This window comes from Python bivittatus, unplaced genomic scaffold, assembly GCF_059951505.1.
Source record: "Python bivittatus isolate LINGU-HERP-01145 unplaced genomic scaffold, Pbiv_v1 ctg000480_np1212, whole genome shotgun sequence".
Taxonomy (NCBI): Eukaryota; Metazoa; Chordata; class Lepidosauria; order Squamata; family Pythonidae; genus Python; species Python bivittatus.
In genome coordinates, this window is record NW_028277075.1 from 70,761,403 (window position 1) to 70,905,095 (window position 143,693).

Below are 143,693 nucleotides of genomic sequence, written 5' to 3' on the forward strand. Positions count from 1 at the left end.
CTAAAAAGAAAACATTCTGACTCAACCAGTGTGCCTTTTCAAATTCACTCTACCAGTAAAGGAGGTAAGGTAAGGGTGTCATTCTCTGCCTGCTGATGACCCATTGCCACCTTTCTCTTCTCTCTCCCCTGACCTTTAACCACAGAATTGACAATGGGCAAGACAAACATTGGGCCCACCCAGTGCTATTTGCTGATCCTTGTTTTATTATACATATTAAGCAGGACTTTTAATATTCTCTGGGAGTCGTCTTTCAATGGTACTCAGACTTCTTTCAGGCTGTCTCATTGAAGTCCAAGCTTATAATCACAGTTCTGTCAGCCTGTGCTTTCCTAGAGGGCATGTCCACATTAATAGGCATTGCTCAACATCTCTTGCTCTGTTATGGGAAAGTGACAGGACAAGGGAGGAGTCTTCTGCAGAAGTACTTCCCTGTGCTCATCACACTGCATGATAGCCCTGCGTGATGATGAGGTTTCTGGTGGGATTCCTGTTACTGCTTCTCAACCAAGGACAGCACTGTCTTAGCTGTGGTGAGTAGGAAGAACTGAACACTGCCATCTGGATTCCTATTTCCTCAGGTCAACATTTCCTTCATTTCAAGAGGTGCTCTTAGCAAACACAATACATTTTCCTCAGTGCCAGAAGTCTGCTGTGATAACTTAGCCCTCACTAGCTTCTTTATGGATGGAATCAGCTTCAAGCTTCTTGTACCTTTGCTTTCCTACTGTTAGCTGCATCTCCTCCAGTTTTAAGTGGTGAGAAATTTCAGGAATATTAGTGCTTACTCAGCATCAGTTTCCTTAGAAGGAAGAACATGATCTCCTTCTATGGTAAAGGGTTTATTAATACATCTGTTCGGTAAGGATAAGATGAATATTCACATATTTACTCTAACCAATCTTTATTTCATATCAGATTCTTAAGGAACCCTTATTGCCATAGCACTTCTTGCTAAGACACAAGTCACCTTTCTGTAGTCTCTTTCCAGTTCAGCACAGGTCTATGTACTGCTATCCACACACCAGATTCTTAGATGGGTAAGAAGATTGAATTATCTCCACTATCACTGTCCTTCCCAGGTTCTGTTTCCAACACCATTACCACAGTGTCCTGGCAATTAGTTGACTTCCTGAGTCACTGAAAAGACATCTGTGGCTCTCAATAGTTCCTTTGTTGTATCTTAAGAAGGTTTGCCTCAGAGTACTCATAGTAATTGGTCCATTCAAAGAAATGTTTTGGAAATGATTCCTCAGAAAGAACTCAGGCTAATCCATCCTCTAAAATTCATTGCACACATTGTCATTCATCCACCCTTGTTTTGCACAGCATAATTTCCTAGATCATTTCCTGGGACTCTGCAGCAATTGACACACTAAAGTTTATCTCCACACCCTTCAACTACCAGTTCCTATGGACTGGGCTATTAGAAGTTGGATTTTTAGTACAGTAATTGGATTAAAAGACTGAGTTGGATTTTCCTCAGACCAATGTTGTCAGTTCCACTTGTCTCCATCTGCACCTCCAGACTCATTTGCATCTACTTTCTTTCTGCTAGATTGCATCCCACTGAGGATCAGGCAAGCTTCAGGTTTGAAGGGGCCCTTGGATAGCACCCAATTCTGTGGGTAGCAGGGAAGATAATCCCCTCTTCTTTCTATTCACATGCATGTCTTTGAGGGTCCAGAATGGGCTAATGAGTTTACTAGTAGAAGGCAAAAACAAGAGAGAGAATGCAAAAGAGCAGTTACCAGATGCAGGGCTCCACATCTCTCCCTGCCTGGATCTCAGTTTAGGGAATATCAACTAATTTCCTACTTCTTGTATATTGTTACAGTCTCCCCATTTCTCAAAGAGATGAGAAGTGCTGCAGATACAATGTTTTCCCACAAGCGTTCTAATTTATTTCTACTATTAATAAGATAATTGTATCTATCCCATTTGTCTGAGTTCACAACACTCAAGAACCTTCACATATGCTGTATTAAGTCTATTCTGATGCAGACGAATCTATATAACCTTGAGACAACATGAGGAGAAGGGATGATAATGGCTTGCTCAAGGCTACATAGCCCTTGTGGCTGCAGTAAACGTGATATTGGAGGTTCACAGCTCCTTCTTAGCATCAGGTTATGTAGGCCGTTTATACCTTGCACAAAATTAGAAAACGTCAGTTCAGCTTCAGAACCTGCTCAGTTTTAGAATCTGTACAATACCAGCAGAATTACAGTAACTTTAAACATGTGCACAGTTCCTTTCTCTCACTTAGTAATTGGAGAAATTGCCACAAAAGCTCCATTTAAGCTTTGATACCTGCAGACACAGAGCTGGGAAAATCTTTGATCCTCCAGAGAGCTCAGCTCAAAAGAATAGGTTGCATTTCTGCAGTCATGGTCTGCTTAGATCACTCATTTCTGAGACTTCTAGTATCTCCATGGCATTGTTAAATAATTATGATCACACTATGCTTTTCCACATGGCTCTATCCCCCCCACCCCCCATTGCAGATACACTAGCATTTTTAAAAAGAATTGAAGAGCCCAATTTCTGCATGTGTGGTTATTTATAGCAATAGTATATATTTAAGAGGCATGGTTTTGGCTTTTGCAGTGACATATGGGTAGTGGTGAAAGGGCTGGGGAAGCTCTATTACCGTCCATCCTATTTCTCCAGCAGAGCATAGCAACACACTTTCTTTAGCTTTTTAAGGCATGGACCATGAAGGAAGACACAGTACTATTTTTCCTGGGCAAGAAAGCTTGGAGCGACAGGTCCAATTAGGCTTAATTCTCAGCACAACTTCTCTTCCATGGAATTTATCCCACCTAGTCTTTAACATGTACCACATCCATGACTCAACAAATGCTTTTTTAGCAAGTGGCTGTTCTCTCACAGGTGGTGTGCCAAATTACATAAATAGCCTTCCTTCTGGTAATATGTACACCTGCCCCACTAATTTCTCTTAAAGGATTTGTTCTTTGGCATCCCCTTGTCAAACTGGTTCAAACCCAATATTGAGGAAAATGAGATAAGTAAAGGAGAGTCAACACTGCTAGAAATAAAGTGGCTATTCTGAGGTGAAAGGTTGGGAGGGAGGAACCAGAGCTGTCCCAGCAGTCTATAAAAAGGAAGAGCAAGCAGGTTTTCACCCTTGACTTCCAATATTCTATCACATCAAGGAAGACTTTGCCTAAAAGAAAGGAAATACCCACATTGTAGCCCAAAATGTTCCTCTTCACTATTATCCTGTGCATCTTCTGCGCAGTCACTAATGCGGCTTCCATTTCTTCGGGAATTTGCTGTAAGTATTTCAAGTCAATCTTCCTCTTGAATCAGCCTTCCTTGACCTGATGCCTCTCCCTAACTGGATGACTAACCTGGATGAGGGATGATGGGAGTTGTAGTCCAACACATTTGGACATCACCAAATTGGGTGGTCATGTTAGTCATGTGGGGGCGGGGTTAACCCTATAGTTAAGTGATATTAGGTCTCTACAAAGTATTCAAAAGAGATGCTTTGTAAAGTACCTCTTTAAACTGTTAAGGCAGCTATGTCCTTTACAAGGCTCATGCAGCTGTTTCAAAGGTTGTCCCCAGGTGTCACCACGTACATGCATAGCCACATTACTTCACTGACAGCCTCATCAGAAGTGTCTGCACATCAATAAAGACAACTGGGGAGAACTTTTGAAGCAGCCACATGAGCCTTGTAAAGGACATAGCTGCTTTAACAATTTGAAAGGAAGTAATCACTTACCTAGAAAAATAAAGTAGCACAATTCAGAAACTGGTTTATCCCCTTATGTGATCTGGAACATAAGGAAACCATAGTGCAGTCCTCCCTATCCTAGTAGCCCTCCAAACGTCTGTGTTCACTTGACATGCATACCAATGAGTGCAGATGGGAAGGCCACGTCTGTGGCTTCAGGAGAGTTATCAGAGAATATAAGAAGTGACTTGGGAACTTGGGGAAGCAGCTCTCTAGAGATCACGACTAACAGCCCATCTAAGCTCCCCCAAATCCGTCACTATAACTTCATTTTCTACCTGCCAGCTTTCACTCATCCCAGTGAGTCAATAGAAGACATAGAGAATAGGAGCGTAGCCTATCAGAAGAAGCCAGACAAAAACTCAAAACATAGTGCCAGCTCTGTCTCAATGGCAAAATGCTTCACGTGTATCGAACTGGATTACGGCTAACTTAGCTGATCTTAGTTCCTACTAAAAATAATGGGGCTTAAAGTTGTATCGATTTTCTTCCACTGATTTCAGTGAGACTTCAGTTCAGCTTAACTAGACAGAGCAAGGGAAGAGTAAGTTCCATTGCGTTAACCGTGACTAAGCCCTGCATGAGGGTGTATAGGATGGCAATCTTGGCCTGGATCCAATCCCTTGGCTGGAATTTAGTGAAAGATTGCTTTATCTACATACATACAGTAATTGAGGCTGAAGCTCAGACAATTGTGGATACCCGCAGTCTGAAGAAAAGAAGTACCAAGAGAGACAAAAGTGAGAAAACCTGAAATGTACACAGACTACCAAAACACAGCTCTTGTTCCTTTTTTGCCCACCATTAGTGATACATTTCATGTCCAAAGTTTCTGCCCAAAGGGAGATAAATTCACCCAGGCAGGTTCTGGAAATGTTTATTAATAACAGGTCCGTTACATGAATATTAACAATTCAGCTCGATGGACAGTGCACTGATGTATCACAGACAATGCCTTTGAAGCAATCCTTGTGATTATAGCATTCACTAGCGGGCACAAACATTTTGGTGGGCAAAAAAGGGGCCCCAAACACTATCAAATGCAGAGGAAATATATGATAAGGACAATTTCTGAGGCTGAACTGCAATTCCACTGACAAGCTAAATCAGAGTTCTCTAGGAACAAGTGCTGTTCTTGATAAACCTCTGGCTGTCTTGGTTCTAGCTGTCCCCAATGATCATCGGTGGCTGGTTAGAGGCATCCAGACACAACTGGAAAATTGGGCCAGCCTGCAGAGTCAACCTGATCCCAGTGTCCTGATTGCTTTGAACCTGGCTGAGGACCACAACCTCAGTGTGATAACGCAGTTGGTGCGGCAGATAAAAGAAACAGCTGGAACAGGTACGATGCCTGAAATGAGAAGCTTCTACGTAACCCAGTTGATTGGTTTCTACATAAACCAGTTCAGATCTTTAATTTGTTCCATTTTGTAAAAAGGGAAACATGGAAATAATATTTCAGCTGTCACTTTTGATAACTGTGGCTAACTTGCTAAGCCTATCCGATTATGAGGAATATTATGAAGGTTTGTGTTGTTGTTGCTGTTTTTTGTTTTGTTTTTACTAGTACATCCCAGTTTTGACTAAGATATACTTCCCAAAATCAAATACAGTGGTACCTCGGGATACGAACGCCTCTACTAACAAACTTTTCGGGTTACGACCAGCTCCGGCCGCAAAAATTTACCTCGATGTGCGATCTCCTCCTCGGGGTACGGTCATTTTTCCGCCCTGACACGTGGTCCGCGGCCATTTTTCTGCCCCTGACACGTGGTCCGCAGCCATTTTCCCACCCTGCCGCACGGCACCTGGCCGTTTTCCCGCCGCACCGTGCGGCGCCCGGCCGTTTTCCCGCCACGCCATGCGGCGCCCGGCCATTTTCCCGCTGTGCCGCGCCCGGCCATTTTCCTGTCCCACTGTATGGTGCCCGGCCATTTTCCCACCCCGCCCCGCGCCCGGCCGTTTTCCCGCCCCTGACGCGTGGTCTGCGGACGCCAGAATGGATTAATCGTAATTACATTGAACCTTATGGGAAAATTTGCTTCAGGGGGCGACCAAATTTGGAGGGCGGACCTGATTAACCAGATTTACATTGAACCCTATGGGGAAATTTGCGTCGGGTTACGACTAACTCGGGATATGCCCAGAGTCACAGAACGGATTAAGTTCATATCCCGAGGTACCACTGTAACACTAAGTTCCAGAATTACCACTAAGGTTTTTTCTTGGCAGTATAATAGGTGGAACTCTGAATGGTGACATTTTCATCATCACTGTATTTCCACACTTGTTCCTCTGCTAAATGCTTGCCTGTTACACAACTATTAAAATAGATGCTTAAGTATAGGACATAATAGGAACAAAGTCCCATACCATATATAAGTAACTCACTTTTGTCCCCTAAATCCGCTCTGGGGTCATCATTCCCCAATCACGTGGAACAAAATTAATGATCAATGTTCACTGAATAGTATCCTCAGAATCTGTATCTCATATTTAAAATAAATTTCCAGACAGCACACAGTCTGTTGAATGACATAAACATTTACAATCTGTCCTCTTAGAGAAAAATCTCATTAAGTCTAAGGAATCTTGCTCTCATGTAAGTGTGTGTTAAATTGCAGTTAAAAAATCTCTCAACAGACTAAAAACAGTAGATTCCAACTGTTGATCTAAAACAGCAATTAAGAACTTCATGGCAGAAGCAAAACAGTTTTCATTAAAAGGCTTAGAAGGATTGTGTTCCTGGAGCTGAAATTACAATAACCACTGTGAGTTTGTTTTAATGAAGCCATGTATGGGTCTAGGCTTTGATGGACTAGAGTCTGATGCATTTGACACCAGGAACTCTAGCCCATAGAAGCTATCATTGGTTTATCTTTAAAAAATCAACCAGAAGATTCTGTAATGTCTGCAAGGAAGAAGAATCAGATGGGGCTTCCAGTTATATCTCCAATTTTAAGACAACTTTCCCAGATGTATTGCTTACAGTTTCTAGACTTCTGGTGAGGATGGGAAAGGGTACATTATTGCTCCCAAAGGATCACTTACCCAATCTTTGTGGTCTCTGTCCCCTCTCGTTATTTCTTGCAGAGATGTCCTCTGGCAAAGTGGCCCTTTATGTCCTAGCTCTTCGGTCCTCCTGTCAGAATCCTACTGATGTCAGCACGCCAGAAAAACATGTCAACCTGGTCCAAGTCCTTGAGAAGAAAACAAAGGAAGAAATTAAGCATATTGGTAATAAGGCAAATGGGCATTAGATTCCTGCTTTTCACTCAGATGACAAGATAAAAAGAATTCGGATGATTAATGCATGGATCCAGTTCTCTGTGCTGTTCCCTCACCTCTGTGTTGCAAGGATGATGCTCATCTGAATTGAAATGCCCATCCCTCAGTCTATGCTGTAGTTATTCTCTTAGCCAGCTTGGCAATATCTGTTTTTTGTCCCAGTTACGAGTAACATTTTATCTTCTATATTTGAAAGACTAGTGCAACTTTAGTTGCCTACACACATCCTTAAAACAAGTTAGGATAATTTTTGCCCAGAAAAGTTGAATCTAGTTTCTTCCCTATTTCACAGTGCAAATGACAACTGAATCATTTCAGTTGCCAGCTGGGGAATTCTGGAACTGGTGTTTATAGATCTGGAAAGCGCTAGTTGAGGAAAGGTTATTTCATGTGATTTAGAATCCTGCACCATCAGGGTTATAAATTGCACTGGAGTCCTACAGATGTACATCAGGTGTCTGATTTTAGATCTCTCCTTCTCCAATCATACTTCAATAGTATTTTTCTATTTCTGCTATGTTTTGAACTCAACCTCCAAACAGTAATGGGCGAAGGGTAGACGTCTTCTGTGACCAGACAGAAAGTAACTCATAAACTTATTTACCTTTCAGATACTACTGGGACCCCCAAGACAACCTACTACCAATTGGCTCTAGATACTTTGGCTCTGTGTGTGGAAAACAGTCCAGAATGTGAAAGAGCTGCCTCTGTCCTTGCCGACACAGCCCTGGATAAACGTTTCCAATTCCAGGGTCATTTCTCTGTAGGTAAGATCATTCCATGCTTCATACAGACACAACACAGACACACACACATAAGATTTTTGAATATGATTTTAAATTACCTTTTTACTCTGAGCTTCCAAGGATGTCAGGATAGTTCTGCTAACGTTACCCTGTAATGATCCTCGGAAGTAAGTCGGACTGAGAAATGATTACTGGGGCACCAGTGAGCTTCTTGGTGAGCAAGTGATTGATAAGCTAGGAATCCCTGTAATCCATTAGTCCACCCACAATGACAACTTGTAATAAACAGCCTGTTTCTGTTTGGGCTGCTTCTCTCGGATATCTGCTTGTCCAGCACTTATACCAAAGAGGTCATTCACTCTTCCTGGACCGGAAAACACTCCTGAGTTTCTTTTCACTGGGCGATCCCTTGTCCTATGTGATTTACAGATACTGCTGCCATGGCAAGTCTAGCACTGTTTTGCGTGTATGAAGGAAGAGTCTCATCTCAGGAGAGTGAACTAATAGGAACTCTACAGAATGCCTTGGGCGTAACCACAAAGGAAATCCTTAATGCACAGCAGAAGAATGGTATCCTTGGAAACATCTATAGCACTGGCCTCGCAGTGCAGGTACATCTGAAGGGAAGAGAATCCAGGAATCTGGTCTTCATCTCTCGGAATCTTGCTGAGCATCTCTCTCTCTTGCTGATTTCCAGGCTCTCAGTGTCACTTCGGCGTTCTATAGTCCTACTGCATGGAACTGCGAAAAGACCCTCAAAGAAGTGCTGGATCAAGTCACCAGGGGAACCTTTAGCCCTCCAGCAGATGCTTCTCAGATCCTGCCTTCTCTTGTGGGCAAAACATACTTGGATGTGAGGGGTCTCACTTGTACCTCTGAAAATGGTAAGGCAGCTTCTTCAGTGGGAAGAAACTCCTCTGGCACCCCCTCTGCTCTCTGAAGGAGAGAAAAGCAGCAACTTTGGCTAGTGAGATAGAGACAAGGCCTAAATGAGCCTGCATGGTAGATCCCCCTTCCCCCATCACCACCTTTCCACACTGGGAAAAGCCACAGCTTTGCAGTTATGGCTTATCTGGAGTTTGTAGACACACAACAGCTATTCTGGAAGAAAGGGAATGGTGGAGGCTGGAGGTGGAGGGACAGTGCTATTCCCAGGTAATGTTTGTTCCATCTGACTGCATTTGGAACACTTCCCTGAAGACGGACGCAATGCAATATGCTAAACAAGGATAAACATTTTTTAGCCATACTTTAAAACCTATATTTGATGAGCCCAAAGGTAGCAGGAAGCAGGATGGGAACACAGTAATGCCATTTAGCAGCCTATGAGATTAGGAACAATCACACGATCCTCCACAAAATTATGCCACGAAAGCTTGGCAGTTTTTCATTTAATTTGAAAGTCTCTAGGATCCACAAAAAAGGGAGGGGGGCCGTGGATTGCCCACCCTGGAATGATCCATTTAACTCAGTGTTCTGGATCTGCAGCTTCTACTTAATGGTTCCTCCATAATGATGAAAAACAACTGCAACTCCCACCTATAGTAACATACAGTTAGAACATCTTTAAATGCATGCCAATTTTTGCTGCCAAGTCTCAGCTCACGTCACTGGCTCTCCCCATCTCAGCTGTGCAGGTCCAGGACTGCCAGTAGACATTAAGAGTGTAATAAGTAATTTCACCTGCCTTCTCCTCTCTTCCTTTGCAGTAACAGTGCATTATAAAGTAAGGAATCGGCTAATAGGACCTCATTTCAAATTTTCCATAACTGTGAAAGTGCCAAAGGGTTCTGTGCTGCTCGCTGCCTTGGAAGCAGCTCAACAAGCAAATCCAAGTAAATTCAGGTAAATAGACTCCTCATTGGATCATTAAAGATGCTGTCTCTGACATTTTGGGGAGGTCATTCAACCCAGGATGTGAACTACCAGATTTTTCTAAATTACCAATTCAAGACAAGGTGTAACTTCAAAATGTTACCAATGTATCTTAAATTCTACTTCCTGGCTTTGGGGCGGGAGACTGGATAAATTTGAATATTTGCTGTTTATGAACTATTTTCACTTACAACTTTCTTGATCTTTTCTTTTCCCCTTTTTCTTTTGTGTGCATGTGTGCATCCTCTTAAATTAGTATGATATAATTCACCATTTTCTTAATCCATCCTCCTTTCTTGCTGCTTTTGTAATGAATTTGGTATCTTGCAGCTTTCAAACAGAGGAGACATCTTGGGGCCCCATGGTCACCTCAGTCAATGGCCTCCAAGCCAGCACCAATGAAAAGACCTACTGGCAGTTCCTCAGTGGCAAAACACCCCTTGAACAAGGTATATATATTATCTTGGGAAGATGGATAACTGCAACATTTTTCTCCTATATTAATTATGATTAACCTGTTAAGGAATATGCAGCTGTAGGATAATAATAATGAACAAGACCAAAAAAATTAGGTTGATGCCTGTTCAGATGGTAAAATCTTCAAGTCGAGCTCAACTCCTCATGACTTCATGGATATATCCATGTAGTTTTCTCAGCTGCAACACAGAAGTGATATGTCATTGCCTTCTTCTGGAATATGTTTTCAACTTCCCAGCCTGGCCTACAGCCCTGGCATCTCCTAGAAGTATCCTATCCAGAGATGAGTCAGCCTTGACCCTGGTTAGCTTTTGAGCCCAGACAAGATTTGCCAGGTGCTGCAGCCGGTTGCGAGCCTGTTCAAATGCACAATTCCCAAAAGGCAAGGGGCACAGAGGAAAGATAATACTGTATATAGATGTTACTCACTGACAGTAGTGACTGATATGCAAGTCAAGAAAATCAAGGTTATTGTCTTGTTAATAAACTCAGCCCACAGTTGAGGAAGACAGTTGCATTAGCAAGGGCATCAATCAAATGCTGAAGTTAGGGCTGAAGTGTTGTCCCAGAAAAAGACTGAGCAAAGCATCAAGATGAAATAGGAAGTCAAAGAAGAGGTTGAGGGGTACAATAGCAAGGTGAAGTGAAAATTCAAAGGAGACAGAGGGAACCCTGAAGACTGAGAAGACTAACTGGGATAATGAATGGTTGCCTAACCACTATCCAGTGAGGTTCATTTATACATATGGATAAAGCTGAGACATGCTACATTATAGAGCGTAGGACTATGCAATGCTTTGGATTTGATTCTAAAAAGGTGCTTCAGTGCACCTCAAAGCATGACTGTAGTACTTGTTTTCTACTCCTTGAAGCAGCTGTGTCTTTGGCTGGGCTCACATGGCAGCTGCAGCATAGGCATCCTTTCGGGGGCACGGGGCAAGTGACCAAGTGTGCTCATGACATCATGACCCGAATCCTACAACTTATGCATTTGTTTCTAGCATCAGGGTGGAGGTATGAAAGGGTGGGGCTTGTGCTGTGATTTTACTGTATGCATATCATCGTTTTTCATCATCATGGCTGGCTATGGCCATCTATGGAGGGCAGCTGAGTATTTGCATCTATCTAATCTACAACTGGCTTTCAAACATCTGCACAAATTAAGGCTTATAAAATATCTAATCTCGGGAGCACTATCCACCTTTCAACATCACTTTTTTATGTTTGCAGGTGTTGGCAGCTACAAACCAAAAGATAATGAGCGAATTGTGGCCAATTTCACTAGATACTGAGCTATCACTTACAATATGACCTAGGAGTAAGATTCAAGCCTGCTTTCCATCAGAAGATTGCCCTTTCAGACAAAAAGATATGGCAAGATGACAATAAAAATGCTGATTTGATGTGTGCTATGTAGTGTATGTTTCAGATGGTTTATTAACTGAATGCCGATATCAGCAAAGCACCAATCTCTTTCCCATTCACAAAGTAAACCATTTTTGCTAGACAACAGTAGATTAAAAGACAGTATAACACTGATAAAATCTTCTATTTTGAAAAAGACTGCCAAATATTTATCACACGTTGCCAGGGATATATTGAGCATAGGGAAAGAAAAGATGGACATACAAAATATAGTTATATAAATAAATCCCAGAGGCCAGCTGAAACATAATCAAAATAAAAGGGCAGAGATTTGAGTAACACTTTCATATGCTCACTTATATATATGAATACAAATTTAAACAAGATTAATATAATTGAAATACAAATGTATCTTCCTGAATGAATACTAAGAAATAAATTAATAGATCTTACTGAAATGGGAAAGATGACTTTTTTCTCTGGTTAACTTACTGCTGACAGACAACTGTTTTCTCTTTTAACTCTTGTCTTCAAATGCACTCTGTTTTTTGTAACAGCTGTTCAAAGAGAAGATTGCCCACTAAAGCAAGCGACAAGCCACCTTAGACATTCATTTATTCAGCCAGTTTGATGCCGCCCTATGTCAAAAGACTCAAGGTGGTTTACAATATACCAGAAATAAAACCAACCACAACCCAACAGAAAAAAAATAAATAAATTACAGAAATAGTCCTGATCTAACCACTACTGTTCACCTGAATTTGCCTCAAAGTAATAGGTAATGGTTTAATGTTTGTACACCTTGACACTGCCTCTAAAAGTTTGTTGGCTTGAAAGGGAAAAAAGTACTTTTACAACTTAGCCAGTCTCATCCATGGGCTGGGAACAAGATGAAAGCAACAGCCTGGAAACATGGGAGAAACAAGGTGCTGCCGGGGCAGGTACGCTCATACTGGCAGGAGGTTCACATGGGGAAAGACCCTAAGATCATTTCGATATAGGAACTGCCAGGCTTCTGGGCCCGTGGCTGGTCAAAGCCAGCTATGTAGAGCAATAAAATGAAGTCACTTCCCAATTTGGTCAACAGTTGTTCGTTTGGTTTTTTACAAGATATGTACTGGGCTATGCAGATAGTCCTTGCTTACCGACTGTTCAGCAACCATTCAAAGTTACAACATTGCTGAAAAAGTAACTTTACGACCAATGCCTGCATTTATGAACTTCACAGCGTCCCTCAGTCATGTGATCACCATTACAGTCAGTACGCATTGTCTTGTGCCTGACCTGTTGTTTTTCTCCCCTCCCCACCTTGCAGAGGAGAGAGGTTGGAGAAGAAAGGATTACAAGACAGTAAGCAAGCACACAATGGGTAATACACATCGAAAGCAATGCACTGGCACCAGCAGCCACCAACATACTATGCAATAGCCCAGTGTATTCCTGATTATGTGCCTGCTTACTCTCTTTTAATCCCTTCCTCTCCAATCTCTCTGCTCTGCAAGTGGGGGAGGGGGGGAGAAAAAAATTAGCGATTTCTGTAGGCAATGTCTCTTGTGCCTGACCCATCCCCCCTCCACCCTCCCGCATAATCCCTTCCTTTCCAAAGAATGTAAAAACAAACATCAATGCCCTTCTCGTTAATTATCCCAGTGCCAGGGTGAGCATTCCAAAGGGCAGGAGAGTGGGGGAAAGGAAAGCTCAGTTGTGGTCATGGGATTTCCCACTTAGTGAATGCTTCAGTTAGCAATGGAGTTGCCAGTCCCAATTGCGGTTGCTAAACAAGGACTACCTGTATTTCCAAATATAACCATATAATGTGATCAGAAACGAGGATAAGGGGAGGTTTGTAGAGACAAATACGGATCACATTGTGGCAGTAAAAGTAGTGAAATGTACCTATTTCTCTGCTTTTAGTGCATCTGCACATAACTGGACAACAACCCTATTGTGGGTGACTTGGTCTTTCCTGGGCAAGGAGGGGCTGAGGGAACCCTTGTAGAGTCACTGTAAGACTATTCTAAGGATCTGTTAGGTAAAGTTGCTGGGATTCTGGCTGTGCACATCCAATGGAATTGACTGGGGCATGGTCTTGCTTTGTTCTCTGGGGAGAGTTTGAGTCTACTAGTCCTAAGGAAGCGGACAAGGTCCTTGGGGCTTTGAATCCTGTCACCTATATTTTAGATCCATGTCTCTCCTGGTTGGTTAAGACCTCCCAGAAACACGTAGTTAGACTGAAGCACGGGGAATGCATCCTTGCAAGACAGGAAGTGATGGTTTGTTCTGTCCTTAAGAGGCCTTCGCTGGATGTGATGATCCACTCTCCAACCTTTCCTTTTTAGTAGGCTTGCAGCTCCAAACGGCCTTTGAAGAAATGGATAACCTGGACCCTATTCGGTCAGGTTTCAGGCTGGATTATGGCACTAAGATGGCACCGATTGTGCATGTCGATGATCTCTGGCAGACTTGAGATGAAGCTGGTGTACCCATCCTAGCTCCCCTATTTAATATCTATGTCAATGAACTGGAGATTACAGTACTTCAGCTTGATGGCTACTGCCCATTATTACCCAAAAGGAAAATTTGTGGCTTGTTATATGCAGATGCTGCTGCTCTATTTTCACATACTAAATTAGGTGTGAAATGCCTCCTTGAAGCACTACTGTACTGTAGTCAACTATTGCCAAGAAAATCAACTACAAATCAAGTATGATAAAACTAAAATTTTGGTTTTTGTGAAAAAATAAAGAAGTATAGCTGGAAAATTGAAGATCATATCACACTAGTCAAGAATTTTAGTTATCTGGGCATTTTATTTAACCATGCTCTGTCCTGGCAACATCAGTGCAAAGCAGTACTTCTGAAAGCAGAAGTTTACCAAGCAACTCTGGGAGATGAAGCACCAGAAGAGATGCCTGGAGCACCGCTGGAGGAAGAGTCGAAGTGAATCTGACTGGACATGGATAAGAGCCCATTTTACCTCATTGCGATTAGGGCGGCAAAATGTCAATATTTCTCTGCCCCCTTTAGATGATATTGATAAATATTTGTTTAAACAAAAATTACCTATTCTCACTTATCAACAGAGAAAATTACTTAATGATCCCATCACATTAGAGGAAATGTCAACTGCCTTTAAGAAAATTAACTCTGGAAAAGCCCCTGGTCCAGATGGTTTATCAGCAGCTTATTATAAATATTTTGAGGAAGAGCTTTGTCTTCTTTTACAAATGACTATGAATTCAATTCTGGATACAGGTGTAATGCCAGAAACTTGGAAAGAAGCCCATATTACTTTGATTCCAAAAGATCAACAGGATTTGACTTTGACAAGGAATTATAGACCAATATCTCTATTGAATAATGATTATAAGATATTTGCAACAATTTAGCAGAAAGAATGAAGAATATTCTTGTAAAATTTATCCACCAGGATCAAGCAGGATTCTTACCAAAAAGACAAATTAGAGATAATATTCGAAATGTCTTGGATATACTAGAATACCTGGAACAACATTATGAAAAACAAGCGGCTTTGATATTTTTGGATGCTGAAAAAGCCTTTGACAATTTAAATTGGCCTTTTATGTTTAAAGTTTTAGAGTCTATGAAATTTGGGGAAAATTTTGTTAAATGGATTAAATCAATATATACACCACAAACCGCAAAAATAATTATCAACGGAGACTTTACTAAACCATGTGAAATTCAAAAAGGTATGAGACAAGGATGTCCCTTGTCTCCATTATTATTTATATTGGTTTTAGAAGTATTACTTAGAGATATTAGGCAAGATGACAACATTTTGGGAATAAGAGTTAAAAAAGAAGAATATAAGTTAAGAGCCCTTGCTGATTACCTAGTCATTACTTTAGAAAACCCACTGGAGGGGGCCGAATCGTTAATGCAAAAATTGAGAGACTTTGGGTCGCTAGCAGGGTTCAGAGTAAATATACAAAAAACAATGGTTTTAACTAAAAATATGGATTTTCACCAACAGAAGAAATTGAATGAATTAACTGGATTTACAATAGAGAAAAAAATAAAATATTTGGGAGTATATTTGACATCTAAGAATGCTGGTTTATTTCAGAATAATTATGTTCCACTCTGGACAGATATTAAAAAAGATTTAGACCAATGGGGAAAGTTACAATTGTCATTATTAGGAAGAATATCGGTGATTAAAATGAATAATTTGCCATGAATCTTATATCTTTTCCAAACAATTCCAGTATTGACTTCAGAAGCACCCTTTAAACAATGGCAACGTGATATTTCTAAGTTTATATGGCAAGGGAAAAAACCAAGAATAAAATATAAAGTTTTGCAAGATGTGAAAGAAAGAGGTGGTTTGGGTCTTCCCGATTTGAAATTGTACTATGTAGCTTGCTGTTTAGTATGGCTTAAAGAATGGATCGCCTTGAGAAATGAAAAACTATTAAATTTGGAAGGTTATAATTTGAGATTTGGATGGCACGGATATTTGTGGTATGATAAAGTCAAAGTTAACGTGGACTTTAAAAACCACTATATTAGAAGATCTTTATTAAAAGTTTGGACTAAATGTAGACCACTTTTATGCCCTAAGACGCCGATGTGGACCTCTATAAAATCATATCAAAAGAGCAATTGGCTTTAGAAGGTTATATTTTTCAATGGCTTTCTTATATGCAGTATAAAGAAAAATTCAAAATTGATAAAAAAGAATTTGGATTTGAACAGACTAAATCGGAATTTGAAATTCAACTATGTGAAACAGATGAACACTTAATAGCAAAAATATATAAATTATTGTTGAGAGAAGAAATGGTTGAAGAACAAGTTAAAGAATGCATGATTAAATGGGCAAAAAATATTGGATATAATATACATATGCAGCAATGGGAAAATATGTGGTCTAAAGGACTAAAATTTACTTTATGTTATAATTTGAAAGAAAACTTTTATAAAATGTTGTATCGATGGTATATGTCACCCCAAAGATTATCAAAGATGTACGGGACAATCTCCAACGTTTGTTGGAAATGTAACCAACAAGAAGGGTCGTTTTACCATATGTGGTGGACATGTAAAATTGCAAAGAAATTTTGGACTCAAATACAAGCTTTGATGCAGAGCATACTACAGATACAGGTTCCATTTAAACCAGAAATATTCCTGTTGGGGATAATGGACTTTCAAATTGGAAAGCATCTTATCAGAATTACTCAATATATGATTACCGCAGCAAGACTTTTGTATGCACAGTTTTGGAAAACCCAGACACTACCAACAATACAAGAATGGTTGCTAAAACTGATGGGAATGGCTGAAAATGATAAACTGACTTGTTTATTAAAAGAAAAATCAAATAATTATTATCTTAAGGAATGGAAACCATTGATGGACTATTTGCAAAATGCAGGCGGGGCGAAGCTTACATGGGGATTTGAAGATTAGATTATAAATGTAATGGGATATGTTTTGAGAAAGAATTATTCCTACTAAATGCATTAAAAAAAACTAGCACCTATGACATTCTTATTATTCTTAAGACCAGAGATAGATTGGAAGCTATCTCTTTTCTATGTCTTTCTTTCCTTTCTTTATTTTCTCATGTTTTCTTTTTCTTATAATTTGTATTTTTCATTTTCTTTTTCATTTCTAACTTTTAACTTTGTAATTTTAAAACTTTAATAAAATATTATAAAAAAAAATTCTCTGCCCTTATTGCGTCTGCTGATAGTCATCCAGTGGTCCTGTTTAAGGTGACCCATACCTATTGGGAAGGGAGGGTCGACTGTAACATCTGCTGGGCCATTGTGAAGATTATTCAGGCTATCTGGTGGATAAAGTCACTCAGATTTGCTCCGTCTTGGACTCTGACTGGGCACAGCAGGCTGAGGGGCCTGGGGTTCGGTCTGGTGGTGTGATTTGGGATGGGTTTCAGCCAGCGGCTCCTGGGGAAGTAGACAGGGCTCCCTATGCTGCCAGCTTGGCTACCTGCTTACTGGATCCAGCTCTCTCCTGGGTTATGAAAGCAACCAGGGAAGTGACCCACACCTGGATCCGTGCAGCAGTCTTATCCTCTGTGATGGAGGGGTGGTGCCTCCAGCCTTGAAAAAGGCAGTGGTGTGCGTGCCCCCTCCTCAAAAAGCTGTCCTTGGACGCCAGTCTTTGAGAATGATCGACCAGTCTCCAACTTCTGCTTTTGGGTCTGCAGCTGATGACAACCCTGGAGGAAACGGATTGTCTAGACTCGTTTCACCCAGGTTGCAGGCCGGGATTTAGTATTGGCACAGCTTTGATCACCTGTGGCGGAGCCAGGATGGTGGTGGTGCATCCATCCTTGTGCTTCTTGATCTCTCAGCGGTTTCAATATCATCGACCACGGTATCCTTCTGAGCTGGATCTGTGGGTTGGGGATTGGGGGAACCATTTTATGGTGGTTCTCTTCCTTTCTCTGGGGCGGGTTCCAGCTGATGTTAGTTGGTGAGATCATCCCTTAGGCCCCTCACTTATGGGGTGCTACAGGGTTCTATTGTCTCTCCCCTCCTTTTCAACATTTACATGCGGCTGCTGGGTGAGGTCATCTGCCCATTTGGGGTTTGGGGTTTGGGGTTCTGCTGATGATACTCAGTTATATCTTTCAACTCCAGGCTGACCAAGTGAGGCTGTTCTATCCCATGCCTGGAAGCTGTGTGGGTTTGGATGGGGAGGAACCATCTCCAAGTCAGACCTACCAAGACCGAGTGGCTGTGGGGGTTTGCACCACCCAGACCTGGGGATATTCCAAGTTTGATCTTGGATGGAGTTGCACTTCCCCATTCAAGGATGGTGCACAATTTGGGGGTCTTCCTGGACTCACAGCTCCAGCTCAATGAGCAGGAGGCAGCTGTGGCCAGCAAAGCTTTTGCCCAGCTTCATCTGGTGCACCAGTTGCACCCTTTTCTAGATTGGGGAGCCCTTCAGGCAGTCACTCATGCCCTGGTCACCTCACGGCTTGACTATTGCAATATGCTGTACTTGGGGTTGCCCTTGAAGATTATCCAGAAGGTTCATATGGTCTAGAATGCAGTGGCAGGGGAAGTGATGGGCATGCTTCGGTATGCCTGTGGAACATATCTGCTTTGCGAGCTGCACTGGTTGCCTGTTTGCTGTCAAGATGCTGGTCATTACCTATAAAGCTCTACATGGCAAAGGGCCTGGTTACTTGAGGGAGTGCCTATCTTCCATAGTACCTGCCCAGCCGGTTTGATTTGGCAGGGTTGGCATCCTCTGGGTTCCATTGATTGAGCAATGCCATCCGTCTGGACCCTGGAATTGTGCCTTCTCTGTAGCAGCGCCTGCTCTCTGAAATGAGATTCCCCCCAGAATTCAAACAGCTCCCACCCTACTGGTATTTTGAAGGGCCTTAAAGACCTGGCTCTTCGCTCAGGCCTTTGGAGGCGATGACGGATACCCCTTTCCTCCTTTCTGTTCCCCTCTGGGTTTGTTTTCTTAGCCATCCTTGTTTTTTTGTCTTGTGCTGTTTTTGAATGTTTTGTATTTTTCTTTGTTTTCAAATGTTTTAACAATTGTAAACCACCCAGGGTGTTGCTGGGAGTCAGGCAGCATATAAATTTTAATAATAATAATAATAATAATAATAATAATAATAATATAATAAAAACTATGATGGCCTTGCTTCAATATTTTTATTCAAAAGGGGAGAAGTTTTCTCCCTGCGGCAATACAAGTTTTTAATCCAAAAACTGCATCTCAAATTTTATATAGAGATCAAATTTAGATTACAGTTGTCAAGAATAACATAACCCAAATTTTAAGATCTCTTTTAAAAGTTCCAAGTTGTGTTCCAAACTCTGTTGTTCTCCTGGAAACTGGGCAATGCCCTTTGAAATCAAAAGCTGGGTGTGAGACTAGGCTGAAGCTGCCATAACCTAAAGATGAAGCAGGCACATAAGCAGAGAGGACAAAAGCCAGGAATCTTATCTATGAGATCCCTTCAGGGAGGTAGATAAGAAGGAAGCAAGTTGTTAAGGAAAAAACAAAGGACCTGAACCAGAAAGAGGAAGTTGGGCCTGAGCACATGGAGGCCCTCACCCCAATCCCATCAACTTGTCCTTTTGGGGATAAAAGGGGTCCCAAAGCCCGCCCACTCTGAGTCGTCTTGGTCATCTGAGTCATCCAGACTTGGCAGCTTCCGTCCCTCTAGCTAGTGCCTGGCAGCCTAGTTGGGAAGGACGTGGGTAAGTGTGTGTGTGTGTATGAGGAAGAGCAAATATACCTTGCAACCAGTAAAGTTTTGCTGTTACTTTAAATTCACTGGGTCTCCGTGTATTACAAAGAACCTCTCATGCCCCAGTGTTCGGTTGGAAGTGATTTGTGTGTATCCCCAATTATTTCCCGGCTGTTGACCAGGGCTGTGTGTCTGTCTGCTCCAGCCGCACCTATCTGGAAAACCCAGGTAGAAAGCAAGGGGGGCTGACAAGATCCGCGTGCCTCAACAGGCTGTGCGTGTGTGAGTGATTTGTGTGTATCCCCAATTATTTCCTGGCTGTTGACCAGGGCTGTGTGTCTGTCTGCTCCAGCCGCACCTATCTGGAAATCCAGGTAGAAAGCAAGGGGGACTCACAAGATCCGCGTGCCTCAACAGGCTGTGAGTGTGTGAGTGAGTGACCATAAGCCGAACCTGGGAGCAATGTCTGTAACAGTGGGCTAAGTACTATTAAGTTTTGGTCACAAATATATGTTTCTGAAAACAAGGAAGGATTGCTACTGTATGTGAAATCCCACGTTATTCTTTTGTAGATATGTGGTTTAAACAGGTGGCCCAAAAGTTTAATCAGACTGGCATTGACCCTGATTATTTGTTTTCCAGGGTTATGACATCAGCATTTTATTGTTTAAAACAGACTGTTGGATAACTCAGTACAGGAACTAATGGCAAAAACAAAAGTTCCATGTTTACCTGTGACTTTTGGAATAAATTACAAATACACTTCTCAGCTCCCTATGTTTACATTTAAGCAGATACAGAACAGCCTTTTCAAAAGCCAGATTAAATGTGTTGCCATCAAATATACTATACGATAAGTTTTAAAAGATCCCCACCTCTCAAAGTTTTTGTTCCTGGAATGGGATTGTCCAAGTTGGCTTTAGAAAAGGCTGAGGAACCCGACACATTATTTCTGATGCACACTGGACAACTGAGAAAGCCAAAGAACATGAAAAGGAAGTCAATATGTGCTTCATTAATTACAGAAAATATTTGATTGTGTCAATCACATAAAGCTGTAGAATATGCTTAGAAAAATGGGAATCCCAGAACATCTCATTGTCCTCATGAAACAGACTGGCTCTAGGTTGGCAAAGGAGTGAGACAAGGTTATATACTCTCCCCTTATTTATTCAACCTATATCCTGAATATGTCTTAAGAGAAGCTGGATTGGAAGAGGATAAGCATGGTTTTAAAACTGGAGGAAGAAACATCAATAACCTGTACTATGCTGATGACGCTACTGTGATAGCTGAAAATGCAAAGGATCTGCAAGGTCAAAGAACATACAGGTGGTCTTCAAGTTAGAACCATTCATTCAGCAACCATTCAAAGTTACGATGGTGCTGAAAAAATGGACTTACGACTGTTCCCCGAAGTTACAGCCATTGCAGTGCCCCCACGGACACATGATTGCGACATGGATGCTTGGCAACCCATTCGCGCTTATGACCGGTTGCCAAGCACCCATGATCACATGATCACCATTTGCAACCTTCCTTACCGGCTTCCCACAAGGAAAGTCAATGGGGAAGCTGGCAGGGGAGGTCGCCAGTCACTCAGGTAAGTCTCCCCCACCTCCCCCAGCCTTTCTTCGCTTGCATGCACCGTACCCTCCTCCCCCCCTTTGCTCACACGCATGCACTGCACCCTTCTTCCCCCTTCGGTCGCTCACACACATCAGCGCCCCACTTTCCTCCTCCACTCGCTCCCACTGTGCCCTACTTCCCTTTTCTTGATCAGAGAATAAAGAATATCTACATTTATTGCTGACTGGAAACCCCTTATAGACTTTTTGCGTGAAACAGAAAAAACTGAGTTATGGTTTTGATGATTAGATACGACAGATTATAGAAAGCAGAGAGTTATGTTGTGACTATAGAGCAAGAGGTAAATTTGTAATTGCGCTGCTGTAGAGAAGATCGGAAGCTGCTCCTTTGTGTCTTTTTTCTTTCTTTTCTACTTTACTTTCTTTTCATTTCTTGCATTTTTAGCTTTCTCTTTGATTTCTTTCTTTTTCTTTTCTTTTTCTTACTTTATATTAGTTTGGATTAGTTTTTAATCTTCCTTGGTAAAAATCTTTTATATATGTGGATGATATATTTTGATATATGAAATCACACACACACACACACAGGCACACACACACACAAACATGAATTTGTCTAATGGGCTGTTTCCAAATGTTAGTTTGTGGCCCAGACGCTGTCCCAATTAACCAGACAATGGTAGGAAAACAACCGGTATTTTATTTTGCAATTGCAAACAATAAACATCCGGCCAAACGTGGTGCCTCGCCAGCAAATGGGCTGAGTGAAGGACCCCTAAGACAAAATAACCTAAACTCTTAGGCTAAAGAATATGCAGACATAATTGCATCGGGGTTTCTATGGGGCATTCAGGCTATCTTCAGAAGTAACATTTTTTACTACTGACCTTAGGTTCCCCCTGACTATCATGAACTTACTTTTAAAAAAAATCTAGAGATAGCGTAACTGAGGTCATCTTTAAATTCTCTAACACCCTACAGGCATTTTATAAGTAAAACAGCATGTTGCACACCTGGCCCTGATGGTGTGGGGAGAGTTAAGCTAATGGTGACAGAAAACACCCAGCGACAACGAGTGCATTTTGTTCTCTGTCTGCTCTGCCTCTTTCTGTCCTTTTCATGAGGGGTTTTTGGGGTGCATTTCTCTAGCATCACCACCTTAAGTTCCGTGGAAAACATTTTTTGCACTGGGGGAGGGGGGAGAACTATATTATTGGGCATGATTACCCCTCCCGCCCCCATTTGCTCACTTTCTTGGCCAAGTTATTTATTGCTGAGTTTATCAGTTTATCTCTGGAAAAATGAGTATCAAAGTATTCGGGGTTCAAAAAGGTAGGGTGGGGTTTTAAACCCCACTGTTGCCAAGGAAAATGGTTCTTCCGCAGGCTACTCTTTTTCTCAGTCTCCCCCAACTGCCTTTCAAGAAACGGGCTGCATTATGCCAGGGCAGTCATTTTAGGAACATTCCCGCCTTCCGCCCTTGCCCAGGCCAGCCATTTTGTAAGCAGCCCAAAGTCGGGTCACTCCTGCGGAGGGAAACAAAGGAGTTCTGGAGAATCCAAACGCTTGCCCAGTGCTTTGACGTTTGAGTGGAGTCTATTTTTCTTCAGCCTTTAGAGGATCTTCCAAACAAGACTTGCCTGCCGATCTGAAAGCACACCAAACCTAGCAAAATGACCAGAACTCAAAAAGCATTGGGTTTTCTTTTTAAATCTGAGCCAGATTCCCCATTTTTCCACCACTGTTCAGGTGTCCCAATGAATATACTTTCTCCCCGTTCCCAGCACTGGTTCACTAGCCTGGTGACTGGGTGGTTGCTGTTACGAGCACATTCAAGGGAGAAAGCTACTCTCCCCTTACATCAAGTGACACACACCGCCATTGAGACAGGTTTCTAATAAAGTATTTCATTAATCCCCATTAAAAATAGTTTTGTATTAGACTTGCATCTTGGAAGAGCTTTAACAACAGGAAACATCTTGTAACAAGAGAACATTTAAGCCTGTGACTCTGTGGGCTTTGTGCACACCAAAAACAAACAACCAAAACAGCTAGTTAAAGAGCTGCCCATTAGTCCTTCCACCTTCCCTTTCCATTTCTCCAAGTTGTATTCCCTCTCTGTATTTACCTGAGGCACTCTGAATAGCAACACCAGTGATTAAAAGCAACAAAGCCCATATTCTTAGATGATTCCCCATTGTTCACAATAACCACTCAAAACTTCTCTTAGGTGGGAATCAAGTGTCGGCCTTCCCGCTGGCCTCATTTATAGCGCATGCAATGCTCGGCTGCCCTGGCTCCTTCCAGTGGAACTGTATAATCCATTTCCTTACCTAAACCAAGTAGCCACTTCCTCCCCTCGGAGAGAATTCAGAGGTGGGATATGACATACTCAGGCTGGGTTCACATCCCATAATTTCTTAATCCACATAACATACCTTGTCAATAGCAGTTCTGCCATGTTTTGCAAATCCCCAAATCAGGGCGTTCTGCAGCCAGGAACAGAATTTGTCACCAAGATTTATTGCAGGTTACAAGTTCTGGTGTCTATTAACCCAACATAGCAGCGACTCTGAATTCAACAAGTCAGTATTCTAGACAGACTGAAGTACACACATTGTTGTTACAAGACATTGTAAGTGGACTCATACACTGAACTAAGAACTGCTTTGGTTTTGGTTTAGTGGGATGTGCAAACCCAGCAGTTGTGGTTTGTTCAGCAGACCATGGATAAAACAAACCCTGCCGCATTCACTATATGTTACAAGAAATAAACTATTGGGAGACATAAATGAACAGAATTTGAACCTGAGGAAAAATGTGGAAGTGCAGAGGAGGAGAAAAAGCAAAGAAGCCACCAGACCAGGTCCAGATACCAGCTACTGGAGACAAGAACTGCCATGGAGCAGGTCACAGGGAAGCAACCCATTCAGATCAGAAGAGCTGGAATGACAGCTATCAAAGAAAGGGCTCTATCTCTTGGCTAGATTGATAATTATTATGATAATTTTCTCAGCTGCTGTATATTTTTGTATAGTTTTAATAGTTTTTATTGTTTTAGCATTGTGCGCCAGCCAGAGTCACTTGGGTGAAATAGAAATTAAATAAATAGAATAAAATAATAAAGTAATGAACAAATAAAGATAAGAATAAAATAAAATAAAATAATAAATAAATAAAGATAAGAACCGCCATGCAATAGGTCACAGAGTGGTCAATGAAAGTCTGAGGTGACATGGAAAGAAATGCCTGGCAGATGTTGCTGCCAAAGGATAAAAGAACAAACTGTGCAGGTCTCTCTTGGAAGACCCTCAGCTTGCATGCAACTATCGTTTATGGAGCACTCCTGTCTTGTTTTGTAGCTGGCAAGTATGAATGTGCATATCTGTAGTCCATGTGCATTTAATGCTTAAACAATTGTAATGAACATTTGCACAACATGCAGTGTAAGCAGCCACACAGGACAGACAGGCAGAAGGCTAGCAGAGCGAGTCCATGAACACCAACTAGCAGTCAGAAGACACAATGAAAAGTCCTTAATCCCACAAGACATGGACAGATTCAACCATAGTTTCAAGTGGGAAACTGTCAGCATTTTAGATCAAGTTAAATCCAAAAATGTGAGGGAATTCCTGGAAGCTTGGTATCCAGACAAGTCAGCCATCAACAGGCAGATAACCATAAACAACATTTGCACACCATTCAAAAGAGACAATAAGAAAGAAATAAAAAGAGCAGAACACCTCCTCTCCAGCAATCAACACCCTGAGAAGCAGGGATTAACAGCAGGATTAACACCACAGCAGTAAACAGTATCCCTAATCAAGGAACTACCAACTTAGACAAACAATCAAGTATTAAGCAACAGCCTAATCTAGGAACTACCAAGGAAAGAAAGGACACACCCCACCAACACTGGCAGGGCAAGCTACTGTATATAAACAGAAAGCAAACCCCAGTCCCTTCTAGGACTGAAGATGCTACCTAGTCAGGTAATGAAAGATCTGCAAGAAAACAACCAAGCTCAGAGAACTCCAAGGATTCCACACTTCAACCTGAGCTACATATATTCTCTTCTAATTTTCATTAATAAACTTTTTGTAGATTCACAGAGACTCTCAGTATATGTCGAGTTCATTTGAGCATTTCATTATTCTTTAAGATCTGGAACTTCTGTATCTCCATTGAAAGCATATGAGTGACTCCACTAATAAATCCACCAACACCAAGACTAGGTTCCAGGTGAGGACCAATGGTGGGTTAGGTGTCCCTGCAAGCATTTCTGCGAGCGGAGATAGCACCGTGGCAAAGATCGGCAGCCAGGTGGCAAGTTCTGGCCAACGAAATTCTCTCCAGAGAAGGAGAGATTGGGAGGTCACCCACTGGATAGCTGCTCCTCGCAAGGAATTGAGTTTCTTGTGGTCGATCGTGGGTTGAGTGGCTTGGGAGCTGAGGGATTACCATCGTGCTCAAAACTGCTGTGCAGCCTTTATGGGTACATGACTGGCAAAAGCCTCGCTTTTAACACAGTTTTGGATACAATTAATTTACAGCTTAAGAGAGATCTTCCAAACAGCAGGAAAGAATAAAGACACTGTGAGTTGCCTTCTTTTTGGAATTAAGAAGAGAAAACAAAATGCTACCTTAAAGTATTTTGACTTAAAAGCAAAAAGCTGAAGAAGATTGTGATTTTAAATGAATAAAGGGGACAGTAATTTTAGAAAAGAGGATATATTTTTTTCTTTTTTGATGAAAGTGGCTGTCAGGCCCAGCCCAAGAACAACGATGAGGCAGTCCAGTCCAGTATAGTTCCTTTATTAGCTTACACCCTAAAGACAGAATCTCGCCAGACTAAATCTATGCTAAAGCCACTAGTGGATATACCCCGTGACACTCTAGGGAGGGGCCAGCCTCAGCTTCTTCTTGTCCTGCTGCAGGCTGAGAAAGCGCTTGCCCTGTGCCCTCTCCTGGAATGGGCTCCCTCCCTCCTGATAGCCTTGATCTTCCATTCCAGTATCCTCCTCGCACATGCCTTCCATTACAGTGCCTTTGAAAATAGTAAAATGAACTAGAGAAACAGACCAGACCTTTGTGGGAATGTTGATTATTTATTATTAAGGAAAGGAGATAATTGGTGGATTTTACAAAATAAGAAGATAAGGGTAATATGAGCCAGACTGTGTGACTGTAGCTACGGAGAGCTAATTGGGACTAAAGTGTTAAAGACAGAGGAAACCAAACACACACAAAAAAAGGAGACACTTGCTTTTTATTTTTACCCTAGTAATTCACATACTTTCACTTTAGTACAATGGCGACCACAAGAAAAACAGCAAAAGTAGGAGAAAGAAGGAGAGGCTCACTAGAACAATTTACAGATAAGGGCATCATGCCAGATTTATTGCAGAAAATGTTTGAGGAATTTAGCAAGAGGTTGACTGAAACAGTTGTCAGTAGTTTGGATCTTTTAAAAAGGAAATGGAAGAAGGATTTGCAGAGATAAAAAAGGATGTGAAAGAAGAAGTTAAGAAGATCAAAGAATCTCTAGGACAGTTGGCTGGGGATGTAAAACAAATTAATGACAAAGTGGAAGTTTTGGAAAGTAGGATTTCCTGGCACATTTGATTTACTTCCCTGGACAGCTTCCTCTATCCTAGCCCACGTGACATATTAAACCAAAAGTAGCCAACCACATGTAAGCCTAGTGCTTCATGTGAACCCACATGGTTAGTTCGTGGCTCAGGGCATTGTGTGGACTCAGAGAATTCTTAAGGTCTGTTAAAGTTAACCTCATCCTTTCTCTGCAGAAGCTCCGCAAAATCGGGCACCTTACCTGACTGTGATTCAAGCCTCAGTGTGATCTCCGCACTTTCCAAGACCGACTCAGAGAATTCTGAATGTCTGCTAAAGTTAACCAAGGGTAAAGGAGTACTGTAAACAACACCCTTTTGTTCAAATATTGATCTGTGGTTGCATTTCTGTCCCTGGCTTCTCTTCTATGACATCTCCCATAAGCTTATGGGAGAGGAACCAGTTGAGCACCAGGCTGGAGATACTGCTGTATTACATAATTCAAGATTTCAGGACAGACACTGTGAGCAAGTGATCCTTCTGCTTGTTTGTTGCTTTCACATAGGAAGTAACACGTTGATGGTGTAACATAAAGAGCATTTTTAAAAATTGTATTGATTTACACTGCTTATAATCTGCGCAGTCGTGAAGGGCTTTGGGTGGTATACCACAGCAAAACAAAATTAAAAAATGTTAATAAAAACCACAGATTAAATACCCACAATAGTGTAAGACTAGGCTGAAGCTGCCATAACCTAAAGATGAAGGAGGCACATAAGCAGAGAGGACAAAAGGCCAGGACTCTTGTCTATGAGGTCCCTTCAGGAAGGTAGATGAGAAGGAAGCAAGTCATTAAGGAAACAAAAGACCTGAACTGGACAAAAGAAGTTGTGCCCGAGCACATGGAACCCCCCACCCCAATCCCATCAACAGCTGCCAGACTTGTAAATTAACAAAGCAAGGACTTTTGGCCATAAAAAGGATCCCAAAGCCCACCCACTCTGAGTCATCTGAGTCATCTGAGTCATCTTTGGATCCAGACTTGGCAGCTTCTGTCCCTCTAGCTAGTGCCTGGCAACCTAGTTGGGAAGGACGTAGGTGTGTATGAGCGTGTGTGTGTGTGTGTGTGTGTGTCAGAAAGAGCAAATGTACCTTGCAACCAGTAAAGTTTTGCTGTTAGTTTAAATTCACTGGGTCTCCGTGTATTACAAAGAACCTCTTGTGCCTCAGTGTTCGGTTGGAAGTGATTTGTGCGTGTGTCCCTAATGATTTCCCAGCTGTTGACCAGGGCTGTGTGTCTTGTCTGCTCTAGCTGCACCTGTTTGGAACACCCAGGTAGAAAGCAAGGGGGGCTGTCAAGATCCACATACTTCAACAGGCTGTGAGTGTGTGAGTGAGTGACCATAAGCCAAACCTGGGAGCAACATGTGTAACAATAGACGCCCTCAATCAAAACAACTAGGGGCTGAAGACTTGCTAACGAAAGCTATTTATTTATATATTAATTTATTTTATATGTTGTCCTTCCATCTATAACATTTAAGGCCATTTTCCATAACATATCTCTACTTTTCTGCTTCTGATTTTTGAATCATGGCAACAGCATCGCTTCATCTTTCACATGACCTGCATGGCCATTGGAATAGAATTGGCCCCACTGAAGGGTGCATTCCATAATCAGTGTGACCCCCCCAAAAAGTGGATGGAAAGATGCAGAAGAAGATTATTTTCTAGAAAAAAATGAATTCTAACATAAATCTCTCTCTGAATCCTTCTGTGGACATTGTTTTATTGGACTTAATTCTAGAAGTGCATTTGAACGTTGCCCTGGTAGATCTGCCAGTACTTGTGTTTTGAAGAAAGCCATGCCTCAAAAGGGACAGGAGTTTTATGAGAAAGAAATAGCAACGGCTGGTTAGGATTAGATAACAGTTCTCTGCCTAACACTGGAATTATTTTGCGGCCTTTTGTGACTAAAACGTGACCAAAAACATTCTGCTTCCAGGATTATCAGCCTTAGCACCATTATGTAGGCTTTTTAAACCTTGCATTTGTTCAATAAAATTAGGAAATTTCATTAGAGCTCAGCTTCAGACCCTGCTCAGTTTTAGAGTCTGTACAATACCAGCAGAATTAGACTAACTTAAAATACAGGCAGAGTGCCTTTCCCTCACTTAGTAATCAGAGGAATTGCCACAAAAGCTCCATCTAAGTTTTGATACCTGCAGACACGGAGCTGGGAAAGCCTTTGGTCCTCCAGAGAGCTGAGCTCAAAATAATAGGTTGCATTTCTGCACTCGTGGCCTGCTTAGGCCACTCAGTTCTGATGAGGCTTCTAGTATCTCCGTGACACTGTTATAATAATTGTGGTCACACTGTGTTTTTCCATGGGGTTCTTTTTCCACCCAGATTAGAGACATACTAGCATTTTTATTGTTTTTTCTAATAATTTTATGGAACATTTCAGTTAAAAATATAAGAACTAATACAAACGAAAAAGGAAAAAAAGAAAAGAAAAAATAGAAAGTGCAGAAAAGAAAAAAAAGAAAGGAAAAGGGGGAAAAGGAAATATATAAATAAATGACTTCCCCCTTCATAGCAACAAGTATAAACAATTTTAGTAACTTATCACCTGCTCTTAAAATACAACAAATGATCTCTTCTTCCCATATCCCATCTTTTATCTTCAAAGAAGTCTTTAAAGCTTCTTTGTTCAGTCCTGGTCAGCAAAAGTCCATTAAGGGTTACCAGAGATAACAACATTTTAATCTTGATCAAAGAAACACACTTTATATTCTTTCCTTTTATGTTTAACAGTCTTGATCTTTTTATATTCTTTCCCTTTAACAATCTTGATCCTTAGTCCCTTCAAATAATGTCCTAGCACTTGATTTCTTCTCATTTTGTCTTTGTTTCTTCTCACAAAATTCTTCAAAACTTTAACAAGTTTCTTTTGTAAATCCAATATAAAAGAGTTATCCAGGTCACTCTTTTGATTTGGCAAGACATCAACCAGTTTCATTTGTATATCCAGTATAGCATCTTCTTCCACATCATTTCCGTAACCCATCATTTTTTAATCCACTTTCAAATCAGTCCTATCCGGTAAAGCTTGCTTCTCTTCCACATCATCTTCCGAACACAGCTATCTGTAATGGAAAACATTTTTAAAATTAACTTCTGGGTCCATATTTCACAAATATCTTTCAATACATCCAATGTTATATTTTGCTCCATTCTTTATTAGTAAGTCAAATTTAACTGCTGTTCCTTTAATTGAAATCTTTAATTCCTTCTGGTTCCCTTTAGTGTCCAACCTTCAAAATCTCATATTCAAAACAACAGCATTTTCCAACGGGAAGGATTCTTATAATCAATTTCAAGATCTTATTTCAAATCCATCGGGACCCTTAGTCTCTTGCTATTTTTCCAAAATCAATGTTCTAGTCACCCTTTTGCTGATCATTCAAAAAAATAATTTTTTAAGTCCTTAAACTTGCATAAAACTTCTTTCGCTAAGGATTGAAGGAAACTCACCTGGTGTAGTAAAACTTGCAATTTCCAAAAGTGATTAAGAAAGGAGGTATGGAGACCCAGGTATCAGTTTGAAGGTGCCAAACTGTTGTTTTGGCTATAATGTTGTTCCCTCATCTCCCAGAGCTGTAAACCTGTGGAAGACTGCTGTTTTGCAGTCTCTCATGAGGAGGAACAACTGTCTGGAGCACTTGTGGGCAATCCTAGTCCTTTCCTTGCCTGGAGAGGAATCACGAAGAGTCGGTCTAGTCACCAGCTCTTCATTCTGCTTTGGTTGTTGGCTCCGCTCAGAGCAGTATGTTTAAGAAGCATAGTTTTGGCATTTGCAGTGGCATATGCAGGAGTTGGGGCTGGGTGGCACAATGTTGTGCTGGTTCAGCTCCTTTCTCCAAGGCCGAACCCAATCAGTGTTGATAGGGAGTGAGAGGTCTGGCCCCCGGCCCCTACTTTGTGGGGTGCCACAGGGATCAGTACTTTCACCGCTCCTATTTAATATCTACATGAAACCGCTGGGTGAGATCATCCGGCACCATGGGGTGAGGTATCATCAGTATGCAAATGATACCCAAATATATATCTCCATCCCAGGTGCCTTAAGTGACGCTGTGACTGCCCTCTCGCGGTGCCTGGAGGCTGTGGGGGCCTGGATGGGGGACAACAGGCTTCAGCTGAACCCTGGCAAGACGGAGTGGCTGTGGATACGGGGAGCCTCAGGATCTAGGAGTTTGTCATCTTTGGTTCTTGACGGGGTTGCACTGCCCCAGACAGACCCGGTGCGTAATCTGGGGGTTCTCCTGGACTCACGACTCCTGCTCAAAGAGCAGGTGGCAGTCGTGGCTAGGAGGGCCTTTGCACGATTTCATGTTGTGCGACAGTTACGCCCCTTCCTGGATCAGGAGGGCCTCCGCACAGTCACTCATGCCCTGGTCACCTCCGGGTTGGACTACTGTAATGCGCTCTACATGGGGCTACCCTTGAAGAGTATCCGGAAGCTACAGCTGGTACAGAATGCAGCGGCGCGGACAGTTCTTAATGCCCCTAGGAGAGCACGTCTAACACCCCTGTTGCGTGAGCTGCATTGGTTGCCAGTTTGTTTCCGGGTCCAATTCAAGGTGTTGATCATCACCTTTAAAGCCCTTCATGGCATGGGACCAGGTTATCTGAGGAACCGCCTTGCCCTGGTCATCTCAGCCTGCCCCACTCGGTCCAGCGGAAGGGGCAGATTGCAGACCCCACCCGTCAAGGAATTTCGATTGGTGGGGTCTAGGCAGAGAGCCTTTTCTGCTGTAGCGCCTGCCCTATGGAACATCTTGCCGCCTGAGGTGCGGTGTGCCCCCTCCCTCATGGCCTTCAGGAAAGAGATCAAATCCTGGCTCTGCCAGAAGACTTGGGGGCCAGAAGGGGGCCCGCACCTATGGAGATGGCTGGTGGGGTGAGGGGTTGTCCCCCCCCAGCATCTTACAGGTTTTTTAGGGCCAATTATAGGAGGTTTTTAGGCCATTTTTATATATGTTTTTAACTATTTATAGATTATGTCTATGTCTGGAGAGTCCTGTGTTGTTTTTTATTATTATTGTGAGCCGCCCAGAGTCACCCATTGGGGGAGATGGGCGGCATACAAATTTAAAAAATAAAATAAATAAATAAATAAAATATGGGTGGTGGTGAAAGGGCTGGGGAAGCTCTATTACCACCCCGTCTATTTCTCCAGCATACCATAGCAGTGCACTTTCTTTAGCTTTTTAAGACATGGACCGTGAAGGAAGATACAGTGATACCTCGGGATACGAACGCCTCTGCTTGCGAATTTTTCGGGTTACGACCAGCTCTGGCCCCAAAATTTTACCTCGGTTTGCGAACTCCGCCTCGGGGTACAAGACATTTTCCGCCCGTGCCACGTGGTCCGTGGCCATTTTCTGCCCGTGCCACGTGGTCCACGGCCATTTTTCCGCCCGTGCCACGTGGTCCGCGGCCGTTTTCGCGCCGCGCTGCGCCGGGCCGTTTTCGCGCCGTGCTGGGCCATTTTCGCGCCGCGCCGCGCTGCACCCGGCCATTTTCGCGCCGCACCACGCCGCGCCCGGCCGCTTTCCGTGTGGTCCGTGGACACCAGAACGGATTAACGGTAATTACATTGAACCTTATGGGAAATTGCCTCGGGTTGCGACCAAATTCGGGCGGAGGGCGGAACGGATTAACCGGATTTACATTGAACCCTATGGGGAAATTTGCCTCGGGGTGCGACCAAATTCAGAGGGCGGAACGGATTAACCGGATTTACATTGAACCCTATGGGGAAATTTCCTTCGGGTTACGACCAACTCGGGATACGCCCAGAGTCACGGAACGGATTAAGTTCGTATCCCGAGGTACCACTGTACAGTGCTATTTTTCTTGGGCAAGAAAGCTTGGAGGGACAGGTGCAATTAGGCTTAATTCCCTCTTTTCTTAACACAACTTCTCTTCCATGGAATTTATCCCACCAACCCATTAATGTACCATATGCATGACTCAACAACTGCTTTCTTAGGAAGTGGCTGTTTGCTCATAGATGGTGCGCAACAGCTTGCCAAGTTACATAATAACCTTCCTTCTGCTAATATGTACACCTGCCCCACCAATTTCTCTTAAAGGATTTGTTCTTTGGCATCCTGTTGTCAAACTGGTTCAAACCCACCATTGATGAAACTGAGATAAACAAAGGAGAGTCAACACTGCTAGAAATGAAGTGGCTATTCTGAGGTGAAAGGTTGGTAGGGAGGAACCAGAGCTGTCCCAGCAGTCTATAAAAAGGAAGACCAAGCAGGTTTTCACCATTGACTTCCAATATTCTATCACATCAAGGAAGACTTTGCCTAAAAGAAAGGACACACCCACATCGTAGCCCAAAATGTTCCTCTTTACTATTATCCTGTGTGTGTTCTGCACAGTCACTAATGAGGCTTCCATTTCTTCAGGAATTTGCTGTAAGTATTTCAAGTCAATCTTCCTCTTAGATCAGCCTTCCTTAACCTGATGCCTCTCCCTAACTTGATAAGTAACCTGGATGAGGGATAATGGGAGTTGTAGTCCAACAATTTGGACATCACCAAATTGGATGTTCATTGTAGTCATGGGGAGGTGGGATTAGCCCTATAGTTAAGTGATATTAGGTCTCTACAAAGTATTCAAAAGAGGTGCTTTGTAAAGTATTTCTTTAAACTGTTAAGGCAGCTATGTCCTTTACAAGGCTCATGCAGCTGTTTCACAGGTTGTCCCTGGGTGTCTCTATGTACATGCATACCCACATTACTTCACTGACAGCCTCATCAGAAGTGTCTGCACATGCATAAAGACAACTGGGGGGAACTTTTGAAGCAGCTACATGAGCCTTGCAAAAGACATAGCTGCTTTAACACTTTGAATGGAAGTGCTTCATTTCCACTAATGCATTGTGCAAAACATCTCTTTGCACAGCCCTAAAATATGTGTAAAAATGTCTATTGTTTGTGCATTCTATGAAATATCAGTACATAAGGTGTTTAGGCTGGACCAACTTTCTTTCATGGAATTCATTAAAATGTGAAATTAAGCCAAGTCTATGATTGCCAATTTCGATTTTCCATACATCATTCATGCTGAAGCCTAAAATCACCCAGGCAGGTTCTACAAACTTTCATTAATAGCAGGTCTGTTACATGAATATTAACTACTGAATTGTACTGTATGGACATTACACAGCTACTGTCAGGTTCAGCCCAAGAAACTTCACGAGATGGTTCTGGAATTGCTCAGCCACTTTATTAGCTGGCACCTGCTAGACAGAATCTCGCCAGACTAACTCTAACTCCCAAAGTCTGCAACTAAACATATGAATTCCTTAGGGTGGTACCAGTCTCATCCTCTTTGCTTTCACACGCTCAGTGTGTGGGCTGAGGAGATGCTTCTCCCCATAACCTTGAACCTCCTCGTCCTTAATCACAGATATATCATATATAATGTATTTGAAGTAATCTTTGTGGTGATTACAGCATTCACTAGCGGGCACTAACATTTTGGTGGGCAAAAAAGGAGCAAGATCCCCAAACACTACCAAATGCAGAGGAAATATATAATAGAGACAATTTCTGAGGCTGAACTGCAATTCCACTAACAAGCTACATCAGAGTTCTCTTGGAACAAGTGCTGTTCTTCATAAACTACTGTCTTGGTGTTAGCTGTCCCCAGTGATCAGCAATGGTTGGTTAGAAGCATCCAGACACAACTGGAAAATTGGGCCAGCCTGCAGAGTCCACCTGATCCCAGTGCCCTGATTGCTTTGGACCTGGCTGAGGACCACAACCTCAGGGTGATAACGCAGTTGGTGCAGCAGATAAAAGACACAGCTGGAACAGGTACGATGCCTGAATTGAGAAGCTTCTACGTAACCCAGCTGAATGGTTTCTACATAAACCAGTTCAGATCTTTAATTTGTTTCATTTTGTAAAGAGGGAAACATGGAAATAGTATTTCAGCTGTCACTTTTGATAACTGTGGCTAACTTGCTAAGCCTACCTGATTGTGAGGAATATTATGAAGGTTTGTGATTTTTTGTTTTGTTTTTACTACTACATCCCAGGTTTCACTAAGATATACTTCCCAAAATTAATAACACTAGGGCCAATTCTAATTCTAGAATTGTCACTAAGGTTTTTTCTTGGCAATATAATAGGTAGAACTCTAAATGGTAAAGGTTTCATCATCACCCTATCTCCACACTTGGTAAATGTCCATCTGCTAGATGTTTGCCTGTTACACAACTATTAAAATAAATGCTTAAGTATAGGACATAATAGGAATGAAGTCCCATACTATATATAAGTAATCCACTTTTGTCCCCTAAATCCACTCTGGGGTCATCATTCCCCAATCACGGGGAACAAAATTGATGATCAGTGTTAACTGAATAGTATCCTCAGAATTTGTATCTCATATTTAAAATAAATTTCCAGACAACACACAGTCTGTCCAATGATGTAAACATTTACAATGTGTCCTCTCAGAGAAGAATCTCATTAAGTCTAAGGAAACTTGCTCTCATGTAAATGAACAATAAACTGCAGCTAAAAAAAACCCCAATGGACTAAAAGCAGTAGGTTCCAACTGCTGATCTAAAACAGCAATTTTATGGCAGAAGCAAAACAGTTTTGATTAAAAAGCTTAGAAGCATTTTTTCCTGGAACTGAAATGTGATTATCCACTGTGAGACTGTATTAATTCAACCATATACATGAATGGTAAACCTGAACAAGAATTATTGTGGTTCCTCATTTTAATGTCTGCAGAGTTTCTGTATAAAGATTCAGATCTGTCTGCAGGGTCCTGTTTTTAATTAGGAAACTACCTGAGAATTGAATAATTCATCTTGTTGGGAGAGGAAAAATTAGTTAAGATTATTAAAGGGAAGTGCTTTGGCATGGGAAATCAACAAAACAACTGACCAGACCAAGTTATTCAGTTGGCGAAGAAAAACATCTATGAGCAGAGTGATTGCTTTGCCTCTATCACCTTCAGTTTCCTACAGAGTGTAGCATGACTTTCTGGTAAATTGCTCTGGTGGGAAAGGAAGGAAAAGAAAACCTTTAATGATTTTTTCTGCCAACTCCAGAGAAGAGACCAGGCTAAGCCTTTGCAGCAAAACAGAAACTAGTGGCTCACGATCTTAAAGACTAATTTCTTTTTTAAAGCTTTGTATACGAGCTTTCAATCAGACTCCACAAAGTAGTTTACACATGGCTATTAAAATAATTATACAAAAGGTACAATATCACCCCAAAAACCTATTTATCTTGAACAAACTACTCGGACCTGTGCCATAACGTATGATGGGTCTAGGCTTTGATGGACTAGAGTCTGATGCCTTTGACACCAGGAACTCTAGCCCATGCAACCTATCATTGGTTTATCTTTAAGAAATCGACCAGAAGATTCTGTAATGTCTACAAGGAAGAAGAATCAGATGGGGCTTTTAGCTATATCGCCAATTTTAAGACAGCTTTCCCAGATGTATTGCTTGCAGTTTCTAGACTTCTAACAAGGATGGGAAAGGGTACTGTTTTGCTCCCAAAGGACTGCTTACTCAATCTTTGTGATTTCTGTCCTCTCTCCTCCTTTCTTGCAGAGATGTCCTCTGGCAAAGTGGCCCTTTATGTCCTAGCTCTTCGGTCCGCCTGTCAGAATCCTACTGATGTCAGCACGCCAGAAAAACATGTCAACCTGGTCCAAGTCCTCGAGAACAAAACAGAGGAAGAGATTAAGTATATTGGTAATAAGGCAAATGGGCATTAGATTTCTGCCTTTCACTCAGATGAGAAGATAACAAGAATACAGATGATAAATGCACGAATCCAATTCTCTGTGCTGTTCCCCCACTTCTGCCTTGCAAGGATGGTACTCAGCTGAATTGAAATGCCCATCCCTCAGTCTATGCTGTAGTTATTCTCTCAGCCAGTTTGGCAATATCTGTTCTTTGTCCCAGTTACGAATAACATTTTTTCTTCTATAATTGAAACACTAGTGCAACTTTAGTTGCCTACAAACATCCTTAAAACGAGTTAGGGTAACTTTTCCCAGAAAAGTTGAATCTAGTTTCTTCCCGATTTCACAGTACAAATGACAACTGAATCATTCCAGTTGCCAGCTGGGGAATTCTGGAACTAGTGTCTATAGATCTGGAAAGTGCTAGTGGAGAAAAGGTTATTTCATGTGATTTAGAATCCTGCACCATCAGGCTAATAAATTGCACTGGAGTCCTGCAGATGTACATCAGGTGTCTGATTTCAGATCTCTCCTTCTCAAATCATACTTCAATAGTACTTTTCTATTTCTCCCATGTTTTGAACTCAACCTCCAAACAGTAATGGGCGAAAGGTAGATGTCTTCTATGATCAGACAGAGAGTAACTCATAAACTTATTTACCTTTCAGATACTACTGGGACCCCCAAGACAACCTACTACCAATTGGCTCTAGATACTTTGGCTCTGTGTGTGGAAAAAAGTCCAGAACTTGAAAGAGCTGCCTCTGCTCTTGCCAACGCATCCCTGCATAAATGTTTCCAGTTCCAGGGTCGTTTCTCTGTAGGTAAGATCATTACATGCTTCATACAGAGACAACACAGACACACACACATAAGATTTTTGAATACGATTTTAAATTACCTTTTTACTCTGAGCTTCCAAGGACATCAGGATAGCCCTGCTAATATTACACTGTAATGATCCTGGGAAGTAGGTTGGACTGAGAAATGATTACTGGGGCACCAGTGAGCTTCTTGGTGAGCAACTGATTGATAACCTAGGAATCCCTGTAATCCATTAGTCCACCCACAATGACAACTTGTAATAAACAGCCTGTTTCTGTTTGGGCTGCTTCTCTCAGAGATCTGCTTGTCCAGCACTTATACCAAAGAGGTCATTCACTCTTCCTGGACCGGAAAACACTCCTGACTTTCTTTTCACTGGGCGATCCCATGTCCTATGTGATTTACAGATACTGGTGCCGTGGCAAGTCTGGCCCTGTTCTGCGTGTATGAAGGAAGGAACCAATCTCAGGAAAATGAACTAACACGAACGATACAAACTGCCTTGGCCCTGATTACAGAGGAAATCCTTAATGCACAGCAGAACAATGGTATCCTTGGAAACATCTATAGCACTGGCCTCGCAATGCAGGTACATCTGAAGGGAAGAGAATCCAGGAATCGGGCCTTCATCTCTCGGAGTCCTGCTGAGCATCTCTCTCTCTTGCTGATTTCCAGGCTCTCAATGTCACTTCGAAGTTCTACAATCATACTGTATGGAACTGCGAAAAGACCCTCAAAGAAGTCCTGCATCAAGTCACTGAGGGAGCCTTTAGCCGTCCAGCTGCTGCTTCTCAGATCCTGCCTTCTCTTGTGGGCAAAACATACTTGGATGTGAGGGGTCTCACTTGTACCTCTGAAAATGGTAAGGCAGCTTCTTCAGTGGGAAGAAACTCCTCTGGCACCTCCTCTGCTCTCTGAAGGAGAGAAAAGCAGCAACTTTGGCTAGTCAGATAGAGACAAGGCCTAAATGAGCCTGCATGGTAGATCCCCCTTCCCCCATCAACACCTTTCCACACTGGGAAAAGCCACAGCTTTGCAGTTATGGCTTATCTGGAGTTTGTAGACACACAACAGCTATTCTGGAAGAAAGGGAATGATGGAGGCTGGAGGTGGAGGGACAGTGCTATTCCCAGGTAATGTTTGTTCCATCTGACTGCATTTGGAACACTTCCCTGAAGACGGACGCAATGCAATATGCTAAACAAGGATAAACATTTTTTAGCCATACTTTAAAACCTATATTTGATGAGCCCAAAGGTAGCAGGAAGCAGGATGGGAACACAGTAATGCCATTTAGCAGCCTATGAGATTAGGAACAATCACACGATCCTCCACAAAATTATGCCACGAAAGCTTGGCAGTTTTTCATTTAATTTGAAAGTCTCTAGGATCCACAAAAAAGGGAGGGGGGCCGTGGATTGCCCACCCTGGAATGATCCATTTAACTCAGTGTTCTGGATCTGCAGCTTCTACTTAATGGTTCCTCCATAATGATGAAAAACAACTGCAACTCCTACCTATAGTAACATACAGTTAGAACATCTTTAAATGCATGCCAATTTTTGCTGCCAAGTCTCAGCTCACGTCACTGGCTCTCCCCATCTCAGCTGTGCAGGTCCAGGACTGCCAGTAGACATTAAGAGTGTAATAAGTAATTTCACCTGCCTTCTCCTCTCTTCCTTTGCAGTAACAGTGCATTATAACGTAAGCAATGTGCTAAACGAACCTCATTTCTGCTTTTCCATAACTGTGAAAGTGCTAAATGGTTCTGTGCTGCTCGCTGTCTTGGAAGCAGCTCAACAAGCAAATCCAAGTAAATTCAGGTAAACAAGATCCTGGAAGAATCATTATAGATGCTGACTCTGACATTTTGGGGAGGTCATTCAACCCAGGATGTGAACTACCAGATCTTTCTAAATTACCGATTCAAGACAAAGTGTAACTTCAAAATGTTACCAATGTATCTTAAATTCTACTTCCTGGCTTTGGGGTGGGAGACTGGATAAATTTGAATATTTGCTGTTTATGAACTATTTTCACTTACAACTTTCTTGATCTTTTCTTTTCCCCTTTTTCTTTTCCGTTCATGTGATATTCCTCTTAAATTAGTATGATATAATTCACCATTTTCTTAATCCATCCTCCTTTCTTGCTGCTTTTGTAATGAATTTGGTATCTTGCAGCTTTCAAACAGAGGAGACAGCTTGGGGCCCCATGGTCACCTCTATCAATGGCCTCCAAGCCAGCACCAATGAAAAGACCTACTGGCAGTTCCTCAGTGGCAAAACACCCCTTGAACAAGGTATATATATTATCTTGGGAAGATGGATAACTGCAACATTTTTCTCCTATATTAATTATGATTAACCTGTTAAGGAATATGCAGCTGTAGGATAATAATAATGAACAAGGCCAAAAAAATTAGGTTGATGCCTGTTCAGATGGTAAAATCTTCAAGTCGAGCTCAACTCCTCATGACTTCATGGATATATCCATGTAGTTTTCTCAGCTGCAACACAGAAGTGATATGTCATTGCCTTCTTCTGGAATATGTTTTCACCTTCCCAGTCTGGCCTACAGCCCTGGCATCTCCTAGAAGTATCCTATCCAGAGACGAGTCAGCCTTGACCCTGCTTAGCTTTTGAGCCCAGACAAGATTTGCCAGGTGTTGTAGCCAGTTGAGAGCCTGTTCAAATCCACAATTCCCAAAAGGCAAGGGGCACAGAGGAAAGATAATACTGTATACAGATGTTACTCAGTGAGAGTAGTGAGTGATATGCAAGTCAAGAAAATCAAGGTTATTGTCTTGTTAATCAATTCAGCCCACAGTCGAGGAAGACAGTTGCATTAGCAAGGGCATCAATCAAACGCTCAAGTTAGGGCTGAAAGGTTGTCACAGAAAAAGAAGGAACAAAGCATCAAGATGAAATAGGAAGTCAAAGAAGAGGTTGAGGGGTACAATAGCAAGGTGAAGTGAAAATTCAAAGGAGACAGAGGGAACCCTGAAGACTGAGAAGACTAACTGGGATAATGAATGGTTGCCTAACCATTATCCAGTGAGGTTCATTTATACATATGGATAAAGCTGAGACACGCTACATTATAGAGCGTAGGACTATGCAATGCTTTGGATTTGATTCTAAAAAGGTGCTTCAGTGCACCTCAAAGAATGGCTGTAGTACTTGTTTTCTACTCCTTAAAGCAGCTGTGTCTTTGGCTGGGCTCACGTGGCAGCTGCAGCATAGGCATCCTTTCGGGGGCACGGGGCAAGTGACCAACTGTGCTCATGACATCATGACCCGAATCCTACAACTTATGCATTTGTTTCTAGCATCAGGTTGGAGGTATGAAAGGGTGGGGCTTGTACTGTGATTTTACTGTATGCATATCTTCATTTTTTATTATCATGACTGTCTATGGCCATCTATGGAGAGCAGCTGAATATCTGCATATATCTAATCTAAAACTGGCTTTCAAATATCTGCACATATTAAGGCTTATAAAATATCTAATCGAGGGAGCACTATCCACCTTTCAACATCACTTTTTTTATGTTTGCAGGTGTTGGCAGCTACAAACCAAAAGATAATGAGCAAATTGTGGCCAATTTCACTAAATACTGAGTTATCACTTACAATACGACCTAGGACTAAGATTCAAGGCTGCTTTGTATCAGAAGATCCCCCTTCCAGACAAAAAGATATGGCAAGATGACAATAAAAATGCTGATTTGACATGTGCTATGTAGTGTATGTTTCAAATGGTTTAATAACTGAATGCCGACATCTGTAAAGCACCAATCTCTTTCCCATTCACAAAGTAAATCATTTTGGCTAGACAAAAGTAGATTAAAAGATAGTATACCACTGATAAAACCTTCTATTTTGAAAAAGACTGCCAATTATTTATCACATGTTGCCAGGGATATAGTGAGCATAGGGAAAGAAAAGATGGACGTACAAAATGTAGTTAAATAGATAAAACTCAGAGGCTAGCTGAAACATAATCAAAATAAAAGGGCAGAGATTTGAGTAACACTTTCATATGCTCACTTATCTATGTGTCCTATGCATATATGCTCACTTATTGATGTGTGCTATGTAGTGTATGTTTCAAATAGTTTAATAACTGAATGCTGAGATCAGTAAAGCACCGATCTCTTTCACATTCACAAAAGTAAATTTTTACAAGACAGTATAGCATCAATAAACCCTCTACTTTGAAAAAGACTGACAATTTTTTATCACATATTGCCAAGGATATATTCAGGATAGGGAAAGAAAAGGCTAGCTGCAAGCTGAAATATAATCAATAAATGGGCAGACACTTAAATAACACTTGCATATGCTAACTTACATAGATTAATAAAAATTTAGACATGCATGATATAACTGAAAGAGAAATAAATACAACTTACTGAAATGGGAAACACTATGTTCAGATGACTTTTTTATCTGGTGAACTATCTGCTGATAGACATCTGCTTTCTCTTTTTAACTCTGGTTTTCAAATGCACCCTGTCTTTTGTAACAGTTATTGAAACAGAAGGTTGCCCTCTAAAGCGAGAGACAAGGCACCTTGGACATTTAATTAATCAGCCAAGGCAATTTGATGCTGCCTTATCTCAACAGACTCAAAGTACTTTACTATATACCAAAAATAAAACCAACTAAAAACCAACAGAAAAAATAACTTATCCCTCATTTTCTGTAGCGCCTGCCAGCAGTGCTCCCCCATCCCCCTGCACTCCTTGCCTGAGACTCCCGCCTCTTCCCGCTTAACGACCTGTGTGGTCCTGGGGTTACAACAGCAACCAGAACTGCCAGGATTGCCATCGCTAAGCAACACAGTCATGTGACATCGCACTTTATGACCGCATTGCTTAGGGATGAAAATTCTAGTCCCAATTGCCTTCCTAACCAGTGGACTACCTGTATCCAGCAACAGGATAAGAATTAATAAGACCAGAAACAATAGGTCGAAACTTCTAATTACCTTGTAAATGAGGCTTGGCGGGGATGGAGGGGGGGCATGATTTCCCTGCTTTACAGGTAGTCCCCGGGTTAAGAACGCCCAGGTTACAGACAGCCCATAGTTAAGAACGGAACCTATTGTAGCAAAATTTCAGTTAAATACACAATGGTTCGAGTTCATTACACAATACTACTTATACAGTATTGTGTACTGTACACAGAATACGATTGTTCTGGCTTATGCACAAATTTGACTTAAGGACAGACCTTGGGAACGAAACTCGTTCTTAAACTGGGGGCTACCTGTATTCCTCTCCAGATGACAACACTACTTTCAAATGAACCTTTTAAGGTACAGCAGTTTCACAATTCATCTGGATGACATTTTAAGGCAGAAAATATGTCAAACCATACATCTTCAAAGACATTAGAATTCACTCTCAGAGGTTTTGTGGATAGGGGCTTCAGTATTAGCAGTAATACTCCTTAGAGCCTCCCCCGAACATCCAAATAACCACAAATACCCACACAGGTATTTTGCGTACCTCATGCGCACCTTTTTATTATTTAAGTGCTATTCTGAAATATCAAATGCTTTGTAGAAATGAGCCCCCATCTTGACTTTGATTGTCTTTTGCCTTTTGTTTTTAGAGAACAGAAAGATTTTCCTGTTTATATTCAGGGTGGTGACTTATTTGTAAATGAACATCTTTATTACATATTACAAATTACTCCTGACAAAACTGCATTTGAGCAGAGGAAACAAAACAGAAAAGCTCACAACACTGTAGCAGACGTTCAAACGTTTTTCTTCACATTGCAATTTTCTAGCCCCATTTTCCCTGTTGGCAACATTTCATTGCAGATAGAAGCTTCTTTCATTGTACAAACATTGGAGTATCAATATTATGAGATTCTATACTTCTAAAATTCAAAACACTGTCTGCATGTTTATAATGACTGTTTCACCTGAACGTCTTTCATCTGAGGTGAGGTAAACAGAGAAATTGAGATGGGCACATAAAACATGTAGACTGACTACACTCCTTTTATCAGTGCGAGTGATAAAACATTGAATGGGATTATGCTGGGTAGACAGTAGACAGTAGTGCAATTCTCCAAGCAAGATAATAATAACACAAAGGCATACATTGATACTCTCCTGTTTGGCCATCACTCTTCCAGCTTAATTCTTACCTTAGGGTGCTTCCACAAGGATGGCTCCCACCACTTGCACCCCGATGGCATTCTGGCCTAAAAGCTAACGGACCAGAGAAGACGATTGCTCAAAAGCCTCATCGGGAAGCTTCTCAAAACTTCAATCAAAAGATTGAAAGAACAGATGCACTAAAAACCCACCATCCCTTGCGCTTTTGCAAAAGCACTTTTCTGGCTAGAGAAATCCCTACTTTAGATGAAGCCTGGAGCAAGGTCAAGTGGAGAATCTCAATCATGATGCACAGTACAGAAAGACGGACTGAACACCCCAGACCTCTGTTACAACAAACTCACACTCACCTTTCACCACCTTCAAATATTTTGATCACGTACTTGTGATCATACATAAGGGCTCTCACACTATCATACTGAGATGCTCCACTGCCATGGATATCCTCTATCTAAAGTGTGTACATATTCATATTCACCCACCAACAATGAGGCGGTTGCACGTTTTTCTGAAATGCCCTGTTTATTACCCTTGGAGGCTGAAGTTAAACTCTCTCCTAATCGCAAACTATCCAGATGTGCGCTTCCTATTACATGACGGGACCACAACGTTTCTAGAAAAGTGGCCAAATGTTGTATCATAGCAATGCTGGTCAGAAATTGCTGGAGCTGAACACAATCAGGCATACTCAGTTCCTGCTCTGAAAAGGCCTTTATGCCTCTCATCTTGTATTTTAGCTTTATTTTTTCCCTGTAGTCTATGACTGCCCATTCTTTAACAAATAAATAAAATAAGAACCCACCGTCTGCCAGGGGAATTTTATTTTTTTAAGAAAATATCCGTAATATCAACAGACACCAGTGCTGTACTCTCCGCTGTGCAATCTGTTGATATTTAAGATGCGAGATGAGTTGCTGCCACAGCTTAGGCTGGTCCCGCCCAGCACGGTAACTTTACTGCCCCTCTTATCAGCCGTGATATGACACAGACGGTAAATTGCCTCGGTATGTAAAATATACATGCAGGAAACACTGGACGAATCAAGCTTCCCCTTCCCAGCACCCCAGCCTTCCCCGCCACGGCACCGGAGCGGCGGCTAACGCTCGTCGCTTCCGCGGAACCAAGATGTCGCGGCGCTTGTTTCCTGGGGACTTGCCTTGAGTGCTTCCTGCCGGAAGTGCTGCTGCCCGGATGGATTAGATCCGCGCTCCTCGCAAGACGGGGGTGGGGGGCTGCTGTAGCTCTCTCCGTTGCTTTGTCGGGTCGCCACGGGGGATCCCGCCTGGTGTTTCTGCGAGAGCGGCTCGTCTTCGGCTTTCAGGGAATGTGGAGGCTGGTCGGGCGCCCCTTAAGCGCCCTCCCGGGGGCGCCGGCGCCGACAGGTCAGAGGGTCGCCGTGCCGTCCTGCTGCTTTACGGGTAAAGTACACAGTGTACTGTACACTGAGGGAGGACGCGCCCCTTCTCGCAGCGCCGTGCTCTGGCCCTGTGCCTTTTGCAGCGCAGCGGTGAAGTCTTTCGCGTGACCGGTCCCGTTGCAAAGCCCACCCCCTCTTTAGGGACGGGAGTGGAATGGTTGGACTCCTCTTCCACGCCGGCCTCTCTGCCCCGCAGTAGTGGGGCTTGTGATTGGAGCGAGGTTGCTGCGGATGATAACCAGATCCCAGAGGCAAATATTTCCTGTCTATCACAGTTGCGAAAGCAGAGAAACTCTCTGCAGTATAAATTGTCATTACCCGCTACAGGTCTTATTTATAATAAAGATGAGCTCGTGATCAAGTTTGGAGGCCGGGCCCTTGTTGTCTGGTGCCTCTCTTTCAGGCAGCGGCCCTTCTGTCCTCAGTTGCGAGCTTGGGCGAGATGGGTCGGTGATGGTCTTCAGACACAGCAGTTTATTCTCTGTTTCTCGTTCATCCAGCTTTTTATGTCTGCTTCCTTGTTGTTTTCTTTTCATGTGATACTGTAACTGGTTTTTGCCCTCTACTATAGCCAGGGCTGCTGGGATAAATTCTTGCTGGACTCAGATGAGCTGCTGTGACTTGCAGAAGTGTTCGGACCATAATTTCCACCATACCCCGTCAGTATGCCTAACAGGCAAAACAACGTGGTGTCTTTGGAGGAAATATAACTAACTTCCTACATAATATAGAAGAGAGATATTTCCAGGACCTGCTACTGGTTTGTTAGAGGGAAGATGCCTTGATAAGATTTTGTGCATGGGCCAGTTCCTTCTCGGCAATAGCTTTTTGTGCATTTCTTTTTTTATTTGTTTTTTGTTGTTTAGGTTTTGGTGGACTCAAGATTCTCACTGCTGGCTATAGGAAATATGGGCCGCTTCCAGATTATACAGGTATGCTGAGGGATAGAGGAGAATGCTACTAAAATGGTGTTGCTTTTATTGTTGTTTTTAAATGGTGGCAAGGTGAAATGTTCAGTATAGCTTGCATTCCTACATCATTATTCAGTCCTCGCCCGTTGTCTGAAGCCTCGGACTAGACGCATGGATCTGGGAGTATGTTCTATTGAAGTCACTGGGACTGACTTACAAATAGGCATGTGTAGTATTACACGGAGTGAGAAATACACCTTTCTTTTGGATTGGTGCTAGGGCTCCCCATCTGCTTTTCAGCTCTTTGAACGCTCCAAACTCTTGTTGCTGAAATTTGGCAGAAATCACTGAATAGAATAGTTTCCTATGAATGCTATTTGTTTAATGTATTTATTGTACATAACTTCTCATTTTAGCAAAACATGAAACAGTATCCAGTCAAAATATACATAATAAATTAAAAATATCCTAGTTTAAAACTGAGGGAAAGAAGGGAGAATAAAAATGAAGCCCAAACCCATTCATATAAGGAAAGTGTGAATGAAGAAATAGGTCTTCAACAGGGCTCTAAAGGTATAATATAGCGAGTGCCTCGTGAATTTCAGGAGGGAGAACTTTCCAGCATGATAGACGGATACTTAATCGGAACACCTTTCTTATGTTATTCTTTTCTGTTCCTAAAATATTCCCAATTTATGCCCTTGAGCTGTCATGCAATTAATGTATATGGTCTCCTATATATACACGTTGTAATATTTAGCAAAGCAATTCTGTGCCATCTATTAGAAGTCCTTTGCCTTCAAACTGAAATCAAACCAATTGCTCTGTGCTAGTCATGCTGCTGATAGTTGAGCTTCTTTGGCTAAGGCTGGATTAGAAGCGGCTGCTAGGTCATCCCTTTCACCATCATACCACACGGCCTCTTATATTGATTATTTCAAATGTAGATTTGGCTGTATTTGGCAAAGGACTTAAATAAATGTGCAATCTCAACAAAGGCAGTGGAGCAGCAAACAAAGCCATCCTGTCTGCTGCTGCTTCTGTCTTTAGCATTAGCAACACGATAGGCCCTTTCCTTGGTCACAGCTTACATTTAACTGAGGGACGTAAAAACAACTTTGATACTTATCAATGCCCACAAGTAGCGTCACTGAAATCTACTTCCAGCTTCGGACCAGTTTACACTACTGTAGTTGCAAAGGTGAAATAGGCACACAGTTTTTGCATGCGCTTCGAGTCCTCCCTCTTGTGGTCAAAACCATGCGCTTGCCTCCTGTCCGTAGATGGTATCTCTCTCTGCCTTTAGGTTAACTTGCTGGCACTTGCTTTTTCCCTGCCTTTCTTCCAAGTTGGTCCTTACATACAGAAAACTTGACAGGGTTTGTATCAACCTATGAGTTTCCTTTATCTGATATTGGGGAAAATGAAACTTTAACTGGACGCTCATAAGTAAGATGCTTTGGTCTCTTGACTTACTAATTTCTAAATAATTTTGTTTTGTTTTAAAAGATAGTGATAGTGCTCCTGTATGGTTGCAGTAAGTAGGCAATTGGGAGGCACAAGCATAGTCCATGAGCTGAAATTCTGGAATCTGAGTAAATCTGCTGGGTAGTCCAGCTAGAAGGCAGTTGTGAGAAGAACTGAGTCTATAATTCCATTCTTCTAGGAATAGTCATTCCTGAGAAACCCAGACTGAGAATTGTTGAGAGAGCGCCAAATTTGCCTAAGGTTAGGCGAGAGTTTAAGAATTTGCGTGACATCCGAGGTCCTTCTACAGAAGCCACAGAATTTACTGAAGGACAATATGGTATTTTGGTGAGTAAGAGTCGTCTTGGTGCGGTTTCATAGTCGAATAAAACAAAAGTATGAGAAGATAGCAATTGGATGTGAAAGAGGAGATCCCCTCTTGCAATTTTCAGACAGTTTATCTAATCATGGTCTTTCTTACCTGAATTATAAAAATCTCCCCCCCCCCCCGCGCCTGCAGGCTATGAGTGGTGGCTATCTCCGCTGGACTCACTTTGAAATGATGCGCCTGAGTATTAACCGGCACATGAATTCCAAGACAATGTTTGCTGTGTGGAGAGTCCCTGCTCCGTACAAGCCCATTACCCGGAAAGGACTAGGACACCGCATGGGTGGTGGGAAAGGTGCAATTGATCACTATGTGTCCGCAGTGAAAACAGGTCGACTCATAGTGGAAATTGGTGGGCACTGTGAGTTTGCTGAAGTGAAACACTTCCTAACTCAAGTGGCCAAGAAGTTGCCTTTCCAAGCCCAAGCAGTCAGCAAGCAAACCCTTCAAGAGATGCGGGACAGAGAAGAGGAGAGGCAGCGTAATAACCAGAATCCATGGACGTTTGAGCGCATTGTTACCGCCAATATGCTGGGAATACGGAAATATCTGAGCCCCTATGACTTACAATACAAGGGTCGCTACTGGGGCAGGTTCTACCTGCCCGATAGGGTATGAGCGAAGACTTGTGGAACCTGATTTGCTCCAGCAATTCTTTGGAAACCTTGTCTTTCTCAACAGAAAATATTTGTGGGTGAAGCGAGAAGTGAGGGCTCTATATGTGGAAGTCTGATAAATATGGAGGGTGATGGAGTGGTGATGATGTAGAACTTGGGATCCATAAATTCAGCATGGAAGCTTCCTACAGTGTTTGACATTTAGACCAAGATCACCTGGCCTTGGATTAATCTGACAAATTCCAGTGCATCTTTGAATTGGGAAGAACAGCGGAGACAGAATTCCCAAAGTCTGGTTTAAGTATTTGAATGCCTAATGACTTTGGTAAAGAAATTATCTTCCATGATTCCTTTTAAGGCTGGAGGCATTTTTCCTGTAAGCCAGATATAGGCCACTGGTCAGGGGGCACACTGGGCATTTTGGAACATTTTATGGGAATTATTTCCTATTCACAAAATGACTGCTCTTTCCCAAAATAATACAGTGGCACCTCTACTTACGAACGCCCCTACTTCCGAAATTTTTAAGATACGACCTGCTCCGGCCCCAAAAATTTACCTCTACTTACGAACTTGCCTCTACTTACGAACCGGATCGGCGGCCATTTTCCCTGCTGCCACGCGGTCACGGCTTCCTGTGGGCGAGATCGCGGTAGCAAGGAGACGTTCGGTGAGGCTTGTGTGTTTTGTGGCTTTTGGAAGGTTTTTGTGGCGTTTGGAAGGTTTTTGTGGTTTAAAAATAAAATGCATATGTTTCAGAACTGTTTAGTCATATTTACATTGAACCTTATGGGGGAAATTTACCTCGGGGTGCGACCAAATTCGGAGGGCAGATTAGCCGTATTTACATTGAACCTTATCGGGAAATTTGCCTCGTGGTGCGACCAAATTCGGAGGGTGGAACGGATTAACCGTATTTACATTGAACCTTATGGGAAAATTTACCTCGACTTGAGACCAACTCGAGTTGCAACCAGAGTCACGGAACGGATTAAGTTCATAACTAGAGGTACCACTGTATTTTCCAGAAAGCAAACCAGTGAAATCACCCCCAGTCTTCTAGTATACCCTTGTCTTTGGGCAAGTGTGCACCTCCAAGCAAAGCCCTGTCTACCATATGCGATGTTATGTGGGAATGACCCTGGGAGGCAGGAGGAAGACCCGCAGCCTAGGCAAGGGTCTTCCTCCTCTCTCCCAAAGACATCCCCACATACCATCCCACCATTTTTATTTACTAAGAATGTTTCTGGGATCAATGTAGAAGTAAAAACGAAACTATAAGCTGCCAGTTGTTGGTCCCCCTCTTGTGTGTTAATTAAAAGACTCTAATGAATACTAGTCATATGGTGCAGACGGCCTTTAATGAAAATTTTAAAAAAATGTGTATCTGTGTATTTACTTGCTGTAAATTTAGATGGAAAAGCAGCTTATTCCAGTATTTGGAGCTGAACTGGGAAGATCCTAGGAGATTCTAAGACCTGAACTAGTTTTTTTCCCACATATTACTGTATCTGAGCAATTCTTTGTTGACTTAGTCCATCACACATGACTCTAGATGAAATAAACTTTTTATTCAGGAGATTCCTTTGTTAACACCTATGCTTTTGGAACAGTAGCAGAATAACTCTGGAATAACTTTTGCAGCACAAATAAGGAAGAATAGTTCATTATACAAAGATCTCCCTTCCCGTATCTAATTATTAGTTCGCTTCCAAGGGGAAAATGTGAGACTTTTACCCAAATGGAAGCTAAAAGGGTCAAATGAATAATGTGCCAACCACTCTCTCTCACCCCAGCTGGGGCCATGATCAAAAGCAATAAATGTTACATGTTTGAATAAGTAGGTTTTCATTGTTCAAATAAAAGACAAACTTTCTCTCAGAATGTAAGAAATGTATGTATTGTATGTATACAAATGTATATGTATGCAAGTCAGTATGTAAAATTGATACGTTGATACAGTTTGTGTCCAAACAAATCTTTATGAATGTGAGAGCCCTGCCTCCATTAGAGATGTCTGCAGCTTGGGCCAGAATTTGCAGTCACAGAGTTAAACAAGCTAGAAATATATACATATCTGTGACTGGAATGACAAGGATTACAAAGATTGTACTGGATATTATTCAGAAGGTGAGAAAATCTGGGACAGATTGTTATCCAGATGTCTAATCTCATACCATTGTAGTTAGGACATGAGATTCTTGGAAGGCGTCATGTTTCTTTTGACATAGCATAAGCAGAAAGTACAGCCGGGAAAACACCTCACATTTAAAAGCAAGGAGGTACATGTACATTTTGAATCGTATCTTTAGAGCAAAGATAAGGCAGGGGGATCTATAGCTTATTGTTGTCTTCCATAAGAATCATTTAAAATCATTTCAAATGTCTCCCAAGAATTTGGTTTCAGTTCCAAAAACTTTAGACTGGATAGAAGGAGCCAGCATAACTGGAAACGAAGCCTCATTAAACCTAAGTATTAGTGTTGATTGATCAATCAAGAGTTAGTTTGGTTGATGTTAGGAAGTTATTCTGAAAAAGACCGCCGTGTTCTAATGTTCACTCCCCCATCCCAAGCTGAAGTTCCTAAGCATCGGCTCTATTCTGGCTCCTTCTCCTTTTCATACCCTGGAGTCCAATTAAAACATTTTGATAGGTTAATCGTTGGCTGTGACATCTCCAAAAATGGAAGCACGGGAGAGAAAGGACTGGAGAAGCCTGAAAGGCCAAAATCATCTTACAGATCCATCCTGAAATGAAAGGGAAAGAAAACTGAAAGATGCAGAGATAGCAAGTGGTATTTTAGCACATTCACCAAAAAGGGCCATGGAGGTTTCACCCCTAATATGCAGATAGTTTCTCCTCCTACGAATTAGAATTAGATACCTTTTACCTTTTCACTTGTTTTTAACAATCAATTTAAGAATCTGGTCTGTCTTTTATTCTCACTTACCCGGATTGCATAGGCTTCTTTAAGTTGATGATTATTTTTCTACAAACAATTGCCCCAGTGAAGCATTACCTGGTGAAGCATTCTCACCACCACTAGACCTGTACTAGTCCAGATGGAAATAGAAATGCAGCCTAATTCAGCAGCAATTTGGAGGACCCCAATTGCCCCGGTTAAGATGATAACACTAACCTTCTGTATTTGCATACGACTTACCTGAGTCAAGTGGCAAAGAACAAGGAATGAGGGGTCAGATAAAGAAGCTCCCAATAGTAGAAGCCAGGATAATGATGAGGATGATGCAGCATAACATAATCATTATCTTCTTCTGCTCAGCAAGAGGAAAAATACCCAGATATATTAATAGGCATGGAGTTGATGGAATTGGAGAAAGAACAGGCCTTATTTTATGAGTCACAGAGTTGATTTTAGACTATAAGATAGGAAGGTTGGGAGACACCACAGAGGAGCTGAAGAAGATATTACACACTGTTCTTTCACAGGTCTAGATAGGATCCAGATTGTACTACAAAATTTTCTTCATTGGGTTATTGTCCCCCAAGCTCTTTTATATAATACCGTTGTGCCCCATCCATGTTGGGACTTGTACAATTCAGAGTTGTTTTAGACAGAAAGGGTACCATCCAGAAGTCTACTTGTAGTTGTGCATTCCAAGGGCACAGTTTACCAGGACATCTCTGCATAATAACTGGCAGTGAGAAGAAAACATTCAGCTAAAGTTGGTGTCCTAAAAGTACATAGAGGCAGCTCCTTAGTAAGTCTTTCTGTGTTCATACAGCCATTCCTGCCACACCCTCCTCCAGGTACTGCAAACCACATGGCAGACATGATGTAGGCCGTACTGGAGGCCAAAAGAAGTACGTGTTCCTCAAAATTAATGTAATTGTATGGTTACGCCCACTAGTTTAGGAGTTCAGTGAACAGACATAAAGGTTACATACTGATGTTCAAATAACTTCATTTATTCTTAAACTTTACCATTTGTTTAAAAAGTTTCATCAAAAGCAAATTCCTAGAATCTTTACTGTCCATAGGCAGCTTTGTATGTTGAAGTTCAGGCTTCCGTCTTTACAGATAGTTCTCATAAATGTTCCTTTCACTGCCACCCCCCTTTACAAGTTATAGACATCAAAGCCAAGAGAGACCACCACACTTTCTTAGCTCTGTCTGTGCACCCCTAGAAGAATGTTATAGAAATGTTTTATCTACCCACCACAGCTAGACAGACTAGAAGCTGGGTGGATCTAAATGGTGGAACTGGTGGAGAAGCTGATAGATTTTGCTAGGAGTTAGTAGGTAGCTATCTCTTCCCAGACACAGTTCCAATCAAAGGACTATTATGTCTCATATAATTAGAAAGTAAATAATATCTGTAGAATTTGAGTGTGCAGCTGATCTCTGAATCTAAATAAAACGTTACTGCCAGAGTCCTAAAATCTGTCATAGAAATGATTCCTCCACAGCCCCGTGTCGAAGAGCAGGTGTAAGCAAAGGATCTGGTCGATTCAGTCTCTGAGGTACGTTTGCATGCAGCAAATATACTGATACTGAAGGCAAGAACAGTTGTGTTAACGTTTTCCCCCAGGGAAAGGCCTGGCATTCCCTCTCATGATATGACTAGCCTCTCTAAACAAACAAAAAAGTAACACACACCCCCAACTAGAGAAATTCACACATTTTTAAGCATTTCACAAATACGCAAATCTTCCCATTTCCATGAGTGACACCACTGCAGGAATGGCACAGGTGTGCTTGAGGGGGCCAAAGGGCATACAAGTAGTTAATCACAGCAAAATGGTCTCATTTACAAAAACAAAAGTTGAGACAAAAATTGAGGGGAATTTCTATCAGAAAAACATCACTGCTATAACTGTATTCATAAGAGAAAGCCTCATTCTCTTTCATCTTTAACAAAACAGAAGTATTTTATCCGGCAATAAAATGTTTTCTGTAAGGAGATTAGGCGTTAGAAGGCCTGGGCCTCGCCTACCATGCCATATCAACTAAACCCAACGTTTTTCTCCAGACTGGTTTTCCTGCCCTACAAACTTTGGCCAAATTAGAAACAGCAATTTCAGTGATGGGTGCAACATTTATCAATCAGAAACCATCAGTACAAAATTTAAAAAACTAAAACAGAAAGAACACTCCCGCAGCCCCCAATTTCCCTAATCTTCATGTCCTCAAACAGATATGCCATAAACACAATTATATATCAGAAAAGAGATGAGATACAATCATGCCTTCAGTACTCAAGCATTCGTTTGATTTGAAGGAAGTTAAATTTTGCAAATAGAGGTGTACAAAACGTGTTGGGTTAAAATGGGCTGTTTCAAGTGTACTGGAAATGGTCCTACCTCAAGATGATATGCCCATCCTTGGTTCCAAGGTCAAACCATTTCAGTACTCTCAGAGGAGCCATTCAAACTGGAGTATTTCACCTTCAAAATACTTTGCACACACCACTACTTACAGCACCTCCGAAGTAGAACTGCATTCCATGAGTGAAAGGGGCTATCCAATATGTAAGTAGCACATATCCCCAAGGAGTGTCTTTGTTAATGAGTATTTGAAGACAGGTCTTCCTTCTTACTCAGACCTGTTCTAAGTTCCCAAAGTGTGAAATGCCCATGGATATACCAAAATATTCAAGCTGAGTAGTTAATAAAACATACGTAACTCAGATTTCAAGGGCACGAGTGCTACTAGTTCATCTCCAATACAAAAAACAGCTTTGGCTTGATTTAAAACAAGGACTGAACATGTGGTCTTTTCAAGTCTGGAGTGCCTGAAGTTGTGCTTGTCTGCCTAACTCTGCTGTATCTTCCTAGAGCGGCTTAACTGACTGCAGACTCCTTGTCACTGCTCATAGCTACCCTTAAGTGTTCGTCTCCTCACTTGATGGGGATTGGGGGCTCCCTCTGGGCTATCATTTCATCTCTTCCATAGAAAATAGAAAACCTGCTCCAGCCTGTGGAGTGTAAAATGGGTAAAGATTAGGAGTTAGGTGACAACCACAGGTTTAAGTCTTAGCTGCTAACACGGACTTTTTGAAAGTAATATTGTCTGGCATCTCCAATCACCTATACAGTGTTTTTGAAAAAGGTTCAATTAAAGCAGTGAGGTAGGCAATAAGGCTTCCCAAATTCCTCTCAGGTTCATTTCCACTGTGTTGCTGATCCTTCCAGAAGAAACGCTTGAATTGAAGGCAGCAGGTAAATCGGGAAGGAAAGGAGGAATGGATAAGGAGTAGATTGGATAGGAAGTTCTCTCTGGAATACCGTGAGGCTTCTGGATTTTCTGGTTGCAGGAAGGTATAGGAGGGTCTTCAGGCCACAGAACTGGATTAACCTGGCTCTCACAGGAAGCACTGGTGTGAGTGCACTCATCCTGCAGAGCACCATTCATACTTCATCCAAGGAGGGCAGGGAAGGAAAGATCAAACCACGGCAGTGAAGTTCAAGAAGGGAGATCTTGCTACTGACATAGAAGGAGCTTGGGAATGTCTGGAAGGTGGATAGGAACAAAGTAGGAAAAGTTAGGTCTCAAAAAGAAAAGAGCAGCCCACTTTATTCTAGTCATAGGGATACAGCGAACTCCTATAGAGTGGTAGACCATGAAAGGAATCATCCCCTCACCTAGCTCTCAGCGCCCTTAGTGAGTTAAAATTCTATTTTTTTCCCCATGATGGCCTTCCTTATTAGTCCTTAAGCTGTAGTCTACAAAAAGGCAATGGGAGATAGTAGAGGAAGCCATCAGTTTTGAGGAACAACAAAAAGTTACACCCTGAGTGAGGTGCTCAGAGCTTGATGGTGACGGGAAGTGATGGGACTAACATGAGAGAAACAGCTGATCTGTTATTAGAGAGCTATATTATCATGGGAAAATTCACAGATCAACCAAGCATAAAAATCAGCTAATTTCTACAGATGGCCTTGTCATACCATCAGAGGACCAAGTAGTACTGTTAATACCATTCTGCAAATACAGTTTATTTCTGTGAAGGAACACACAGTAAATGTCTCTTCAGAAGACATACATCATAATTGTGGAAAATCTCCGACTTCTCCAGACTATCAAACATTGGCAAGGTTTATTTTAAGAATAGTTTGTTGACTAAGCCATGGTGACCTAGTTCATGTATAATGATACACCTTAAGCCATTGTTTGTAAAAAAAAAAAACAATGGCAGAGTGGACATGTTGTACTAAGCTGAAACCAAACAAACCACATTGTGGCTTAGTTTGATTCATGAACCTGAGTCATTCTTTTCTACCACTTTCCCAGTGCTGGGAAACAGAAATTCAGAAGCATATGTGAAAGTGCAAATTGGACACCAGATCCTTGTCCCACACATTGTAGGAGGAACCATATTGGATTATATGGAGTTCTTTTTAGAAACCAAAGGATAAATTTGGATTCTGTGATCAGACAAACCAATCACCACTAACCCTAACAGAAGGGGGTTGATTGGTGTGATTCCTTTCCTAACAGAAAGGAAAACATTCAAACACTTCCCTGACAATGAGAGATTAAAGTAATCCTGAAAAAGCAGTAAAGAACTGAAAGAATAGTTCAGCTCCCCAGACTACTTACGGTTCAGGGCCAGAAACTCAGCTGGTTACTTTTACTTCAGTCCGACTGCAAGTCCGATAATGAGAGCTACAATTCCCAGTAAGATTACTACTATCACAATGATAATTATTGTTTTCTGGAAAAGTAAAAAGAGGAAGATTTAACCATGGCGTACCAACAAATGGGAGGAAAGTTTTGAGCAATTTGGAGGGTAACTTTTGATTAAGTTAAAGCACTTAGTTTTATACTGTTTAAGTCTTGATTTGTTAGCCTTGCAAGGTAGTCCAGATAGGAAGCACACCCAGATGCAGTGATTATACTTTAGTGTAAGATTCCATTAACAGAATCTTGCACATCTGAAAGTACATTTCTTCCCCCATCACTTTTACAGCCTAAGAAACTAGGGAGGGTCCCTTCTGAGACATTTGCCATGCCCACATTCCTTCTATGGGCTCAGCTGCCTTTTATCCGACCATTTCCCTGGCTGTAGCTCTGCCTCCTATATCCCAAGGTCATTCCCTCATACCGTTACAGGACTGATGCTTGCATTTCTATGATTTAATGGAATTCTTAATCTATATGCATAATCAACAAAAGATCTAATCACCGCAGAATGTATTGCCAGATGTATTATAAACTCAGTCCTATTCAACAGAAGCAAGTAATCATGGAAGTAAATGTTCAAAGGTTAAGTTAAGTTGGGATGAGTGTGAATGTGAAGATGAACAACTAGTGCCATTGGCTATAGAAGCCTCCATCCAACTATTCTGATTGGGTTATCAGAGCCAACCAGCTAGATAATCCTTGGTGTACAAGACTGATTTTATTTTAAATTATTAGGCTGGGTTAAGAACAATCAGGATGACAGGGAACAGGATGGGGGCTTCATTTGGACTTGGTGGCTTCTGTATCTATTATTAAAGCAGAATAAAAGTTCCTACTGGAACATTTTTCCAACCTTAAGGAACGCTGGGAAGAATTTATATAAAGGGACACAGGACTCTGTCTGTCAGCAGGATAACTCTGAAAACGTAACCAAATGGGGTCAAATGTGATTTGGTGGGAGAAACTAGATAAAGAAAGGTTCTAAAAATAGGCTGGATCTGGCTGGGAGCAGTGGAGAAAAATGTTCCAGAAAAAATTTCCCCAATGTGCTCTTATGGGAGAAGCAGTTAGGCAGTGTCTAGGAATGCTGTCTACTGCTCAGTTCCCTCCTGGTCATGTGACCCAGAGCAGCACTATTATTAGAGTATGGGAAAGAATTCCAGAAACCATGATCTGTATGCCTTCCTTCCCTTGTTTTTAAAGAATCGCAAGACAGGGCTACTTGTAAGACAAATGTTAATTTCTGGTTCACATTTCAACCCAAAGCATGCCTTGGATATTACACACAGACACACAAAGACATACTGCAGTCAAGGATACAATATAATACAGATCCTTATCCAGCTTTCACTTTGGCACAGAACACTTTAAAATGGGATTTGCTGTCAGAAATGTGCTATTAATTATAGCTATGCAGGACTTTGGAATCAAGGGAAAAAAGATGCTCTGGAATGCACATGGTTGGGCACCATTCAGCAGTTCATTAAACCAGTTGAGTCTTTTCCTGGGATCACTTAAGGAGTCACCCACAGGTGCTACTTGCGTGCTCATGCATGCTCCAAAACATCCTTTTTCCTTTGAACTCAAAGTTCTGCACAGCCTTGTTATCAATAACCCAGTCAGGGTTACTCCCTCAGCCAACAGCTAAAGCCATTAAGAGGATCTTTTCCTCAGCCATCAGAGTACTTGTACAGTAATTGTCAATTTAGAGTTTAATGAACTCATTTTTCAAAATTCAGGCTTTACAAATATGGATAAAGCTGCTTTAATGTTCCTTCTAAAAAACAAAAAACAGGAGCAGTCTCTGGTGAGACATAATTCCAGTCTTAATTTATGTGATACATTTTGCATGATGAATGCAGAAAGCTATAATTCTTAGGCCTTTTTGTGCAATATCCCCCAAACCAGCTAATTTTCTCAGGATAAAAATATTTTGTTCTTTAATATCATTTTTTAATTATTGTAAACCTCCCAGAGCCATGTATTGGAGATGGGGAGCCATATAGACTGACTGACTGACTGACTGACTGACTGACTGACTGACTGACTGACTGGAAGGAAGGAAGGAAGGAAGGAAGGAAGGAAGGAAGGAAGGAAGGAAGGAAGGAAGGAAGGAAGGAAGGAAGGAAGGAAGGAAGGAAAACACTGAATGATGGGTTTCAAGTACTTTCAGTTTCCAGCTTTCTTATAGCAGGAAGTGAAAACTTGAAGCAAACTAATTCTCCTTGCCATTTTCACTGAGCAGACCTCCTCATCCTTTACCAGCTGCAGAACTTTCAACATATGCTACTTCCCAACCCCCAAGCCAAAAGCACCCGCAGGTGACTGAACCTCTGCCTACCACACAGTTATTAAAGGCATGGGAGAACTTTGCTAGAATAAAAGAGGCTGGATTGTTGGCTGCCATGTGCCATAACTTCTATATAACTTATCAAAATTAACAGGGATAAGCCTTCACATACAGAACAATAACAGAATGGAAAGACAACTCAAAGCAGAAGTAGAAGACATTCAGACTAGCATTCTAGAGAAGTTCAAACCTCACATTCTTCAAAGATGATTAAAAACAATATTTTAAAAGGAGCTGTGAAAGAAGAGACCTTCTTCATGTTGAAGGGAAGGAACAGACTATGACCACTCATAAAATAAAGCAGTGCTTAGCAAAACAATTAATACAATGTATTGACAAAGTGGGTGGGTTTTGAAGTGCAGGGTAGGCAGAGGAACAGAAAGAGAGTGGGAAGGAAGAACTGGGTCTGAATCTACAAACACCAAGCTGACAGAAAGATGTCTGCAGGAAGTGAGTTCAACAAACACTGGGATAAGAGTCTAAACAAGGTGAGATGGGGCTGGGTTCCAATAATTCTTCTCACCCTTCGTGCTTCACTCTGAAATTTTACAGCCTTTTTGGTGTCAGCGACAGCCCTCTCCACAAAGCCTACTGACTGGTCCATATTGTTCTCTATGCGGTCAATCATGGCTCCCTTGCAGAGGAAGAAGAAGGCAGAAGCCAAAGAGAGAGGCAGAAGCAAACAGTGTAAACCGACCAAGTGGCTGAGAGTGCCGAGCTGGAGGTCTGTAGGAAAGGCTCACCTTGCGTGCCCTACTCTTATATTTTAAAGCCTTCTTGGTTTCCTCACGTGCTTTCTCTATGTGGTCCACGGTGTGCATCATGTTGAGTTCTATGTTATCTACAATTTCACCCTGTGAAATTTAAAAGTGGGAGAGAGAAAGAATGTGAACATGTTAGAAAGTGTTACAGAGAAGGGCTGTGAAAGGACACCCAGAGCTTCCCAACCATCCTGGCACTAGACAGACTTGGACTTCTTTTCTCTGACCCAGCTATCCTCCCATGGTAGAGCTGTGCTGTCTCTCCCCAAAGCATGCCCATTCTTCATCTTAGCTAGGTGCCTCCCTGGGCAAGTATTTCTTCCCTATCGATAGACCTTCAGCCATGATGATCCAGCACAAATTCCCTCACATTCTCTGCTTCCCTCCCAAGCCAGGTTTATGTTCTAAAGATATACTCACCGTAAACTGACTTGATTGCCATCTCCTCAGCATTGCAAGCAGAAAACAAAAAAAGATCCTTGAAGATTGGCATCAAAGCCTATATACTATTAAGCAGACTGCTTCTCACCCACAACTAACCCTGACAAGGATTATATAATAATCATCATCATTTGAAGTATGAAAGGGCCTTTTGAAAAATTTTGAATTCACTGGAACAGTGCAATGCAGTATGCAGCAAATGTAGATAAATCTTACCTCTTATATTCAAGTTATAGTAGCTATGGTCCTAGCCTGCCATTATATATGCTCAGCCAACCAAACCATCATTCAAATCAACTAGCCATTCTATTAATATGGGCTATAAAATTCAGAGCTATGCTAAGATAAACTCAAGTGGGTCTGCTCTGGTACAATAAAAATGGAAAGTCCTTATTGATCTTTTAAATTTGCCTTTTCGAGTGTCCTTTCTGCATCCCAACTGTACATAGAATTATTCGATTCATTCACTCAATTTCAAGATATTTCTTTTTTCAGTTGATTTATATCCCACTTTTCCTCCGGGACTTTGAGAAGAAGTACTCTGTACCTCCTTCTCAAATTTTATCTCCGCAACCACCCCCATATGTAATGAATTAGATCAGTATTTCTCAACCTTAGGAACTTTGAGATGTGTGGACTTCAATTCCCAGAATTTGCCAGCCAGCATGCTGGCTGGAGAGTTCTGGTAGTTAAAGTCCACACATCTCAAAGTTGCCAAGGTTGAGAAACCCTGGGTTGGGCTGAGAAATCATGACTAGCCCCAAATTACCTAATGAGTTTCTGTGGCTGAATGAGGAACTGAGGAGGCCAACATCTTACCCACTTTACTATGCAGACCTTCTTAATTCCTTAGTTTCTGAACAGTCTGTTCTGGGTTTCACTGTCCTATGCTTAAGCCCTCCCTTATATTATGCTGACAGTGCTGTTGAGTGCCTCTTCCTTCCCAAGCTCCTGGAGTATTATAAAAAAACCCTTAGTCTTATTTGGGGAACACGCATTGCTCCTTTTGTGTTCATATCTTGCTTCATCTGGAAATGATATGCCAGATGGACACTTTGTTTTCCAAGCAGCAAAGAAAACAACAGAGCTGGAGCGCTGGCAATATGACAAGACCTTGAAGTAGACTGGTGAGAGATTTACTCATTGTCATCCCCCTTTCCTGCTCCTTGCAAGGATCTATCATTTCAGTCCCCCAAGATGATTCATTCTCAAAGAGATGTTTATTTAATCTCCTTGGCTATATATCCGGCATCCTTCCACCACAGTTCAATTATCTGATTTTCTACCAGCATGGCAATGTCCACAAACATGTCATGAAGCTCCTTGATGCTATTCTCAAGTCGCAGAATATCCTTATGCCGTCCCTCAATCTCACTCAGCGCTTGCTTTGATATCTGGGAATCCATCATCTAGAGAAGACCCAAAGACCGTTGCATGGAAACGCCTTTTCTGTGATGATACTGGGCAATATTCTGCATAGGAGTTTTCATATACTTCCTTTTGCCCCAGCTCAGCTTCTCCCTTTGGACATATCTTTTCATTTTCATTTCCCACCCAACTCATTTACCCTTCTATTGCTACAATCAATACCACTTAATGCCATTAGGAAAAAACAAAACAAAACCCCAAGCCATCCTTCATCCAAACCATAAGGATTTCCTGGTATTCAGGATCCTTAAGTTCTTCCTCAGCTTACTGCACATACACACTCACCCCAGATGTGAATATTGATGGATTCCCACTCTCTAGCATTTCCTCTAGCTCTTCATCTGTTGTATTTTTTCCAGCTGTATCCCGGAGAGAAGAGAGGGAGAAAACCAGAATGTCAATTATTATAATATGAATGAACATGTTCATGCACATTGTAATAATTACCACACAATAATAATATTCACTTTTGCACTTTTCTGTTCTCAGAGCCAGTCAGGGGAAAATGTATTTCTTAACCACACTATTGAGATACACACACACACACACTCATTCGCCATTCCATAGAAGCACATCCAAAGTGTATAAAATGAAAATAATAAAAAAGATAACGAGATAAAATATTAACTTGAATGTGAGGAAGAACATTTATTGTACATTTGCTAGTTTAGAAAAAGTGTATGATTGGTTTGAATGATAGAGCATTTTGTGTGAATAGAGAGTGGAAGATTGGTGAATGAATGCAATAAGAGAAGTGTGTGATGAAAATAAAACACACAGGAGAATAAATAGAGTGCTTAGGAAATGACTCAGCACTGAGCAAGGAGACAGTCAAGAATGTGCGCTGTCTGTCACCTGGCTTATTTAATGTCTTTATGGGTAAATACTTTTGATGATGTTAAGATGTGTGTTGGTCGGGAGTGTGAATGGATGTGTACGTTAGTATGCATGGGATGCCATGTTTTGGGGTACGAATCTGTATGATTTGCAGGAAATGCTAGATTATATGATGCAAGGAGGAGCATGAATCTGAAAATTAATACATTAAAGACCAAGTTAGCCATGTCTGACTGGGACAATAGAGTGAAGGGAATCTTTTCACATAAATAGCAAAACAACAACAAAAACCCACCCTAGAATAAGTAGAAAAAATTGTGTACTTTGCTAGGATGTTTATTAAAGATGGGAAAATAAATGGAAAAACTCTAACATAGGAAAATGCTGGTAGAAATATAATGAAAAGAATATAGTTTGTTGCAGGGATGGATGTTTGTCAAAAGTAGCAAAAACGAGCCACATATAAAAGTATGATTCTGGTTATATGGAAGTGAAAGTTGGATATAAAAATAAGTGTAGTGGGAATGGGTTACTTAAGGAGTTTACATTGTAAAGCTAGAGATATAATCAAGGATGAAAGGAGGATGAACATATGTTGATTAAATACAAAAGTGAGTTACCAGTACAAAAAATCTATGTTGAGATAGTTTGATCATACTGAAGAATGAATGAGGACTGAATCCCAAAAGGAAAGTGACTTGTTGAGAGAAAGAAAACAAAATATTTTAGTAGGGTGGAATTGAAGACACCCTCAAAAAAGAGAGGTGAGATGTTTAAAGAAGAAAAGGCAATGTGGATGTGGTAAAAGCAAGGATGATCCACAAGTTATGGAGAGAACTAGTTGAATGGTGCTACTGTTAACTAGTTTTAGTTACGTTTTCTTTTTGTTATCGCATACCTTTAATTTCTTTGGTCGTTACTTCTTACTCCATTTCTGTGCTCTGCACAACACTGATTAGCCCCGAAGAAAATAATATGAAGGGTATGGGTATGTAAGTATGTAAGTATGTAGATCTAACTTTCAGGCTAACTGAGATTATCACGAGAGTGACATACATAAAGGATTTATATAGGAAGGTCCATATAAAATATTACTAATTTTATGTAATATACTAGCTTTACATGATGATTACATGCCATCAGGTCAGTGTGGACTCTTAGCGACCACATAGACAGATTTTCTCCATGATATCCTGTCCCTAACCTGATCCTTCAGGTCTTCCAACGGTGCACCCATCACTTCTGTAACTGAGTCTAACCACCTTGCAGTTTTACATAATATACTTATATTACCAAGTCAGCATCTTGAGGATTTCAATTTTCCTTTTAAAACAATTCCTAGTTCTTAAGGCTAAAAAGGGTAGGTTCAACCAAATTTCAAAAATCAGCAGCTTAGGATGGTGGTAACAAAAATTAAGTCATGAGGTGAGGTTTGCATGGCATTCTCTTGCTGATACCTGTCCAGCCATATTGAAATGTGTATCAAAAGTCAGTGCCATTCAAATGTCATGTCAAATAAATGGTGAAAGAGCTGTTTTTTCAACTTGGAGCCTTCCAAAGGGAGTGGGTGGGGTGTATTTTGACTCCCATGATTGGAAATGTCAGAGGGAGAATTCAATGACAAGACTCTGGAGGATCCCAAGACCATGTAATACCTCTATCAGAAGAGTTCCACTTTTAAAAACAAGGCAGAATCATTTCTCATCCAAGCTTTCAAGATCCTACTCTACTCAGGTGATGTCTAAGGCAAAGGAAAAAAAACCCTTACTGATCTCAAGCTGCCGCTGGATCCTCCCTTTACTCCGTTCCCGGAAGTCAACCTGTGCCTCATTGTATTTAGTCATCACTTCCACAAATTTTCGGGAAAGGACTGAATGCTGGTGATAAGAAAAATAAATAAATAAATAATACTTCAGGAGACCCTGCCCTTCATTCCATTTCAAAGTAAAATCTACAGGCTTTATTTTGGTAAATGAAAACTAAAAGATGCCTTGGTTTGTGACTAAAACAGATACTAAACCTCTTCTAGCTCATTTAATTTTCTTTCCTTTTCCTTTTATTTTGGAAAAAATGAACAAAAATCATTGCTTCTGTTCATTCTCCAAAACTATTTTCAAGATATTTAAAGTCACTAAATTTGTGTCAAAGCAGAAAACAGCTCCAATCCTGCAATCCTTCCAAATTAAAGGAGAGTTTGTGTCTGGTAATCCACCTGCTAAGTTTAAACCATCACTTTCTCTTACTTCCCTTTTAATTAAAGCTGGGTTCCAGTGCTCACTGAAACAGTTAAGCCCTAGAGGCCACTCATGAAATATGCCTAAGAATAGAGCACCTCTGAGCATGCTAGTCCTCGTAATTCCAACTGGGACTGGAACCAGGGTTATGCAGATGAGAGGACAAGGGCTTCAGCACCAGCAGTTCACCACTGCTGCATCCAAAAACACAGTCCTGCCTCATCTAGTTCCTTTCGGTATCATTCAGTTACCCCTGGCTAACAGCTGGCAAAGACATCTTAATCTAACCACCATGGAGCTCCACTTACCTGAGACTTCCGTATCCGCAGGTCAGCTGATGATCGAGCCGCACCCTGCTCAATATCCTGCTCCATACCTGTGCAGCCAAGGAAAAGAAGGAAGCATCACAGCCTAAAAGGTGCTCTGGGTCTATTCTGCAGCGTTAACCCTTTGTTTGGGTTGCATGTAATGGGTCCCCATCGATTCTGTTGATACTCTGTTTGTTCTGGCCTGTTTTACGGGATTTTAAAGCTGATTTAGGGTTTTTAAGATGTGGGAATTCTGTAGAAAGTTTATATAGTAAAATGCTTGTGTTTAAATTGCTTTCATTGTTAGATCCCTGCTTTGGGATTATTTTATCAATGAAAAGTGATTAGAAACTTCAAAAATAGCAGTTGCATCTAGATAGGGATGTATGCATGGATAAAAATCACTCTCTGTGTGTCATATAAACATTATATATTATATATTATATATTATATATTATATATTAAACATTCAGTTTTTCAACAGACCTAATTGCAGAGGGGAAGGCAAAGAAAAGCTTAAGAAAAAAATACCAATACTAGAATAGACATCAGTACAGTATTGTATTGTATTGTAGATTTACTGAATGTATGATATTTCAAAACAAATGAAACAGAATGTGGATCTAAACTGGGAAGGGAAGTTCACAATGACTTCTAATTAAACTCAGTACTGTATTCTGCTCTTGTAAATCTTAAGTCAACTCTTAGCATTTAAAGCAGTATGTTGTTCAGGGAGGAAGAACAAACCTAACTGTGATTTGTTAGCTTTGAACATGGACTGGGTGTTGATATTTAAAGAAACTAGTATTCCCCCTTCATGGAGTGACTACAGAACTTTTCCTCAAGGTGGGCATCCTTCAGTGTGGTTGAAGCTCCACACATCTGGAGGGCAGATAGACTGGGGAAGATGTCCATGGAATTCATTATATGCTCACAGGACTTGCATCTGCCATGTAAAGGTGGCTACAGAAGTGTCCTAAGTAAGCAATAAACATTTAAACAACGCAAATAAACATTTAATAAACATTGACACAAGATAAATAAAACAAACCCAGCCTGTCCCAGGAAGCTGTCTCTTACTTTTAAGTTTGTTTCGAACAGCATTGGCTGTTTTCTTGATATCTGCTGTCAGCTGCTCCAGGTCATCCTTTGTCTCTACAGAACACAAATAGATTTCCTCTGGTAGGAGAACAGCAGTAAAGATCCTTCCTCCACTGCACCACACACAGCACCCCTCAGTCTGGATGAATCCATTCAAGTATAAGAGGACAAAGAATTTAGCCTTTTCCAGAAGCTACCCCCATCCCTCTACTTCTACCCGATACAGAGATAATGTTTAAAGAAATTGGGAAGAAGGATTTAGGCTCTGAACTGTCCAATAGAAGACTGTAAACCCTGCATCTTACTCACTCGGTTCAGGGATAGGAGCAGACAGGATAATGCTGTACAGCTTTTTTGCCTCTTCTACATTCTTTGAAATTTTGTCAATATTCTGCCGGGTCTCTTCAATCTGCAAATTACAGAAAGAAGCTGAGAATAAATCCACTGCCACAGGCCAAGAAGCGAAGACCAAATTCTGTGAAGTCAGCCCAAGGCTCAAAGCTCATTTTTATTATAGGAATAAAAACACAGCAATAGCAGCACCAGTGATTGTCTTGCATGTGGTGAATAGTGCTTTCTCATCTGCGGACACAATTCTATGATGTTCGTGTCTCATTCTACAGGCAGTGATTTGAAGGGTAAATTTTACAAAACAATGTATAACACTTCTAGAACTGCATCCCTGCCAAACATTTTGCAGTTCCAAGGGCAGCCAGACCTTCCCTCTTCTTCTGCATCAAGCACAAAGGCAGTTCATCTTCTATCTTCTCCTGCCAGTAATTATTCCTGCTATAAAACTGGGGGGAAAAAACCTGCTATTCAGTCGATGTGTTCTATCATTTTCAGCAATGTCAGTAACTCTGTAAATTTTGTTTCTGGTTTGAACAACTGAAAGATGCTCTCTTGTAATGTACTTTGGATCTATCAGTAGAATTAATTTCCCAAATGGCCAATCTAGGGATTGGTCATTTATTCCACACTCATATGTACAAATGGTATATATGCTTAAATGCAAAATTCTTAAGATTATGTTCACATTTATTCTTTATGACTTCATGAACACTGTAATGCAGAATTTAGACCAACTCTCTTTGCTACTCATAGGGTCACAACAGTTTGCCTCACCCTAGCATTATCATCATCATCTCAAGGGAAGGGAGATGTTACTTCCTTTGACAAACCTAGTATCAGCAGCTGATATGGTGGAGAAATTGTGCTCATGAGGGCCCTCCAGTAACCCTTTTTCAAGCTTATCATTTTTTTAGGCCACACCAGGCAAAGTATCTGTCATCTTCTTCCTTTGCCAAAGGCTTCCAAGCTCTTCCTTATTTCACAGGCACTGGAGATAAGGAAGGTAAGAGCAGCAGTGACTACAGTTTGATTTACCCAGCATCTCCTCTTTACAGTACTGGACTAAAGAAAATAGCAGGTGATTGAAGTAGTACTGCTTCCTGGACTACCTACTGCCACCACCCCCGTCAATCTGCTGAACTTCCAAGAGGCCCATATCCAGGAAATATAGGAGGGATATTGAGAACACACTGACCAAAGCCTCACATTTCAACCATTTAGCAAAATAAAAGATGAGATGAGAATCAGGAGCATTCTACCAGCTCTGGTAAAAAAATTAGCTCCCACAAGTCTCTTCTCCCTGAACTACAACCAGCAGGATATTATATAAGAGCTGCAATTGAAATTTAAGAATTGGTATCCAAGTTCTCTCTTCTCTTTTTCTCCCAGACTGTGAATAGGCTGAAAACCTGTGGAGAGGGCCTTACACACTCTGTGGCTCTGGCTCTCTCTTTCCACTGAATGTATGGACTCTATTCTGTAGACTTTTTGGCAAAAAAGCAGGATAAAGATGCTATAAGGGGAAAAAAAATCTGGCCTGTGCACAGGATGCTAGGGAAGCTGGAACTGGACACCTCTGTTTCAATCACCACTACTGGCACCCAGCAATCATTGCTCTCATACCACCAGAATTCAGTGGCAAAATGGTTGTTAGCTAAATGATTTTAAATATTTTTTCCCCAGAATTAGGGGTAGAAATGGGAGAAGAAAAACCTCTGAGGGTCAAAATGTTCACATCCCCACCCTTAACAACTCATAAACTGCCTCCCAAGCTGAAAAAAAACAAGCTCAAAATTGTCAATTTGGGGACCATACTTGGTCACGTTACCACATCACCAGATGGCCTTTTGTGGGCCCCTGGAAGTTTGGGAGGTTTTAGTTGCAGCCCATGGCTCCTCCAGCATTACTCTATTCTGGTCTCTGAAGTTTTCTGCAGTCTCCTCAAACGAGAGTTTTCACAGCAGAAATAAATAAATCTCACGAAGCTCCATCATTTTGTCACTCTGAAGCCCAGCTTTAATTTCAGAGCTACTTTCTCTCTTCTCAGCAATGTTTACCTCTGCAAAGAATTCATCCATAAAAGCAGTGTTGTCAATAGCAATTTCTAAATCATCTTCAGTGTCATCCTGGTCCTGTTTCTATAAAGAGACGAAATAACACCAATTAGAATCATATCCTGCTTCTGGGCTGGCGGTGAAGGAAAAATGTAGAACTTATATTGGCAGTATTCACACTGATAGAATGACCTCACAATAATCAAATATATAATTTTCTTAAGCCACAGAAAGACATGTATGTTGGTCCACTTCGTGAAAATATAAGGAAAAGACAATAAAGCTAGAGAGGGATGGCACAGACCTTGCATTAAGCCTGTTCTGCCATCACTTTGCCAGTCATATCCAAAGCCAGAGACAGTTGGCAGAAACAGAGGTCAGTACCACACTTGTGAATTACAATAACTTCATAGCATCAGCCAACCATGGTTTAACTGATATAAAGCCTGTCTGAATTATTGTTATTCTAGCACAATAACGCTCTAGATGATGGTATAAATCACTAGCAAGGAAATTATCAGAGACAGACAACCACCTCACTACATGATTTCCAAAATAGCACACTTTTAAGTGATTGCTGCAGCTTATCCCATCCTGATGCCCTCAGATGTCTCCCTTGCCACTGGTTATGCTGAGTGAAAGGAGTTTTAGCCTAAAACATCTGAATGACATCAAGTTGAGGATCACAAGTTTGTGTGTTCCTCCACTCTGGTAAAGAATCAGAAACAGCTGAAGAATAAGCAAGTGCCCCAAGTTCCTTATAGGAAAATTAAACAGTGTGACAGGAAGAGGAAGAATCAATATATACTTAGGCAGAGACTTGCTCTGTATCTGTTCTGATTCCAGCACTTAGTTCTACAGCCCCAAATCTGATGGAAGAAGCATCTGCTATTCCACCCCTGTTCCAAGTTGGTGCCGTCTGGGAAAAAGTCAAGACGCCAAAGGGCAACCCTTCCCTCAGCATAAAGAAACATAGAGCTACAAGAAAGTGTCAGCCTGGACTATGCAGCCATCAACCAGAAGAGAGATTTGGAAACTGAGGATGGGCTTACTTCCTTTGCATCTCCAGTTTCTACCCTTCCACTGACAGCAGTCCTCTCCTCTACCCAGAACCATCCCTTCTTTTGCTCTGATCTAAGGTATACTGGCTCTTGTTTCATATGTAAAAGCATGCTGTGGTGGCTCTTACTGTGGCTTTCATTTCCTTTTTGGAAACATGCACACAAAAATCAATGAACAATTGGGGAAGAGGGTTCATTTGATCTCAACTGCTCAGTTAAGAAATAGTCTTAGTTTAAACAACTGTGAAAAGGCCATTTAAAGGAAAGCCTTTTGTTCTGCTTTGGGGTTTTATTTGCACAGACCAGTATTTCAAATCTACACAGTCTGATATTCAGATACTGGATAAAGACAAACTCAGGCTTTCCCCCTTGAACGTGCTGCCTCATTTTATGGAATTAGTTTCCACGTGTATTTTTTTTCAGTCCTCTATCTTTGTATTTTGCATTCTAAGAGAAAAAAGACCCAAGTAGTAAAAACACAACTTCTTACAGTTCAACCACAAACACTTTGAGGCCAGGTTTTTCATTAACTAAAATTAGAGAAAACATATCCTCAGTGGCACTTTTATTATTTTTATTATTTTCAACATTAACATAGTATCAACTCAACACAATACTCTGAGTGGTTTACAAACACTGAAAACACCATTAAACATTCAGTTTAATTTTTTAAAAAGTGAATAAAAAAGATACGAAACTGTTAAGGAAGTAGGTAATTTCTAATGCTGAGGACAAGCACTATCCTAATCCATTGTTGGTGGAAAGGAGGCAGGTAAGTTTTTAAGCTCTTCTCAAAATGTCCCCCACCCCCTGCCCCAATTTGTTAGCCTCCTTTGCTCTTCATGCAACCACAATACATCTGCTATATTTTTGTATTATATTTATATTATATTTCTTCAGCAAGGATATGCTTCAGTGCCTGGGTTGCAATCACATGTTATTCGTGTTATCCACTGAGGAACATAAGCTAAACAATCTGCATCTTTATAGCAATTTATCCTGCCTTAGGTAGAAAGGTTGCAAAAAGATGCCAGGCTCCTAGGTCAAGAGATCTTACAGTGGGGTAAAAAAGTATTTAGTCAGCCACCAATTGTGCAAGTTCTCCCGCTTAAAAAGATGAGAGAGGCCTGTAATTTTCATCATAGGTATATCTCAACTATGAGAGACAAAATCGGCAAAAAAATCCAGAAAATCACATTGTCTGATTTTTAAAGAATTTATTTGTAAATCATGGTGGAAAATAAGTATTTGGTCAATATCAAAAGTTCATCTCAGTACTTTGTTATATATCCTTTGTTGGCAATGACAGAGGTCAAACGTTTTCTGTAAGTCTTCACAAGGTTTTCACACACTATTGCTGGTATTTTGGCCCATTCCTCCATGCAGATCTCCTTTAGAGCAGTGATGTTTTGGGACTGTCGCTGGGCAACACGGACTTTCAACTCCCTCCAAAGGTTTTCCATGGGGTTGAGATCTGGAGACTGGCTAGGCCACTCCAGGACCTTGAAATGCTTCTTACGAAGCCACTCCTTCGTTGCCCGGGCGGTGTGTTTGGGATCATTGTCATGCTGAAAGACCCAGCCACATTTCATCTTCAATGCCCTTGCTGATGGAAGGAGGTATTCACTCAAAATCTCACGATACATGGCCCCATTCATTCTTTCCTTTACACGGATCAGTCGTCCTGGTCCCTTTGCAGAAAAACAGCCCCAAAGCATGATGTTTCCACCCCCATGCTTCACAGTAGGTATGGTGTTCTTTGGACACAACTCAGCATTCTCTCTCCTCCAAACACAACAAGTTGAGTTTAGACCAAAACATTCTACTTTGGTTTCATCTGACCATATGACATTCTCCCAATTCTCTTCTGGATCATCCAAATGCTCTCTAGCAAACTTCAGACAGGCCCGGACATGTACTGGCTTAAGGAGGGGGACACATCTGGCACTGCAGGATTTGAGTCCCTGGCAGCATAGTGTGTTACTGATGTTCCCAGCTCTCTGCAGGTCATTTGCTAGGTCCCCCCGTGTGGTTCTGGGATTTTTGCTCACCGTTCTTGTGATCATTTTGACCCCACAGGGTGAGATCTTGCATGGAGCCCCAGATCAAGGGAGATTATCAGTGGTCTTGTATGTCTTCCATTTTCTAATTATTGCTCCCACAGTTGATTTCTTCACACCAAGCTGCTTGCCTATTGCAGATTCAGTTTTCCCAGCCTGGTGCAGGTCTACAATTTTGTTTCTGGGGTCCTTCGACAGCTCTTTGGTCTTGGCCATAGTGGAGTTTGGAGTGTGACTGTTTGAGGTTGTGGACAGGTGTCTTTTATACTGATAACAAGGTCAAACAGGTGCCATTACTACAGGTAACAAGTGGAGGACAGAGGAGCCTCTTAAAGAAGTAGTTACAGGTCTGTGAGAGCCAGACATCTTGCTTGTTTGTAGGTGACCAAATACTTATTTTCCACCATGATTTGCAAATAAATTCTTTAAAAATCAGACAATGTGATTTTCTGGATTTTTTTGCCGATTTTGTCTCTCATAGTTGAGGTATACCTATGATGAAAATTACAGGCCTCTCTCATCTTTTTAAGTGGGAGAACTTGCACAATTGGTGGCTGACTAAATACTTTTTTGCCCCACTTTATGTCACAAAGCCAACTGACTGGGAACTCAAACTGCACAAAGTCAAGATCTTTCAAAGGCCAGGCGTGATACAACCACCAATGTAGAATGATAGATTTAAAAAATAAACGATGGCCCTTTATTCCAAGTAGAAATGTGCATGCAGTAACTGGGGAAACAAAAGAGCTAAGTGCAAAGAGTAACATCGAAAAGGGCTAGAAGGGGAAATGAAAATACAGTGGTACCTCTACTTACGAACTTAATCCGTTTCGTGACTCTGATCGCAAGTCGAGTTGGTTGCAAGTCGAAGTACGTTTTCCCATAAGGTTCAATGTAATTACCGTTAATCTGTTCCGGCGTCCGCGGACCACGCGTCAGGGGCGGAAAAACAGCCGCTGACCACGCGGCAGGGCAGAAAAACGGCCGCAGACCACGTGGAACGGCCGGAAAATGGCCGTGGACCACGCGGCAGGGCGGAAAAACGGCCGCGGACCACGTGGCACAGGCGGAAAAATGGCCGCGGACCACGTGGCACGGGCGGAAAATGGCCACGGACCACATGGCACGGGCGGGAAAATGGCCGCGGACCACGTAGAACGGGCAGAAAATGGCCACAGACCACGTGGAACAGGCGGAAAATGGCCACAGATCTGGTTCGTAAGTCGAGGCGAGTTCGTAAGTAGAGGTAAATTTTTGGGGCCGGAGCTGATCGTATCTTTAAAAATTCGTAAGTAGGGGTGTTCGTAAGTAGAGGTACCACTGTACTGACTTCAAACAGTTGGGTGACAAGCACAAGCCACCAGAGATATTGCTAGAGTGATCAAAATGTCTTTATCTGATAAATGGACTTTCTTTCTCTGCCAATGTTACTGGAATGCTTATTCTACTTCAGGGAGGTAGGGGGGCAGGGGGAGAGACTATATGTTCTTTTTCCAGAAATCAAAATCTAGGAGAACAATATTCAACCCAGTGCAACACTTCAGCCACTTCTCAAGGTCACGGGGAAAAAACTTCCCCTTTTTACCAGCTCTGCATCTGTTGGCCCTGCCTTCTCCTAGGGGCACCATACCCAATGAGAATCTCAACCATCTTCTGTTCCCAGAAATTTGCTGGCATAGCACAGAGTCCGGGTGCTGCAGGAGCATGTGAAGAGCCAGTGAGGTACTCTGGTGATGAGCAGGCTCATCTCAATGACCATTCAATCACTGGGAAAATATACATGCCTGGTAATTCTTGGTGGCGATCGCCTGCCAGTCAGGTCCAAAGTTCAGTCAAAGCTGGTTATGTATTGCTACCTAATTATGCTACATTCCCTTGTTACAGCTACCTAGTTACTCTATGTTCCAGGGGGCAAACCTCCTTTAAAATGGATAGTATTACTTCAAAATGCTTTCATTTGTGTGACAAAATAAACATGGGAAGTACTCACATTTTTCTTGCCCACAAGCAGGAAGTACATGAGTGTACAGAAGACTGAAGTCCCAAACATTTCCTAGCTGTCCTTTTTTTAAAATCCAAGAAGTGTATTAAGCACAGGATCTAAAGCTAGGCTGGTGTCAGTGACCAAAAATTAAATATTTCACGTCCAATCTCTCATCCCACTTAACTCATTATGTACTGTTTTGCACCTGCTGAAATGAGATTTAAAGTAATATTCTGACTGGACTTGCCATCAAGTCTCATTTTATGGTAAAGCGAAATTCTATGCTATGTTTGAGGAAAACATTAGTACCGTGGGAACTTAAGGGAAATGGGGAATATATATTGATACTGACCAGCAACGCTTCTCACAAGGCTTGCAATTTGCTGCCACCACAACCACAGCAGTTCTGTGCTGTTTAACAGGAAGCGGAAGGGAAAGACAAGGTGTAGGGATGGGCGGCTGCACCAATGACTATCCAATGCCTAAAGAATCAAAGACCAAGCAAACTCAAGGGTTCCTTTTCTCAAGCTTCTTTTACAGAAACAGGGAGGAGAGAAATGCAGAATAAAATTATTTCTGAGCAGCAGAAGGGCAGTTCCTGCAGTGAAATGTCTCACAAAATGGAGGTCAGAGGTTACATTAGTTGAACAGCCACTGAGTCATCTGATCGTAAGGAGCACAGCTCACGCAGGACAAGCAGTATTAGCAGGCTGAGGTTGGAGAAGGAGGGGACTGGCTTGCTCTCACCACTGGAGGAGCAGGTCAATCTACCTGCGCGTGATCCCTTCCCCCTTTGGAGAATTTGTCCCTCTTCGAGCTTTTCCTGCAAAGCTGATGTGAGAGGGGCTAAAAGCTTTCCGTTTCCCCCTTCATCTTAACCTGGATTTGTTTTACAAAATGGCACACCCCGAGATTCTCAGCATTCTTGTCCTTCTGCTGCAGAGCTTCTCCAGTACGGAAAGCAAACGGTAGCAGAGTCCATCCCTTTCCCAGCATCACCAGCATCTCTGCTCTCAACAGGATGGGAAAGGAGAAAATGCCCTCACTCAACCTTTGCAAGAACATGTGCACCCTGCATTCCTCAGCCTGAGAAAAAGCAGGCCAGATGGCTGGTGTCCTTATTTAATTGCATTACACCGGCACAGCAGGCTTGACAAAGAAAGTCTCTGGCCTCCAAGCTAATGAACCAGGGTATGTGTGTGCGCACATGCGCACACACAAGGTTGCACTCAGAGAGAAGACCCCAGGTTGGGTAGAGGAAGATGGCAGGAGTGGGCAACTCTGGGGGCATGTCGGCACTTAAGGGATGGCATTTTAGGATCCATTCAATGAGATAGCCTACCTAACCACTTAGTCCATATATGTAGGCATGTTTATAGTAAATATTAAATATTAAACATGAAAAATGCTAAAACAATGCATACATGCATGCATGCATGCATGCACACACAAAGAAAATCATTTTGTGCACATTAACTTCAGTTGGTAAATTTCTGTAGATAGTTACTGGACTGGATCGCATTGGATTTCCCAATCCTAAGGACATCCTTCTCAGGGCATCCCCAGTGATAAAGATAGAAGGGGTGTGTGCAATGATGTAAACACCAGCAGAGATATAAATAGCTATTTCCCTTTGCTCTAAGGGCATGGGGTGTGGAGAGATTGCAACTGTTCAGCTGTGACTCATCCCTAGTACTGAAAATAGATACCTGGGCTCCATCCATCACACCAGAAACTCAAGGCAGGGTGCTGCTTCTTATATGCCACTGAATTATTTTCTTTGGGGAGCTAAACAGTAGGATTGCAAGACCATCGGAATGTCCTTCTATGAATATAGTTAGAAGAAAGGATCAAATGATATTAATCCATTCCCAAAGGAGTACAGAAATTACATATATTCCCTTTCCTTGAATTTGTTTGTACCGAAAGAGCAACTTGGTGACTGATGACCAGTGGCAGAACAGGTAAACTGCACATAATAAATTTCTTCTGGACAAATCAATTTAAAGCTTATTAAAACAGTTTGTAGTCAAACTGAACTCTCACAAAGACTCTAAAAGTAGGTTTGGCCTTACTTTCCTCAGTGCTCAACTATAAAACTAATCAAACATTACTTTTATGAACTTTGGTCAAGACAGTAAATCTTGGCACAAAACACATTTTTCAGTCAAGAAGTGGAGTGTTTTTGAATAGCTAATCTGGAGAGCAACGTATACTGTAGATTAATAATTTCACTGAATTATAGAGGATAATATAGATTAATGGATGCAGATATAGTGAGGTGGTGCAGTGAACTGAACTTTGAATCAGGAAGCACCTGATTCAGATGTCACCTCTATAACAAACTAATTTGATGCCCCTAGGCAAGCGCTCTGTCATAACTTCAGTCCCCCATCTACAGCAAAGGATAGAATATGGCTTTACTGGACTGTTGCAAAGATTAGAAGTAGATAATGCATGCAAAGCAAACCTTGGGAAATTTGATACAAGTTTTATTACCATATACATCTGGTATTCCAAGCAAACTCATTAAACCTGCCAAGGACTGATCTTCCTTCCTATTATTTTGCTAAAATCTTCAATCTTAAAACATTGAACTACCAATCTGTCCATTGAAACTCATGCCAAATAAACTTTTACTCTTTTAGACCACGATCAATTATCCCTGAATGATGGTCCACAAGTCACAACAAAACTAGTGGAAACACAAACTGGCTGAGTTCTGAGTAGTTTCAGTCTCTTATTAACACAATATTGAACAGTAGATCAAGTCTCCTCAAGTTGAGCTTGTGTCCTGCTGACTTCAGAAACACGTTATGTAGTTTTCCTAGCAATAATACAAAAGTGGTTTGTCATGACCTTCTTCTTTGTTTCCCCCCCCCCCCCCGCTGCACCTTGGGGTTTTCTGGTGGTCTCCCAAACAAGTACTAACTAGACTGGGCTCTACTTAGCTTTCTGGGAATGAACCAAAGTTAACCAGGTGCCCTCACTCACCTGTCATAGCAGTTTCTGTGTAATGGGAGACTGTACGCCAAAGGAACGGTCTAGTTCAAAGACAGAGCAAAGGTTTCAGGTATGGTCTCTGGTACTCCAAGATAAACCTGCTGTCAGAAAACCTGGAGAGCTGTCCCCAGCCAGTGTAGTAGGAAGTTATAGAGAGTAAGGAAGATGACCTTGATGGAGAAATGCAAGCTCTGTTGCCAAGGTGGGAAGGGATAAAACATATTTTAAGTCCACAACAGCCAGATAAGATTCAGAAGTGGTTCTGGCAGATACCTCCCTAATTCACTGAACTATAAGGAGGAGGTAAAATATGATCAGATTTGCAAGCTTCTGTTATTATAGCCAATCTCAATAAATGTAGTTTTAAACTTCCTCTGTAGTTGATCTCTTGGTCTGATTTGCCCAGCAGGGCTGACAGAAACAGTAGGAGTCAGAGCAGTTCTCATTCATGATTAATATCCACCCTCCTACCCAGAGACCACTCAAGATAACTAACAAAATGAAACACATATGGTTAAAATCATATTAAAATGTTTTGAATGATTACTAATTCAAACTAAAACTAATCTGCTTAAAATGAAGGTCTTTACTTCTTTTCCTAAAAGCAGAAAGAGCCCAAGTGCAGCTTCCAAGAAGCACCACAGGAGACGGTATCTTTAGCCAGACGGACCACTGATCCCAAGTTTACATATAATTACCCAAAAAGATTATTAAGAAAAGGTAGAGACTGCAGTTTGGTGTTACAAAAAATCAGCAGAACAGTTAAACTGAACACCCATAGTCCCAGAACTCCAAAAAATGCAGGGAAAAAGGTTTGGAACTTCTAAACTGTTAGCTTTAGATATTTGGCATAGCTGCTCTTCTCCTTTGGAGCTACTATTTAAAGCCATGCCTCAGCTTATGGATTTTTACAGACTGTATTTACTGACTTTTTTCTACCAAATACACAGCAGTTCTACTGAGACACTGGTGTATTTGAACTGTCAGTCTTGAAAATAAGAATGTTGCAAGCCAGTGCGGCCAATATTTTTATTCAGCTTTGACACGTTCATATTTCAGAAGAAAGTACATCCTCTGATCCTTTCCAATCTCCCACACCCATTTTGTTGACGGACAAAAGTACTGATAATATCTAACATCCCACTTCCGAGACACTTCCTGTTAATAGCAAAACTTTCTATACCAAGTCTGGAAACTGGGTTTCCTTGGTACAAGCTACAGATCTCTGCCTGTTAGCAGGCAATGCCAAACACAATTTTAACTGGTCTACATATTAGGGCATCTGGTGGATATACAGTTGGAAGAAAGAGTTCAACGCACTGGGTACAACCTTGGATGGAAGGGTGAATAGGAGAATGAGGAATATGAACTAGAACACTGGATATTTTCGTCCTTGCGCTAGGCATTCAGGTTATTTGGTACTTCTAAAAACAGGCTAATTAAAAACAAAGCTCTTCAAAGGGTATGAATCCTTTGTCTTTAATGTATCTAATAAATCTTTTCCTTTTTTGTTATTAAGGTATAATCAAACAGTTGACTTTTAACGTTGCACAGATTCAGAAGTAGAGCTTTGTTTAAACTCTGTTCTGTAGGGAGAGTAATGTTTCTGCCCTTGGGGAAAATCACTTAGTTCAGGAGCAATGAAGTTATTTAAAAGCATACATAACCCTAACCCTAGCCCTCCTGCTTTCCATGATTAGGATACTGAAAATTTTGTTAAGTGAAAGTGCAATCCTGACCTCTAATATTCCTTGGATAACTCACATCCTAAAGGTGATGGAGGGGGAAAAAAAGCACATTTACTTTCAGGAATATCTGCTCAAAATAAAAAATGAAGTCATCTGCTAGCTACATCTCAACCCACACCTCCCAATTCCCAATTTTTAGTTATTTTGTAAAATTCCATTTTAAACACAGAAGGGAAGGATGTAGCGCACAGCTGCTGGAATTCTTTCCGACCACTTAATCAGCAGTGTTTCTGTTTTCTTCTGTGTGATGAAATAACATGTTGTGGCTTCATGTTGTTGATGTGTACTGGGAAGCACAGGCCGACTGCATATGTGCTACTCTTGGTCAGTCAGTGACACGCTAAGTCGTCGCCCACCTGCCTCTCCCGAAGGGATGCGCTGGGGAAAACTGGGGGAATTTTTCTCTCCACAGATCTGTTTTCAAACTCAGTCTTTCTAAAGCTGGCTCTTCCCATATACATTTGGTCCTGTTCTGTTTAGCTTTCAGAGAGTCATCCTGCTGACAAATAGACAGGCAGAGTCAGGACCCACAATTTATTTCCAACATTCTGTTGGGCTGACAGAATAAAATTCAACGGTGTCTAAAAATTCTAGCCACTGCACACAAGTTAAGAGGGGGGAAAAAAACCCTCAACATTTTCCATCAAGTTGACAACTGCCATCCGAAAGTATTCCTTGAAGAAGGCTTCTGAAAAGTTTTGGACCAAAAATCATCCTTTACCTAGCGGTTCCTTCATTCTTTTGTTGTGCAGAAACAAAAACAGGATGCATCTTCATGCTTACAGTTTCAGGCCTAACCGCATTTATATGGAAACTTCCATTAGTTCCAATAATCAGGGTTATGACACATGTACCACAGCTAGTTAAAACAAGAACTTCCCGAAAGGGACAATGAGTTTTTAGTCCACACTTTTACTCATGTACTTGCCTGATACTGAGGGTTAACATTCTTCTGGCATACGCCACCTCTCGAAGCCATCCCATAGCACTCTGGGTGGAATGAACGTGGCATTATGTGTAAAGAACACCCCTGGTGCTACAGTTACAGTTCACTATCTGCAGTTTCGTTCCCTCAAAACCAAATTTAATTATGCATTTTATTCAAATGATGGCTATTTTTCAGGGGGTTGGGTGTTAAGGATGGAAATAGAAGTACTTTGCTCCCCTCAAATCCCCTTGCTCCTGATCCTTCCCTTCATTTTGAAAGAAAAGCACAAAATATTGTAATGCCAATATCGGATCATTTTACCACCAAATTCTGGCAATGTTGGACAGGCACACATGCCCCACAGGCTACAGGTTGCCCACCGCTGTAATCAATCATGATTCTATAAACCATGGCTTACACAATATGCCAGCCTAGCTATTACCTTTCCAGATGTACAAAGCAGCTATATGAGTCTGAAAAGAAAGGTGAGACTTTTAAGATAATTATTTGATGACACTCATTATAAAGCATTTTTCTTAAGCAATATTTATATTTACACTGTTCAAAGAAGGCTTATTTTCAGTAAAGATGATATCAATAGGAAACAAAAATGCTCCAAAAAGAAAAAAGATTCAACTGACATGACAATAATAAGGAAGCGGGAATAATTGTTCCAGTACTTTGTCATCTACATGGTCTGTTTCTGGACCCAATTCAAAGTGTGTGTGTGTTTGGTTTTTTTTTACTTTTAAAGCCCTCAATGTCTTAGGATCAAGTTACCTTCTCCTGTATGTACCTACTCAGGCCTTAAGATCATCTAATGAGGCCCTCCTCCAGGTCCCCCAACCAGAGCAATTGAGGTGGGCCTCTACAAGGGAGAGAACGTTTTCTGTGGTGGGACCCCGTTTACAGAATTCCCTCCTGAAACAGGTTCAACTGGCGCCCACATTAGCCTCATTCTGGTGCTGTGGAGAAGAAGGAAGATGACCTTGATGAAGATCTGCAGACCAAAGCAAGAGGGGCTGAAGCATTTTTGAAGTCCAGAGTAGCCAGATAACATTCAGACGTGGCTGAGACAGACACTTCCCTAATTCACTAAACTAGAAGAAGGAGGTACAGCAAAATCAGACTTGTATGTTCCTGTTATTATAGCTAGTCTCAATAAAAATTGTTGTAAACATCCTATAGAATTGATTTCATGGTCTGGTCTACCTAGCAGGGCTGACAGGTGCCAGATGAAGACCTTTCTATTTTCCCAGGCTTTTTAATTGGCTTTTAACTGTATTTTAATTGTATTTTAATTCCTATTGTTTTAGATGACATTTCCTTGCTGCCGTCTGGTTTATATGGTATTTTCATTTTCCATTTTATCTGATTTTATGGTAGATGTTTTTATTCAAACTGTATTGTTTAGTGTGTTTTATCATAAACTGCCCAGGGACCTTTGGCTATAAGGGGGTTAAAATTTTTAAATAAATGAAGTAATTTGTCATCTGTTCTTATAAGATCATAAATCCCCTGATCCTGCAGAACCTCCTCTATCCTTCAAACAGTATACTGTCAAGGTCCAAAGACTTTGGGCATATGTTCCCTATGGCCTTCAACCCTGACATGCATCCAGAGGTCCTTTGCTCTCGCTACACCCTGCCAAACCCTGTGTACTGAAGCAGCTGCCTTCTCGATTCCCCATTCAGAGGGAGATGGAAAGAACAAGCACCCTGCTCATGCTGATTCTCCCTGCTTCAACTTCTACTTTTTTCAGATCACACAGCAATAGCTATCCATCACACCCTCTAACACCTAACCCAGCTTTTTAATCTTTTTAAGGAAGTAGATCTACAGTTTTTAACTCAGGAAACCACAATTAACAGCCTGGTTACCTGGCAGGGACTTATATGCTATTTCATTGTGCCTGTATTTTACCCATAAATGAATCTACTCAGAGGTACAGGGGTTTGTGCATGTGTGTGTCTGTCTTACCCATGAGGGTTGGTTCTATTACTGGAAGTATCAATTCTGACCATTCTGACAAGCTTTCACAATAGCTGATGTTATGGTGGGGCCCAGATGTCAAGTTCCTGCTCAGATGAATGAACAAACCATGTGTTTTACAGCAACTCCAAGTAAATAAAAAGACTACCACTTCTATTTCCCTTGCTTACATGCCATTTGCCCAAACTGTTCCTTTAGTCTGTTTGCAAGCCAGCTTCTACCGTTTAACTCAAAGATTCTGTACACTACAGAACTGTTCCAGCAAGAGCCTATAATTAGATTTGTCATGTAGGACACCTTTACATATACTGAACTGCAGTGGTACTGGTAGACAAAAAGATGAATTCTTGCAAAACCTGCTTTAACTGTTTGCTGTCACCATCTCTTCAAGAAATAATTTAAAATAGTATTATGTAAAGAGTACTTCTTCCTATGTACAGAGCACTCTTCCCTACAGATGAGTAGGCCTACCTTCCAAAATTAATATAAAGGCTTCCATATATGCCAGAACCTCAGCTGATTGGAGTGAGATGGGCCTCTGAAGTGAAGCTGTTGACAGCTGGTAAGAAAAAAACAAAAGCAGATTCGCTCAAATCAAGCTCAATGCCCGGGGCTTCATGCAGTTTTCTTGGTAGTAAGATGGAAACCATTTGCCACTGTCACTTTCGGGGATTTGGGGGGGGGAGGGATATCCCAGTCTAGTCTGCAATCCTGGGATTTCCTGATAGTCTCCCATCCAAATATTAACTTGATCTAACTCCAGCTGAGGTCAGCCAAGCACTATCACCTATTGTGAACGGTTTGTACAGATGCTATATTTTTCAGGTGTTACTAAACCTATGGTTTAAATTAACAGGGCAGTATCTACAAATGATGTGTAAACTTTTTAGAAAAGGACACTAGAACAAAATCAAACTGGATTAGTTTTACTGTGTTTCATTTTTATTTTTAGCCAAAGAAAAGGTGAACCTGGAAGGGAAAGGGTGCTTCAGATATCTTCAGCTTTGAAATGGCCTCCACAGGAGACTTGACTAGCAACTATTATGATGTTCTGTCAGTGCCAAGCAATGACCTTTTTATTTTTCCAGACCTCTTTAAAACGTCATCTGAGTCTAATATTACTTTCCTCCTAATGCATGTTTTGAATCATTTGCCTTTTAAATTATAGGTAGATCCATTATGATGCTTTGTTTATTTTATTTTTAATAATTAGCTGTCTTTTTTTTAAGGGAGGAGCAAAAATTTTCTAAATATATTTAAAAATAAATCTCTTTTCTTAAGCAGTGACACCCTGTCTATCTGACTCACTCTTTCCCTTGTAGTTTCGGCTGCATTTTGAAGGAACTTGTTACTTAGTCTAATAAAAAGTAACTTCTTCATTTTGTGGGAATCTTGCAAGACACACACATTCCAATGTACTACAAGGGATAAGCGTCTTACCATTTAGATTCAGAGAAGGAATTTATCACAGAGTGAAGAACCAACTCAGAAGAAATGCCTTTTCTTGTTGCTTCTAAACCTTGTTCTAAAGGGTTTTCTCTGGATAACCAACCAAACCATTCCGAACTCTGCCTGGATATTTAACAAGATCTGTATTTTTTTCCTTGGTTCATATACTGTATCATTCTTGAATCCACCTGCTATTGTTGAAGATCTTCCCAAGCTGTAAAACCAAGTTCCTCTTTACAGAACAAGCTTCACATGTTGGCAGCCATTTTTTTAAAAAAAATGCCTCTAAAAAGTAGTAAGAACCAATTACATTCTGGCTGGTGATCTTTTCCCAGGAATGGAGCTCTGGGCTTTAGGAGCTTTGCTTTTTTATGCACAAAAGCACATATCATGATTTTAGGATTTAAGAGAGAAAGTAAAAATGTTTCTGGGGGACATTATTTCACATTTCACTTGATATAGTGAAGGATTTACATGCTTCTGAAGACTGCACACAAATCATTACACAGAGAGAAAGTTATTTGGCCCAGATAGTGAGACTAAACATTTCTCCAAATCACACAGGTCCCCAAACATGGAAAGAGCATTCAGCAATGTGATTTTTCCTCTAATATTTGAAGGGATACTGTCTAGAGCCAATGTTTCCACTTTGTTCTGCATACAGATGAGGCCACATTCAAAAGCGGAGGGAGAAAGTGAAAGCCGTGCAGGAAACAGCCTTCTGCTTCTATCACAGATGTAACATTCAAGGAATGAATGAAATGCAGTTGTGCCAAGGAAGCAGAAAAAAACTACACGCTGGAATGTTTCTCTTCCTGAATATTCCCTCCACCTGGAACATCTTCAATCAAGAAGGAAAAAAAAAAGTCATAAACTATTGTCCAGAAATTCCCTCCCCATTTGTATATCCTCTATAAAATCACTGCCTGTTTGGATATTGAGTTCACCGAGGAATAAAAATAAAATTAATCCCCTTCTCTCTCCCAAGCATTTTATCTTCTCTTCTCCTGACTGATGGTTTTATAATCCTGACTAAATCTGTCATTCCTTTCCTCCCTTCACCCGGCCCCCAGGCTTTTTCTGAATCCTGGGCAAAGAAACAACCAGTTCATTTGTGCAGGGTCATCATAACCGTGGTCCATTCCCTCAAAATGTGATGTGGACTTTGGACCTTCCAAACACAAGAAACTGCAGAGTTCACTCCTTAAATTCAGCAAGAGAAAACAAAAGGTGGTTTCCCTCACTGGATTAACTTCTGTGCCAGGCAAATCAAGATGGAAATGTAGGTAGAGGTCACATTTGGTCTTCAACAGATTGGGTAGCCCAAGGAAAGTATTCCCTTTAACACACACGCACACACACAAAACAAAAGCTGAGAATTATTCCAAGCACATACTATCCATAAGCACTAAACTGCATCTGTGTATCTCTCTATATGGGATCATACAGCAGGTAGGCCTATAATGGCAAAAAGGATGCTTCTACATAAAAAGAAAAGCCTGTTGGCTAGCTAAGGAAAAAAAGCAGATTTGATGGGAAATCCCCAAAAGTTGCAAAGAACAAATGATATTGCCCCCCACCTTCTGCAGCAACATTCTTTGAACGAAGCAGGCCTACTGCCCATTCCAAACCTGTTCAGGAAGCACCCAAAGTCACTGTCAATAAATTGGATCTCTGGATGGACACCAACTGCCGCCATCTCCGTACGGAACCCCTCTTGATGCAAAATCTGACTATACCATGCTGAAAATGGGAAGTTGAGGCAGGAAGGAGAGACACTAGTTGGGCCTCCATCTGGTCCAAATGGACAATCTGAAACAGGATCTCATCTTTCAGAAATGGATGTACCCCAATGAAAGTCATGGAACATGGAGGATGGAAAACTCTCCAAAACAGGGGCAAAAGTGTTTTAAGTTCCAAACTCTAGCAAAGCAGTTCTGGATGAGGAAAAATGATTCTTAAAGAAGGAAAAAAAACTGATGAGAATCTAAGGCTTAGAATACCTATCTCAGCCTCTGAATTATACAACTTGGTCAGACATCCCTGCAGCTTGTATTATTCAAGTCTTGAGGTTTTTTATTTTGTTTTGCTCCATCCTACTCCTGACATATGTCAGATTTGCCAGCCTAGCCTAAGCCACTTTATTGTCTGAACCAAGAGAAAATATGGGATATTTTATCTATTTTATATACGAAGTAGACTGGACTGTTTGTGAATTCATACTTCAACACTAATAGTATACCACTGGACTTGAAGGAGTGGAAACGTTCACACCTAGTTCTAAGCCAAAATGGGGTTTGATTGTTTGTAGTTTTAGCATGTTGTATGAAACCGTCCACTATGGTTTATTCAATAAGCCACATTTAAACAAGCCATGGATTAAGACAATGCATGAGCCCAGTCAAGTTTATCCTTTAATTCTAATGAGGAAGAGAACTAAGGGGCTGAAAAGGAACACCAGGGGAAAGGACTATAATTACTTCTTCTCTGCTTCTGCCAGCTGACAAAAACCATCTTACTCCAGCTCACTATAGGGCCAGCCCTATATATTTGTTTACGAATTACAATGCCTACCATAGGAACTGAAGGGCCTCAGGTACAATAAAATAATTTTAGCTTGATTTAAATTGTCTAATAACCACAGACGTACCTATCAACCAAACTTCAGATACCATATAACAAAAAGTTCTTTTACAGAGAGACAACTGAGGCACAAGGTACAACATATAACATAGCCCTACGAGCCAGGCTTGACAAGAAAAGGCTAAACACGTACAGTTCTTTATGATACAAAAAGAATAAGCACTTCTGCAACTCCTCCAACTTCCCTCCAAGAAGCCAATACAATGAAAAAGTTAAACTTCTCCTTCAAGGTCTTTCTCTTTTAATCCTTGGTTTCTTTATAATCTCTCTTCTACAGTATCCTGGACAAAGTGGTTAATGACCAGATTCATTCTTAAGAACCTAGGTGTTGTTTTCTGCACACGTGCTAGTAGTTGGAATGTTTCCCACTCAATGAAATAAAAGATCCATAAATCCATCCCTCTTCCTCACAGCTACTCAGAAAGGACAACTTATGGAATAAGTGTAAGGAATCAAAATTCCAGGTTCTTTGGCTCATAGGATTACTATTACAGTCTAGTACAGTGTTCTCAACCTTGGCAACTTTAAGACCTGTGGACTTCAACTCCCAGAATTCCCCAGCCAGCCAGGCTGGCTGGGGAATTCTGGGAGTTGAGGTCCACAGGTCTTAAAGTTGCCAAGGCTGAGAAACACTGGTCTAGTACAATTTAAAACACACACAACTTTTCAGACTAAAAATAATGAGTTTACTTGCTCCCAGTCAAAAGATTACCATCATAGTTGCTCCAAAATTCTGCTCAAGTGCCGAATAGCTGATGGTTCCTTGTTTAACTTTTTAAAATCAGCATTAAAAAAAAAAAAGCATTTATTGAAACGTATGGGAAGCTTTGCCAGAGAGAAATTCAGTTGCTTTTCCTGTAGTCGGGGTTTTAATATGCAGCACAGCCCGTTATATTGCTCAATGACTTGAGCAGGCAATATGAATTAGACACATTGAAAACAAAATGCAAATGTGCACAATTTCTGCATGCTGCAGAATTCAGGTTGCCTTAATTCAAACTTATATAAAATTCAAAGAGTGCACAGAATCTAAATTATTTCACTTTATTATAAATATCATCTTTATCTTACAAGCAAAGAGATAGCTCAAAATGAAAAAAAGAATTTTGGTTGACCTTAACAACTAACAGATACTTTTGTTGCACACATTTTCAGTAAAAGCGGAAGAGACTTGGTGGCATATTATGTTGAAGGGTTGATCTAAAGAGGAGAAACAAGTCATTGTCAAACTAAATAAGCGGGCACAGATCTAATACTAAATATGTCTATTTTAATAGCTAGCAAGCAGATTTCACTCTCCCGAGATGTTCTGTTACTGACCTCAAAATCAGTATAATTCAGCAAGAATAGCAAATCTTCAAGGCAGAAAGCAGCATGAAACTGTCCAATTAAAAGTGATTAATAATTTGATTCCATTTATTTAAATCTTACTCAAGAGCAAGGATTTCTCACTCATCATAGCAAGGGTGCACAATCTTTTTAAGAACAAGGGCTATGGCGGGCCTTTGAATTCTACACCAAGGATCACACTACCCAAAGTGGAGCAAATTGGGACTTTTTAGTTATGGGAATATGATTACACCCAGCATAGGTAATAATTTCCCCTTTTGTCACATGAAGAATTATAGGTTGTTGCAAATTTTGGAGGAGCTTTGGAAAACGAACCCAGAGTTTTAAGGAGGCAAATCTAATTTTGGGGCAATACATTATACGCCTCTGCCACAGAGGAAGTTTCTGCAGTAGCAAAGCTGAAGAATTTTTTGTTATTGGTAATTTCTATGATGGGTGTAGTTGTCACTGGTCTTGTTTTGTGTACTTTCCTCTAAAATTTGAATTTTGACTATCTGTTTGACAGTTGTATTTAATCTATTATCAGCTGAACTGGAAAACAAGCCTGATAAGAGACACCACACAGAATTTACCATAATAAAATAAGCCCACCCAAGGAAGCCTCTCAATCCAACCCAACTCAAAGACAGGAGTTGGGAGCCTTTGGCCTCTGGATATTGCTGAACTAAAATAACTGGCCAAGCTGCTGGAGAGTTGCAGTTCAGCAACATAAGAAAGGCCACGGGTTCTCTAGGCCTGCTTTGTGCTGTTAGCCTGTATTATTTCCTCTGAGGGTTTTTTTGCCTCCCTATTTTCATCTCCTGCAGATTATCTGCAATCACATGGCCAGAACTTAATCTCAGATCATGTGAAATGTAAAAGAAATGCATGGTGGTAGCACCTACTAAGTAGCCTCTCCAGCACCCTCCCCCTCCCCCCCATACCACAGCCCCTTCTATTATGCAGGATCAGAATTTATACACCATACCAAACCAAATTGTGGTTTGCTTCCTTGGGTCTTATCATACCGTGTTAATTCAGCTACTGTGGCATGTAAACAATCCTTTCTGGTTAAATATACTGGGTGAATCCAACAAATGGTAGTTTCTTCAATAAATTGTGATTATACAAACCACAGCTTTGCATGTGTGAAAACAGTGCACATTCACAAGATGACCTGAATACCTCCCCTTCTATAAGTTAAGCCATGCTTGTACTAGCTTACTTCCTGCTTCCTCCCATTTGGCTTTCTGGCTAAACATCTAGGTTTCTGGTCACAGTGACAGAGCCACAATGTCCATTGCATTCTTCCTCTGACAGTAGGCAACTGGTTCATCCCATGAGACAAGCAGTACCGCTGTGCCACAAATGGCCAATTCTGTATCCCAACTCGGCAGCGCAAAAGACCTTCCCAGAACGTTCAAACATCGGGGCCTCTGCAAAGCCTGGCACACATTGAACTAACAACGTATTTTGGCAATGCAGTCAATGAGAAGCTGTCCTTGTGCCAGTGACCTGAGCCAAACAACCAGCCTTATAATATCACCCCATGGTAGCTACACAAGAATGATGCACTTGAGGAGAATCACAGGCAAAGTTGTCTTACAAGCTAGATGCATTATTTTGCAAATGGCCCAGCAGTTTAAAAATGGAAACTATGAAATTGTAAGTTGTACCATGCTTTGAGAAAATGTTCCTTATGCTCTAGTGGACCTTTAAAAGAAAAAAAAATCTATTTTGTGTGACCTTGAGCAGTTACAAGTCACTAAGTCAAGCAGTGTTAGAGACAAAGCAAAATCAGAACCTAAGCTCTTGATGTGCCTAACCCTTTAATGACATCTTAATACAGCTATGTCCCCAGGCTCATAATTTAGTGACAAAGCCACATTTACCAGGTAAAACCTGAATGTCACAAGGAGGGAAATCAAAAGGAGGAAGTGCTGATTCTGCTTATCTTTTTCATGCATGGAAAGAAATGGGTGGCACTCTTCGCTTAACCCTCTTCAAGCTTCTGAAGACGACAGACTCACTATTTTGCCCGTTTTCCAACTACTCAGATTAAGTCTGTTATTGATAGGACTACACTGCTACATCCAGACACCTCTTCTGATCAACCCCCCCCCCCTTAGAGGTCAGACACACACCAGGTAGTTGGTAACAGTGGTGGCCCCTTAGGATTTGTGTGCCTTGCAGGTTGTACCATGCACCCTTGGTGCTGTGGCACGGAATGCCCAGCTTTACCCCACTGGTTTTGCTCTCCCCACACCTTCTACCTTCATTTTTCCAGCAAGTTTAAAACCTGCCAGGCTACAGCCCCTTTGCTATTTTTTAATGGAGAAGTCAACGGACAGATAGATATGCCCCCAGCTTGTCCCCACCTAGGAAGAGGTGCAGTACTGTCCCTGAATTATATAATACTTCCCCTATAGGCATATCCAACTGGACTCGGGGAGCGGGGGCGGGGGCGGGGACTGAAACGCTTTTCTTTCTCTGCGTCAATGGATTCCCGATACCGGATCATGTGCATGTTTATTCAGAAGTAAACCCCACGGAGTTAAAGGGAGTTTCCACTGAGAGCAGCCAGAGTTCCTTTTCCTCCCCAGTCCCCGTCCTGCTCCTCCCGGTGGGAGACCCAGCAAGGGGGTGGGCGATACTCACCGACTTCAGCTGCTCCAGCCGGTCCTTCATCGTGGGCGGGTGCGGCTCCTGCGCCTCCTCTCCGTCGGCGCAGCAGGAACGCAGGAGACCTGTGCTCCGGGAGGGCTCCTCCAGGAAGTGGAATCCCGGCGCGAAGCCCAAAGCTTCCTCCCCTTTCGCCTCCTTTGCTCACCCGCTAGGAGGAGCGCCCAAGTTTTACCAGCGCGGGGGGGGGAACGTGCATGTCGGCATCCGCAGCCCACCCTGCGCAATCTCAATCTGTCTCTCGCTCTCCCGGAGAGCCTGATCCTCTGGCGCTGAGCTGGCTGCAGCTGCTAATCCCCAGTGACAGACGCGCAGGGAAGGAAAAGGGGGAGGGCAGAGGGACCGCCCCCTTTACCTGGGCAGAGATCTCTTTTAAAGAGACATCGCCCAGCCAGCGGCTGTGTCAACAAGGAATCGTGGCTTCGACTGGGAGATTACTGGACCGGGCGGCGTGCTTTTAGGACCCCTGCGCCTTCCTCTTGTTCTGGGTTAGGTGGCTTTATAGGAGTAACAAGCCGAGCGACAAGCCCCTGAACTCACGCCGCGACCAGCTGAACAGGCTCAAGCGCGGCTCTGTTTGGTCGGCTTGTATGGGAAAAAACAAAACGCTGCAGAATAAGCCGAAGTGTTCATGGAAAGATCCTTCGTCTGAGGAGAGGTTTTTAAAAAGAGAGCGGATGTTGGGGAAGAGGTCGTCTGACAGACCTAAGGTCAGAATGCAGAAAAGGGGTAAGAGAAGAGGGAACACCACTGTTCCCCGAGGGGTTTTGAACTACCTTGTAGTAACTTCCGTAGCCCTTGCTGAGAGAATTTGCACCAGCTGCGTTTCACGCTGAGGTCTGTCTAGACCAATATTTTTCTCTACATTACAACAGAGGAACAGTAGAATCTCTTAAGAAAGTCGCCAGAATGGAGATATCCGTCCTTCGGCTGAGAGATGTCGTGGCAGGGTGAAAAAGCAGCCGTTTAAACAAGAAAGAGTGAATAATGTTATACATATGTACATACATACTAAAATCATCTGGATTGCAAACTTTCTATGAAAAAATGGGTGAGTAGCAAAACTGTATACCATTGCTTTAAGTATACCAAAACTATACATACATTGAATACGTTATATCCAATTAGACCTTGGGTGCTTGTGTGTGGGAAAATGTTCTTAAAAAGAGGGAGAGAGGGGCACTGACCCCTTTAATCTTTCCCCAAAAGGAGTCTAAAACTGAATCCTGTCCCTGGAATTTCTCCTTGCTTAAAGAAGTGGGGAGCCTGCAGCCAGACACCGAGGGGTCGTCAGGAGATGGAATACTGTACTTGAAAGATTACATACCTCTCCCCCCTCCAAACATTATATTAAATGTAACTGAAATTTCAGTCTTGTGGAACCTCTGAATCCCACTCAGAATTTTGCAGTTATTGCTGGAGATATTTCTCCTATTTGGGAACAGAATGATCTTTATTTCAGTTGAAGTTGACTCATTTTAAACTGTTTGAATTACATAAAGCTTCTCAAGAACTTTTGCTTCCTTTTTTTAGCATTATACATTTGGGACTTATTCCCTTGGCTGTTCAGTTATTTCATCCTAAGATAGTCTCATTCATGACACTTAAGCATACTGTGTCCCACTTAAAGAGTATAGTTTATAGCTTTCCCTCATGAAAAGGAACCCGAATGTTATTTATCAGTTATAAGAGATTTGTCCTTTAACTTGAAAGTAATAATATACAAGCCATTTTTTGCCATTTAGTTTTTAAGTAAGGACAATCAAATAAGGTTGCCTTTAATCTGATGCCTGTCTTTTAGGTTAACAACAGCAGCACCAGCAGCAATGAATGAAGATCCCAATCTTCTGTTTCCATTCTGGCCAGTGGAAAGGTTATGGGAAACCCACAAGCTGAACTTAAGCTCAATAGCACCTTGTGTTCCCCAGTAATTGGCATTCAGAGTATCAAACAGTATCAAACATGGTTCTTGATGGCATGCTAAACTAAGCATCCCACTTAATGTGTAAGAGCACTGTTGCCGCCATCTTACCACCAGCCCCACAGAGCTGTTTAAAGTCCATCATTTGTTGGCTTCTATTTCAGTCAGTTGGCTTCTATTTCCAGTTATAGAAATGTGAAAGCAGGTTTAGTTGTGGGAACAAATTCCAATAGTTAACTATGCAGCATGTGTGTATGAAACAGTATTTCCTTTTGTCTGTCCTGTATCTCCCATTATTATTCTAGTAATTTTGTATATGAGCGAGAACCCCCACAAGCACACCATTTCCCTCACACTCCCTTAACTTCTATCTAATACAAGGCTGGCAACTGTTTGGAAGCCAAAATGCACCTATCACTTGAGGGACAGGTCCTGGGGGCCACTTCCAGAGCTCAACTCCATGCTCTGCTTTGGCCACAATGATGGCCTGGTGTCCTCTGCAGACTGTGCTTACCAAGGACCCCAGCTGGTGAGATTCTCCTGCTGCTTTACTCTTCCCATCTATGTTAAGAAAATCAACACAGTAACTTTCCTTCCATGGGTGAGTCTTTGGGGTTTCAATTGATAGACCTTTGGAATAAGCCCCCTCCCCTTGATTCCGTCCATACTTGACACTCTCCTTGCATCCACCAGTGGACCAGTAAATAAGGAAAGGAAAAACTAGCTTTATCACTCTTCCTGTCACTTGGGCTAGAGGGGGAAACTCTTATCTAATTTCACCTGATTAAAAGGAAGAGACTTTATCCACACTTTTGGAAAACCCAGACACTACCAACAATACAAGAATGGTTGTTAAAACTGAGAAAATGATAAACTGACTTGCTTATTAAAAGAAAACTCAAACAACTACTACCTTAAAGAATGGAAACCATTGATGGACTATTTGCAAAATGCAGGCAGGGTGAAGCTTACATGGGGATTTGAAGATTAGATTATAAATGTAATGGGATATGTTTAGACAAAGAATTATTCCTGTTTAATGTATTAAAAACTAGCACTTATGATAGCCTTATTATTTCTAAGACCAGAGATAGATTGGAAGTTATCTGTTTTTCATATCTTTTCTTCTTTTACTTTACCTCACTTTTTCTTTTCCTTTACTTTATATTTTGTATTTCAAATTTTTCTTTTCATTTCTAACTTTTAAATATGTATCTTTAAAATCTCAATAAAATATTATAAAAAAAAGAAGAGAGAAGCCCACCATTTTACTGTTCCATCAATTAACTTGTAAAAAAAAAAACAACCCAAAAAGGAAAGAAAAACACCATCCTTCTACCATCCTTCTTGCTACTTGGGCTAGAAAGGGAATTGGCAGAGCTCTTTGTCAATTTCATTCTACCCTTTGATAAGTGAAAGTGTTGTTTTAAGAAAAGAAAAAAGTCCAGCTTTTCACCATTATACCAGAGAACTGGTACTTCCCATGATTTGGAAGCTATATTTCTCCTGTTGCAGTCTAAAATAGCATTTGCCCTTTTTTCAGCCACATCATACTGTTGATTTATGTTCAGCTTCCTCTTTGAAGGTCCTTTTCACAAGTGTGATTAATGAGACAAGTATCCTCCATGCAACAGTTGCACATTTGATTTCCGTTTAAGTAAAGAACTTTGCAACTGTCTCTGTTAATTTCATTCCATTATTTCTAGCCTATTTATCTCATCCATCAAGATAATTTGGAATTTTATTTCTATATTTTGGATTATTAGTTATTCTACCCACTTTTGACTCAACTTCAAGCTGGTAAGTATTCTCCCCACATTTTACATCCAAATATTGCTTTAATATATGGGGGGGGGGGAGGGAAGAGCAATAACATAAAATACATATGGAAAGGATCTCAGCTTTTAAACACAGTGTTAGTAAAAGCATTGCAGAGTACAGGATCCAGGACTGAACTCTGAATTATGATGATGATGATGCCTCCAAGTCAGTTTTGATACCTGGTAACTATCTGGACAAGGCCCTGCAGTTTTCTTGGCAAGGTTTTTCAGAAGTGGTTTGCTCTTGCCTCCTTCCAAGGGCTGAGAGAGAGAGAGACTGGCCCAAGGTCACCTATCTGGCTTTGTCTTTAAGGCAGGGCTAGAACTCACGGTCTCCCAGTTACTAGCCTTATGCCTTAACCACTACACCAAATTGTCTCTAACTCTGAAATGCTCAACTCAATACCTCACTGCATTTTGATGAGGAACCATTGGTTGACATTCTTTGAGTGTGGTTTTCGAGTTGCTGTATACCCAATTTATTGTGATGCTGTCCATCCCATAATTTTAGCTAGCTAATTAAAATGTGATGAGATATTTGTCAAACACATTGCTGAAATTAAGATATATTATGTCTGTCCAAATCTATCAAGGAAGTTGCCCAATCAAACATTGAGATTTGTTTTGTCTGACACTCATGTTGCATATAGACCTGCTCTATATTCTGTTGTAGAATCTTCTCAGGTATCAGTGTCAGTTTAGAGGTTGCTGGATCTTCCCTTTCTCTTATGAAGATACAAGCATCATTAACCTTCATAAAGTCACCTGTCACCTCACTCACTCCAGAATTTCTCACAAATAGTGCATAAAGGTTCAGCCAGACCACGAACAAGTTCCTTGGATGCAATTCTTCTGACAAGTCTCTGTTGATGGACTTCAGACAGTAGATCTCTAAAGTCTGTCCACTCAGGCTTTTTCATACACACACCTTATTATAAATCACTGGGAATGGAAGAAATATATAGATCACAGACATTTGTGTTCCAGGTGGAACAGTTTTCAATTCTCAGCCTATTTTAATAGCTAGTACAGTCTGGTGGTTAGATCAGACTAGGCTATCTTTCTGACCTAATGGCACGTTTGAATTTTTGTGAACACGAGATGACTATCATGTTATTTGTGAGCATTCACCAGATGACTACCATGAGTTATATCATGACTCAAGTCCTCTCCTTGTCCAGAGGAATTACAAAATGCCGGTCTACTTTCCGGCTCTTCATTCTGCCACGGTTGTCAGCTCTGCTTTTAGCAGAACTGTCTCCAGTTCACCATTTCTTTCCCTGAAGCCCCAGCTGTAGGCCTTTCTTGCTGATTATACTTACAAAATAAATCCAAAGTATAACTGCAGTTCTACAAAGACACCACCAAGTGCTGTTAACAAAGTAAAAAAAAAAATCATTAAAACATTATAGATATAAATAAAGACTTTAAAACAACAACTTCAGATGAAATATTAATTAGATATAATATTTTGAGATTTTTGATGTGGGGTATCTTGAGATCACCCACAAGTGCTCCAGACAGTTGCTCCTTGCAAGACCACAAGACAGTGGTCTCCAGCGGGTTTAGAGCTCTGGGAGATGAAGGAATAGCCATCTTGCTCAAACTGTTGTTGGTGCCTTTAAGGACACTATGTTTGCATACTTCCTTTTCTAATCACTTTTGGAAATTGCTTTTTAACTGCTTTTCAGCTATTAGGAAGCTTTTGATCAACAAGTTTTATAGCACCCAGTGAGTTTCCTTCAATCCTTAGTGAAAGAAGTTTTAAATACAAGTTCAAGGACATTAAAAAATTCTTTTGGAATAAACAGCAAAAGGGTGATTAGAACTTTGATTTTGGAAAGTTACAAATGGACTAAAGGTCCAGATAGATTTGAAATAAGATTTTAAAATTAATTATAAGAATCCTTCCCATGGGAAAATGCTTTTGTTTTGAATTCTCTTTAAAAACATGATAGGATGAGACTTTGAAGGTTGGACATTAAAGGGAACCAGAAGGAATTAAATATTACAATCAAAGGGGAAGAATACTTAAATTTGACTTCCTACTACAAAATGAAGCAAAATATTTTAACATTGGACATACTGAAGGATATTTTTGAACAATGGACCCAGAAGTTAATTTTAAGAGTGTCTGCTTCCATAGACAGACTGTGTTTAAAAGATGTTATGAAAGAGGAACAAGTTTTATCTTACAAGACTGAGACTGATCTGAAAGTGGATTTAAAAATGACAGGCTACAAGAATTATATGGGAAAAAATGCTGCACTGGACATACAAATGCAACCAGCTAATGTCTTAATAATTAAAAAGGATATACAAATAACAAACCAAGAGAGTTACCTGGATGATTTTCTTATATTGGATTTACAAAAGAGGTTTGTTAAAGCTTTGAAGAATTTTGTGAAAAGCAACAAAGAAAAAATGAAAAGAAATCAAATTCTAGGATATTATTTGAAGGGACTAAAGATCAAGGTCGTTAAAAGTAAAAGGAAGGAATGTAAAGTTGGTTTATTTGATCAAGGTTAAAATAGATATGTTGTTATCTCTGGTAACCCTTAATGGATTTTTGCTGATCAAGACTGAACAATGAGGCTTTAAGGATTTCTTTATAAATAAGAGATGGGACATAGGAAGAAGAGATCATTTGTTGTATTTTAAGAGAAGCTGATAAGTTACTAAAATTGTTGATACTTGTGATGAAGGAGGAAGTCATTATATATTTCTTTTATTTTTCTCTATTACATTTTTATATTTTCTTTCTTTTCAATTTTTCTTTCTCTTCTTTCTTTTCTGCACTTTCTATTTTTTCTTTTTATTCTTTTATTTTTTTTAGTTATCTTTTCAATTGTAATTTTTAATAAAATTACTATTTAAAAAAATGAAAAGCCTACAGCTGTACAAGAATCTAAGACGTACCTACCTCATCTGAAAATAGAGACTAAAAATCCAGAGAGAAGAATTAAAAAAAGAAAATTTACCTGATGTCTGACAGCCTATAGCAGAGGCACCAGGCATAGCCTCAGAGATGTCACCACTGAAATGTCTCTTTCTATGGTCTCTGTCCACTTCACTGCATATGGCGGCAGTGAGCCAAGTAGTCCTAAAGGATGAAAACAGCACTTTTAGGATAGGCCTTGCGTTGGACTGGAAACCCATGCAAGATGGCACTGCAGTGATGCAGAATACTTACACCACACAGTAAAGAATCTTGTTGTATATTGGACTAGCTGAAAAATATACATTTGTACTATTTTTCACTTCTTTTCCAAACAGTTCATTATTCACACACATGCACACTTGATTTAATTTCTGGAACTGGCTGGAAAATTTCTTAGAATGCTGGAAATTCCTAGATAAACAGCTACATCGTATTCCGTCCATTGCTTGGTCCTCCTTGTTATGCCTACCAGGTTTAATCTTCCATATTCCTAAAACCATCAGCACTCTTAGAAGACAAAGGAACATCTGCACATTACTATGCTTATCTCACAATGGTAAAAGTAGTACAGAAATCAGTCATCAAAAAGGAATTTTTCAAAGGCTATTCATGAAAATGTGGGTGTTAAAAGACAATACAGTAAACTATATTACAATATTTTAGAGCCTTTCTACACAATAACAGAACAGCACAAAAATTGCAGTCCTAGCCTTCTGCTATATGCTCCTGAATGCTAATCTACTGTAATGTTTTGCTATCCCATTTGAATTTCTGTTACTTCAAATCTATACCTGATATTCCAGTTTCTATTTCTGCTTTGTTGCTGGCATTAGGTTTCTTGGGGACAGATGTGCCTTAACAATTTAGGTGCAAATGTGTCATGGGGAGTATCTAGGATCCAAAACATTTTGAAGAGTAGGACAGAGAAGTGCCTAAACATTACTTAGCAATCCCCACTTGTAAGAAGGAGGAATGGAAGAGGGTTACCACAGTCATTTTCTGTATTCTAATATAGATTGCATGTATTGTGCTAAGTCATGGTTTGTTTAATCATGATTTATTGGATAAATCACAAATGGCTAGGTTCATACAATAAAGTAAGATGTAACCAAATGAGACAAATGATAATTTAGTATGATTCTTTAACCCTGCTTTGGGGTGCTTAACCTGAGCAGAAGAATTAGAATAAGACTAACTGTCCAAGTGTGAAGAGTGTTGAACAGCAGAAAGAAAAGTTTTCTATTGAAAGTGTACCTTTGACATATGGTGAGGGGGAGCATTAGTTCCTCCATGGATAACAGGCATTTCTCCTCTATCCCCAGAGGGTCTCTCTGACATTTAGAATTTTCATTTTCCATTTTCCATGGTTCTCAAGAATTCAGAGAAAGTATGCAATAAAAAGCTTTTCTTTCTGCCGTTCAACACTCTCCACACTTGAATCACAAACAGTAGAGACCATAGATGGGTGGAACAATTAGTCTTATTCTAATCCCCAAAGGCAGGCTAGAGGGATATAACATTAAGCTGTAGGGTATCTATATTTCTTACAAGCTCAAAACATTTTGCGACAAATGCTTGTTCACTTCTTTGTTGGACAGATGCAACATAGTTATGTTAACTGCTTAGGTGGTAAGATCTGTGGCTCCCTGATGGCTGTGTATGTTTTAGTCACGCACATTGCCTAATGTGATATGGTTAGTTACTGCAAGATTTCTCATTATCACACACTTAATATTTTCTTGAGTAAAATCTATCAGCAACTCCAAAGGTATTTTTCTTTGATATCTATGTGATATAAATATTTATTGGTCAGTTAAACTATTGTTATAGATGTGAAGTGGGACTATGTGATCTCTCAAGGATTTTCTTAGTTGTTGAGAACAAATGTTTTCTCTGAATAAAGTCATCTAGATGGATGTCCTAATTTAAAGTAATACCTCTTAAAAGCTAACACTCCTGATTATGTTAAGTCAATGATACTCATGGTTATGTTTCAATGGTTAGAAAAGACCAGTGTGGTGTAGCGGTGAAAATGTTGGACTGGCAACACATTCAAGTTGTTCCTCAGCCATGAAAGTTCACTGGTTGACTTTGCACCAGTCTCTCACTCTCAACCCAACTTATCACACAGGATTGTTGTTATGGAGATACAGAAATGACAACTGATGGCCAAAAACACCTGAGTGATGAACTGGCAATAGGAGCTGGAACGGCCAATGAGAGGTGGAGATTAATCTTTCCTTCCCTTTCCATGAAACGTATTAATAAGGTCTGTCTACAATTGGAACTAGAAACGTGTTCTGAAGTTAGAAAAGGAAGGTAAGAAACTGGTCTCTGCAGAACCATACTAGTTCTTCTAAAATGTAATGGATGGAGAATAGAATGTTTTGGAATATTTATAATTCCACAGATGTGTCAAAGATCTCCAGTTACTTTCTTCCAAGGAAAATGAACTCTGGGTAAGTGCTAGCATCTCCGAAAATTGTCACAGCTAGAAGTGGTACATGGCACATCACAGTCTTGCTTGGCTTCTTTAAAATTATACCCTATTTGAAAAGCACTCTCTTTAAAGAAAAGTACGTTGTATTTTATGTTCTCCCAGCAAATATTTTCCAGTTTATGTTCCATAGTGTCATCTTTTCTTTTCAGGCATTAGGAAGACCTCCCTAGCCTTGAAAAAGGAAAACCAAGACAATATTTAAAATTCCCCCCAAAACACTGCATAAAGAAGAAATCCATTGTATTAGAAGGCACTACCTATCTGGGAGCTAAGAGAGACCCTTGGAATCCTGAAGATCAACATTCCATTGCTAGCTGAGGAATATACTTTGTACAGTTGGGGGTAGAAAAGCCATTTTAGTTGCCTGCGATCCTAACCATTTCCCTGCCAATCATTTCAGCACCAATAGCCCTCTAAAATGGTACAGCTGTGCTTTTCCCTTTTTATAGGAATATTAGCCATAAACATGTTTTTAGCATTTGGGCGGGATCAAAGGGCTTTATATTTAACATTCCAGTACATCTTACAATAGTCTCAGAAGGCAGGCCCATGTTTTCCCCCTAGGGCTGGGAGATGAGCAACAGTGGCTTATCCATCATTATCTAACACATTTGTGGTTAAAAATTCCTTCCTGCTAATGTACCACGCAGTCTCTTTAAGAATAAGTCAGCCTTCTAAATGCTTCCATGAGATGAACAGCTTCTCCAGCTGGATTTTTTAGGAAACCTGCTAAGAAAAAATGTGGCAATCCTAGACCTATCTATCCATTTATTATTTATTATATTTGTACCCCACCTTTCTTGAGGAAACATGAGGGTGCCTGCACAGAATCTCCCCAAATTTTATTTCCCCCTCATTGGACTGAGAGTAAATGGCCCAAAGTCACCCACTGAACTGTCAACTGGGAGTTTCACTTTGGGTCTCCCTGATCTCACCCCAATGTCCTGAACAATGTGTATTCTTACCCTGCTGGTTGTCTCCTATCACTTTATGTATACTAGGCCACTCTGCTGCAAATACTCCATTTGGGGTCTAGGTCTAAGGCAGTGCTACACCTGTAGTTTAAAAATCTGTGTTTATTCAAACCTTTGAGATGTCAACAAATAGAAAATCTGACAATAACAAAGAAAAAAGTTCGACACAACTGAACATAATCATGAACAAAAGTGGAATGTTTCAGTACACTGCTGTTTAGTACAGAAACTTTAAGATGGCCCCATGGTGTCCTTTCCTACTGCATTTAGCAAGCTGAACTGAGAGATAGAAGGGAGGAAAGCCAGTGCAGAGGTTTGGGGCCCAGGTCTTTCACGATCCTTGTGTGACTCTTCTCACAGATCAGGACTAAGGCAACTACCTAAGTGGGTAGTTATGCATTTTACCCGTCAAGGCAGAGCAGCAAATGCCATCTATCCTCATGGCAGGTTGTGGTCATGGGGTGCCCAAAGCAGAGCCCAAGGGGCCCTTCAGCCCACAAAGTGAGGGTTAGCTCTGGCAAGAAGCAAACCAGCCGAGACTAGATGGGCCCAGTGTAAGAACAAGGCTCCTCCCACTCATGAGGATAAGGCCCTCGGTTGTGCCTCCTGGGCAGGAGAAAAAGGCACATGAAATTAGCCTGCTGTTATAAATAGGCTTTGTGTGTTACATGACCCTGGCTGGATTTCTTCTTAATGGCTTCCTTAGTACTTGCAATGAACATGCTCATTAGAAAGTTGTGCCCCATAAGAAGCCTGATAGCCCATCCACTTTGCCTAAAGATCAGGCCCTGCCTGACCCTCTCCCAAATTAGTATGCCTAAAACCAAACACTGTTCCAGTTATTTGGCAGCTGGGCTACAAAATCTTGTAAGTGCATGTCCGGTTCCATGGCAGTAACAGTGCAAAATTACTCATTTGGTGCCCTTGCTTGCCAGTCAGATTCAGCTGTCTCAGGAAGCTGTCTCTGGCAGAGCCAGGGGCAGCCGTGGTTCAGGGATGCTGCCTTTGCTCAGGAGTAGAAGAAAGGGCAGCTGCTGACTTAGCAGTGCAAATAATGGAGAAAGAGTAAAGGCTGAGATTCAAACGTAGTAATAAAAGGAAAATCTATTTTCACCGTCTTTGGCTCAACATTTCTTTCAAGTGAATCAACTGACAGGTTGCCTTCGAAGCTCTCTAGTTTAGATTTTCCCGCTCTACATTGGAAAGGTTTATGATTCTGCAAAAAGCAGAAGTAAATAAAGTTTTCAAAGGATTTTTAACTTCAGAAAAAGGCCAAAATGCAAGCATATAGTGCAGAAACATACGCATTGGCCCTAAGTCTCATGGAAAACAACATAACAATACATGTAGTTAAAAACACTAATTTTGGTGGTGATTGAACTTTTTATTTTTTTTTCTTTCTTTTCGCTGTGTGACCAATCAGGGAAATATTATCTGTATAAACCCTGAATAAGCCTTCAGTCCCATAAACAGTGTTACTTTGTGACATCTTGTATCATGTGTTTCTACCACACAGTGGTGCTAGTTGGAATTTGTAAACCATTCATTAGGACAATGATGGCAAAACTTTTGGGCTCAGTGGGTCAAACATTTGGAAAATACCTAACTCGACTCTGCTGGTGTGTCACCTCACCCCGCCCCCCCGAACAAAAGAGAACAATTCTTTACATGTTAATTTACTTAAAAAAAAATACAGTCCAATCATCTGTGGTGCTATGTATTATATAAAGAAACATCAAATAATTACAAAAGCGAAATATAAGTAAAACAAACTCAGTTTCTTTGGTAACTCAAACAGGGAGAATAGTTGTTGTCGGGTGTTGGTGAACGCTGGCATGTCACCCAAAACTTTGTGGCATGTCACCTTTGACACGCATGTCATAGGTTCGCCATCACTGCATTAGGATAACAGATTCTTTCTCAGGGTTTTGCTCAGTGCATCTTTTAATTCTCTGTTCCTCATGCTATAGATCAGGGGGTTTAATACAGGTGTGACAAAGGTATAGAACACAGACACCACCTGACCTTCCTCCGCTGAGTAGCTGGAACTAGGGCGCAGGTATATTAAGCTGCCACAGCTGTACTGCAAAAGGACAACCATCAAGTGAGAGGAACAAGTGGAGAAAGCCCGTTGCCGCCCTGAGATGGAGCAAATTTGTAGGATGGCCTTCACAATGAAGGCGTAAGAGATGCAGACTAGGAGAAATGGGACAGTCAGGATGACAACACTGATGATGAAGAGTGTAGCTTGATGGGCATGTGTATCCCCACAGGCTAGTTTGAGGACAGCCGGGAAGTCACAGAAGAAGTGGTTGATCTCATGGTTGCCACAGAAGGGGAGGCGCAATATCAGGATAGAGAGCTGCATGCCAAACAAGCAACTCATGGTCAAGGTCCCAGCTACAAGGACAGTGCACATCTTCCAGCTCATAATGGCAGAGTAGCGCAGAGGGTGACAGATGGCCACAAAGCGGTCATAAGCCATGACAGACAGCAAGATACAGTCACCGCCCCCCAAGAAGATAAAGAAAAACATCTGGGTGCCACACCCTGCCAAGGAGATAAAGGCTTTCTCTGTAGAGAGGAGGTTGGCCAGGGTAAGAGGAGCAATGACGCAAGAGTAGGCAATCTCCAGCACAGCCAAGTTAGCCAAGAAAAAATACATGGGTATGTGGAGGGAGCGTTCATTGTGCACAATGAGTACAACAGCAGAATTCCCCAAAAGACTGAGTAGGAACAAAGCCAGAAAAACCCCAAAAATCAACAATCGCACCTCTGGGAGGGTTGAAAAGGGATGAAAGAAGAAGTGGGTCGGTCTGGTGTGGTTTCCACTTTCCATGTAGGTTGCACAATATGATCTGGAGCAAGATAAAAAGGGAGAAGACCAATCACAAAGATGCAGATCTTCATTTTTCAACAGGGTGCATCAACCCCAAGCTGTCAATAGAGAGGGCAGAATCCTCCCCCCCCGCTTTTTTTTTTTTTTGCAAATGAAGTCAATAGCATATACTTTAATTGAATGCCATAGCTAAAGCATCTGAGATGAGGCTTTGGCAAATTAATGTGAATCCAAAAACTGAACATTGTTAATTTTATTACTGAAGGAGCTTCTTATGGATTGCTCTTGCCACATTTTCACTTCTGTTTTTGGCAACTTTTTGTGTTTAAGTGTATCCAGACTGCTTCTTTTCCAAACCTGTTCTATTTCTACACCTTTCTCTTCTCACTTTAATTAAAATGCAGGTTCCCTTGGAAGTACATTTCACTGAAATCAGTGGAACTTTTACTGTATAAACAATGTCTGGAACAAGTTGTTCTATTCTGTGTTGCACTTTCCACATACTATATAATACATGTTAGATCAGTGTTTCTCATCCTTAGCTACTTGAAGATGTGTGGACTTCAACTTCCAGAATTCCCCAGCCAGCATGGGCTGGTTGGGGAATTCTGGGAGTTGAAGTCCACACATCTTCAAGTTGCCAAGGTTGAGAAACACTGTGTTAGATAGTAGTTTATTACCACTGTCAATGTTATTACTTGAACTGAGGGTTGAAAATTTGTTTCCTTATGGTGATGTATGGTAGTTACTTTTATTTTATTCCATTGCTTGTTATCCTTGCTTTTTAAAATCTGCATAAAATAAAATAGAAAATCCAGCAGGTCAGAGTTTCAATAAATTACAAGTGCTAACTAATAATGGGCACTAAATTAACCAAACCAAAGCTACATATTCAATATCTAATATAGTAATATATAATGTATGATTTTTTTTAAAAAAAGGATGTACATGTATCCCACTACTTCCTTTCAGAGAAAGCAACATGGTGCAAAGCATAGAAAAACAGTAAGAAATAGTAAGCAAAAGAAATTAAGGACATGAGATAAAGGCAGCTTCTTTCTTTTGTACATTTTCTATTTATTCTTTTGGAGAAATAACTTGTCTTCTCGTAATTTTTCATACATAATTCATTGTTTCTCTTCCTGCACTCAGTCTACTTTCATTCTAGTTTCTTTTACTTCTTTCCTTCTTTTCCATGTCTATATTTCCCAAGATCCACTTCTGGAACCTCTGATCACTCCGGTATCCTTCATTAATACTCTTAATCTTTCATCATAAACAATTATACCAATCATGCTTCTCGATTCATTCCTTTTTATGTGTTAAGTATGAATAGGCTGATAAATAAGGCATGGGTCTAAAACATTTTTTTTTTCTAAGCAAATGCTCATCTTATGATCACCATTTTCATTCATTCTTGGGTCTCCAAAATGCAAAATTCTGTGCATTCTTGTCTTATTCCTGCCATCAGTTAGTGCTACCTAACAAAATAATTGTTTACCCTGGATCTCATTCATTCAGAATATTGCACAGTTTATTCCAAAACTCATTCATGGTTCTTTCATTATCACCATTCACTGAAATGTAACATGCAACTATCATTGACCTATACATTTCTACTTTCGTATCTGCCCACAGCAACCCAGACGACACAATACATACTTATTGACGTACCTTTTAGCCCATTCATTCATAATTAAACCTACATCTTTATTTTCCTCCTGTATTCTTCAACTCTCAGTTTTTCCTTGTTACAAAGTTTTTATGGTCCTACAGAGGAGTGTAGAAAGAACAGCTTGTTCCCTTTGATTATTGTAACATCATAGCAATGATGGAGGGGAGGGGAGGAAAGAAAGAAAGAAAGAGCCTATATTTCAAAGAAAATAATGTTAAAAGGGAGAGGGTGAAGGGATCCATATTTGCAAATATCTGGGAAAGAAAAGGAGAGGTACAGGGACCGGTGAGAAGGGAAGAATCCCCAGAAGAGAAGGTAGGCACTGGCGAGCTGGCCCACATGCTCTGCATGGATGGGAATTGCTACCAGTGGTCATAGTCAAGGCTGAGCCCCACCCTGGGCCCATTGCCAGCCTGTTGTAATCCAGACTGGAATTTCTGAAGTTGGTTTAAGAAGCAGCCAGGAACCGCCTGGGAGACAAGCAGCTCAGGCTGCAGCACAGAATTGCCCTTAGAGTTAGACAGTATGTGCATATTTAATATTAGGAGCAATCACTATAGCACCATACTGACAATCATGTGAATTTAAAATGAAAAGGAAGAAAAGTTGCATAAATTCAAATGATACGCATGGGTCCTATTCCAAATTACTGTACAGTTTCAGCTACAAAAGATCCATAACTGGCTCTGAATAAACATTACTTCGGATACCCAAAACATTTTTTTCCCCTAAAGTTCATATTGTATTACTTAATTTGATACAACAAAAGCTGACTTCACTATTTTTTAAATCAACCCACCATGGGTTCAAAAAAATAAGACATTCTAATTCACTAGAATAATGATTTTTCATTCCAAAACTCATGGAGCTGAAACACATTTAGTTACTTTTATAAATTTTTAAAAGGTTAAATAAATTACCAAGCAACATTCTGAGATAAATCAAAAGTAACTCCATTTACACGAAGCCTAATTTCCTCTCCCAAAAGATTTATGACTTACCTTTTAAACTAGATTTTTCCCCCCCACAATGTAAGCTTTCATTTATTGCAAAAATGGGATGATCACAACATCAGGAATGAAGCCCTGTTATATAGTTTATAATGGGACTTAGCAATATTGGTCTTTTGCTGCATCGTGCCTCCTCTTCTCACATCCATACTATTGGCAGCATAAATTTGACAGGATTTGCTGTACAGTCCTCAGACATTCAGTATATTAGTTGGTGGTGGAAAGTTCATTTCTTTTTTCACATAATGGGAAAAACAGATATAAAGAGGTAAATCCTTATCATTTTTGTGCTGCCTATCAGTTTCATTTGGAGACTGTAAACGTGGCAGAAAGAGGTACATAAATATAAAACTGGCTAGCTAGTATAACTGAAATGCATATTTGAGGCTCTTGCTTGCAAAGAATCCGGATAGAATTTCTAGATTCTAGGTCATGTTCCAAGGCTGGAGACCTGATTTGTAGCTTTAGCAAATCTATCATTAATGCCAGATGCTTTTCCAAGGCAAAAGTGACAGAGATATGTCCTTCATTTACAGTTTCTATTTGCAACCTCTGTCACGTGTCCATCGATTTTTATTTCTCTGAAAGGAGAATATTTTGAAATATCTAAGTAGAATTAAATAAAGCTGGAGTGATTTTTTCATACCTGAATGTTAAACATAATATTTGACTGATACTGCCTTTTCACCCAAATGTTTAAGATCTTCAGCAATGATGTCTTTAGAAACCATGCAAGACCCTGGTAGGAAACTGAACTAACTCCAATATTACTCACTGATTAGCATCAGACACATACCAGCTGCTCTTCTTTGTGCTAAGATGAAAGGCTGTTTTATTATTGTTGCCACGTGCCAAACTTTTAATCAGTTATATTATCCTATTTTGCTGCTGTCTCAAAGCACTTGTGACTCCCAACTCTCAGACTTTTCAGGGTACAGCAAAATACTCACTTGAGGGTTAGGCTCAGATTATTTCCTCAAGGAATTATTAATTCCTTATCCAGGGACACCTTGCTGAAAATGTGCCCTTGCCCTCATCATTTTGGGATTAATCCCCAACAGAATCTCCATACTTCTAGCCACGGAAGTCTTAGACTGTAAAGTCAGGTGAAACCCTTTTACAGCCAGCCAGCTTCTTGAAATGGGTGGAATTAACCACATTCTAAATCAGTGTTTCTCAGCCTTGGCAACTTGAAGATGTGTGGACTTCAACTCCCAGAATTCCCCAGCCAGCTTTGCTGGCAAGGGAATTCTGGGAGTTGAAGTCCACACAGCTTCAAGATGCCAAGGTTGAGAAACACTGCTCTAAATGAAGGCTGCCTTCAGGAATGTAATTACAGTCAAGGCCTCTGTCTGGGTCTTTGGTCTTTAACAAAACAAACCTGGCCGTGGTCTACTCCAAGGCCAGCATGTGCTCATAGAGGAACCTAGGCATTTGCCTAAGGTGGCATGGTAGATGGGAGCATAGCAGCAGGTAGAAGTGGGCTGTAGGTGAACATGGCAGACAGCCTTAGTGCACCCTGCCCAAGAGAGCCACAAGATGACAACAAAGCAATACAGAAACTCTCTACTGCCAGCTGAAAGAAATTTGAGTCCATGCCAGAAATGTAATTTGAGAAAGCATCTTAGATTTGACCCTCCCTAGTCCTCATAAAGATAAAGGAGGGAGGGGGGAAGCATATTCAGACTTGCAAGATTCTGTTATTGCAACCTTATAATAAAAGTAGTATTAGCATTCATAACTTTTGTTTCCTAGTCTGGTCTACCTCAAAGGGCTGACACATATTGACTCTCGGTGCCTACACTTGAGTCCTATTTACTATTGTCAGTTTTCTGAATTTTGGGATTCATGTTATTCATACTAACCCTCTAGCTCTACCAGGTTTGGGCAGCAGTGATTTGTATTCTTTAAAGCAATGACAATATATATAGTACATATGTACTCCATTTTCAGGTATTTGTATTTGTGTTTTCCTCTAGGAAAATGATGTGAAATCTGCTTGGAATAGGGTGAAAATAATTATGTTCCAAAATTTCACAGAAGTGTGTGGGGATACACTAATTAGGAAGTATGAAAGAGGAATCTGGGTGGAATGATGAAGTAAAAGAGCCTGTGGATGAGCAAAAATGTATAGAAGGGAATAATTGCTGTAAAAAAAGAGAACAAATGAGAGAAAGATTTGGGGTAATATGTAAAGAGAGAAAAGTTGCAAAGAATGTAATCAAATAGATAAGAAACTATTAAGATAAAAAAGGTGGAGAGAATGCAGAGCAATTTTTACAGAAAGGAAAAAAGTGTGTATTGTATATAAAAGAATTTGAGAAGTGGTGCATCTCTGACTCTTTTTACAGTAAAGGAATTACATTGATTTTATATAATGTTTTATACAGTTCCTTGGAATGTCTTAAAATATTTTGGGGACAAGATTTTGGTATTGAACTTGAGAATCTCAGTAAAAATCTATGGCAGAAAATTCTATTTAAATCCATTTCACCAAATCACCAAGGAATGGCAGTAAAAATAATTCATTGGTGGCAATATATTCCATTATATATTCCATTGATCTCAGTGTTTCTGGGCTGTGTTGTAATCAGCTTTGCTCATGCTTTCATCTTTAGTGCAATGCTAATAAATCAAAGATTTTGGTTAAATGTTTTGATAAAAGTGAGTAAATTACACATCATATTAAAATGAATCCTGCAACAGAAGTGTGGTTTATATTTCCCTCAATGTAAAAACAAAATTGCTGCATAAATACCTGATTCATTCATTATCATTAGTTTCCAGATTTATCACTGTAAAATACTAGAAAATGGAAATACAACTGTTATGGTGTCAATGATATAAAATTTGGGAAATTGCACTTGCCAAAAAATTAACCCTGCAACAAAAGTATTTGAAAAACCTTATATTAAAGAATAGGTTTAGCCAAACTTGAACACCTTAACCCCAAACAATAACTGACTCTGAGAGGCTTACATATACCATTCAGTAGTAAAAATAAAATTTAAAAAACACATAATAATAGCAACATAACAACATTAAGGAACAAATATAACTAGAAATCCTAAAATTTCTATTCCATTCCATTCTTCAGACACCAAAAGCTTGCAGAAACAGCCAGGTCTTAATGACACTGCAGAAACCCACTAGAGATACTGGAGTAGTCTGGCCTCTGTGGGGGATACTATTCTAGAAAAGGGGGGCAGTGACAGAAAAGGCCCATCTCCTAGATTTCTGCAGATGGCTTTCTTTAAGGATAGGACCTAGAGGCACCCCTTTCTTTAAGACTGTATCAGGTAGACAGAGGCCACTGGGGGAAAGCAGTGCTGAAGACAGGTCTTGAACCACAAAGGGTTCTATGGATGACAACCAGCAGCTGGAATACACCTGGAAGCCAATTCATGTAGCAGTAATGTTACATGGGTAAACTGGCTAGTAGCCATAGCTATCTGAGCTGTTGCATTCTGGACCAGCTGTGGCTTTTGATTGGCCTTCAAGGGCAAACCTGCATAGAAGACATTGCAGTAAGAAAATTAAAAGTTGACCAAGGCATGAGTCACCATGTGTCAGCCCTTCAAGGTAGTCCAGACAGGAAACTAAAATCATGAGTACTAATACTACCTTTATTGTAAGGTTACAGTAATACAGGCTTGCAAGTGTGAAAGCATTTCCCCTCTTCCCTGCCTTTACTTTCCAGAGAACTAGGGAGGGTCTCTTCTGAGACAGTTTCTCCACCTTTGTCTTGTGAGACTAGGCTGAAGCTGCCATAACCTAAAGATGAAGCAGGCACGTAAGCAAAGAGGACAAAAGCCAGGAAACTTGTCCATGAGATTCCTTCGGGGAGGTAGATAAGAAGGAAGCAAGTCGTTAAGGAAACAAAGGACCTGAACCAGACAAAAGAAGTTGGGGCTGAGCACATGGAAACCCCCACCCCAATCCCATCAACAGCTGCCAGACTTGTAAATCAACCCAGCAAGGACTTTTGGGGATAAAAGGGGTCCCAAAGCCCGCCCACTCTGAGTCGTCTGAGTCATCTGAGTCACCTTTGGATCCAGACTTGGCGGCTTCCTCCCTCTAGCTAGTGTCTGGCAGCCTAGTTGGGAGGGATGTGGGTAAGTGTGGATGAGCACGCGTGTGTGTATGAGAAAGAGCAAACGTGCATTGTAATCAGTAAAGTTTTGCTGTTACTTTAAATTCACTGGGTCTCCATGTATTAGAAAGAACCTCTTGTGCCTCAGTGTTCAGTTGGAAGTGATTTGTGTGTATCCCTAATTATTTCCCGACTGTTGACCAGGGCTGTGTGTCTTGTCTGCTCTAGCCGCACCTATTTGGAAAACTCAGGTAGAAAGCAAGGGGACTCACAAGATCCACGTGCCTTAACAGGCTGTGAGTGTGTGAGTGAGTGACCATAAGCCGAACCTGGGAGCAGCACGTGTAACAGTCTCTCCTTTGGACTCAGATCTCTCTTATCAGACCATTGTCTAGGCTGTGCCTCTTCCTCCTGTCTCCCAAGATTATTCTCACAGCCCATTACACTAGCCTCCCAATATAAGAAAGCCTCACTGATGCATAGAAAAGAGCTGTGGAAAAGCCTTCGTAGCCTCTGCTGTCATCTGCTCCTTAATCAGGAACTGTGAGTTTAGGAAAACCCCAGATTATGAACCAGCCATGCATGGGAAAATACAACTCTATCCAGGACAAAGATGCAGTATCACTGGAATTCATTGGCTTTTGAACCAAAGCCACTCCATGTTTCTGGAACTAAGTCAAGCCTGCTTGTCTCCATCCAGACCCTAACAGCTTCCAGGCACAGAGACAGAACCTCAACTGCATCTATTGCTGGGCCTGGAGTTGAGATGTATAACTGGGTATCATCAGCATATTCATGGTACCTGAATTTCTGCTGCTGGATGACCCCCCCCCCCCATGGCTCCATGTCAATATTAAATAAAGGGGAGAGATCATCAATGATACAGCATCCCATAACAGAGGGTGCTTCTGCTAAACCTCTCCCCATCTACAGACAAGGACCACCCCTTCAGAAAGATGGAAAATCCCCATAAACAGTGCCTCTCAATTCAAATGTTTGAAGGTGTTCTGGAAAGATCCATTGATCAATGGTATCAAAAGCAAGTGAAAGATCAGGCAGAGTTGCAATCCCTCTGTTCCAGTCCTGACCCAGATCAGCCACAAAAGTAATCAGTGTCATCTCTGTCCCATACCTGGGACTGAACCAGAACTGAAAGGAGTCCAGACGATCTGTCCCTCCAGCACTCTTAGCCAATGCAGACTCACCACATTCTCAGCAACAGTCTCCCAAAAGAGAAGGTTGAAGACCAGCTGAGAGTTGTTCAGATGTGTTGAGTCAGGTGATGTTTTCTTGAGAAAGGGATGCACTACCACCCCCATAGAGCCACTAGGCTCTGGCAAACAACCACGCCCTGTCTGCAAACCCCATCTGGCTCCTGCTGTGCGTGCTGACTTATGGAGGCACAACATTAACCAGGCTGGCTTGGTCCAACCCAGCTCATCCTGATCTTCTTTCCAGGCTGCTGAAACCCCACTCTCCACAAGCACCTCCAGTTGCTCAGCTCCCTGCCACATGCTAAAACTGGGCCCTGCAGACAGGATCAGTTGCTACTTTCTTGGCTGTAGGTCCTCAGATCTTCCTCCCTCCATTGTTTTTTTACCTCAATCTGTTCCTTTGATATATCCATTCTCCTGAATCATAATATCATAGGGAAACCTTCAGCCAAATATCTTCCCTGAACAAACAATTCAACCACTACTTTCACTCATTTTTCCTTCCCTCCCTTATAACTACCGCATCCTTGGTACAATCTCTAAAAAAATAGTTTCATTAATAAGAGGTTTCTTGCTTATAAAATTGCCCCTGCTAGCATAAATGCCATTTTGGATAAATATTTTAAATGCTGATCAATTGTTGTTATCCATGCATTAAGAATGTTGTATTCCCACGGTATAAATGTACAGTAATTTTTTCTATTATTTTTTTCTAGATTTTTTTTCACTTAGTGGTTTATTTTTGTAGTTTTGGTTAAATACTGTGTTTGTTAAACAAAAAAGCAGAGGTAAAAATGTAACATTGTTTTGGAAGTGAGTGAAATGAGCTGAACAAGTAGCCTCAAGCAAAGAGAACAGAATTAAAAATAAAAGTGATGAAATTATTTGGAATACAGCTGAAGTGTGGGAAAGCTGGAAATGATATGTTAGAGATTTGTATGTGAATGATAGTTCTATGCTGAAGAGAAGAATTTAAACAAATGCTATAAATGTTAGTGTCCAAGGAAAAAATAGGGAAAAGAAAATAATAATTGGGCTGAGAATGTTCAAATCAAATCAAGCCGAACTTTATTAGAGTCATAGGCCAGTGTAAATGTGAGAATATTGGAAAAATGCTAAGGCTGCAGATGTACCCGGTGCAATTGCACAAATGTTAATATAGGGATGAAATTTTCTTATGGAGTGATTGGAAGACTTGTTTAGAGTATGAGTGAAAAATACATCTGTGCCAGTAGATTGGAAGAATGCTGTCCCTGTTTCCTTATACAAAGCTAGGAAGAGTGAATGCAAAAACTACAGAGGACTTAGCATGTTAAGTGATCCTCAGAAGGTGTTTGACAGAATTCAGATTGAAAAGCTATGAGTGGTAACAAGGAGTTGAAAATGCAGACCAGGTTTAGGCCAAGGATGGCATAAAGATGTTTGATCTTATGGTGGGTTGGAATAAGAACTCAGGTTGTATCAATGTGTTTGTTTATTTATGTAAGTGCAGTATTGCTATATGTCTGTTTAAGTTCATGGACGTCCTTCTCCGTACTGTTCATGCAGCAATTTTAAGAATGGAATTTTTATTATTGTGCTACATTTGGGCCTGTTAGTGATTAATTGGTGTACAGAGGTCACACCTTTACAGGAGGCTGGGCTCAAGGATATACAGTACGCTCCTTATCTCTTCTGGCTGTAAATGCAAGGTTAGCTTATTGGAATAATACTTAGGGCCTTGGCTGAATGTACATATTAAAGCTCCTATGTTTCTTTTCTAGGAATGTGTCTGTAATGTTTTCACACCCTGAAGGAAATCTGTATCTCCCTTTTGGGGTTGTCTTGTTTCCTTATCAGTTGTGAAGCAATTTTTTTCTGTGTTCAGCACCTGCTGGTAGAATGTGTGCATGTTCAAACTGTCATTGATCAATATACTCAATCTATATAAGTGTATGACTTTTGCTCTTAGCACTTCTGGATTCAGGAAAGACAAGGAGTTTTAAATTATTTTTGCCTTTATTAACTGAATACCAAAAAATAGAAAAAAGATACTTAGAGCTGTGAAGAAAGAAAACAAAACAGCCACTACCCCCCAAAAACAAACCAAGCATGTATTCATAGATATGAATCCATACATAAATTTTCTACATATGCATTTCAATAAATGGTAGCCATATTTCCTTGTAGGTTGATTGCAAGGAAAATAGATGTGTTAAATGTGTAAAACAAGAAGCGAAGCAGTGAAGAATAAATGGGTGTTGAATGAATGCGGACGGGCTGCAAAAGTGAGTGAAAGAAGTATGCTGAGGAGGTTTGATCATATAAAAAGAATGAATAAGGACTGAATCATGAAACAAACTTATGAAAGAAAGAGTGGATGGGCTGAGAGAAAAACAAGGGAAGCTGCAAAGCCACCACAGTTCTATCTCCCTGATCAGTTTAACCAATGCTTCCCAAACTTTATCCTTCATTACCCAAAATCACTTATCAGAAAGTCCTTTTAAATGTCCCTCTTGTGACAGGTAATGGGTTTGTGTGTTGTTACAGAAAAAAAAAACACTTTTACACAATTTTGGGTAATTTAACCAGCTTTGGGAAGCACTGTAAGAAACAGCTAGGAAATCAGAGTGTGTAACTGTGGCAATTTGACCTCTGCAGGGAAGGAGGGGGGTCCAAGAGTCCAGGAGCAAGAAATCCTGCCAACAAGAAAATATTTGCTGCTCCCACGCTTCCCAGAGCATCACCACTTGGAATGGAAAACTGGCTGCAAGATTCCAGATGCACCTTAGCTGAAACAGACGTAAATCAGCTCAAATGCTGAAAATAGAGGTGATAGTGGGATCACATGGGCGTGGAACTGATGTGGGAGTTGCACAAAAGCTATGCATGGAGCTGATTCCCAAGAAATGCATCCTAGCAGAATAATGTCACTATTTCTTTTTCAGCCATGGATCCCTACCACTGCCAGTTTAATTAGTCAGGAGGAATTTCAGGATTGGCATTTCAGGAACAGCTTTCTTTAGAGGAAAGTTGTATGGAGTCTGATGCTTAAAATAATGAAGTATCATTTCAATCCAGCAATTATATTTAATCAGTACATCAGTACATTCCATTATTATTATTAGTCATATCTTAATAAAGAACTTTAACACCAAAATGAGACTTCAGCTTTCAGACATCTTTCACAAACAACCAAATAATTTGCTACTAAATATTTGAAGAAATGTAAGTTGTTTTGGTTTGTTTAAAGACTTGTATGCATTCTACAGTACTTTCCTCAAAATTTCAGAGAATATTGTGTTATTATAATCCAGTCTACTTGGATCTAGTAACTTCCAGATGTGTTTGGACTACAACTCCCCACCCAGTAGATGTTGCTAATACATTTGGAAAATGCCAGAGATTTGGAGAAGACTACTGTGATCTGGTGTAATAGCAATGATCAACTGAAGCAACGAACTCTTCCCTTTATCTTTTTAATGGTCTAGATTCTGCTATGAAAAAAATTGTTTCGTTTTATATAAAAAAAAATACTCTGTGTTTTTCAAAGTGTGCACATTGAAAGATGTGGCACAAAGCATGGCATTGTATGTGAAACCTTCAAGTATTTCAGTCTACTTAACTGAAGGAAGCTCTTCTCAGATAAATATCAGTCCCAAAGATGCAAAGCTAGTCAAGGCTTCCTTTGCTGTCCATGTAACATCATCCCAGTCTCTCTCTCTCTTTTTTTTTTCAGAAACTTCACTTACCTTCCAGTGTTTTCTCTGCTTACCTCACAGACAAAAATATCCATGCTTTAGGTCTAGGGAGGTGGCAGGTAATGCAGTTATATAACTTACACAGCAGACAAAGAACATTTTATTTATTCTTCCCAATACAATGGAATGTTGGGAACAAAATATATAAAGGGACTTTATCTCTCCTTCCAACAGCAGGAAAACTCTGAGAAAGGAACAGAACAAGACCAAGTTTGATGGGGCAGGGTGAAAAGCCAGCAAAAAAAAAAAAAGGAAAAAAAGATTGAGTTCAAATCTTGATCCAGCTGTAGAGAAAAAAAAAATCCTGAAAAAATTATCCAATGCACCCTATGGAAGAAGCAACTGGGCAGCAGATCAGAATGTTGCTGCCTTCTCCATTCTAGCCCCCCTTCCTCTTGATCATATGACCCAAAGTGAAGTTTATCCAGCTCACCCCAGTACAGACATATACACATCCAAGCACATAGACATACAACAAGGAGACAGTAGAAACTCAGAAAGGTAACACACATGCACCCATCCTTTCTCTCTCACACACAGGTGCACACACACAGACAACATGTATACACCCTAATTTGCCTTTGGGAGGAAGTGTGTGTGTGCACACACATACATTTTACTAGGTTCCATAGAACACAGGCATGTATGTCTACTGCTGTTAAAGGAGTTGGAAAGAATTCCAGACATTGAGCTCTGCAGGCTTTTCCTGCATTCTTAAGAGATTATGATAGCCTACAGAGGTTGTAAGTATTCAGGCAGTCTACCCATCCATCAGTTTCCTGCCTTGTCACTATTTGTTATTGTTATATTATAGTTGGTGTGTCTTTTCTCACTTATTGACAAAATATTCTCATTTCTTCTGGGGCAGCACTATTCTTCTCAAGGACCTATGCACTGCCTCTTTTAACTCTTTGTTCCTCATGCTGTAAATCAGGGGATTTAATACAGGTGTGACGAAGGTGTAGAAGACAGACACCACCCGACCTTCCTCCGCTGAGTAGCTGGAACTGGGGCGCAGGTATATTAAACTGCCACAGCCATACTGCAGAAGGACAACCATTAAATGGGAAGAACAAGTGGAGAAAGCTCGTTGACACCCCAAGGCAGAAGGGATGTGTATGATGGCCATTGCAATGAAGACATAGGATGTGCAGATTAGTAAGAAGGGGAGAGTCAAGAGAACAGTACTTGTAATAAAAAGGGCAGTTTGTTGGACATGGATGTCTCCACATGCCAGTTTCATTACAGCAGGAAAATCACAGAAAAAATTATTGATTACATTATTGCCACAAAAAGGCAGAGTCAGTATGAGGAGAGACAACTGGAAACCAAAAAGCCCATTCATGGTCCATGTCCCAACTACAAGACTCACACACATTCTCCAGCTCATAATGACAGGGTAGCTTAGTGGGTGGCAAATTGACACGTATCTGTCATAAGCCATGATAGCCAGCAGGACACAATCAGAGCCCCCTAGGAAGGTAAAGAAAAAGAGCTGAGTGCCACACCCAACCAAGGAAATGGAGATCTTTCTCACTGAAGCAAGGTGGGCCAAGGTTAAGGGGGCAATGGTACAAGAATAGGCGATCTCCAGAAATGCCAGGTTAGCCAAGAAAAAATACATTGGGGTATGGAGAGAGCGTGTGGTGTAAATGATGAAAACAATGGAAGCATTTCCAAATAGGCTGAGCAAGAAGAGAATCAGGAAAGCCCAGAAGATCAGCCATCTCATCTCTGGGATGGTCGTGAATGGTTGAAAATGAAATTGTGGATCTGAAGTTTGATTTTCACTCTTCATTTAAGGTCTCTGGTGGGCTAAAAGGAGAGAGAACAAAAATGTATGAAAACTATATGTTTGGAAATTAAAGATGAACTTAAATTATATTGCATTCATCAAAAGATAGTTAAACCACCAAGCTTTGCATATTAGATTGTTGTGTTCTATTTTATGTTGGCTGAGAGAGAGTCATTCTTTATTAAATATTTAACCATCTACCCTTTGTTGGTCAAAAGAACTTGGCAAACATTTTAAAAATAGATTTGGTCCCATGGATATGTATTTAGCATATCTCTTCTTTTATTAAGTAAGCAGAAACATTTTGATCAGACATCAGGAGGGCAAGAATACTTATTTTCTGTTCCCACAATTAATAGCATTAGACTGGCTGGCTGACTTATTCCTTTATAAAACATTTCCTTTAGGAGCAACAAAAGCACATGCAATCACTGTAGGCTAATGGATAGGAGATATTTTCACTTCTTACCTGTATTTTTAGAAAAATAACATCAGCTGCTGCTTTCTTTCTTTTTTTTTTTTGGTAGCTCCTGGCCCTGGAGTCTTCTTAAACAGCCCTTGGTGTCTTTGCTATTGAGGCATCTTCCCCTTACCTCTACCATCAGCAACTTGGCGTGATATTATTATTATCTGATTATTCCTGATCACAGAATGAATACAGTTTTTGTTTCTACACACAACATTCTAATCATGGGTAACTCCTTGCTTTATGTCAAGATTTGCCAATGTCATACAGTATAGGACTGACCATTAAATATAATGTATCCCTGATAATAAAGTGCCCATACTATAATCGCTTGTCTATTAAAGAACCTCCAAAATTGATCTTTTAATTCCATTTCAGCATTTGTAGCAATCCATTTCAAGTGATGCAGCATGCATTTATTGATTTTCCAAAAAGCTTTCATGAGCTGTAACTCCAGACACTCATAGCACTAACCAAAAGAACAAGTTGCCATCTGCCCTTATTAAATTTTGTGGATGAGGTCAGGCAATTACACAATAAAAACGTTATAACAGTCCAAAACAAATGAAGGCATGACAGTGCAAGTAAGTTGAGCTTCATTTATGAATAACGGGAATATAGATCTTATCTAGTTCTAGAGGATTTCTCAACTCAGCAAGGAAACTGGCAGTTTAATTTTTTTTTTTTTAGTCAATTACAAAATCTTATTGATTTTACTAGTCCCTTTCACAACCAAGCTATAAAATTTGTGTGAACAATTTGTTTAGCTCAATTTCTGGTCAGTCCCCCAAAGCTGTACTGGCCTGGACATCCACACAGAATATGGAGAATCTTATCATGTGGAATGTATTCAGTGAGAGCATTTCAAATGGTCTATCTTATTCTTCTTCTGTTCTAAATAACAACAAAGCAATATGTTCTTTCAAAGTCTAATTCCAGCTGGAATTAATATAATAAGTGTTGTTTTACTTAATGTTTTATTTAAAGATTAAGTATAACCTTGAAATTGGTTCCAAATCTTTAAATCCAAGCTTTCCAAATAATATCTCTGATGATAATTTGAAGAATCTTCTGTATAATTTGCAGAAGCAACTAAGTAAGAACCTCTTGGGCTTGAAGGATGACACAATTAGGAAAGTTTTTAAGTAGGTTAAACTTTTTTTCCCCTCTGTAGGTAGTTACTTTCAATATAGTATGCCCCAGAGACTTATTAAAATAAGGAGGTCTCTTATGGGATGGACAAAAATTAACACAATTCTCTGATGAACATCAGTGATGAATGTGGATTGAAAAAGGTCAGGCATCAGAGACAGACACTTGTTGCACACACAGAAAGGCAATTATCTCTTCTGCAAATCTAGATTCTAATTCTTGTGGCAAGTGCATACACCCAAAACTCATGAGTAAGGTGCCATTGCAGAATTAAATCAATTTTACATAAGACAGTTTTGATATTTGTCCAATCACTTCTGGTTTAATGGATAGGATGATAGACCTGTATTTGGAAAAAGGGTGTTTAAATCCAGCATTCCGTTGAAAAAGCATCATCAATTAGTTTAAGTTCTTCATGTGGGCTGCACACATACTGTACAAAGCTATGCACGCTTCCACACTACTGCTACTACCACTTCCTTGCCCCTCATGAAACAGCTTGTAACTGCCTTACAACATACTTTACTTTTTACAGTATAACCTTGAAATGCAGAGAGCACAGTTAACGCTCACCTTCTTTCCCTCCAGTTGCCAATATGAGTCTGCAAATAATGTTATCCAATTAGTGTCCCACCCATTGAGCTATCTCTAGTCCTGGAGTAACAAAATTTCCCTCACTTCTATTTTACACAGAGGGAAAATACATTTGCTAAAGCATTCCCTACTCAACTTTTTTCAGTACATATTGTGTGACTTAAGGTGATCTGCTATAACTGAAGAAATCTGAGCAGTTAATTTGAAGGGAAACTTCCTAGCTGCAAAGCTACCAGTCTTGGGTTATATCTATACCAGCCTTATCTAAATGGCAAAATGATGGTGCTTTGACAATTGTACAACCAGACACTTTCTGGAGTTACAAGGAAGATGAAGCTCCATGGTGGGAGAGAAAGTACAATGGCAAACGGGAGTCCAGAAACTGAGAAGGGAGCCAAGGCAAGAGTTCCTACAAAAGGAAAGAGAAACAACACAGCTCTGAAATGGTACAGTGATTTAAAGGAAGGATCAGCTTTGCTAGCATTTCAGGTGCATCAGAGCTGAGTCAGTTCAGCTCCCAAACACAGGTAACATCATGTGATCAGAAGTCCAGAATGGATCTTGAACTTTTGCAAAACTCTTGTATGTGAATGCCTTATGTTATACTGAATAAGCGCATTGACCCATCAGCAGGGCTACCAGATCTGGGCTGCAAAGATACAGACAAGTCTAGAGTTTTCTACCATCTCATGGTCTTCTGGACTTTTGCAGAAGTCCTATGCATCTAGCTTAGTACTCTATACACCTGGATTCCACATTCTTTTAGGACTATTAGACATAAATTATAATGTTTACAGCATGTTGTAAGTTTTCTCCCGAAATTATTGCAATGGCTGGCACTGCCAGTTACAAAACCCTCATTTATCACAAGACAAGTGAGTTTGTATCATGTCAACTTCTCTAGTCTCTAACAATGTAGCAAATTGCAACAATGCCAGATTTATACCTATATGATGATATAATAATGCATATGCCAATACAAGAATCCTGCTGTCTTATACACATGAGTAAGTCATGTCATTTGTGTGATGATGTTGTCACGCATGCAGAGTCACCCTCACCCCCATCCATGAGGGTGACCAATGCAACTTCTGTCCCAGGCAGGCCTGAATCCAGTGTCATGGGTCCAGATAATCTATATCATCTATGGGTTCAGAGCTCTCTGTAACTATCGCCCTCAACTTTCTCCACAACCTTCCTGCTCCACAACCTTCCTCAAAAAGGGGAGGTTGGAGATAGGATAAAATGGGGTGGGTGGGATCCACCCCTAGCTTCTTGAGCAGGCAGATCTTCACTCTGTTCAGAGAGGCTGTTGAACACTGCCTGGATCCAGCTCTTGTCTCCTTCTTGGCTTTTTTCACCATTCAGGTGGGGTGAGGGTCCAAGCACAAGTGGCAGAGCTAAGGTCACACAGAATTTGGTCCACTTCCTCAAGATCCCATAGTCTCAAAAACCTTCCAAGTAACATCCCAAGGTATAACCTCTGTCACCTTGAAACATTCCAGCCATCGAAGTTCCAACACAAAATGAACATGAGCAGTTTTACTTATGAAATGGTCAGCCAGATGATCACATTTACACTAATTTGTTCTTCTGGCCAATCCTTCCCTAAAAGGTCTGGGTTGTGAGCTGCAAGTTACAGACAGCTTCTAATAACAAGCTCAAGGTATTTCTTGGAGTCACAAATCTTCTACCAAGGTAGTACAAAATATACTGCAAAGTTTCCTGCATGGAAAACAGGCACAAGCACTTACTTTTGTAAAAATAAAGTCCAACAAGACAAATCTCAAGTTCGTTTTTATTAATATTTTTATTAAGATTTATATATATAAAAACTAATACAAAACTAAAAAAAAACCCTACAAACAAAAAGAAAAGAAAAGAAAAGAAAAGAAAAAAGAGAAAGAAATATAAAAGATTACTTCCCCTCCCTCCAAACAAGTATATGTATTAACAGTAATTTAACACCTCTAATATTACTTTTAAAAAAAAGTCCTCTTCATCCCCTTTCTCATCCCTAAGCAATAACTGAATTATAAAAAATATTCAACAATCAATCTAATCAGCATAAGCATTAAGAGTGCCAGTAATAATAAACTATATATTTTAAGCTTAAATAGATAGGTCTATTTTGCATTTTAGCTTCTAAGTTTTTTCTGAGAAAAGCATACAAAAGACCAATAATAATCACATATCTGTTTTAAACTAAATCAAATAAATCACTTTTACAGATATAAATCATCATCATCATACAGTCCTGGTCAGAGAAAGAAAATTCAATATTAACAATCCAAGATCAAAACATGGACAATTTAACCTTGATCTGATAAGTCCACTTTGAATTCCTTTCTCTTCCTTTTGAAAACCTCAATCTTCAGTCTCCTCTCCAAATAAAACCCCAAATAACAATCTCTTATTGTTCTCTTCCTATTTTCAAAAAAGGTTTCAGAGATTTGGTATTTCCCTTCTGTATATCCAGAATAGGGTAATTCTCAAAGTCACTCTTCCTGTCCATTACAGCTTCTTTCTCCATATCATTCTCATAATCAAGCAACTTTGAGTCCAGATCCACAGCATCTTTTTCCATATCCTCCATGTTCCTCTTATAATCTGGCATTTCTTTAAAGTCCATTTTAGAATTCTTATTCAAGTCGTCCTTGACTGCTATTTTATCCAGTAAGATCTTTTCTTCTTCTACAACCTCTGTTAGTCCCAATTTTAAAAAAAAGTTCCTGGACACACTGATTCCAAACAGCTAAAAATTCTTCTTTGAAAGAAGGATACTCCTCCATTATGTTAAAAGGGATATATTCCTCTAGTCTCCATTCCTTCTGATCTTGAAAGCTCAGTCTTTTCAGAAGCAAAACTTTCCCAAGGCAGATTTTCTTGCAATTAAATCCAAATTCACTTACTGTATTTTCTTAAACATATAAAACAATCCTTTAAAAAGCTGTTTCAAATCCATCTAGCCTCTTAACTGTCCCTAATCAACATTCTTAATTCCCTTTCACTGTTTCCAAACATTAATATATTTCTTTTTGATCTTTAAACTTACTTTGGTCTTCCTTCTCCCAGGATAGTAGAAAATTCTCCCGGTGTACAGCAACTTGTCTTTCAGGATGTTTTTAATTAGCAAATAAATCACAGGCAATTTACGATGTTAGTTAAAAGAGGAAGTAAAGCAAATCTAGTGTCCTTTTGAAGGCTCCATACCACTGCCTGGGCTTGATGCTTTTCCCTGACTCTCAGAGCGCTCCACCCCCTAGAGATTGCTAGATTGCAATCTCTTCACAGGAAATCTCTGTAAGGAGTACCTGTGGGCGATCCTATCAATCTCCTTTATCTGGAGATAATTCTGAAGAGTTGGACCAAGGCCAGCTCCTCTAGTTGCCGTGGGCATCAGCTCCACAAAGAATGGAGCTGTGTTCAATCAGCCATTTCTTCCCTGGAAGCTGCCAAATCTCAAGTTCAGAAAAAATCTAGAATACAGTGGAACCTTGGTTTACGAACTTAATTCGTTCCGTGACTCTGGCCGCAACCCGAATTGGTCGCAACCCGAAGCAAATTTCCCCATAAGGTACAATGTAATTACCGTTAATCCGTTCTGGCGTGGAGGACGGGGAGGCAGCGATTGCTTGGAGGGAGAGTCCCCCTCCCTACGACCACGTGTCAGGGGCAGGAAAATGGCCGTGGACCACGTGTCAGGGGCGGAAAAATGGCCGCGGACCACGTGTCAGGGGCGGAAAATGGCCGCGGACCACGTGTCAGGGGCGGAAAAATGGCCGTGGACCGTGTCACGGGAGGGAAAATGGCCGCGTATCCTGCTCATACCCCGAGGCGGAGTTCGCAAACCGAGGTAAATTTTTGCGGCCGGAGCTGGTCATAACCCGAAAAGTTCGTTAACAGAGGTGTTCATAACCCGAGGTACCACTGTAGTCTATTTCCAGTCCAAGGTTTCAGGTAGCCAAATAACAGCATACAAACAGAATCATAGATAAGAAATTAGAACAATGTTTGCTACAAAGAATCAGTCACAAAAGCCATATCTTTTATAAGCTTACCAGCTGGACTTATTGACTGAGTCACACTTCTTTCTTTTAAGCAGATGCTTGACTTCCTTTGCTCTTCTCTTCATAATTTGTGACATATTCCTGAGCTCAAGACCTTGCCTAGATCAGGCTCATGATCAGTTTAGTGAGCCTGCACTTGTTTCTCCTCAGATATATTCTCTTTAGCTAATTCCTGTGGTGCAGGCTGAAACTCAGTCTGACTAAACTTTTTGACTTCTAAATCTGAAGACTCAGATTGATCCCTAATATTATCCTCCCCCAAGCACTCCTCCTGCCTCATTGAGGGTTTATGCTTCGGGGGTACTCTATGTAAAATTGACTGACTAACCTTGTGTGCATTTTCCCAGGACTATTTTCCAGCCTCACATCCTTTCCTGTCAATCAGACATTGGAGCTTTCTGTAAGTCTAGGATGTGGGCTACTTCATACTCTGGCTCATTCTGGATCTTGACAGGAGGTGGAACAACAGGTGGAATACCAGATGGATTTTCAAGGATAAAGGGAGCTTCAGGCCGCAGGCTACTGGATTGATCATGGACACAATGGAGAAGGGTCCCAAGAATCAACTGTCCATCTTCTTGGACAGTCATTTTGATTGCAGATACAGGTAGTGCTTGTTTAGTGACTGCCTTGTTTAGCAACCATTTGCAGTTATGACGGTGATGAAAAAGTAACTTTGCAACCAATCCTCACATTTATGACCTTTGCAGTACGTAAAGCAATGGAAAGCTGAAGTAAGATCATAAGCACAGTCATGGTTTCACTTAGTGACTGCTTCACTTTACAACCAATTTGCCAGTCTCAATTGTGGTCACTAAACGAAGACTACCTGTAACATGTTAATAGTCAGACCAAGTCACCAACTGCAAGAGCAGAACTGGATTGACAATGTTGGTCAATGAAACTTCTGTACATTTCTTTGCCTGTTGGAGTTGATCCTTAAGTGCCTGATGCATGACTTAAAGTTCCTGCAGGAGCAGATCTGAAGCTGGCACTACCAGTTCAGAACAGGTGGAGAAAAAATATGGGTGATAGCCATAGTTTGCACAGAAAGGTATAATTCTCATGGATGTATGTTGAGATATCAGATTCCAGGATCTAATATCAGGTGCTGTAGCAAACCATGAAAATGTGGTTCAGGAATAGGTGAGCTCTCTCATTGGCTGTCAGCAGGACTGAGCAAGGTATAAATTGTGCCAGTTTAAGAAAAATGTCTCCAGTGACTAAGATAGTGTCAGCATCTTCTACTTTTGGTAACTCTTCAATGAAGTCCAGAGATGCTACTTTCTAAATTCCAGGAGATGTGAACAGAAGTAATAGAAAGCCTGTGGATTTTCCCTTCTGCTCTTATCTCTGGCTACCAGAAGTCTTTCAGGATTACATGAAAGCTTTTTAAATGTCCAAATTAGCCTGTAGCAGGACTGTCATGACAGTACTGCAAAGCTTCTTTTTGAAAGTTGCCAGGAGGAATGTAGAGTGACCTTGGTAATAGAGAAGATCTTTATTCCAGGTATATGCTCCTGTGCATAGGAGTCCCCAGGCAATTGCCACTTAACCCAATTTATCAATTGGTCGGAGGGAGTCATAGCAGCAAAATTCTCAGGAGCAAATACCATTTAGAGTGATGGTGAGTCTTTCTTCCCATTATATTTCACTTTCCTGCTGTCCTGTTCTAGGAGCTAGGAATATAGGTTACTCTAACATTGAACCAGGAGAAAAACAGTGACCACCAAACCTGACATTGATTCAGCTTTCCAGGTGTTTGTAGGTATTCCATGTTGCAATGGAGTATTTCCATGGGATATTGAGTCCTTCCTTCAAGTTTCAAAGACTACCTTTTAATAACCAAAGGTTCCTAATATTGTATAGTGGTGCTGTTCCAATGGATTTAACTTGCTCCAATGATAGGCACAGAAAATCAAGATCTGTGCCTTTGCTGCAGCTTTTAACAGAATAGCCCCTACCGCAACATCAGAAGTAACAGGTTTTGTTACAAATTGTCAAGTAGGGTCAGGATGTCAGAAGATGAACTGGGAATATGAATCAACCTTTAATTTTTCGAAACCGTTCTGGGCTAGCATATCCCATTTGAATGGTTTCCATTTCTGGAGCAGGTCTGTTGTGAGTTCTGCAAAGCTTAGAATGTATGTATGGTAATAATTTGCAAAGTCCACTAGTCTCTGCATATCTTTGATTCCTTTTGGAGGCTGCAAGAACAAGGTAGTTTTCACTTTGGCAGAGTCCATCTGGAACCCTTTTGTAGAGATACAATGTTCCCCAAAATCAAGAGCCTGACTTCAAATGCACTTTTCCACTTCGTGTACAGGTGATGTACTTTGAAGGAGTGCTCCTACACGTATTCATATTCCTGAAAGGAGAATGTATAAATCAAGATGTCATCCAAGTAGATAATGACATATTATATTAGCCAATAAGATTCCTAAAAATGTCTTTCATCAGCTGCTGGAATACTGTAAATGCAGTGCATAACCCAAATGGCATTATCATACATTCAAAATAACTACTGGCTGTGAAAAGTAACTTTCCATTTGTTACCCTCACAGCAAATTACAGACTGCTCTGAGATCAAGAGCTTCAATTCTCCTGATTTTTTTTCTTGATGAATAGTGTAGGATTGGCTGTGAGTGACATGGCAGGATCAATGGACTCCCTCTTGATTTTTTTTTTTTCCTATGAAGTTTGGCAGAGCTGCATGTTCAGCTCTGAAAGAGAATAGATCCACTCCATCAGAATTTTGGTTCTGGGGTTTAGGTCAATAGGGTTAAGATGTCACTGAAGTCTGCATATTTGTTTGAAAAAGTGGTGACATTCTCATTCTCTACTTTGGTTGCTAGAACCCTAGATGATTGGTTAAACAGTGTCTGTCACAACTGGGTGAACTGAAACACATGATTCCTTTCAACTAGATGATTTGAAGGTTATGGTTACAGAGCCATGCAATGCCCAGGATCACTGGGAAATGAGGGGCAGAGGCTAGGTAGAATTCTAGTTGCTCCATATGTCTTTCTAATTCCATATCCATTGGATCAGTGACCAGGCTACTGGTCCACAAAGCAGGGGTCTCTCATCAATTGTTTCTATAGATACAGAAGGCTGGATGGAATGTCCTAGAATCCCATAGGGCTCTGCAAATTTGGGGCCCATGAAATTAGTGGTGCCTCCAGAATCAATTATGGCCTGTGTGGATGTGATAATATCTATTACCTATAATAATGCAGTAAGTTCTCATGAAGGAGCGAGCACATTCCAGGAAGAGGAACAAAAGACAGCACAGTCCGGAGCAGGAACATGGGAAGAGGAAGAAATTAGAATCTCCCAGGGTATATCCATTAGGTTAGCACAGTACAGATTTAGTCTGGAAAGATTCTGTCTATATGGTGTAAACAATAAAAGAACTGAACTTGGCTGGGTTGTTTCCCTGTTGTTCTTGGGCTGGGCCTGACAGTGGGGTTTAGAAGTTTGAATGTTGTTCTCAGCTAGCACAGCAAAGAAATCAAGGTACTGATCCTTTCTTTTTTAATATTAATATGGTCAAATCACCCATGTAACACAATTAACAGGCAAGGAATGATAATGCTTTCTGACACTGCCACTAACCACAGTTGACATGGAAGCAAAGAAGTGAATAAGAAGATATGAGACTAAATCTTCCAAGCAAGGGGAAGTGTGAAGCAGGACCCCCTTATTGCAATAGATGGAATGTTCAGCCAGGAACAAAGAGGATGCTCAGCTTCCCTGCTCAGTGGGGCAGATCAGGGAAACACAAAAACCAAGTGTCAGCCTTGAGGTTTGGATCTCAGTATTTGCTTCATTTAGTGATGTAAGATTGGGGGTTATAATCTATAATTAATTACACACTATGAATTAGCACATTTTCTCTCTGTTTCTATATAATCCTCATTGACCTAAGCTCGGGGTTCTCAGTTCACTTTGGCTGAGGCCCAGTAATCACTGCATAGGTATCTTAATAAAGAAAATCAAACTCAGGTCTCTGTTGTTCTGGTTCTCATTTTAGTGGAATGGCTTTTTCCCCACGATACTTGTCCATACCAGACATATGGATATTTATAAGTAAGATGAAATGCTAGGTATTTTGGTTGGGGTCAGGACTGACTGAGTGGTTATAACTCCCCAGTCTAGGAGTTCCTTCTAGACCAGGTGTAGTCCAATTCTTGAAATGAGATATGGGTAATTTTTTGGCTGGAATATCCTTGGCCTCCATAATATAAATAAATATGTCCCTGAACTCCTGCATTTAGTCTTTTCTTCCATAGATAAATGAAATCTAGTTCCATCTATTTGCACAGTTCTGCAGACTAAAGAGATGTAGCTGACATTCCCTGCATTTGGAATCTGACAGGAGGTTGCATCTGAGTGGGGACTGAGCAGAACAGGCTTCAACATTGTTTAAGGCATCCATTTATTACACAGGCATAGATGGATCAGTTCTTGTAGAGATTTCTTTCGACAGTGTCAGTGTTCTACTCTGGCCAACCCATCCAGGATCTCACCTTCAAATCCTTCCTAGAACCAGTCCATCAGAGCTGCCTCATCCCACTCTAGGTCTTATGCAAGGAGCCTGAAGTAATTTACATAATAGCTAGTGACCAGCTTCCCTGCTGTAGCTCGCCAATATATCAAATTGCTGTAGCTGTGTCAGGCCCAGCCCAAGGAACTCCTGGAGACCGTGCAGATTCAATCAGCAAGGTTTATTAGCTAGCGCTTATTTACAGAATCTTCTCAGACTGACCAGTAGTTCCCAGGCACAACTCTCTACTATCTTCTGGAATGTTTAAGGATGCGCCAGCTTTCTCCGCTTATCTCCAGAGCGCTGCTCTGGAGACGAGAGCACCATTTTCACCCCCCTTCCTCCATTCCAGTCCATCGCAAGCTGGTCTGTAACCCCCACCTGAAATGCTTGACAAACTCATTATAATCAAGTATCAATGGACTTTGTTGGATCAACAGAGGAATAGTTCATTTTGCACTTGAGTCAGAGATTAAGCTGATAACAAAACCATCTTTAAACTGGTCTGTGGGAAAGTTGTCAGAGAGAAGGGTCATGAACAGGTCGCATTGGGCCAGAAAAGTTGAACCTTGGCCAACAGACCAGTTAAATAGGACATTGATGACATGGTGCCACAAGTACTATTAAATTCTGAGTAGCTTGCATGGTCAAATGGCACAGCTGTGCTTTAATTCTTTGTTTTCAGCTTCTAATTGCTCCATTTCAGTGACTGCAGTTAAAGCAGCACATGCTTTTGATGTGCGGTGCAGCAAACAATCGCACGGTTTTTGATAACAAGCTCAAGATATTTATTGCAGTGGTAAATCTTTCAACAAAAAAACACAAAGCATATTGCAAACTCAAAAGCTTTCTGTGTGAAAAACAGACATGAAACCTGCAGCTCTTTGAAGTAGACAATATCAAGAAATAGAAACAGCAGGAATTCCAGGAATGTTCTTTATTGTTGTAGGGGAGGATAACAGAGTCTTGAAAGCCTGTCAGAGTCTACTGATATCAAAAAATAATCAGGACAGTATTATTATAAGTTTCTTTCTCCCACTTTCCACTTTCTCAGGACTGAATTGTCATTTCCCTCTCTTTAACGTTTTATTCCTCTCTTCTCCTTCCCCATGGCCAGATCTACATTCTTTCACAAGAGCTTAGTTTTGCAAGAGAGTTTGGAGCAACAAATCTCAGCTTCAGGAATAGTTTGTTTCCAGTCCAAGGTTCCCGGTCACCCAGCAATAGCACAGAGCAGAGTCACAGATAGGAAATTAGAAAGTTATTCTTATTTATTTATTTATAAATAATGTATACAGCCACCCAACTCACAACAACCCAACAGTCAGTTGATTAAAAAAAATGTTATGCCTGGGGGAAACTAAAAACCTCAGCCCTATTAATATAATCTCATTCAAGTAGGCACACACCCCATCTAATCCAAAGCCTGGAGAAAAAGTCAGGTCTTCAAAGCTTATTTAAAGGACAGCAGGGTCAGGATTGTTTGAACTGTTTGGGGTGTGTGTTTGTTCTTCATGTTTTAAGACGCCCAGAGTTACTTGTGTGAGATGGGCGTCTATATAAATGATACAAATAAATAAATATATAAATTAATAAACTTCTCAGGGGGGATCCCATTCCAGAGGGCAGGCACCATCCCAGAGAAAGCACACCTTCTGGGTCCTATCAGGTGGCATTGCTTAATAGATGGGACCCGGAACATACCTACTTGGTTGGACCTTACAGGACAGGCAGAAACAATGGAAGAAAGCTGGTCCCAGAGGCCCTGTACCATGAAGTGCTTTCTGGGTGGCAATCAACACCTTGAATAATGAAGTAAAACAAACAAATAGAAGAAAACCTGTGCACAATTAAAAATAAACGTATTATAGTAGTTAAAATAAGCTAAACTTAAGAAGAAAAGAAAAATTAAAAAAAAACAGAGCAGATGAAATATAATATTGGTCTAGGGGACATTTATTTCATTTGTCAGTGACAGATCACTTGTTCATGGTGATGGGGCTAACTGGAATTGATAGCCTTGAAGAACGTATGCCGCACCCATTTCAAAAACGTCAGCTTAGCCTTGAAAGATAGGAGGGGATGAGGAAGAAACTCAAGAATGGCCTGCTTTGACTGTCTTTGATATAAGAGGAAAGGAAGAAAAACTCTGCCAAGCTTTCAAAATGCTGTTGTTATATCCTATATCAATAAAGCAAGAGTACTAATATTTCTTGTAGTGTCTCTTTCCTGACCTGGTACCTCTGAAAATATGACGAAATATAGCTTTCTTCAACAGACATCAAATTTATTCAGTTTTCTTGTACTGACTGACATTTGAGTATTAACTGAATCATCTCTGAATCTAGATATAGTTGTGCCCTCTTGGAAAGAACAAGTTTGCAATGTGGGGCCACTTGAACTCACAGCTCCTGCTTGAAAAGCAGGTGAAGACAATGGCCAGGAGGACATTTCCAACCCTAAACCTAACCTGGAATAGGATGCACTGAAGATGGTTGCCCATGCCCTAGTCATATCTACTTAAATTACTATAATTCACTCTACACAGGTTTGCCCTTGAAGACCTCCTGGAAACTTCAGCTGGTCCAGAACACAGCAGCACATGTACTCAGTGGTCAGCAACAAGACTTCCATATTGCACATTTGCATTGACTACAAGTAGTTTCTGAGTGCAGTTCCAGGTGCTGGTTCTGTCTATAAAGCCCTATATAGCTTAAGGTTTGGATGTTCCCCAATGATTTCTCTCCATCTTACCTATACACCTAGGGAAAGGTCCCCACCTACGTGTCAGGTTCAGCCCAAGAACAACAGCGAGACAGTCCAAAATCAGTTCAGTTCCTTTATTAGTTTACACCTAATAGACAGGATCTCGCCAGACTCATTTTAATCCCCAACAACAGCAACTATAACCATGATCCCCTTAGGGAGGGGCCAGCCCCCTTCTCTTGACTTTCCCACGCTCTGGCTGGGGGCTGAGGAGGTGCTTTCCCTGGAACCTCTCTTCCCCCCTCCTGGCAACCTTGAAGCTCCATTCCAGAATCCTCCCCGCTCATGTCTTCCATCACACTACTAGAACATATGGCGTGAGACAGTCTGATGGTGAGCACTCTCTTAGCATCTCCTCCTCTGGAATAACTTGCCCCATGAAGCATGGATGGGCCCTACCTTCATGGCCCTTTTGGAAGCAGGTGGAAACATGGCTCTTCTGGAGGGCCTTTTGGAATTAACTGTACACAGCAATGGTATTTTCCATAACTCTGTGATTTTATCCTTTATCTGTAGTTGCTATTTTAATTCATTTTATTTTGATTTGCAATCTGTGGTTAATATATAAGTAATGTAAACTGCCTAGAATCTGGCTGGTTTCAGGTGGTCAGGTAAAAATAAGTAAGTAAGTAAATACTGTAAATATTGCTGCACTGATGGCCAACCTCACTTCTGCTTTAGTAACCAGGCTGGCAAGTGGTGCGCTCCTTATAATTTTAAGAATAAATTTTAAGCAGTGGTTGGTGGATTCCCTTGGCTTTGTGTCTCTATCACCTGCTGGTGGGAAAACAAATATCAGTCATTCTCCCTAATGTGTTTATGTCAGACTGTTTCTGAACACGGGTCTAACACTCTTTTGAAAAAGTGCTAAACTCATGCCTCAAAAATAGCTCAGCTGATAGGTTGCAAATGCAGAGGGAGGGGTGTGGGAAGAGTTGGGAAAGAGCTTGTGTGTATAAGGATCCTGTGAGTATAAGAAGCCTGCATAAGTCCTAACCAGCACCTTGGAAAGTGCTGATCAGGTATTACATAGGCAATTACCTCTGTGGAAGGCAGGGTCCAATCCGACCTGCAGCTGAAGCTAAAGTGCCTAGTGACCAGAGGCAAAAAGGGCGTATTCCCTGCAGCCTAAAGGCCGTCAGCTGGAATCGGACAGGTCCCAGCCCTGACTGCGTCATCAATGACCTTGTTGAGGAAGCATGGTAGATAGCTTCCACAGCAGAAATTGTGTCAGGAGAAGACTGAAAGCATGAGTTTACAACTGGAACAACTTAAGGCAATTTCAAGCTACCTGGCTATAGGCTCCTCATGATGGAAACAAAGACAGCCCCATGACAACTTGGCATATAAAATGGTTACAGGAGCACGTTCAGGCCCAGGAACGGAGGATGACCTAGAGTTACATTTGCTTTTAGCGCTACATGTAGTTATTGTTGGTGTTTTGTTTTTTATGTAACTTCACTGCCCTCTAGTGGAATTCTTATTTTTGATTCAGCGAATCCTGATAGGTCAATAAGCACAAGACAACTGAATTAATTTGATATTTGTTGAAGCAATTTATATTTCATCGTATTTTATACCTGTGGAAGCTTATTATCATATTCAAAATTGCAACAATCTGTTTTTAAAAAGATCATGAATTGCTTAAAGAAATGATATAGTACTGGTATACAAGAAACAAATACATTTTTTTTCTTGAAATTCATGCAGTTGATGTAATTTATAGGAGTTACTGCCTATAGCCCTGATTTATGTAACTAGTAGTTAAGCTGCTGAAACTTGAAATGAGTTGGCTTGTAAATCAGTTTAGTAGGTTCTTAATATTCAGATGCATAATGTGCCATGACTCGTTCCAACAAATTTTCATTTTCTTGTCATTCAATCTAAGATTGATTATGTTGACTTACATTTTCTTCACATGATCATTCTGCATGCCTAAATATCCAAATGACACCTCTTTGTGCATACTTAGATTCTGATTGCTAATGGGTTTCTAAAAGTCCTGCTTCCAGCAATGCATATCTGGCTTCATACTAATCAACCTACCAGCCTATTATTGCTTATGAGGCACACATCTTCATGAGACATTTGATCATGATGTGTAGAGCAGAAAACACTGTACTTCACCATTCCCCTTAATATATTTCAGTGATATACATATGTAAAAATTCAATAACAATTTAAGGATAATATGAATATTTGAACAATAAAGTTTTCTTTTGAATTTATAAAATTGGATTTATCATGTAGCGAGCAAAGTATGAGATGATGGAGTCATTTTGCCCATAACTATTTTGCAGGCATAATCTTGTATCAGATTATCCCTAGGGCATTTGCTTGTTTTAATGGGATATACAGTTTTCTCCAACCTGGGCCACACATTTGTATTATCCTTTAACTCTTATTTATCCCCAGCCAGTCTAGGCAAGTTGAGCTAGGATGGAGCTGACCAGATCTCGTCAGAAGATTTTCATGGGACTGGAAGAATCAGGACATTGTGTTATATGCAATTGTTTTATCAGTTCCTTAGGGCACTTTAATAATGCTCCAACCTCAGGCCCCCAACCCTCCAAATCCATTTCCCACTGCATTGCATCCTCACTGTGTTGTTCCATGGGGGGACGCAATCAACATCCAGCCAGCACCCCGCTCCGTGTTCATCCTTGCCCAGTCATATTCACTTTGACAGAATTTAAACAAAGGTCACTCCTCTGCTCATTTTAAGCCAGGTGAAACAATGGCAAGATGTTATGGCATCTTGAAACCTGATGACATGGTGTCAAGGCACCATGACTGCTTTCCATCAGCAGGGAGGGATGTGAGCTGGGGATCCAGAAAGTAGTATGAGGAGATAATGCCTGTCAATGGGGAACTACCTGCCCAACAGCTCACAAGTTAAAACTACGGATTTGTTCTTGGCAGCATTTCCTCCTCTGCTGTAGCTGTAGTTGATCAGCTCAGCTGCAGAATGACTTTGTATAGATCCGAACATAGTGCTAATCCTGGATCAATGGACATGCCAGATGTTGAGTTGTCTTTAGTTTATTTCTTGAATACCTATTTTAGCAAATTACTAATATGCATGTACATAGTAGAGAAATATAACATACTCTACTAGGCCATAATGTGACTGGTTTAGTTTTGGCTTAGCATGATGTATGAATTCAACCACTGTAGTTTTTAAATCATGGTTTATGGAGAGTGTCACATGTGAATCAGCCAATTAAGGAGATATTGAGATGATGTATGAAGACTGCCACCAGATGATAACAAGAAGTTGCTGGTACAAATTCATTTAAAAGTTTATGAATCTTCAAGACAACTTCATACAAGTAAGTATGTGTTTAACTAACTGGTCTGATTAAGGATTCTTTACACACTGTTTTAGGAATTTGAATTGGTCTAATAAAAGTATTGCTACAAATGGGTTTTTAATTATTTTTTAAACAACCAAGATAGCTTTTGTTTTTTTTTTTCCAGGAGGTGGCCTTCATCATGCCTATTTGGAAGCTTGATGATTCTCCTGTATCAGTCAGGTCTATAATATAAAATGAAATTATTGTCCGGAATACACCTTTCCATTATATTTCCTTTCCCCCAATTCTCCTTCCACCTGAATAATTATGGTAAATATTTATGGAACTATCAGGAGTATCGTAGTCTTATGTATGGAAATATTTGAAAATATTGAAATATAATGGATTATGGTCCAACAGGATCTTTGCTTTCCTCAATATGTCGTATGCTGCCATACAGAAGTTAAAAGTATTAACTTTTCATACTCACACTTTGGATCTCAGGTATACAAGGAATGGCATGGGGAGATGGTATCTCTGCTTCTTGGCACTCTACTAGTCAAAGAGGAAAGAAGAGATTTTTAAAGCCATAAGTAGATACCTAATACTCATGTTTTGTGAAGAAAGATTGTAACTATTTGTCTTTTTTCATCATCAGTAATTTACTAATATCTGCTGATGTGCTCTTTTTCCCTTTCTTTCACTTTCTGATGTAGGAAACACTTATCTCTATATTCATAGAAGTTTTAACACTTATATAATTTGTTTAATGTTTATTAGTCACTTCTCTCTTAATGTTTATCAGTCCCTTTTCTCAGAGCAGGGACTGGCAAAACTTGAAATATTTGTTAAATATATTGCATTATTAACTTTATATCAGCCTTCCCCATCTTAGTATCCTCAAATCCTGGCCTACAATTTTAATATTTGCCAGTCAGCATGGCTCGGTGCACAATTTTTTCCCCCCAAAACTCATAGCTGGTTCTTCTATTATCAACTTTCATTGGAGCATAACATACAGCTATCACTAACCTATGTATTTCTACTCCCATATGCACCCACTACAGCCTAGATGACTCAACATACTGTATATAAATATACATTTTTTAAAAAACAAAGTACATTTCATTCATAATTATAACTATGCATGTAATCAATTCCATTCCACAAGATTAAACTGCCTTCATTCAAATTATTATGTTTTTTCTCCTTTATTTAATTTCGGTCATACAACATATACATATTTCTTTCATTTCATCCATTTACTTACATTTTTTTACCACTGACTCCTTTTACAGTGCAGGTTGCAGTCTTCCATATGCTATGGGTATCACCAAATGTAAGAGTAGAGGCTGACCTCTACAGCACCCATCATGACTTTCATCAATTGAGGCTTTCATATAACATACTTTAGTAACTGTGGAGTCCTTGGGGTTCTCTGAGCTTGGTTCTTTTCTGGCAAACGTTTCATTACCCGGCTAGGTAACATCTTCAGTGCTAAAATGGGATGGGGTTTGCTCTCTATTTATATACTGTGGCCTGCCTTGCCAGTGCTGGTGGGGGTGGGGGTTTTGTTTTGCTCCTCTGGTAGTTCTTTGATTGGCATATGTTTACTGCTTGATTGTGTGCCTGGTGGTAACCTTAGCTTATCTGGGTGATGATTACTGGTGAGGCGATCTTCTGATCTTTTGTCTCTTTTGAATAGTATGTAGATCCTGTTTATCTCTATGTGTCTGTTAATTGCTGCCTTGTCTGAGTACCAAGCTTCCAAGAATTCTCTTACATTTTTGGATTTAGCTTGGTCTAAAATGCTGACAGTTTCCCAGTTAAAACTATGGTTAAGTCTGCCCATGTGTTGTGAGATTAAGGAATTTTCATCATGTCTTCTGACTGCTACTTGGTGCTCGTGAATGTGCTCTGCTAGCCTTCTGCCTGTCTGTCCTACATAGTATTTGTTACAGTCCTTACACTGTATGTTGTAGATGACCCCTGTTTTTTCTTCTTGTGCTGCTGGGTCTTCTGGTTTACTTAAGATATTTTGGAGTGATTTTGATTTGGAGTAAGTTAATAAGATAGAGTAAGTGTTGATCAGGTACCAGCCTTAGAGTTGATCTGCATGGCCAGGTTGCACCAGTGAGAATACTGACTGAATCATTTCTGGAGGGCAGAAACACCCATTGTCCTCTACCCACCCCAGGCCATTGGGAAGGTAACCTTGGCCCATCTTTTTCTGATACACATCAAAAATTGTGTTTTCTGGCTTGCACCGGCTCACATCATGCTGTCTAGTTCACCTGCTGTGCTTCATTATATGCCTATTGTACACACCCCCTCCCCTCAGGTCACTAGTCACTGCCCTCCACAACCATTTTATCCTGGACTACTGGGATGCCTCCCCACTTCTGAAGGGGGCTGGACCAGTGGACCTTTCTGATTTTTTTAATTTTTTTTTTTTACAAGCCCACTAGTGGAACAGTGGAAGGCTGGCTTCTTCTTCTTCCTCCTCCTCCTCCTCATTCTTTGACAAAATGGCGAAACTGGATCTTTCTTTAAAAAGAAATCAGGTGAAACTGACAAGATTTCTGCCAGTCTCGCCCAAGTGACAGGAGGAATGGTAAAACGGTGGTGTTTGCTTCCTTTCTGTATCGGTGACATTTCTTAGAACTGGGCAGCGATCCAGATTCGTTTCTGACCACACTTCGGGATGCGCATAGCACCCGTTGGGAGCACCTTAAGCCAAAAGTGTTTTTTTCTGGAGATTGTGTGCCAGTGACTGCGGAAGGCAGCCGCATGAGCCCAGAAAGACATACTGTAGCTGTTTTATGTTCTTCCCAGCAGGTGCTACAGCCAGGCCAAATCACATTTTGTATTTTGAAAACAGCCCTAACGTCTGTGCGAAACGTCGGTACGTGTATAGGACGACCCGCAGCAGCAGCAGCAGTTATATGGAGGCTTTCCTTATATAGCCGAGCAAGCGCTTTTCCTGTAGAGAAATGATCGCCTGTCCCTTTAAGGCGGCACTCCCCCTGACGAGGGAAAAAAACATTCTCTTTTTCAATAGCGGGACCGGGAGGAAAGGCGGCTGCCAGTACGCATGCGCGCCGAATTTATCTACGCAAGAGGAAATCTGTCTGGTGGACTTTAGGTGATACGTCAAGACGCGGGGCACGTACCAGGGGGGCGGGGTTCCCGGGGTAGAGCAGGGTCCGCGCGGAGCCTCCCGGGCAGCGGGGAGGGGGAGACTCCGCGCCCCGCTAACCATGTTCCGCTACCAGGTGAGAAGGTGACGACAGTGCGCGGCGGGGGCTGCCGGTCTCCCGCGCAGGCGGGGCCTCCTGCGTTGGGAGGGGAGGCAGCCGGGGCCACCCTTGCGGTGACCTTTGACCCGTCGCGGGAGCTCCCGGGCTCTTGCGGAGAGGAAGCTCGCTCTGCCCGCGGAAGGTCCCTTGCCCGCCTGGGGGCGACTTAGCCCGGCCTGGCCAAGCCGAGCAGCCCCGGATCAGACCTCTGGGGTGGGGGTGGCGGGACGAGGCTGCTCTTGCCCTTTCTTTGCTTCGTCCAAGTTCCAGGCGGTGGTCTCATCCTTGCGCACCTACGGTGGCAAAGGCAATTAACCCTAGCGTGGCCGATGGGCTCGTCGCTTCCCCAATTCTCGCCAGCCGGTTCCCGGGCCAAAAATTAGCTTTGCGGGAGCTGCTTTGGTTTGCCAGGGCCTTTTGGGGACTGCCCGCTTGCCTGTATTTCCTCTTCCTGAGGGGCGCTTTGGAGGGACCGATACTTTAAAACACGTGGAACTGAATTAGAGACCCAGCATGAATTATAGAATGGAGTCATTCCTTTTCTCTTAAGAAAATTGTTGAAGGAACATACCTAGATTGTGGATAGATGAATACATTGTGACACAGTGCTTGATGATTGGAAGGCGAGGGAACAGAAAGAGGCTTGGTTTGTAGGAGAAAAATCTGTGGATTGAGGAATTTGGAGATAAGGAGTAACTCTTGTAAGTGAAAGTGTGCAACTGGCTGGTGCCTTGGAAAGTTCAATAATCAGAATTACAAATATTGCTTGAGGATGATGTTTTTACAGTGGTGTGGAAGTAGTCTTTTGTCTGCACAGATGAATATGACAATGGAACTTTTTAGAAAAAATGAAAGATAAAACAACATGAACTAATAATTCCGTTAGTTTTGATCTCTGTTTACGTTTGGATGTTGCCTATGGACCAGAGGACAGGATTGATGCAATTTGAGACAACAAAATGTGCTTCTTTTATTCTGAGCTTTTGACTCACTGATGTTTATAAGATTTAGACCTGCAGAAAAATATTACAATACGGTAGCCTTTTCCAACCCAGTGACCTTCACATGGATCTATAGCCATCAGAGTTCCTAGTCAACATGGCAAATACTAGCTGAAAAGACTAGGAGTTGTAATCCAAACGCTATAGGATGTAGGCATAATGGATTAACTTGAAGTGACAACTTGGGTACTAGAATTTTATTTGGTGGTTCAAGCATAACTGTTGAGGATGCAAATGTATTGTATTAGGTTCTTTTCTCTGCACAACTTAATGGGCTAAGCTTCATGTAGCACTTAAATCTCCATTTTACTTCGAGTTTAGTCTTCACCATAACAAAGTCTACACCTGGGATCTTATACAACTAAGTCATGATTTGATCAGATGAAAAGGCTGCCGAAGGCTGTTTAGCACAATGTACTAAACTATAAGGTGAAAAGCATAACATTTGTGAGAGACAGCAATAGATTCAACATTTTCATTTTTCCCTGTAAATTTGGGGAGGATGGCTTTCTCCCTGGGTTGTGTGTGTTTGCCTATCAAGGGATTACCCTATACTTCAGAGACTCCCAAACTTTCTCATTTACATGCTGTTAGTGTTTCAGTAATTTTTTCACTCCTAGGCCAAATGACCACCAAAAATCCAGCTTTGGAAATGGATGTTGCAAAAATGTAAAATATCCTGCAGTGCCCCAAATGTGCCATGGCACATAGTTTGGGAATCATGGCTATAGTTGTTATGTGCTTCCTATCTCAAAATTATGAGAAATGGCTGGGACTTGCCACATGTGACTATGGCTTCAGGCTGCTCACTGTAAATGAGGTTCCTATAACCACTAAACCATAAACCCAGGTCAGTCACACACTGAGCCTGTATTTCTAGAATTACTGAACTGGCTCAAGCCACATAATGCCTTTAGGTGGTTCAGGTACAGTTTCCCCAGACCAGTCTAAGAACAGGTACTCATAATTTATTATAATTATGCCTTAAAACTCCATTAAGCATTTTGCACTGTAATAAGGGTGGTAAAAACACTGAGATATGTGTGTCTGTAATCACACCCTAGATAGATAGATAGATATGAAAAGTAGCCAGTTAGTGAGATATTAGAAATATGGTAGTGCTCTTAACGATTTATTCTCTGAAAGAAGTCAAGGGAAATTATATTTTTCTATTATTGTGATAAAATGACTTAAGGCCTCAGTTATTATTTTACACATGTTAGAACCCACACTTCTGAGGCTGTGCTACTTTTGAAAACTCATTTTTACAGCTGAAAATATGGTCATGCCATTCTTCCAGGTGGTAATTAGATAATGTCTGGGGTACAAGACTAGCAGACCCAACTCCCTATTAGCACTGTCTTCTGTTATGAAGTGTCCTAACACCATCTCTAGTTGAGGGAATAGCTGGCAAAAGGTACTCTAGACTTTGCCTGAAGACTTGAGCTATAGTCCTTGGACAGGTGAAGATAAGTAAATACAAACTGAATTAATTTTGTTCTTTCCTTGGTGGCATAAATAAAATTGGTCAATGTCCCTTTAGATAAGGAAATGAAAGTTGGATTCTCTTTCTTGCCCCCCCCCCCTTTCCATCACTTCTTCTTCCTCCCCACCAGCTCCTCTGCAACAGAACATTCCTATTTGTACATATGAGAAATAAGGCAGTGGGGTGCATTAAGCCCAAAGATCTGGAAGTGTTTTGGTAGATAAGGATAACATGCAGAATAGTTAATCAAATGTTGCCAGTGTGGTAAACAACTATTTTTCTTTGAAGCTAAAAAGGCAATTGAATGGGTTGCAGATTATCTTTATTCTGCCTTTAAAACTGACCTTTGTTTTTTTCATAAATGTTGTTACAATACTCACCCACCCCACACTTTTAATTTCATTATTGTACTATATCCTGCAATCATAGGCTGATCCTGGTGTTCAGGATAAGAGCCAAAAGAAGAACTGTGGTGAATATTTACATGTGCATATGAGCTATATTTAACTCCTTCAAGGTATAATATTTTAGGATTTAATAGGACAGTTAATTGAGTTGCTTAATGCAAGGATCAAATTTGTTTATAAAAGCTATTCTGTTCCAATAAAGTAAATACTTTAAAATATTTGAGAGTTATTAAATATTTCAGTTGATATTCTGCTTTAGAATATTTGCATAGTGTTTATTTGACTAATCAGTTGATTGATTTGAGTAACCCTTATTTCATAAAGGTATTTATCTTGAAGAGAGGCACTCATTTTCAGATACTGGCTTTTTGCATATTCTTCTTAATTGATTTTATTTGCCAGACATCTGTATCTTTAGAACATAAAGCATATATGAAATAGTTGCTTCAGTCATGAAAAACTCTGGCTTGGTTTGTCCTTGTCATAATTTAAATTTCTGTTCATTACAGATACATTCTTCATTCTCATTTTCTGTCGAGGGAGAATTGTTATGATTTGAAACTGAAATATCTTTTTAATCTAAATATATCTTGAATTGAGTCATGATTGGAATCATTCACTGCTTGAAACATATTTGCCTTGCTAAAAAGGAAGTGGAAGAATGAAAATATTAAATTTACAAATTTATTTATGTAAAATGATTATGTTGGGGAGAACTAAACCTTGTAGAACAGGCCATATCCAGCCATCAAGTTAGTTATTCAGGGAATTAGTTGGACTGATGCATTGTGTTGAAACATAGCTTATTTAATAATGGCTTGAAGAAGCCATAATTGGCAGGGTTTGCACATTATGCTAAATTGTATATCATGGATTGTAAACCACAATTGTTTTGGTTCATACACACACTGTTAAATCAAATACATTCATTGTGAATCCAGTTTGTTGTTGTTGTTGTTCAGTCATTAAGTCATGTCCGACTCTTTGTGACCCCATGAACCACATCGCACCAGGCCTTCCTGTCCTTCACTGCCTCCCTGAGTTTGCTCAGTTTTGTTACTTAGCATGATATATGAATCTAATGTTCAGTGTGGCATAGTAGTTAAGATGTTGGCTTGGGGCCAGAGAAACCCATATTCAGGTCCATGCTCGGCCATGGAAAGTCACAGGGTGATTTTGGGCCAAACATTGTCTATCAGCCCAGTTTATCCTATAGGGTTGTTGTTATGGCAGAAATTGGAGAAAGGAGTGCTATGTATGTCACCATGAGTTTCTGAAAAAAGGGGCAAGAGATAAATCTAAAACCTCTAATATGGTTTCTTTGATTTTGGTTTTGTATGTTGGATGAACTCAGTAACTGTGCTTTGTGAAGTATAGTTTATTAATGTTTTGTGTGAACCCAACCATTGATGTCTTAGCATAACATGTGAACCCAGTCAATTTTCCAGAATTATCATCATCCAGGAACTGGGGACCTCTGGCTTTCCAAGTGTTGTTGACTAATAGCTCCTAATATACCTGACCATTGGCCTTGCTGGGCAGGGCTGCTGGGAGATACAGTTCATCCACCCTGTCATACTCTCCTGCAGGTTGCGATATAAGACTGAATCATTTTCAAAGCAGGAAAAGCTATGAAGTTAAGTTTCCCTGCACAGTGTTTACCATTATTGTTCTAGTAGATGTGCCTTTTGCACATACATACATGCACAAACATATACATACACATGCTAACTTCAGAGTACCCACCAAGGTTTTATCTATGCATATTAGGAACTGATGTAATATTACATCACAGAAAGGAGTGAAGTACCCTTGGTAAAGTTGAGGTTCTGTGGATGTAATGAAATTAAAAGTGATGACACAATGACTGGGCCCATGTATCATGCATGCCTTAATGTGCCTTGTTCTGGCCTAGTATGGTATGTGAATCAGTATCTTGGCAAAATATTTTACCCAAAGAACCACAAACTATTCAACTCTTGTGAAATGCCACTTCTTCCTAATTTGCAACATAAGACAGCCTTCCCCAGTAACAGGTCCTACAATCTCAAGGGTTTGCTATGTTGGCTGGGGATGATGGGAGCTATAGCTCAACACGTGGAATGTACTGGGTTGGAGAAGACTACCAGGAAGTAACTTTCAGTTGTGTAGGTAAATTGCACAACAGGCAGTAAGGATTTACATGGAGATGTTTGTCTCATTAGATTCATTCCTAATTATTTTTGGATAAAACCTGATGGCAGCTACATATTCTTTGGAAGTGCAGAGATAAGGTCTCAACTTCTGAAATTATAGCTCTTGGAGTTTCAGGGGGTTTTGAGGGGAGAGGAACAAGTTTCTAGTCTTTCTTCTTCTGGAATAATATTTTTGGATTACTATAGAAGGGGGATAAAATCAGTCCTGAGGTTTTCTTCTATTTTAAGTCCCTTGAGGACTGCCCTTTAGATGAAGATGAAGAAGCCTTTCATAATTTGGCTGAGGAAGATGAGGATATTGATCAGTTCAATGACGACACATTTGGAGCTGGTGCAATTGGTGAGTTCATATAGCCAATATACCCTGCTTTTCCATTTATATGATAGAGGTTCTCTAATACCTTCTGCCTGTATGTGTAATATCATAATTAAGGTAAAAAGTCTCATATCTTCCCCATGGAATAACTTTTAACTTGGTTCTGTGTTCACTGCTGAATATAGACATTCTGGGGAAGCCCTTTTCTATTCCTGGGAAATTAAGGGATCATCTTCTGCCTGGGAAATAAAGGCATAACACTGTCATAGCATGAGGAGTGAGGGAATATGGGAGAAATGTGAGGGAAATGCTGTTCCTGTCATCCCTTTGTAGATGATGACTGGCAAGAAGCACATGAAAGATTGGCTGAGCTGGAAGAAAAGCCTGCATCCTCAGCAGAGCAAGCGGATCACAGAGTTACTGATGAGATGGACCTGCTGGGTGATCATGAAGAAAACCTGGCAGAGAGGCTTAGCAAAATGGTGATTGATAATGAATTGGAAGATCCAGCCATTATGCAGGCTGTGCAAACTCGGCCTCTGGTACAGGTGTGTAGCATGTGATGAAAATGATGGGGGAAATGTGATCTAATCTTTACTGGCTCATGTAGAGTATAAAGTCCTTTCTGTAATTTTATTTATGTTCCCTTCCTTCCAACAGCCAGGTGGCCTCAATTCAAGCATCTGGGATGGGCCCTCAGTTCTGAGGCGCATTAGAGGACCACTCCTCACTCAGGTTCAGTGCTGTTTTTATTGTCTTTCTGAACCATCAAAGATATTAGTTTTTCCAGTCAGGTGTCTTTCCCTGCTCTTTCCATTATGTAATGTTCAAGGAGATGTATAGCTGAGAAAGGAACTGTTATTAACCAAAACGTTTGCTATCATAAATGGGGAATAGATGGCCAAAGGATAGAAAGAAAACTGTTATTGAAGTTTTGTAAAAGGAACAAATTGCCCTAAAGATCATTACAATAGACCATATCTTATCTGTTTGTTTCAACTATTGATAGGTCAGATGGAAGTGCTAGAAACTTACAGTCTCCCTTGCGAAATATTTTGGTACCTTAGATGTTTGTGGCTAATCAGGTTGATGGCTTGAATTAAAGCATTTTAAAAGATTATCTAAAATTTCCTGCAGAAATAAATTATTCAGAGAGTCTGCTGAGACAAAAAAAAAAAATGGGTAGAATTTTTAAAGCTTGTGGATTATCCCTAGGCAAAATTCATTGTATCAGAAATATGACTTTTTTTTAGTGGGGATTAGACAATTTAATGCTGGATAGTTTGCACCATCCTTTCCCAACTTGGTCCCCTCTCAGCTGATAGAGAATTATGGGAGTGAGATCCAACACATATCGAAGGAGGAAGATAGAAAGGCTACTTGTCATGTTTAGAGTTGCATAGCTTCAGAAAGCTTGTAATACATGCTAGCTTTTCTGCTCCTGCTTACAGATTTGTTCTTTAAATCAGGTGATCAGATTATCATTCTCTCTCTCTCTCTCTCTCTCTCAAGAACTGTTGGCACAGATGAAAAGAGGCTCCATGCTTTCTTACTATCTAGTATCTAAAACTGCATGTACTAAGTTTATTTAATAAGAATGTCTTTCCTCCACTGCTAGCTCATGCTTGCCACAAAAAATACTTTTGTTTACTGTTTGACAATCACTAGCCCACCTCTTACTTGAAAAAGGTATTTATTAAACAATATTCCACCATATCTTTCTCTTCCTAAATAGCTGAATATTTAAAGGAGATACCAGACAAGTTTTTTTCCCTCTTCTGTTCAGGAGGTGCCCTCCGTGTCTGTGTTGGAATATGCCCTACCACAGAGGCCTTCGCAATCCCGAGAAGAGGAACAGGATCTCTCAGAACGAGCACTACCCAGGCGGTCATGCTCCCCAGTCATTGGCAGTCCTCCTGTTAGGGCTGTTCCTATTGGGACGCCCCCTAAGCAGCCCACTATGCCCAACTTCAACCAGCAGGTATTGTTTGCCCCTTCTGGAATAAAGGTGCATGGTCTAGGGTAGAGAATTCTTAAGGGAACAGAATAAAGAGAGATACTAGAATGCAATATAATAAGTGATATCATACCCTGTATGCTAGTTTCACTTCAGGAGAGAATGTAGTTCACTTTGGCCAGCTGTCAATGCCATCTTGACCCCAAGTCCCATTTTCATTGAGAAAGTAGCTTGGTATCTGGATGTTAGAGCTGGAAGTAGAAGAAGCAATTGGTGGTTGTGTCTTAAACCAACTTGCCTGGATGCTTATTTTACTTTCTTCTCCTTTCTGTTCAACAGATCTTATGTCCAAAGCCTGTCCACATCAGAGTCCCAATTCAGCAGCGTTATCCAAGTCCCTTCAGTGAGAGGATGTCTCCAAACCAGCTCTGCAGTGTAACGGTAGTCTAGCCTCAGTAGTTCTGTATGTTGGGTTGGCCCTTGATAATGAGTCTTGCTTCCCCTTTTCCCCTTGATCACTTGATCCTCCTAATGTTCCTGAAGGTGATTTCTCATAAATGTAATCTTGAATCTCTATATTATTGCTCTGCCCAATTTTGAAATAATAATTTCTAACCTTGAGCAAATTTATTCTCTATGGATAGCAGAGAACATGTCAATGAGAGGAGATTCCCAGAGCAATCTTCCTGCACTTCTAACTTCTATAACAGAGTGTGGGAGTTTTGGGAATTGTAATCCTAACACTACTGAAAGC

At 40.8% G+C, this 143,693-nt stretch overlaps 7 protein-coding genes and 2 long non-coding RNA genes across 12 annotated transcripts in view; 5 read left to right on the top strand and 4 right to left on the bottom strand.

Annotated features, from left to right (window-relative positions):
* The first annotated feature begins 3,134 nt into the window (after nt 1-3,134).
* Nucleotides 3,135-11,558, top strand: LOC112543283 (cobalamin binding intrinsic factor-like). Its single transcript, XM_088146233.1, has 9 exons — nt 3,135-3,301; nt 4,935-5,111; nt 6,863-7,006; nt 7,669-7,824; nt 8,233-8,414; nt 8,501-8,687; nt 9,513-9,648; nt 10,009-10,127; nt 11,386-11,558. Exons 1-9 carry the CDS (start codon nt 3,226-3,228, stop codon nt 11,445-11,447), a joined length of 1,239 nt encoding a protein of 412 aa, XP_088002359.1. The 5' UTR covers nt 3,135-3,225; the 3' UTR covers nt 11,448-11,558.
* Nucleotides 11,559-29,739: 18,181 nt separating this feature from the next.
* LOC148215017 (uncharacterized) lies at nt 29,740-36,664 on the bottom strand. Its single transcript, XR_015797146.1, has 2 exons — nt 36,527-36,664; nt 29,740-30,047 (listed from the first exon to the last, which is right to left on the bottom strand). It is a non-coding gene; the product is annotated as an uncharacterized LOC148215017 (long non-coding RNA).
* On the top strand, nt 33,238-41,264 carry LOC112543111 (cobalamin binding intrinsic factor-like). Its single transcript, XM_088146234.1, has 9 exons — nt 33,238-33,395; nt 34,626-34,802; nt 36,569-36,712; nt 37,374-37,529; nt 37,938-38,119; nt 38,206-38,392; nt 39,218-39,353; nt 39,714-39,832; nt 41,092-41,264. Exons 1-9 carry the CDS (start codon nt 33,320-33,322, stop codon nt 41,151-41,153), a joined length of 1,239 nt encoding a protein of 412 aa, XP_088002360.1. The 5' UTR covers nt 33,238-33,319; the 3' UTR covers nt 41,154-41,264.
* Nucleotides 41,265-44,855: 3,591 nt separating this feature from the next.
* On the top strand, nt 44,856-50,355 carry LOC103062367 (large ribosomal subunit protein uL16m-like). Of its 3 annotated transcripts, none has more exons than XM_088146237.1 (4): nt 44,856-45,089; nt 45,955-46,020; nt 47,666-47,814; nt 47,987-50,355. In XM_088146237.1, exons 1-4 carry the CDS (start codon nt 44,996-44,998, stop codon nt 48,470-48,472), a joined length of 795 nt encoding a protein of 264 aa, XP_088002363.1. In that variant the 5' UTR covers nt 44,856-44,995; the 3' UTR covers nt 48,473-50,355. The 3 variants fall into 3 exon arrangements, with proteins under 3 accessions (XP_088002363.1, XP_088002364.1, XP_088002365.1); XM_088146238.1 differs by having other exon boundaries at nt 44,856-45,053; XM_088146239.1 differs by lacking the exon at nt 45,955-46,020.
* A 1,379-nt stretch (nt 50,356-51,734) lies between these two features.
* On the bottom strand, nt 51,735-89,163 carry STX3 (syntaxin 3). Its single transcript, XM_088146249.1, has 11 exons — nt 88,840-89,163; nt 67,988-68,068; nt 65,889-65,988; nt 65,559-65,633; nt 64,479-64,546; nt 63,705-63,813; nt 61,385-61,458; nt 60,946-61,080; nt 59,213-59,323; nt 56,036-56,150; nt 51,735-54,945 (listed from the first exon to the last, which is right to left on the bottom strand). Exons 1-10 carry the CDS (start codon nt 88,867-88,869, stop codon nt 56,067-56,069), a joined length of 867 nt encoding a protein of 288 aa, XP_088002375.1. The 5' UTR covers nt 88,870-89,163; the 3' UTR covers nt 51,735-54,945; nt 56,036-56,066.
* A 114-nt stretch (nt 89,164-89,277) lies between these two features.
* LOC112541525 (uncharacterized) lies at nt 89,278-92,007 on the top strand. Of its 2 annotated transcripts, none has more exons than XR_003085519.2 (3): nt 89,278-89,592; nt 89,739-89,914; nt 90,665-92,007. It is a non-coding gene; the product is annotated as an uncharacterized LOC112541525 (long non-coding RNA). The 2 variants fall into 2 exon arrangements; XR_003085520.2 differs by having other exon boundaries at nt 89,278-89,573.
* An 8,912-nt stretch (nt 92,008-100,919) lies between these two features.
* On the bottom strand, nt 100,920-101,858 carry LOC103062076 (olfactory receptor 10V1). The gene has a single exon (XM_007435504.1). The coding sequence runs from the start codon at nt 101,856-101,858 to the stop codon at nt 100,920-100,922; it is 939 nt and encodes a 312-aa protein (XP_007435566.1).
* Nucleotides 101,859-114,424: 12,566 nt separating this feature from the next.
* Nucleotides 114,425-115,404, bottom strand: LOC112541524 (olfactory receptor 10V1-like). Its single transcript, XM_025171355.2, has one exon. The coding sequence runs from the start codon at nt 115,386-115,388 to the stop codon at nt 114,441-114,443; it is 948 nt and encodes a 315-aa protein (XP_025027123.1). The 5' UTR covers nt 115,389-115,404; the 3' UTR covers nt 114,425-114,440.
* Nucleotides 115,405-135,453: 20,049 nt separating this feature from the next.
* Nucleotides 135,454-143,693, top strand: part of PATL1 (PAT1 homolog 1, processing body mRNA decay factor) — an 18,709-nt gene continuing 10,469 nt past the window's right edge. The window contains exons 1-6 of the mRNA XM_088146250.1: nt 135,454-135,553; nt 140,895-141,006; nt 141,316-141,530; nt 141,643-141,717; nt 142,769-142,963; nt 143,279-143,380. Of these exons, the coding sequence (XP_088002376.1) occupies nt 135,539-135,553; nt 140,895-141,006; nt 141,316-141,530; nt 141,643-141,717; nt 142,769-142,963; nt 143,279-143,380 (714 nt within the window). The 5' untranslated portion in view covers nt 135,454-135,538. The remainder of the gene's footprint in view (nt 135,554-140,894; nt 141,007-141,315; nt 141,531-141,642; nt 141,718-142,768; nt 142,964-143,278; nt 143,381-143,693) is intronic.

Excerpts from the sequence above, each read along its gene's own strand:
- LOC112543111 (XM_088146234.1), top strand. The coding sequence starts at position 33,320 with ATGTTCCTCTTTACTATTATCCTGTGTGTGTTCTGCACAGTCACTAAT. Across the intron at positions 34,803-36,568 it reads AAAAGACACAGCTGGAACAG|AGATGTCCTCTGGCAAAGTG; the intron begins GTACGATGCCTG and ends CCTTTCTTGCAG. Across the intron at positions 38,120-38,205 it reads GCACTGGCCTCGCAATGCAG|GCTCTCAATGTCACTTCGAA; the intron begins GTACATCTGAAG and ends GCTGATTTCCAG.
- LOC112541524 (XM_025171355.2), bottom strand. The coding sequence starts at position 115,388 with ATGAAGAGTGAAAATCAAACTTCAGATCCACAATTTCATTTTCAACCA.
- STX3 (XM_088146249.1), bottom strand. The coding sequence starts at position 88,869 with ATGAAGGACCGGCTGGAGCAGCTGAAGTCG. Across the intron at positions 65,989-67,987 it reads TGGATGAATTCTTTGCAGAG|ATTGAAGAGACCCGGCAGAA; the intron begins GTAAACATTGCT and ends TGTAATTTGCAG. Across the intron at positions 63,814-64,478 it reads TGCGGATACGGAAGTCTCAG|CATTCAGTCCTTTCCCGAAA; the intron begins GTAAGTGGAGCT and ends TCTTATCACCAG.
- LOC112543283 (XM_088146233.1), top strand. The coding sequence starts at position 3,226 with ATGTTCCTCTTCACTATTATCCTGTGCATCTTCTGCGCAGTCACTAAT. Across the intron at positions 3,302-4,934 it reads CATTTCTTCGGGAATTTGCT|CTGTCCCCAATGATCATCGG; the intron begins GTAAGTATTTCA and ends TCTTGGTTCTAG. Across the intron at positions 9,649-10,008 it reads GCAAATCCAAGTAAATTCAG|CTTTCAAACAGAGGAGACAT; the intron begins GTAAATAGACTC and ends GGTATCTTGCAG.
- LOC103062076 (XM_007435504.1), bottom strand. The coding sequence starts at position 101,858 with ATGGAAAGTGGAAACCACACCAGACCGACCCACTTCTTCTTTCATCCC.
- LOC103062367 (XM_088146237.1), top strand. The coding sequence starts at position 44,996 with ATGTGGAGGCTGGTCGGGCGCCCCTTAAGCGCCCTCCCGGGGGCGCCG. Across the intron at positions 46,021-47,665 it reads GCCGCTTCCAGATTATACAG|GAATAGTCATTCCTGAGAAA; the intron begins GTATGCTGAGGG and ends CCATTCTTCTAG. Across the intron at positions 47,815-47,986 it reads AAGGACAATATGGTATTTTG|GCTATGAGTGGTGGCTATCT; the intron begins GTGAGTAAGAGT and ends CCGCGCCTGCAG.